The following is a 144,179-nucleotide window of genomic DNA, read 5'->3' on the forward strand; positions in this document are numbered from 1 at the left end:
AGCCACCGCACCCTGCCTCCAGTCTTAATAGGCAACAGATGGATTTCTAAGCAGTTACCTCAAGAAAAAAAAAAAGAAAAGGAAAAGTCCATGAAACAAATCCACAAGGATTAGCCAGTCTCTACTTAGTGATGATGCCTACAGAAACTGCTGTTGGCCAGGCTCCATTCCCTCACCAATCCCAGCAGCAGAATCACCTGAGTACTTGCAAAAAAGCCAGATTCTTGAACAAACCTGCATGTTATGCACATGTACCCTAGAACTTAAAGTATAATAATAAAAATAAATAAATAAATAAATAAAAATAAATTTAAAAAAAAAAGCCAGATTCTCGGGCCCACCCCAGATCTATGGAATCAGAATCTCTAAGGATAGAGCCTGGGAATCCTCATTTAAAATGATCCCCCATACCCCCAACTCCCAAGCAATTCCCCTTCACAAAGAAGTTTGAGAAGAGCTGCTTGAAGGATGAGCATTCTTCCCAGCTTGCCTGGAAGACAAGTTTATAACTGTTATCCTGGCATATCAATAGTGCCTCACCTTACCCCCATTAAGTGTTCCAGTTTAGACAACCAACTTGCATGTATATATTTCTATATTTTTTGTACCAAAATGAAACCATACTGTACATGCTATTTTATAACCTGAAATGTTTATGCAATGATTTCTCCTTTTCCATATAAACTTTTATCTTTTCTCATACCAATCTATATTCAGATTTTCTCCGTCATCTTTAAAACATTCCCTACATCTGGTTTAATCAGTCTACGCATTGTGTTATAATAGTTTCTCTTCTAAGCTAGTAAGTTTCTCTATCTCTTCCTCCCCACCCCACATCCCCACCTCTCTCTCTCTCTCTGACACTGACTTGTTAATAGACTAGGCCAGATATATTATAGGCTGGGCCATGTTTTGGATTTTTCTGGACAGTTCTTTATGGTGTTAGTTTGGTCCCTTGTTTTCTGTATTTCTTATCAACTGAAAATTAGATTAAAATTTTTATTCTTATCAAGTTTGAGCCAAGTTTGGCTATACGTCACAGGTAATGTTGTTTATTTCATCGTATGTCACATCAGGAACATGTACTGTCTTGTTGACCCACAATTAGTGACATTGAGATCAACCACTGAATGAGAGTGACTTTTTGATCCAATGACAGGACACAGTTACATTGTTTTCCTTGCAACTGGGTAAAAATCTGTTTGGTATCACTTTGGCTCTATATAAATATTCAGTTTCCTATCAACCATACAGCTAACACTTTCAACAATTTGATACTTGTTGCCTGAGTTCAGGGTGTTGCAAAATGTCAGTTCACTAGTTCTATCAATCTTCTATGTGATTAGCAGACATTCTTCAGTTAGAACAGAGATTTTTCTTCATTATCTGGGACCATTTAGTTACCATGAAAAGCAGTTCCTATTGGAAAGGCAAGTTAAATGTTTCTTTTCTTTTCTTTCTTTTTTTTTTTTTTTTTTGTTGTTGGTGTTGTTGAGACAGAGTCTCACTCTGTCGCCAAGGCTGGAATGCAGTGTGCAATCTCAGCTCACTGCAACCTCAGCCTCTGGAGTAGCTGGGATTACAGGCATGTGCCACCATGCCCGGCTAATGTTTGTATGTTTAGTAGAGATGGGGTTTCACCATTTTGGCCACGCTGGTCTTGAACTCCTGACCTCAAGTGATCCAACCACCTTGGCTTTCCAAAGTGCTGGGATTACAGGTGTGAGCCACCGCACCCAGCCTGAATGTTTATTTCTTACACTTGGATTATTATTTTCAAAATAAGGAACTAGTTTAATAGCCACTTGGGCCCAATTTCTGTGGTCCATTTGCAGTATCTCCATCAAGACAGCGAGCACCTTCCAGAAAAGTCTAGTGGTTATAGAAGAACTAAACAATGCCAAAAAGTTTGGCCACACTACGCATAGATATGACTGGCAACTGGAAATACTCTACTGGAAATGGTAGCCCTGATGAGAAGCTGTGGCCTAAGCTAACGAGTTTTTCACATCTGATCCTCTAGTCACATCATATATTGCTTTTTTTTTGGTTTTTTTTTTTTTTTTTGCTCGGGAAGTTCTCGAAGAGTGCTTCGTTTATGATAGAACACACTCTCTTGCCTCTCCGAAAAGAGTTTTCATTAAGCAGAAACAGAGCTGCTCTAGTGAATGGGCTCTCAACAAACAGGAGTACTGTACCATGCAATGGGACAGTGATTCTTTGTGTTCCCTGAATTTGACACGTGGTGTAGGACTTTTTAAAAGGGTATTTCTGGTTGGGCACTGTGGCTCACACCTGTAATCTGTGGTTTGTTTTCAAAGTTGTTTTGGCTATTCTAGGTCCTTTGCATTTCATATTAATTTTTACAATCAGCTTATAAATTTCTACCTTAAAAAAAAAAAAAAAAAAAAAAAAAAAAAAAGACCTGCTGGGATCTTGACAGAGATCGCATTAAATCTATAGGTCAATTCAGGGATAACTGACATTTTAACTGTATTGAATCTTTTGACTCATGAACAAGATATATCTCTCAATTTATTTAGGTCTTCTTTAATTTATCTAAGCAACATTTTATAGTTTTTCAGTATACACATCCTGCATATCTTTAACTTTTTTTTATTTCTTATATTTTTTGTTGTTGTTTTGAGATGCAGCCTCACTCTGTCACCGAGGCTGGAATGCACTGGCACAACCTCAGCTCACTGCAGCCTCCGCCTTCCAGGTTCAAGTGATTCTCCTGCCTCAGCCTCCCGAGTAGCTGTGATTACAGGCACCCACCACCACACCAGGCTAATTTTCGCATTTTTAGTAGAGACAGGTTTTCTCTATGTTGGCCAGGCTGGTCTCAAACTCCTGGCCTCAAGTGATCCGCCCACCTCGGCCTCCCAAAGTGCTGGGATTACAGGTGTGAGCCACCATGCCAGGCCTATTTCTAATTATTTGTTGCTTATATTCATTGACTTTTTAATTCTTTTAATTTTTATCGTTTACAGTTCTTTATGGTTTTCTGTCCTTTTTTATTTATTTATTTTTTTTGAGATGGAGTCTCACTCTGTCACCCAGGCTGGAGTGCAGTGGCGCAATCTCGGCTCACTGCAAGCTCTGCCTCCTGGGTTCACACCATTCTCCTGCCTCAGCCTCCCGAGTAGCTGGGACTACAGGCGCCCGCCACCACACCCAGCTAATTTTTTGTATTTTTAGTAGAGATGGGGTTTTACCGCGGTGGCCAGGATAGTCTCGATCTCCTGACTTCGTGATCTGCCCACCTTGGCCTCCCAAAGAGCTGAGATTACTGGCGTGAGCCACTGCGCCCAGCCTCTTTTTTATTGTTTAAAAGCATCCCATATTTATTTCAATCATGTAAAATCATCTCATCGAAGAAGGTAAACGTTTTTGCTTTTTAATTTTTTTCTGCTCCCTGCATAGTCTGTTTTCTCTAGCTTTCTGTCTTTCATGTTAAAGGATTAATTTTTAGCGGTCCATTCATAATTAAGAGGGACACACTAAGAAGCCAATTAGCAGCTCTGCATGCATGGGCAAGGAGGGTTCAGTAGTAGCTATCACTATAACTGCCCATTTAACAAGAAACCCTAAAAATGTCAGAATCCGTAGTATTTTTGCCTTTGGCTAGACAGCTTCTCCAGAGAAAAATCCTCCAATCTGCTTAATGAGCTATAAGCTGATGGCCAGAATTCTGGGAGCCTAGTTGGAAGAAGGAGGGAGCAAGAAGAATGAGGGTGGGCAGTCGCAGTCTTCCATATATAGATTCATTTTCATTTTCCGAACGGTGCCTCAGCGCTCATTCTGTCTGCCTTTGTTTCTGAATTTGATGCTTCTCTACTTGAATTTCTCAAGAAAATAAGCTTCCTTTCTTGTTCAGAGGTAAGGAAGAGGTAGCCATCTGGCAGGGTCGGATATGGAAAGGGATCTGTGGTTTTAACTCTTCCTTATGTTCTTTCAACAAGACTCTGTTATGAGCCCCTCTCACCTCCAGCTAGTTAACACAACTGAAAGGTTCCGATTCTTGAACCTTTCAGAGTAAACTTTGTAAACTGGCATGCCTACTGGCATTTTCTCTGCAGGCTACTTTCCATTTTTCATCGACCACATTTTTCAGTTGGTTGACAGCACTAATTTGCTGGTTTCTTCTATCTTAGGTGGATTTTAAAGCATGCTTATTTTTTGCACAAGTGTGCAATCCACAACATTTATCTAGAAGCCGAAATAGTTTTGAATTACCAAGTAATAACCCAAAGTAGCAGTCCTGACCCTTCATGCCATCGAGTGTGGCTGCAGAGTTCTTACATCTAAGGAAGGAAGGGAGGCTGAAAGGTGGGGTCTGGTTCACTCAAATTAGTAATTTTAAAACATATTGTCATTTGTAAAGATATATAAGAAAGTATAGATGACTATTTTCTTTTTTAAGAGATAGTGTCTTGCTTTGTCACCCAGGCTGGAATGCAGTGGCATGATCACTGTAACCTCAACTGCCTGAGCTCAAGTGATCCTTCCACCTTAGCCTCCCAAGTAGCTGGGACTATAGGCACACACCATCATGCTAAAGTGAGAAGTGCTTGAAGCCAGGAGTTCAAGACCAGTCTGGACAGCAGAGGGAGATCTGATGATGTTTTTAAAATTTTTTTCGTAGAGATAGGCTCTCCCTGTGTTGTCCAGACTGGTCTTGAATTCCTGGCCTCAAGCGATTCTCACTTCAGCGTCCCAAAGTGCTGGGATTACAGGCGTGAGCCACTTCACTCAGCCAATTTCTATAATCCTCCTATGATGGCAAACCAATATAAAAGTAAAAATTAAAAATTGCAACATCAGACAGAATTGCACTTACATAAAAAGAATGAAAGAATAATTACAAATCAATAAAAAGATGAGCACCCAGTAGAAAAATAAAGATGGTTAAAATATGTGAAAATAACATTTTTCACCTATGAGGCTAACAAAATTTAATAGGCCATTTCTTGAATTGAGGGGTGCAATTTGCAATTCTCTCGAAATGTGAAATGTGATTACTGTTTTTGACTAAGAAATTCCAGTTCAGGAAGTATCATGAGCACATAAATGGGTGCTTGAAAAGCTGTATGATGGGTAAGCATAGACAGAGTAACAACAACAAAAAAAGAAAAATAAAGAAAAATAAAACGAAGAAAAGCTGTATGGCAAAAACCCATCAGCATGGGATTGATGAAATAAGTTACCATTCCATCTCACAGTGGGATACTCTGCAGCAATGAAAAAATGAAGTGGGGAGGTGATTTTCCTTTTGTTTAAACCTTTTTGACTTAATCTTTTCTAATAAGTATGTTTTACTTTTATAATCAGAAAAATCAACATTGCCATTTTGTTTTATTCACTTAGAAGCGATTTTGAATAGTAGTTGAGAGTATGACCTTGGGAACAAAATTGCCTGGGTTCAAGTCTGAGCACCACCCCCTTTTAAACCTTCAGCAAGCTGCTTATGTCTTTGCTCCTGTTTGCCTGTCGTTTAAAGGAATATAATAACAACCTCATGAGGTTGTCGTAATAATTAAATAAATATATAAGATATTAATACTTGGAACCTACCTGGCTCACAAAAGGCAGTTGATATGTATTAGCTATTGTTATTTCATTTTGGAAACACAAAGATTATTTAATGATTTGTGTTTAGGCTGTGTCAAAATGTCTCTGATGTCAAACAGCTGTTTTAAAATGCCAGTAGTCAATGGAGAAAGACAAGTACCAAGTGATAGGTTTAAATATTGGAAAGGAAGAAACAACATGTAATTATTTGCAGATGATGCAATTGCCTACCTAAGAAAATATGGGAGAATCAACTGAAAAATTATCAGGATGAGTAAGAAAATTCAGTAGAATAGAAGAATAAAAGAGACATATTCTGAATTCAATAGCCTTACACTAAACTAGCAATTAGAAAATAAAATGGAAAAAAAAAGATTCAATTCACAATAACAAAAAAATATAAACCATCTAGGAGAAAGTTTTACAGAAATGTATAAATGCACACAAAGAAAATCAAGGTGTTGGCTCCTTTCCGGAGGCTCTAGGGGAGAAGACATTTCCTTGTTCATTCAGTTTGTTGGCAGAATTCAGTTCCTGACAGTGACAGGACTGAATTTACCTGCTGGCTGTCAGCTGAGGACTGTTTCCAGTTTCTAGAAGCTGCCCACATTCCTTGGTTTGCAGCCCCCTTTTTCTACCTTCAAAGCCAGCAACAGCAGGTCAGTTCTCCTCATGCTTTGAATCTCTCCTTTCATCTCCTTTTCTCTCAAAGAAGATAGGAAAGTTTCTCACTTTTAAGGGTTCATATGATTAGATTGGGCCACCTAGATAACCCAGGAAACTTTCGCTATCTAAAGGTCGGTAACCCTTACGCACTTCTGCAATGTCCCTTCTGTCATGAAGGTAACATATTTACAGGAGCTGAGGATTAGGATGTGGATATCTTTGGTGGGACGTTATTTTGGGGGGCTGTTATTAGAAGAGTGTCTGCTTTGGAACCAAACCTCAGGGTTTAGAATCCGGGTTTCACCATCTAATGGCTGAGCAAGACTGAACAGGTTACTTTACATTTCCCCATCTTTATAATGGCTTCAGCCTCATCCATCATAAGAATTACATAACATGTATATTTAACAGGATGCCTAACATGCAAGTGCTCAATAAATGTCAGGTATAATTATTAATAGTCAACTTAAATGAACATTTTCTGATCCCAATTAGGTCTCACCTTGTTTCCAACCCAGGGCTGCAGCCTGTCGAGAAAGTTTTTAATCTTGATTCTGTGGTTTTCAGTATTGTAACTTCCTTCTAGATTTGTGTTATCTTCCCTTTGATAGCATGCTTGCTTCTTCATCTCAGTCACAAAGTCAGGCAGGGTCACCCTGTGGCTTTGGCACAGATGGAGACAGTTCTCATCTGTGAGAACAACTTTACATAGGAGACCCTGACTATATGGGCAAGGTGCTGAGAGGAAGCGGAAAGGAAATACAGAGTTCCCTGCCGTTACAGAGTTCAGAGACGAATGGCTGTTTTAACAAAACAACAGGAAAAAAATGGGGTCACTGCAGTGGCACCCAAGGCCTACTCTATGCCACTCAATTTGGGTTTAATGAACAAATAGATAAATAAGAGAGATATTATCACTATTCTATAGATTAACAAAAAACTGAGGCTCACACCATCGTTAGGACTTGTTCAGGCTCATATGGCTGATAAAGGGCAGCATAGTATGCAAATCCAGGATTTCTGACTTTGCTAAGTCCTATGCTTCCTCCCCTTGGCACCTTCTTTCTAAGGATATGGAAACCAAAATGGAAAATAGTTTCCTATGCTTATCTAAAACTGGAGTAGGGTCTGCCACTGGCACACAGTTCTGTTTGCCACATCTGAGAATCTCAAAAACTCGAGAAAGTGGACAACTAAATGATGGAAAAAATCCTGGGGCTTTGATAAAAGAGCTACTTAATCAGAAGAAACTAAAAAGGATAGAAAAAAAAAAAATTGAGACTCATCAACCTTGAAATGTTATAGTTAAGAAAAGAAACCTATCAAATCCAGACTGACAGAACTAAGATGGACAGGGACGGTTTATGATAATCTAGTTGGCACTTTTCAAACACCTGTTAAAGTACTTCTTCACAGACCAGAAAACAAACTTATCAAACTCTGCATCTCCACAGAGTGCTGGCCAGAAATATTCAGGCAGGCAGTCATGCCTGCCTGATTCAGGCTAAGTTGATTCAACTAAGTTGAATCATTAGGAATTAAATTGTGTTTTCCCATATGAACAGAAATATGAAGGGTCCTGGCCAAGGGGGTATCACGTCAAATAAACCATACATATGGCCAACGTAATATTAAAACTCAATGTTGTCTCTGGAAAACTCTATATACATTAAAAGTAAAAGGGTCTTTATGTACCATATCTTGGTTATATGGTTAAAAAAATTTTTTTTAACAGAGATCGTGTCTCACTACATTGCCCAGGCTGGTTTCAAACTCCTGGGCTCAAGCAATCCTCCCACTTCAGCCTCCCAAAGTGCTAGGATTACAGGAATATAATCCTAAAATGATATTAACTTTGCCTGTCTTTAGAATTTAGGAGGGTTCTTACTGATGTTATATGAATGAAGCAAGTATTTTTTGTGTGTGTTATGTGAGCCAGGGTCTTGACCTATTGTCTAGGCTGGAATGAAGTGGTGCCATCACAGCTCAATGCAGCCTCAACCTCCTGAGCTCAAGCAATTCTCCTACCTCAGCCTCCCAAGCAGCTTGGATTACAGGCACACACCACCATACCCAGCTAATTTTTTTTGTAGAGATGGGGACTCACTGTGTTACCCAGGCTGGTCTCAAACTCCTGGGCTCAAGTGATCCTCCCATCTAAGCCTTCCAAAGCATAGGCAAGGTGTGAGCCACTGTGGCCGTCTGGCAAATCTGTAAGAAAAAAACAAAAGCCAGGTGCAGTAGCACTGTGTCTGTGGTTCCAGCTACTCGGGAGGCTGAGGCAGAAGGATCACTTGAGCCCAGGAGTTCAAGGATGCGGCACGCTATGATTGTACCTATGAATAACCAGTGCACTCCAGCCTGGGCAACATAGGGAGACCCCATCTCTTAGAAAAAGCTGTCCAGGTAGGTTGGGATAATTTGAATTGCCAACTTGCTGTTATTTTCTAGTACCTGAGCTAGACTACTTTTTTATCTACAAAATTCATTTGTATTGCAGAAAAACCACGGATTCACAATGGCAATGATTGGATTGTGGCAGTTGGTATTTTCTATTGTGGTAGCACAGGGACTCTCTGGAACACCCTTATCTCTTCTAGAGATTTGTACTGAATGTCACCAAAAGTACTTTTCTACATAGTATTTCATTATGAGATCAGTTGGTCCTCAGGTATTATTGCTGTTCCCATTTTACATGAAAGGAATCTAAAGTTTAAAAGTCACCTTAAATGACTTGCTCCCAGTCACATAGCTCATTAGTGGCAGAGCCAGGATAAGCAGCCAGGTCTTACAAAGTCCTAACCCAGTGCTCTACTACACAATACTATCTCAAAATTATTGGGAATTATTTTAGGCTCATCCAAAATGACCAGAATGTAATGAGTTGTTTCTGTCCCTTAACTCCACCACATTATCTTGGGCTACATATAAATTGTATCTTAAATGAAAAATACTACTCTTTCCCACAGGATAACCAGCAACTGTCTGGTTATCTTGGTTGTATTTCTTCCAAGAATCTTTGGGAGCTGGCGAGATGTATACATAGCCAAGGCAGGATTTCTAGGTGATAACAGTATGACCATAATCCAGACAGTAGACTATAATCCAAGTCTTCCCAGCAAAGTCTTTCCTATTTAGCCAATCTGGTTTTTTTTTGTTTTGTTGGTTTTTTTTTTTTGAGATGGGGTCTTGCTCTGTTGCCCACGCGGGAGAGCAATGGTACAATCTTGGCTCACTGCAGCCTCGACCTCCTGGTCTCAAGCAATCCTCCCACCTCAGCTTCCCCAGTAGCTGGGACTATGAGCGTGTGCCACCACACCTGGCTAACTTTTGTATTTCTTTTGTAGAGATAGGCTCTCACTATGTTGCCCAGACTGGTCTTGAACTCTTGGCTTTAAGTGATCTTCCCACTTTGGCCTCCAAAAGTGCTGGGATTACAAACATTGTACCTGACCAATTGATTTTTTAAATGCCTATGATCACTCCCTCTCACCACCAAATGGCCAATGGCATAGTGAGACTTTCTTCTGACTACAAATGCTGTTCAGATTTTTCTCAAAGCCACGTGACTGCAGGGGGAGTAATTATTGAGTCTCTTCTTCCTAAGTCTTTAGGATCTGGTATACCCCAGATTTCTTCAAGCTCAGAAAGGCCAGTCTTTTAAGAACACAGCTTTCAAGATATCCAAATCCAATACCTAGGTGTGCAAACACCGATTTCACTCCCTGCATCATAGCAACCCAATCTATCTATAATCTACATCCTGCCCCCATCCACCTTGCCCATTACTTGACTAAGAGGAGGTAGTTGGTGTCAATTGGGAATCCTATGGGATGGAACCACTGCTGCTTAACAATCATTTCCTCAGCTATCTTCCCATAGGGTGGGATAGAAAGTTCCCAGTCTGACCTATCTCTCTGACCTATACCAGCTTTAAGGATCCTCACATGAACATTTTTCATGATGCAGGGAATTGGCAGGCAGCCTGATCCTTTCCTTTATTCACTAAGATTGTTGCTACAATGCAGAGTTACTAGGGAACAAAAATATTATTAAATTAACTTGATCAATTTTAAAATCCTATATGGATAATCCAGGCAAGAATAAAACCTTTACTCAATAGCAGTTTTACCCATTTTATCCAAAGAACTTCAGCAGCCCCTTTCCACACGTGGTAACTGCTGAACCAGAAAAGAATCAGAAAAAATATGGAACAGAACTGCATTCTTAACAAACCATGCCATGTAGCCTAACTTCTACATTATATAGATGAGGAACTAGACCTAGGAACTGAGTTGCCCAAGACCAAATAGTGACAGAAATTACTAAAATCCAGGCCTCGCCCCTCAGTCTCTGCCCTTTCCCTTGTCACATTTTTTTTTTTTTGTCTTGAGACGGAGTCTCGCTCTGTCGCCCAGGCTGGAGTGCAGTGGCGAGATCTCGGCTCACTGCAAGCTCCGCCTCCTGGTTTACACCATTCTCCTGCTGGGACTACAGGCACCCGCCACCTCGCCCGGCTAGTTTTTTGTATTTTTTAGTAGAGACAGGGTTTCACCGTGTTAGCCAGGATGGTCTCAATCCCCTGACCTCGTGATCTGCCCGTCTCGGTCTCCCAAAGTGCTGGGATTACAGGCTTGAGCCACCGCGCCCGGCCTAACCTGTCACATATTCTTCGTTGAAAGAGCATCACAACCCGTCACATGGCCCTGAGCTCCATCCCATGTGTCATACCTGGTGGCAAGTAGTTTGAGGATGGGACTCCAGAATGTATTCCCTGTGCACTTTCAGTGTCTTGCTCTACAGTTTATAAACCATGTGGCCTTCATTCACACATAATGGCAATAATTTGCCAGAGCAGTCTCACCTTCCTCAGAAACATAAATAAACTAACAAAAATAACAGGTTTTACTGATCCCGAGTCAAGTGTTTAAGAGGCAAAACTGCAGGGAGCAAAGGGTTATTAAACAGCAGGAGGAGGTACAACAGGTGTGGAGCTATTTTAGTCTTTTTGGTTAAGTGGTGGAAATTTTGGCTCAAATACTAGTGCCTTGCTGAGAAATACTGTGGGATAAGTAATCATACTGGGCCTTTGTGGGACAAGCTTGAATTTGTATTGGCAAGTCATATAAATATTACTTACCCTTGTAACAGTCTAGCAAGAAAACCTCTATCATGACTGAGGTGGCTGACACTGGCATCAGTCCTCTCAATTTTCTATTAGGCAGAAAAATCTCAGGTTTTATTATGACAGGTGCATAAAACAAAATGCATTAGCTATCTCATTTTAGATTTTTTTTTCAGAAGATTCCTAAAACCCTCTTAAGGATTTATAAATACACTGCACACATAATTTTTGTTTTTATGGATATTTGTCTACATAAATCAGTCTCTTACTGAATTCCTCTTCAAGACTTTGAAGCAGCTATGTATATACATTAGCATATGTGCCAAAGTCTAAATGAAACTGGGTAAACTGGATAAAATAGTCTCTTAATTTTTTAAGAAAATGTGAGTACATTCATGAATAGGTCCTCTTGCAGGCTGAGACTCAGTGAGAGTAGCTCAAAATTAGTTAGGATAAAGTCTGTAAACTAAGCAACCAGAGCATTACTCAGGCTTCAGAACACAAAGAAATTCTATTTTCTATTCATGGAATCATCCCCTCCTCACCCTCAAATCCTCTTTCCTGTCACTGTGCACAAGACCTCAGTGGGCTCTCTTCCCTGGCTCTAATCTCTTGTCCCATAGTCCAAGGTGACCAGAAGCAGCCAGCCACCCTAGCAATAGAACCATAAACCAAACTCAGGATCCCATCTCCTGCTGGTGTGGGAGTGAACTAACTCACAGATTCTCCCTGCACACCTCCCCAAATGTATCTAACCGGCTACATTTAAGCCTTGCAGACCCATATTAGCCCTTATTTAAACTAAAGGATTGGTGGGCTAGACCTACTTTGTTACTGTAGTAAAATAAAATTACTATTTTAACCTTTTTAAAGTATACAATTCAGTGGCATTTAGTGCATTCACAAGGTGTACAACCATCAGAACATTCTGATCACCCAAAATATATCTTGTAGCCAGTAACAATCACACCTCCATTACCCCCAGCTGGCAACCAGAATTTTGCTTTCTAATCATTTACCAAAGCAGATAACGTTGCTTAGGCTACTACAGCTTATACTTCTACTCACTGAGAAAAGCCAATTACTTCAATGACTCAAAAGGGCTTTTGTGTAAGATTTTGAGCATTAACATCTGGATTCAAGTCATTATATCCCCGTTTATTTTGTTAAACTTGGGCAGATCACAAAAATCTAGGCCTCTCACCCCCAGTTTTTGAAATGGAATGATTATACAGCCTTCGCACCCCACCACAAGTGCTGATCATTCCTTGACCTTATTTTTTCATCTTATAGTGGAATTCATAAAAGCTAAAAGATTTAGATTATATTACCCAAAGACTAAAGACTCATTAATCAGTTTTCCTCTTAAGGATTTAGGAAATAGTCTGCCTCGTATTTAGAAAGAAGGTTTAGCCATTTTTCCATTGCTTCCCTTCTAAGCTCAAATGAACCTACTGACTTTTTAAAGCTAACCATCTGCCTGAACTTGTATTGTCTGGCATACTAAGTGCACTTGATAGAAGCTGGAATAAATGCCTGAAATATCCATGAAGCCAAATGGTTGCAAGTGACACTAGTGAAATGGTTTTTGTAGAAACTGAAGGTTTTTTGGTTTAAAATTGTCATTATTTGAATTTTTAAGTTGCAACAAAAATATTATCTACTTTACATTCATGCTTTGTGACATCAAAAATCAGATATTTTAAATGGAAATCAATGAACAAAATTTGCTTTGAATATATACACACATAGTCCAAGTCAGTCAGATTCTGCAGATTATCTGGGATATCAGTATTTTTTAAAAGTTCCCCACATGATCCTTTTTGTTAGTCATGAAATCATCTCCCCACAAAATAAAATGTTCCTAACTGTTGAGAAGCACTGCTAAATATCACTGTGCAGCACAGGCATTATCTACCTTTTCTTCCCCTACTCTCCTAAGAAAAGGTTATTTCACATAAAGTCACATCCAAAAATCACCTTAATAACCTAAACTTCACAATCGTAAGTTGTAATCAAGTTTCACACTCCCAAGCTATCCCACCGGTACTGTTATTTAATACGCTATACTAAAATTATGGTAACAATCCAAATCTTTAAGGCCATTTACTGATTTTCCGGGCTCTCAATAAACTATGATTACTTCCCAGAAAAAAAAAAAATAACATTGCTTCTTAATTTCTTTTGGTATTACTGGGGAGAAAAAAAAAGGAAAAAATAAATGATGACCAGATTATAATTATCAACTCAACTCAAAGCAAACATTTCAAGGTTGCTCTGCAGCTTAGCCTGATTACTGTGTCACCCCACAAGGGAGGTGTGAAAGTTTTCAAATCAGAGATTGCCACTAATTCAGTGCTTTTACTTTATTAGCAGTTCTGTATCACTTACAAGGGTTTAACGTATACAGTAGAGATTTCTAAGTTACATATAAATAAGCTTTCTGCTCTTAAAAATTAAATGACCCGAGTCTATTTTAAATGTTCTCACTACAAAAGTATGCGACATAGTGGATGTTAATTAACTTGACTGAGCCATTTCATAATGTATACATTATACCCATATATGTAATTTTTGTCCATTAAGTTTTAGAAACCCTTGAAAGAGCCATTAACAAATCTACACACAATACTTTCAGTAAGTGTCCATAAATATTACATCTATGTCTAAACTTTGTGGTACCTGACAGAGGAGTACAAGGTAGTCTCACGCGTGTAATTCCAACACTTTGGGAGGCTAAAGTGGAGGATCATTTGAGGCCAGGAGTTAAAGACCAGCCTGGGCAACATAGTGAGACCGCCACCTCTACAAAACAAAAAGTTTAGAGTTACCAAAAAATAAAGCCTATGGTTAGCAAAAAGACAAAGATATATCATGTTTAAAATAGTGCCTTTTGTCAAACAATTGTCAGTGCTTTCATTTTATTGTGTTGTTTGTAGATTAAACTGCTAAAGATGAGATTTAGGCAAATGGAGACCCTTAAAATACATAGGTTGTGTTTTCAAACTCAAAAGAGAACTCTGAAGATGGGTGTATTGTGCACAAAATACCCAATGAGCCTATGCTCAAGGTGGTTTCCACTGTGTATTCAATTTTTCTCGACTAGCTAGTTTCCCTCAAGACAGCAAAATGGCTCTAACAGTCCCAGGCCTAACCTTACACAAGCAGACCACACTCCTTAGTGAGAGCACTTCCTCATCCATTCGTCAACAAATCCTAGGTGTCATTCTCTTTGGATCAGCCTAGGTTACCTGTTCAACACAGAATCAGACTATTACCTTGTTTACAACAGTGGTTCCCCACCCAATCTGATATCCTTTTACTATGCTGAAATAAAATTCCTAGATAATACCTACCTACACACAGACACACACAGCTTAAAGAAAAACCAAATAAAACTCTAATTGTTAAGGGAGAAATAAAATTTATGATAAAATATATGTTGTAATACATAAATGCTCAGGCATGGCTACAATAGAATACAGAGATGAATGTGACAAATGAAAACTAACCCTTGTGTATTATAATGGCAATCCCAATAATACGTTGATGATTTAATTTTCCAAAATGGCAAACAACTCTCGAAAGCATTCTAAACATTATTTCCTTGGTTTATAAGGTAGTTGTGTTGCTAAAAATTCAGTGTACTGCATATTAAAACCACACAAAAATATTTTGCATTAATATATTAAAAAGTCAGACTCTAGGATCAGGTCATTATAAACAGGTTTTTTACCTATTTGAATATCTGATAAGAAATCGGAAAGTCATGTAGGACAAGGGATAATTCTTCCTGGTCCTACCCATCGAATTGTTTGCAGCGTCCCCTAAACACTGAAAAAACACCCCTACAAACTGTCAAAATACCCCTCTAGGAAGACCTGCCACCCTTATTAAGAGGTACTGAGAGTGATGAGGCTAAGTCAATAAGGCTCACTCAAACCTTGATTACTGCTAAAAAATAGGGGAGGGTGGAATGGAGGATAGAGAAAACAATATCCAACATTACTAGCTTCCTCATTTGTAAATTAAAACTCAGAGAATTTCAAGTGTTCCCGCGAATGAAGGACTTTCTATGAAAGTAACTAGAGTAAAGCAAAGTCCATTTTATTTGTTCAAGTTCAAAAAACATTAGAACTAAGATCCCTAGAAGATGGTATTTTGCTAAATAAAATATATTAGGTTTTAATTAACACTTGAATCCATTTGATGAAAATGTTAGGTTTTAGGCAAAAGCAACGATATTATGGATTAAATATCCACTATTTAAAATCCAAAATATCCGCGATTTAATATCCCAAATAATTTATTTGGTTTAAATAGTATTCATGCCTGCACATTCACTTACTTTTTGGTTGACATTGAAAATCATCATGAGCAGAGCTGCAGTACTGTGAAGACAAAGGCCTGCTACTCTTCACACGAACCCTCAGTGGACTAAAAGTCTCTTAGACCAAACCACCACATGGAGATAGGAAGTTCATCGCTGTTATCTCACAAGCACTTTCGTTACCTTTAAGAGAAGCAAAGCTCCTTGTGCTTCAGATTCCTAAGTATGGGAGAATGTTCTCCACTCAAAATTTCTGTATTCCAGAAAGAGTATCACTGACAGCTACTTTGCAGTTCCCTAGCAGCCTATCTGTAAAGAAAACATGAAACAACTGACCCCATTTAGTCATTTTTTCCCCTCTTCTCAATTCTGTTCAAGACATAGTTGAGACAACCAAATCACTAGGATGTTTGCAAAGTCTCATGTTGGCTACAGTTGCAAATATTTTTATTTGGTGAAGCAACACCTTTAGCAGAACAGGGATTTTTAAAAGGCAGCTCATATTCCATAACTCAGTTTGGCAGATTTATTATCAAATACGTAGTAGGATTTGGATACAGAGATGGGATTTCAATATTTTTTTAAAGAAACTCAAAGCTAGTATTATTTCTTTATAGCTCTTAAATCTGATTTTTCTTGTTCTTCTAAAAGCATAAAGATAGCTCAGAGAAGAATGTTGCCAAGGCTAAGGGAAGAGGGAGTATTCACAAAGCAAACTTCATTAACAGCAGTCATCCCTAAGTAAACTATCAAAAACATTAGTGACAGCAGCAGTATAGGGCTTACGCACCAGTGCATATATCTATCAGCAAGGCCCAACTTACCAACCAGTTTACTCCCAAAGAATACACTTATTTTGGTAGAGAGAGAGCCTTACAGATAAAAATCATTTCTACAAGTCAAAACTAATTAAAATCGAAATGCCCTGCCAATACCTACAGGTTTATTTCTTAATATCTTAGGCATTAAAAAGTCTGTAATTCTGTAACCCACATTAATTTTCAGAGGAGGAATAAAGTAGACAACTATTACATAAACCAAAATTAAGGCATTTCAATTTTTCAACAGAGGTAGAAAAGTATTTATGGGGGAAAAAAGCTTTGTTTATTGTAAAGTTAGATAAACTTAGGTATTAAATTGGCAACGAGTAAGAAACATACATAGCCCAGTATCGAACACAGTTCACACAGTTACCCTTGGCATAACTTACTGGGTTCTGTGATAAGGGTCTAAAATACTTCTAGGTTAAAATTTAATTTTTTCTTTATCTTTAGAGGAAATGCTGGTCCACTGCCATCAAAATGAGGGGAAATAAATGTTAATGTGTGTTTAGTTTCCATCTAAACTTTCTATTAAACAGCTCTAAAACTGTAAACACGTGCTTTATTTATAAAAGGACTTTTATATTAAAATTTACAATAAAGTCTTTACAAAAGATCTAAATGGAACTTGCATTTACAAATTTGTTTAAAAGTGTCAGGATTACAAAACTGCTATTACCAACTATTGATATCAGTTATTCTAGGTAGATGACACATATTCTCCCTTCTTTTAAAGATGAAAACAAAATGGCCACATCAGTTTTTCTATTGTAAAAAAGCTGTGAACTTGATAACAATCGTGCTATAGTCTCTTAATACCACGTTTGGTCCTTAAATCTTACTTGCCTAGGTATAAAATCTATTATTTTAAAAAGAAAAAAAAAAAAAAAAGCAGATCCAGTGGGAGAAAGAATGTTTAATAAATGGTATTGAGACAAATAGCTATCTGTTTGGAATAAAAATAAAATTAGATCCTTAAATCTTGTACCATATAGAAAAATACATATTACTGATGGATTCAAGAGTAAAAAATAAAAATGTAAATATCCAAAATTCTACATACAATTTTAGGGGGTACACAGATTCTCTGAAGCCCACCCATAGATCCCAGATTATTATCTATAAGAGGAACTGTTAATTATAACCTCTATTAAAATCTCAATGCCAAATACTAGCTGTATTTAAATCACATGCAACAAATGAAAATGAACACATTAACTCATTGTTATAAGTTTATAAAATCTCCAAACTGGACTAGAAACAGAGAGGCATGTCAATACAAATGGACACTGACTTAAAAAAAAATACACCAATTTAAATAAGTTTGAATGCATACTGTACAAGTGTATCCATGTCTGTTAGCCTTTCAGAAATATAAAATCAGTTAAATCTGTAGTACTTAAAATTCAACATATGTAATGTTATTCTCAAACTTGATTAAATAAATACAAAGTTATGTTTAATATGAGTAACTGCAACATACTTAAACATCTAAACATATAATAGGAATTCTATATTAAAATGCAATACTTTCACCTGCATTAATCTCTTACACAATGAAAAAATACTTGCAGATAATTAGCATTAAGAATGCAAATATATTTTTACTGTGGAAGAAAAATTACAGTAATAAGGTTAGAAATTATATATCTGTATAATCTACAATGAAGCTGTAGATAGTCTACATTATGATATTCTATCTTAAAATGAAAACAATTCAATATTTAAGTTTACAACAAATTTACTCAAGGCAAAATATGTTTATTACAGAACAGGATCTTAAAGTAAGCAAGGCAACATGAGATCAACCATTTTAGATTTTTTTAATGAAGTGTAGCTTTGAAATTGTAATAAAGGTGAACATAAATTCTAACATGCTCTTCTCTTCTTATAAATGGGATGATGTAGAAAAGCAAAGCTTCAATGTATAGGGATTGGAACCATCTGTAAAAAGTAAAAAACAGAGTTAATATTTCACTTCTTCAAACTTTCAATATCACTTTGAAGTACCAGAGTAAATTATTTCACCTTTTTATACTAAATATAAAGAATATGGTGAATATAAAGCAGGAATATAAAGAAGTAAAACTGACCAGACTTGGTGGCTCACCTGAAGTCAGGAGTTCGAGACTAGCCTGGCTAGTAAGGCGAAACCCCTCTCTACTAAAAATACAAAAGTTAGCTTGGTGTCGTGGTGTGCGACTGTAGTCCCAGCTACTCTGGAGGCTGAGGCAGAACTGCATGAACCTGGGTGGGAGGTGGAAGTTGCAGCGAGCCGAGATTGTACCACTGCACTCCAGCCTGGGTGACAGAGTGGGGTGACAGAGTGAGACTCCGTCTCAAAAAAAAAAAAAAAAAGTAAAATTTCTAAGTAAGGTAAGGGGAAGATTTTTATTCATATTTACTGAAAGGTAAGCTCATGAAGGCAGACTTTATTGACTGCTACATTTCTATTGTTCTCAACACGGTCCGGCACTCAATTTTTTTTAGTGAACTGATCATTAAAGAATAAACAGTATCGGCCGGGCGTGGTGGCTCATGCCTGGGAGGCCAAGACGGGTGGATCACGAGGTTGGGAGATCAAGACCATCCTGGCTAACATGGTGAAATCCCGTCTCTACAAAAAATACAAAAAAACTAGCCGGGCATGGTGGCGGGCGCCTGTAGTCCCAGCCACTCAGGAGGCTGAGGCAGGAGAATGGTGTGAACCGGAGAGGCGGAGCTTGCAGTGAGCTGATTATCAGGCCGCTGCACTCCAGCCTGCACTCTAGCCTGAGGGACCGAGCGAGACTCCGTCTCAAAAAAACAAAACAAAACAAAACAAAAGAATAAATAGTATCAGGATTAAGCAGCAAAGTTCACATTGCAAAAATACTGCCAGCAGTTAACTCTCTATAAAAGTCAATTCAGGCCAGGCGCAGTGGCTCATGCTTGTAATCCCGGCACTTTGGGAGGCCGAGGTGGACGGATCACGAGGTCAGGAGATCGAGACCATCCTGGCTAACATGGTGAAACCCTATCTCTACTAAAAATACAAAAAATTGGCCAGTCGTGGTGGCAGGCGCCTGTGGTCCCAGCTACTCGGGAGGCTGAGGCAGAAGAATGGCGTGAACCCAGGAGGCGGAGCTTGCAGTGAGCGGAGAATGTACATGTACAAAGCTGGAATTTACATTTACATGTACAAAGCTGGAATTTACAAAGCTTTGTACATGTACAAAGCTGGAATGTACATGAAGACATTTGTGATCCCAAAAGTTTCCAGGAAATCTAGTATTAAATCTCTCTTCATCAATGGGGCATGTAAGTTTTGAAATTACTGGAAAAAAAAAAAATTGGGTATACTTCACAAAAATATTTCCACTTTGCAAATTTTTCTTTCCTTTAATTTTTCAGACCAGGCAGAAAATAGCTCTTCCTCAACTGTATATATAAGAAATCAAAGCAAAGAACCGGTTTTGCTATCTTAATGTATCACAATTTTAGTATTAAAAGCTGTAGTTCATTAAAGAAAAAAAATTCCTGTAAGGGGAAAAGCATATGCATCAACAAGTGTGTACAAGACACTGCGGAGGATAAAAACATACATAAGTGTCCCTATCTGCAAACAGTTTACAATTTATATACTATCTCTAATGTATTTCATATAACTTTAAAGCTTTTTAAAACTTTCTCTCAAAAATTAAGCCTGACTCACTACTTAATAACATTTCCCTTTTTTTTTTTTTTAAACTAAAAGTAAAATGAGAAGGAAGTCGACATTGTGGCTTGTGCCTATAATCCCAGCAACTTGGGAGGCTGAGGCCAGAGGATTGCTTGAGGCCAGGAGTTCAAGACCACCAGCCTAGGCAATACAGCAGGACCCCCCCATCTAAAACATTTTTAAAAATAAATATACATCAATAAGCTGGGCATAGTGTTGCATGCCTGTAGCCCCAGCTATTTGGGAGGCTGAGGTGGGAGGATCACTTGAGCTCAGGGAAGTTGAGGCTGCAGTAGGCTGTGATTGCACCACTGCATTCCAGGCTAGGACATGAACAAGACCCTGTCTCAAAAAAAAAATAAAGTGTTTCTTACTTTTTATTAAGGAATTTTCAAACATACACAAAAATATAGATAGGTTTAATGAATCCCCACATACCTATCACTCAGTTTCAGTAACTGTCAATATTTGGCTGTCTTACTTCATCTACCTACCCTTCACACATAGTTTTGAAAGCCAGAATATTTCAAAGCAAATTTCAGATGTTATTCCACCCATAAATCATTCAGTGGTTTTTTTTCTCTTTTTTAAACCATCATTCATCACCACACCCAATAAGGTTCCCCTATTATTTAAATACCCTTTAGATCCAGGATCAAAGTAAATTACACAGCACAAAGTTTCAAAAATTAAACTTGAGTCTTCTCATGCCTGTAATCCCAGCACTTCAGAAGGCCGAGGTGGGCGGATCATGAAGTCCAGGAGTTTGAGACGAGCCTGGCCAACACGGTGAAACCCCGTCTCTACCAAAAATACAAAAATTAGCTGGGTGTGGTGGCAGGTGCCTATAATCCCAGCTACTTGGAAAGCTGAGGCAGGAGAATTGCTTGAACCTGGGAGGCGGGGGTTGCAGTTAGCTGAGATTGTGCCACTGCACTCCAGACTGGGGGACAGAGTGAGACTCGTCTCAAAAAAAAAAAAGAGGCCATTGTTAGTATAATGGAGACAATAAACAAGCGGTAACAATTTCACTTGGCACAAATTAAAACAACAGAATACCATTTTTAATCTATCATACTGGTAAAAATTGAGTATCTGACAACACTCAGTGTTGCTAAGAGTGCTGAGCAATGAACATTTTCATATACCACAGGTGGTAATGTAAACTGGTGCAACCTTTATAAGGTACAATCTAGCAACATTTTACCTAACTATAAATCTTCATGTCCTACCCTACTGAAAAACTGTCCTAAAAACACACATTAGAAAGTGCAACTATTGATCAGTCGTGGTTGCTCACGTCTGTAATCCTAGCACTTTAGGAGGCTGAGGCAGAGCTCAGGAGTTCAAGATCAGCCTGGGCAACACAGTGAGACCTTGTCTCTATTAAAAAAAAAAAAAAAAAAAAATTAAAAACTAAAAAAAATTAAAAAATAAAAAAGTGCAACTATAAGGATGTTTATATTATATTACAATAACAGATAAAAACAAACAGAAGCAACCAGAGTGTTCATCAGTGGCGAGATACGGTAAATAAGACAAAACTGTGATACATCTCAATTATAAATAGCTATCCTGAAAATGCTTTAAAAAAGCAGCTTTGAATGTGGCAATATAGAAATAGCTCCAAGATATATTAAGTGAAAACAGCAAGACATAGGCAAGTATGTACAGAAGAATCATTTTGTTTTTCTATATTTTTTTTTGAGACGGAGTCTTGCTCTGTTGCCCAGGTTGGAGGGCAATGGCGTGATCTCGGCTCACTGCAACCTCACCTCCTGGGTTCAAGCAATTCTCCTGCCTCAGCCTCCCAAGTAGCTGAAACTACAAGTGTGTGCCACCACGCCGGGTTTTTTTTTTTTTTTTTTTTTTTTTTTTTGTATTTTTAGTAGAGACAGGGTTTCGCCATGTTGGCCAGGCTGGTCTCAAACTCCTGACCTCAGACAATCCGCCTGCCTCAGTCTCCCCAAGTGCTGGAATTACAGGTGTGAGCCACAGGGCCCGGCCAAGTTTTAAAAATATATATAATTATATACACACACTAGGGAAGAAAAAAAGAATGAGACAAAAGGTTCGAGGTTGTAGAAAGCTTTAACTTTTCATTTTGTACCTTTATGTACTGTCTGAGTTTTCTAACCATATGCATGTATTGCTTTCCTCTAAAATGATCAATAGGGATTGTGGAAGTTATAGCTTGAAGGTGATTCCAACCTCCTGGTACTCCCACCCTGTATAGTCCCCTCCCACACTCACTGTACTACGTTTGGTCTCTGTGACCAAAAAAATTGTAACGTTAAGTGATGGTATGCCACTTCCAATGTTAGGTTATAAAAAACATTGTTGATTTATCTCTTGGATCACTCAGAGAGAAGTCAGCTACCATGAAAAGGCCAATGTGGCTTGACTGAGCCTGCACACAACATCATGAGTGCGCCTGGGGGTGGATCTTCTGGCTTCAGTCAAGCCCTGAGATTACTGCAGACTTAGATAACAGTTTGACTGCCAACTTCATGAGAGATCCTAAGCCTGAATCACCCAGCTGAAATGCACCCAAAATACTAACCCTCAGAAACAGTAAGATGATAAATGTTTGCTGTTTTAAGATGCTAAATTGTATGGCAATTTGTTATACAGCAATAGAGAACTAATACAGGAATTAATATGCCTTTTGTTTTCGTATTTATCTGTATTTTTTAAGAAGCCTATTAAGTGTTATTTTTATATTACCATGAATGTTTCTGTGAAGGTAACTCCCACTAAATAATTATGACACAAATACAGCATTTTACTTACTCGGGACTCTTATCTGATAGTGATTCAGCGCCGTCAGGGCTTCTACTGCATCAGTTTTGCACTCCCATTCTAATAGCCCAGAAAGTGTTTTGGCTGAAGCTAAAACAAAAAAACACAAACTCAGTTATTATTACTTGCTTATCACCAACTTAACCAGAAAACTTTAAAAGAGGGACTGTTCACTTACGTTTTGCATCAAACACTTTATATTTGATGAATGTAAGAACTTCATGGTCATTACACAACTGCCAAAGAAAGTAAAACTTCATTAAAAATATAGCCAAAATAATATCCCACTTTTTTACAGAAAGTAAACTTTATGGCAGAATTTAAGTTTCAATTCTGGAATGAATGGATTAAATCAAGTATGTTTTTACATACTTTCTCAAGTTGTATGAGAAAATCAATTAAAAACAGTAAAATTCTATAAATTATGTTAAGTAACTTAGTGCCGTACAATAAAATCACCAATTTGTTAACTAAAATACATATTCTCAGAGTTGACCAGGATTTATCTAGTACTTAAGGTAGGGAGTAGAGTTCCAGAAAATCATTTATCTGAAGCATTTCTTACAATTCTTACTTAGCATTTTCTAAGTTAGGGGAAACAATATGGATAAAATTTTGTTGTGGGTGAGATTTAAAGACATGAATGTCTTTAAATAACTTTCTGAATGCAGGAGTAAGACGACCTCATTCTAATTCCAACGCTCAAAAGGACTGAACCACACATCAACAAAGACCAATGAGGAATGGAGGCCAGAAAAGTACAACGGTCAAAGAATAAATTATCCATACCAAGTAAATAAAATACTAATAATATCAAAAGCAAAAGAATGAGCAAGGCGACTTCCAAATGAAGCTAAAACAGATTTTAAAATAGGAAATGGCAACATTCTATACACATTTGTATTTCAGTGCCTACCTTTGTGAAGGTCTCCTCTGTGACACACAATGGAACATTGTAATAATGCAAAACACAGGAGGGTGGCTGGATTATATTCTTAGATGCTTGGCCAGCACTTGTAAAGCGATTATTTTTGCTCATTGCAAAATCCTTGTAGCTACTCGTACCATCCTCCAGCTCAAATATTTGACTTGGAACAACTGAATGTTGTTTAGACACACTAAAGATTAGAAAGAAAAGACATACAAAAGTACTTTGTTAGATAAAAAGCAACAAGTAGTCTCAGAATGCTGATATATTTTGCTTGCATAAATCTTAACCAAAAAAGGCATACATAGAGCTATTTAAATAGAAGATTTAGTTTGGGTTATAATCAATCACTCTTGTAGTTTAGACATCAATTAGAAAGAAAATCTATTAAATATATTCTCATATTAGAAAACTTTAACATAAAAACTTGCCCATTTTAACGTTTTATCATCATAAAACTAAAAAACAGGTATAGCCAAGCAAAATCTGAGTGATATGACCCTAATCCTTATCTAAAATAACAATACTACAGCTGTTGTTTAAGATGTGCCCTCAGTTACATTAAAATATTCTCGAGTTGACATTAATGTCTCTAATAAAAAAGGATAAAGATTTAAAAATATTTTTAAAAATTTATCATTTAAGATAGATAATTACCAAACATTAAGTCTTTTCCCAAATAATTTGACATTATTAAGGTGTGTGACAGCTCTTTCTACAGCATACTCATCACCCATTTCTACCAGTGCTGTACCAGGAATGGTCTTCATAAATTTTACCTGTAAACACAAAATCCCAAAAAGGTGACCATTTAATTCCCTTTTACAGTAGCAGAATTTTTTAAAGACAATATGACCTAAGTGGTTTAAAATACAGAAGATCACCTGGATTTTAACTATATTCTGCCATGTTACGAGATACTCTTAACTCTTATCAAAATTCAGTAGTTAAAAAGGAACACTATACTACTATTGTATAGCCCACTGAAGAACAGCACATTAATACATAATGTTATATATTAATTATGTGATTTGAGGGCAATATACTTAACTTCTCTGAGCCACGGATTGTTGTTGAAAATGTAGATAATACCATCTGGCAGGACTCATTAATATTTATTCTTTCAACAAATATTTATTAAGTGTCTAATATGTTTTGATAAGCACTGTGGTAGGTACTGGGGATTTAATGGTGAATGTTAACAGACATTATCTTCCTGAACCTTATATTCTAGTAATTAAGTCAGAAATGTAAAAGTAAACAAATAGTAATTACAAACTATGTAGAATTCTATTAATGCAACAAACAAGATGCTATAAAATAAATAATACAAAATAGCCTTGAGATAGCATGGTCACAGGAAGGCCTGTACAACGTAGGGGAATACATGTTATTTCAGGACAGTTTGGGCAGAGGACAAAGTTACCCTCTTGTACTATTTCCAGTTTTAGAATATAATGCTGTAAGGGTTAGAAGGTGTAAAGTATGATATCATTCAGCATAGTGCTTAGTCTTGGGAAGTCCCTAAGTAGCTATTAAGTACAGTAGTTCCCCCTTATCTTTGAGGGATACATTCCAAGAACCCCAATGGATGCCTAAAACTGCAGACAATGTCTGGCGCAGTGGCTCACACCTGTAATCCCAGCACTTTGAGAGGCCAAGGTGGGATGCTTGGTTGAGCCTAGGAGCTTCAGACCAGCCTAGGCAACATAGTTGAGACCCCATCTCTACAAAAAGAAAAAAAATGCAAAAACCAGCTGGGCATGGTGGCACGCACCTGTAGTCCCAGCTACTCAGAGTGAGACTCCGTCTCGAAAAGAGAAGAGAAGAGAAAAAAGAAAGGAGAAAAGAAAGGAGGGAGGAAAGGAAGAAAGGAAGGAAAGAAAGAAGGAAGGAAGGAGGGAGGGAGGGAGGTAGGGAAGGAAGGAAGGAAGGAGGGAAGAAAGGAAGAAAGGAAAAGAAAGGAAAAGAAGACAGATAGAGGTTAAGCATAGTATATACTATATATAAGCATAGCATATATATACTACACTTTTTCCTGTACATACATACCTATGATAAAGTTTAATTTATAAATTAGGCACAGTAATAGACTAACAAAATAATAAAATAGAAAAATTATAAATGATCTACTATAATAAAAATTATGTGAACATGCTCTCTCTCTCACAGAATCTTATTTTACTGTAGTCACCTATTGTTGGAGCAGTTAACAGTGAGTAACTGAAAGCAAAACTGTGGATAAGGGAGGCCTCCTGTATCAATGGCATAGATGACACCTTGAATGTATTTCCTTCTTATCTATTGACCTCTAAAGAATACTGAGAATATATTTACACAACAAATGCAACATGGCATCTATTTCCATCACTTCAACTACCCACTTTAATAGGATATACTACACCTGTACTTGAACAAAACTCAGTTGTAACAATTTTTCAGCTTTATTTGAAATCTCTTGTCTTCTCATGGGCAAAATTCTCTCCCTTGATTTAATCCAATGACTATCTACAAATCCAATAGTGACTAAATATACACATTAAATATGTGGTTCTTGTATTGGTAAATCTTCAAAAGAAAGAAAAAATTAACTATATATGGATCTTTAAAGGATTATGATAGTTTGAGTTCAATGTACCACAGCCTATCATTTAAAATGTTTTAAAAACTTGGGAGATGTAGAGTGAAAGACACTAGAATTAGTCAAATAACATACAGAAAATCTAAGTTTCATTAGAAAAAGTAATTTGAGTTTCTAAATCATATGAGACAGTTTATAACACAAAAGACAAAGATCTACTAAAAATGTTGATTAAATTGCCTGATTCTGATTGTCTGCATATGTGAATAGCACAAAAAGAAAATATAAAGGAAGTTAAAATATACATTAAAGCCCATTTAATTATCAAACATGCAGTTCCCTCCACTTAACACTTGGGTCTAAGATAAAGTGTCTGTGTGAAAATAATACTTCTCCCAATGCTACTAAACCTATCCCATGTATTCTTGGCCAGTTACGCAAGCGTAAGTATCCCATATGTTATCCCCCAGACCAAATATGGAGTTTTCTTTTTTTTTTTTCTACTGTGATCAAATGGTTGACAAAATTCTTGTTTCAGAATTTTGAAGAGTTGCTTCCTTTGATCAAGGAGGCTTTAGAATTAATGAACTAAGAACTAAATGTACCAACTTTTCAAGCCATGTTCCCCTCCTACACAGTGACTCACATGCTGCAAGTACTTACTGTTGCAAAGAACACTAAAATCACTTAAAACAGGAAAAAAACACATTACTACAGTACTAAGACTCAAATTAGCAAGTGTATCAAACAACTGGTAACTTAAGACTACCATTCACTTTCCTAGTTAAATTTTCCATGATTCTTTCAAAAACTATTTATCTCACATTTGTGAGACATCAATAAATAAAATGTCGCAGATTTGGGGAAAACACAGTTATTTGATAATAAAGTTACAATTATTAAAGACCTCCAAAATATGTAAATTGCTAGACAGAAAGTTTTGGACACATTCTATCAAAGTGGGTCAGTTTCAAATACTGATTGAGCTAAATGCACATGGTTCCTCTGAAGATAATAGAACCCTGGCATTTAGGAGGCAAGTGCCTAAATTCTAGAACTCTTCTGAAATTCACAACTTCTGGCTAGGCTCTTAAGCTTGTTTTTACATATACCCTCCATGAAAGTAACTGTTCTTTCAACATGTTAAATGCTAGAATCTCTTTGAAATGAGATCACAAAAATATAGACTTCAGGCCTCTCATACCATAAGGTTGATTACTACTACTTTAGACTTCTTTTTATAATGGTTATTTAAAATATATTTGTAGTATCAACAACCTATACTTATTACTTACCAACAAAAAACATTTTCCAGAGTTCCTATATAATGGATTTTTAGCTTATGTGGGTCATTACTGAAAGAACTTGGATATTCCTGATACAAGGAGAAGACACGTATTTGCAGCCTTTTCAGAATTACTACTGAGTATCCTAGCAAAAGAAGCTAATATAAAGAGAAACTTACCTTCTCAATATTTCCATATAAGCAGAATAGGTTGAAGACTCTTGAACAATTCATTTTTAGTTGATGTAATCCACTAACCATTACAACTGAACCAGAGGGATTTCCTCCATGCATGTAAGAGGAAGAAGCCTGTGGTAATGGATAAGCAACAAGCTCAGGTGTATCTCGAGAGCCCATTCTGTAACGACTTGGCAAAGGCAATAATGGACCATGGGATCCTATAAAAATGATCAAAATAAACAAATTAACTAACATATACATATAGTTCTGTTTGTAAATACTTTAGGAGATATACTGCACCACATAAAACATAAACTCTTAATATTAGCTAGTTTGATGTACAAAGAAAATTTAAATGTATGGATATTTCAGTATAACCCAAGGAAAATTAATAAAATTTGTATTCATTTGCACCAGATACAATATATATTGACCTATACCTGCATACACCAGGCTATGAGTTTATATTTTTAAAATATGATAGTTAACAAAAAAGGCAATAAGGTGGGGGTTAAGAAAATGAATGTAAAATTTGGGGCCACTGTATATAAATTATACCTCAAATTTTAAAAATATCACACACCAGGTCCTATGGGGGGGGGCAGGGATAGCATTAGGAGATATAGCTAATGTAAATGACGAGTTAATGGGTACAGCACACCAGCATGGCACATGTATACATATGTAACAAACCTGCACATTGTGCACATGTACCCTAGAACTTAAAGTATAATAAAATAAATAAATAATAAACTTCCTGCCAATGTCTTTTGGAGGAGTAATAATATTACATGTACAGTGAAATCTAGGAAGCTATCTCTATACAGGTATAATAAAAAGAACCTCTTCAGTCCCACTGAAAAGTTGTTTCCTTGAATATATTTTACTGTGTACTTTCAGGTTGGTATCTTATTCCTAATTCTAATTTAGGAAACTAAACCCTATATTTAGTTAATAACTCAACTACACACAGGTGTCTTATTACAACTTCCATTTTTTGAAACAATATCAAAAACCCAGAAGGAAATAATGCCTGAGTATCTAAAACTATTTCAGCAGAAACACACACACAAATCTGTGTTTCTTACATTGAGAATCCTCATTAAGAATCAACTTGCTAACTTTAGAGTAGCTTTAAACAACTTTATCTGTTTTTCCCATCCACAATAAAAGTAACAAAAAATAAAGCGAGAGTGTAGAATGAAAAGAAATGACGGTGGAGAAAACTGACACTCAAAGTAGGCATAGGGCACATTTTACAGCAATAAGAAGACAGAGAAACTCAAAAGCAGCAACTAAGATGGAGACATGCAGCTCAGAAACAGAAACCCTACACATCTTAGGTGCTCCTAAGTTAATTATAACAGAAGCATCGTCTGGGGTACATGCAAAGGTCCCCCGATGTGCAAAACCAATCCAAAAACCCAAGTCCTTTCTCCATTTCTCAAGAACTAAAGAGTATGCAATGTCACTGAGTTGCACTTTTTGTAAATAAGACTAAGGGACAACTGTCATCTATCTACTAAGTGAATTACTAAGAACTACTAAATTTTGGTATTCATAACATACTATTAGAGCTTATGGTGGACTCCAATTTTCGGTATTCTAATAACAGCTGCCATTCATAACAATACAGTAACACTACCACCAAGCACACGCAAACACGGTGTGAATTTCGGCAGTTTTAGGGAGGAATACTTTATCAATTTATCATCATCAGTGTCTCCTTAAATTGGTCATGGATTTCAACTACTCCTTTTATTGGCAACTGGTAGTTTAACAAAACAATCCAAATGAGCGACTGTTTAGTCATTACATATTTTAGCCTCTTAGACTGTTATACACACACCAAGATTCAAATATCAATTATTCTTATTCCTACTGCAAAAGTACATATACATAATATACTGCCTCCCCACCACCTACCATTTGCTTATACAGTAATGACACTTCACCATCATCACACTGAATTTTCTTTTTCATGGAAGTAAAAAGACACATGGTAGATAGGCAGTGGAAACTTTTACTCTATGTATAGTGGCTAAGGTCCAAAACCTCTGAGATCTACAGCCCTAACAACCAAAATCAGTCCAAAAGAATAACTGATGTTTATAATTATGACTTTGAACCATCATTATTAAATTACCTTATCTATACTACTTAAATTATTACCTATATTGTTTAAGATAAGAAAAATCAGAAGTCTTTTAAAAGTTTTCTATACTAAAATGATAATAGAAAGTCTGGGTGTTCAAAAAACTAATGCTTCAAATATTTAAAAAACTGATGTGGAAAAATAAATGGTATATTAACATCTTGAAGGCATTTTTCATCTTTTAAGCTTTAAAATCTTTGGTCTACAAACCATATCCAAAGATGCTACAAATTAATATACAAACTCTTCTTGAGCTTATAGCAAATAAATCTATATATCAATTTCTGCCACGGTTCAACTAAGAAAGCTTCTACCAGCTCATATCATTAAGTCTGGGCTTCCCAAATTAAAAGATGTAAAGAATTGTGATGATTCAGATATATTTCATACTGCTATAATAAACCAATGAATAAACTTACTCTGATGGAATCTATGGGTCCTGAACCATAATTAACTCTTTCTACTCCCTTATAGGTCATCATATAGGAAAAGGAAAGGTAATCTATAAGGTGATTCCAAAATGCAAGTAAACCTGTTTTGCTGAACTGCTGATCTGAAGGGATACATTTGTGATTTGCAATATTTGTAAAAAGGCTCAATATCACTAGCACACATCCCCATCTTTGCTTTTTCCCCTATTACTCATCTTACTTCACTTCTCTGCCTCTTTATTCACTCTCTTTCCTCCTATATCCCATTTTGCTTACTTCCCTAGAAAAGTAGAACAAATTAACCTCAGAGTTAAATATCTTAATGGAGACAGGTCAGAATGGATATCCCCCTAATACAATCCCATCACAACTCTCAAAAAATTTCACAATAGGCTTTTTAAAAATAAAAAATTTTTGCAGGGTATATAACATATTTTGTTTATACTATTTTTCGGTAAAAATTTTATAAAGGAAGGCAGACTTATACTAAGAAAAAATCTGTTTCCACACTACTACAGTACAGTTCCTTGTCCTCCATTTATTCTTTCACAGATGTTTCTAATCCCCTTTGGCAAACTATTTAACCAGGTTTTAGCCTTCAGCTGACTGCCATGACTCTACAACTATACTACAAACTTGCAACGGCAAATTTTTTGTAATCCTCCATTATCAAAGTGCAAAAGACACCCAATGTTTCTTTATTGCAGGATCAGAACTACCCATACAACCATGTTTAATATTTACTCTGTTACAGGAATAACTAAGAAAAATAATCAAGGTACACATTCACTAAACCAACTGTAGTAAGATTTTCATTCTATACCACACTTACTGTTTTGACAAAACAGAGATGGTTTCAATCTTTTCTGCCATATAGACTATGGAACCTTAAAACACACACACACACACACACACACACACACACACACACACACTCTCTCTCTCTCTCTCTCTCTCTCTCCCTCCCCCCTAGAGTTCAAAAGAAAAACACTAGAAAATAAGCCAAAACTCACGGCTAAGAATGGTCATTAAAGTAAATATGTAAGCAATTTGAACCGTTTAGGACAATAGGCAATACCAGGTGCTTTTCAGTGACCAATCCCAAGACTACAACATAGCAATTTCTATTTTCTGCCACTTTTAATAGTATTGTGCTTCAACTTTAAAGCACAGAATAGGTAGTCAATAACTACCACTAAAAACTAAAGAATATTTTAAAACCATTTACAGCTAGTTAAAAGATCTACTTATAAGGACAATAGTTTGATACCTAATGTTACCCTAACTTTTTCCTGGGGCAGATTATTATTCTAGGTTCCATAACCTTGTCAATGTAGCAAACAGTAAAAGCTGGGAAGTTTTAAAAGCGGAATAAATATGAACAAATTTAACTGAAGCCAAAATACCAGCTATAGAACTAAAAGGTGAGTCTAACCAAAAGCATGGTTCCTTTTTGACAAATACCCTATTCTTTCTGCCTTTATTACTCAAAATTCCTCTTTGTTCCTAATTGCTGGAATGAAAGAAAATACACTTACTGAACAATAATTCTTCTTTCTGGTCCTCTTACAAGCCAGAACCCATTAAAAATCAAAACCAAACCAAAATATAATGGCAAAAAAGTATTCAATCCCCGACTAGTAGCTCTCACTTATCTCAATGTTTTTTTTTATAATCAATATCCTAAGAAAACAAATTTTGGACAACTCCTGGGAGCACATTATAAGGGACTGATCCCATATAAACCGAGGCAGATGCGCAGGAAAAATACAGAGACAAGAAATGTGCCATACTTCATCAGAAATGCAGCAAGTCAAACAGTTCATCTATACTACCTTCTTTCTGCCTTGACAACTTACCGTAGCCATCATGTCTAAACGAAGAAGGGTGTTCTCCCAAAATGGCTTGTCTCTGGCGACCCTTTCCTCTATCTGACACAAAAGTAGAAACATGATTTTAACAATTTTGACCCAAGTACTTAACAGAGTTCTCAGATGGGAAACACCCATTCAAAACATCCAATACAACAATTCATAAAAGAAATATGATTCCTGGTTAACTTTAAACATCCATTCATATCCAATTTAAATACAACACCAAGAGTGTAAAAAATTAATTCTATCTAACAAATTCCACTTAACTTGAATATATCTTTTTGGCAAATGCCAAATACAATCACACTTTCAAATTTAAGGAAGAATGGATACTTTTCAGAAAGTGAACGTACACAATGCTAGAGGTTTGACACTGTACAGAAGTTTTTACCAATACATGTCTTTAAAACAAGCTTTAAGTGCAGTACTTTTGAAAGACAGTACCTGAATCATACTATTAGCTTCAACAGCAACACATTTTCAAAGTGGGCTTCTTTCAAGAAGTTTCAGCATAAGCCAACAACAACCTGTATTACATGGTTTCACAATCAGTAAACACAGAGTATTTTACATGTATATGCACATATTTACAAACACCTGACTTGAGAGCTGAAAATGTTCACATCACTGGCTCATATTATATCATGAATAGGTCATTGTCTATTGACCTTAACACCAGGTAGGACTATGAGCAACCCCCAAACTTTAAAGATGCCAAGATAAAGCTAACCAAGGGGGCTACATTATTGGATGAGAATACTACAATACTCTAAAGGATAATTTTTATTCTAGCTACATTTTCAGAAAAAGCATGCCAATTTTCCCAAATCTAATTAGAGACATCAACAAAAAAATTACTTATAAGTTTCTAAAATAGCACCTCCCATGTTGGTTAGTAAATTTTAAAAATCATTGTACAATACTTTTAGAAAGTTTGCTGATAAAATTACAGTGCCCAATAAGATTTTTAAAAATATGAATCTTAAGACTCTGGTCATTCTAATCCTTGAATATTCAGAGAGGCTTTACCTATATCCTTAGTCACTTAAACAAATGAGGTTTATGGGAGATGAGAAATACTTTAATTTTCACTTCAGTCTAGAGAAGTAGAGTTTTAATCATGTATTCCAAGTTATTGTAGCATTGAAATGGACTGACACCATCTAGTTTAACTTTTATTCAATGTAAAAATTCTCTTTACATCATCTCTGTCAGTTGGGACCATTTAGCTTCTGCTTACCCAAAACCAATAAGAAGATTTCCAGATAGCCCTAAATTGTGAGAAAATTAATTTTTATATTGTATAGAAATTGACCCTCTACCCATATTCTACCCCATTTGGGGCCTTACAGACTTAGTCATTGTCCAAAACCTCTTCTAAATGCTTGAGTAGTTATTATGACTGTCCCCCCGACCCCATTTCCCCCAAGTCATTTCTTCTTCAATCTTAACATTCACAGTTCCTTCTACTACAGGGCTTCTAACGTCTCTCATCATGCAAGTCTCACTCCTTTTGAGCCAATCTAGCCTACTAATCCATCCTGTTAATATTCCTCTGCTTAAGCATATGCCATCGAACACTAAATACAATTCCTTATCTGACCTAGGAATCTTAAAACCACAACCATAATGTCTTCATGACTCAGTTTTACTGATACAGTTAACAGTGTGCTATAAAGGAAAGAGAACTGGGTTGGGAATCAGATGATTCCAATTTAAACCACTAGTTTGCTGTATAGTCACAGAAACAATTTTCATTCATAAATGAAGGAGTCAGATTATCTTCCAAGGTATCTTTCAGCCAAACATTCTCATTAATAATTCACTTCATTTGAAGTATTCGCTACCTAATAGGTCACGTAAAACAGAAGTGAGCAGAAAGCTGAACACTAAATATAACAGTTTCTTTTTTTTTTCTTTTTTTTTTTGAGACGGAGTCTCGCTCTGTCGCCCAGGCTGGAGTGCAGTGGCCGGATCTCAGCTCACTGCAAGCTCCGCCTCCTGGATTTACGCCATTCTCCTGCCTCAGCCTCCCGAGTAGCTGGGACTACAGGCGCCCGCCACCTCGCCCGGCTAGTTTTTTTGGTATTTTTTAGTAGAGACGGGGTTTCACTGTGTTAGCCAGGATGGTCTCGATCTCCTGACCTCGTGAACTGCCCGTCTCGGCCTCCCAAAGTGCTGGGATTACAGGCTTGAGCCACCGCGCCCGGCTAAATATAAGTTTCTAAACAGTGGTAAGCTTTCCTAGAGTCAATTGATCTGATGGAAGCTGTGGACCTTCTCCCCAAAAAGATGCACCTATCTACAGGTTTTAAGATTTCTGGAGGGGATCCCTGGCATCCTGGTTAGGGATTCTTTACACTAAAATATAACTCAAGCTGAAAAGGGCTTTGAAAAAAGTGAAGTTATGTTTTTAAAAGAGCTATTTTTTTTTTTTTGGTAAAAAAAAGTTTATAAAGGTCTTTATTTAGAGATAGCAACCTAACAGTTTCAATAGCTATCAACTTGAGTGTAAGCTAAGAGCTCTACAGAAACAAAAACATAAACTGTTATGGTCTTGCAAGACAAATTTCTGTAAGGAATTAGAAAACAAAAAAAATTCCTTGAAAGCATAAACTAAAACTCTTTTACTTGCTTTAATTATATTTCACTATTCACTTATCTACCTTACACATTTCCAAACTTATCTGACCGACTAGAATTATATGAAGAACTAACCTCAGCTGGCTTTGTGTAAACTTCAGACCTTTTAAAAGAATAAATGTGAACACTATTAAAATAAGCTTATCTATACCTGTTTAAAGAGACCCTGAGAAAACCACAACCAAAACTATTTCAAATGAGATTTTTTTGTTAAAAAACAAAACCGAGTGGTCAAAAACTGTAAATTGACAGAAGTGAGAGATTTCTCATCAACCACTTGTCCTGTTGTTTGAGTGCTAAGGATTTGCTTTCTAATACTGACATCAACTGCACCAACCCGAGGCCAAGCAGATTTCCCTAAGTAGTGAAAAACATGGGGTCTAGCCAAAGCTGCATTACAAAACAAATCTATTTGCAATTTCATGCATGAGGCAAGATCATTTCCTGGGAATTGAGAGTTAAAGGAGCCAATCATGTAAAAGTCCTAAATATGCAAACATGCAAAAGATCAATCATCCCATTGTCTTTTTCTTTTTGCTAGAGTACATGCACTATAGAGTACCCACTGCCCAAGATATTTTGTATGCCATAAAATTTTTTTCTAGTCACTGACTTTTACAGACATACTTATCTTGAGTTTTTCCAATCTGTGGTTCAAACACTGATATTGTAGTTAAGATGTAGCCAATACTGCAGCCCCCTTGTTTTTACAAGATCCACATTTTAATTTGTATATTCCAGAATTGCCACACACTTAGTTGAACAATTTTATCAGTCAAATTTATGCTCATGAAATCTAGCACTTATAGGTGAAGATGCATCTCAAATGAAATGCTCTTATTTTCAGATTTATCAAGTTTAAATATATTCTACCTTGAACAGACATGTTACTTTCACCTACATTTGAAATGTCAAAATTTCTAGTTACACAAATTGACATAGTGATAACCTTAAATTGTTACAAAAAGTGACAACTTATAAACAGCCACTTTACAAAAATCAAACCACACAGAACATCTTTCACATATAATGTACCTTTTCATTATGTCAGAATTTCTGTTTAGTGTCCACAATTGAGGAAAAAACAAAAAATTTAAAAAGTAAACAAGTGCAGCAAGTGTGCACCTTTCTAATCCTTTTATTTTTACTATCTGTGTGGATTGGTTGAGCGTTATCAATTCCCAAGACCTGTTAATAAACTGGTCCTCGTTATTTGCCAATTAACAATTTGAATCTAAGCTGCAAACAGTTACAGTAATGGGCATTAAGATTTACAACATTGCAGATGAAGTCTAGTTTCCGTTAGTGGAAAGTCTTAATTTCTACAACTGAAACCTTAAGGGAAATCAGACCAATATATACATACAACTTGAATAAATGGGCACAGTCTATCATGGTGTTCATCCCATGCAATTCTGAAGTACTGTTAAGTGTCCTCCTTTAAAAACTTGGGGTGATGGTGCATGCAGTATGCAGTCAAGGTGAATTGCGAGTCTGAGTTTTTCAGAGGGCTTTTTGCTGATGCCGATGTTGTGCATGATGAAGTGTAGAGTCAGCCTGCTGGAGTCCTCTATCCTTCTTAATGCCTCGTCCAGCTTGGGGGAAAGTCCTTTCCATAGAGAAGCAGTGTGCAAGTTTGCAGTTTTAAGGAATATTCTGAATCAGTTTCCTCTCCTCCAAAGAGAGAGAGCTGCTTGGAGAAATGCAAGTCCTTGAACTGCGGGCGTGCCTGAATGTGTGGGCTCCTTGTTGAACTAAATATAAATAGCTCAGTACATACCAGTAGGGGGCACTAATGTTCAAGGTTATTTTCCAGCATTACATGGCCTTTTGCAACAAAAGCATTCAACAACAAGGTTTTCATTTGAACTAGCTCATCTCAGGAAAAAAAGAATCTAACTGCATGTAAATATTTGTCAGCAGATTAAGTACATTCTAAAATGCATGAAATACCTACCTCGTCTTCCCAAATATGGTTTAGTGTAGTCCCAACTGTCATTGTCATTCCTAATAACATTTAGACGAGTTGGCTGTTAAGATTGAAAATAATGTAAGTTCAAACTGTATATCCAAAGCATAAATATTTCTTTGGTAGGGTGTTGGAAAAAAATATTTACCCGTGCATATTCAATTTTTAGTGTGCAACATCCAGCATATATATCAGCTCCATTGAGTGCTGCTTTAGCTTTCTGGGCACAAAGGACTGATTCAAACATAAGCTCTATTAAGGAAATTTGGTTTAAGGTATCTGATACTTAATCATTATTCACTCCCAAAGGACAGGATTGAAAATAATCAGAAGTAGCTCTTTTATTTCTGGAAATGTTTTACCTATTTCAGGATGAACTTTAACAGAATTGTTTTGTTTTGTTTTTGAGACGGAGTCTTGCTCTGTCGCCAGGCTGGAATGCAGTGGTGCAATCTGGGCTCACTGCAACCTCCATCTCCCGGGTTCAAGCAATTCTCCTGCCTCAGCCTCCCGAGTAGCTGGGACTACAGGTGTGCGCCACCACACCCAGCTGATTTTTTATTTTTTTAGCAGAGACAAGGTTTCACCATGTTGGCCAGGATGGTCTCGATCTCTTGACTTCGTGATCCGCCCACCCTGGCCTCTCAAAGTGCTGGGATCACAGACGTGAGCCACCGCGCCTGGCCAGGAGAATTTATTTTTAAGATCAAGGGTGGCTGGGCACAGTGGCTCACATCTGTAATCCCAGCACTTTGGGAGGCTGAGGCAGCTCAGGAGTTCGAGACCAGCCTGGTCAACATGGTGAAGCCCCGTCTCTACTAAAAATACAAAAATTAGCCGGGTGTGGTGGTGGGTGCCTGTCATCCCAGCTACTCGGGAGGCTGAGACAGGAGAATCACTTGACCACAACTCTGTCTAAAAAAAAAAAAAATAATCAAGGGTACCAAAGAAAACAATACAACCAAACTATCTACCTTAATTCTTTTAGGTCATCATTAGTACTTTATAAATTGGAAAGCAGAGGAGATAATGGAGCATGGTCCCATTCCCTAGCAAAGGACAACTTGCAACCTTGAAACAGAAAAGATTTTACTCTTTAAGAAGAATATTACAAAGAGTCAAAATAATACAAAACAAAATATATGATTTTTATATATTTCTGAGAAGGCAGAGTTTTATAATACTTTATCTAAAATTTTATCAGTGTTTTAAAAAAATTACTTAACTCCATAATTTTAAAAAAATAAAATCACAAAGGTATATAAGGTAAAAAAACAAAAAAACAAAAGTGCCTTGCCAGAAGTAAGCACTATTAAAGAGTTTGCTGTATATCCCTACCTATTTCTATGCATACACATGCACACGTAGGTTGGGGTTTTCTCTTTATTATTATTTTTCAAGATGGGTCCAGCTTGGGGGAAAGAGTATTATCTATACTATTTTGTAAAACTTGCTCTTTTTACTCAACGTATGACAAATTTAACATAAAGAAGTTCTTACATAAACCATTACCATTTTAAAGGTTCAATTAAAAAAAGGTAAGATTTTACTGACTCTAAAGTTTTGGTACTTCCAAACTATTTTAAAGAGGGAGTCAGAAAAGTTCACTTGGGATAAATTCCAAAATAGTACAAGTGTACATATCTTCAAATAGTGTTATTTAATAGCTTAAAGAGGAAGTACTAGATTGCTTTCTGGTAGCAAGTCATTCTTATAAATAGTAAAATTCCCTATGAGTACTGCAGTTTCATTTTTTAAATCTAAGTCATGTAGATTTTTGTGAGAGGAGAAAGTAAACACCACTTGTCTAGGAATGCTTAAGCCAGAAAAAATAAGATCCGCATTAATTACACATCAATAAAAATTTACAAATAAAGGATATTCAACCATTGCTTGTATCCCATTTCTTTTGAATATAACAATACGCTGCACTTTGCCAACAGGGTTGCAGACAGTATATAAAACATCCTATGAAGGAAAAGAACAAGATTTCTTCACACTTTACATTTGGAAAAACATTAATGCTATGCTTCGTTTTGTTTTACCTAAAAACCATCAACTGTCAAGATGTCATTTCTATTGATTATTAATAAAATTAGATTTTTAAATTATTACTTTTTTTTTGAGACAGGGTCTCACACTGTTGCCCGGGCTAGAGCGCAGTGGCATGATCACAGTTCCCTACAGCCCTGACTTCCCAGGCTGAAACGATCCTCCCACCTCAGCCTCCCAAGTAGCTTGAGACTTCAAGGCATGCACCACCACACAAGGTTAATTTTTCATTTTCTGTAGAGACAGAGTCTCACTATGTTGCCCAGGCTGCCTCAAACTCCTGAGCTCAAGGAATCCTACTATCTCAGTCTCCCAAAATACTAGGATTACAGGCATGAACCACCATACTGGCCTAAAATTATTACACTTTAATAAATCTTAAGTTATTTCTTCACCTAAACAATACACCCACATTAAAGTAGTTCCAATGGAACATTTGGAAAGCACTGTCACCTATTTTATCTCCTAAATGAATCCTCAATTGTTATTTTCTTAATAGGTGACTAAAATAACTTCTGATGATATAAAATAAACCAAAACTATAATCAATGAGTATTTTTTCCAAATGTGACTCTGAAATGTTTAATATTATAATCACTTGCATTATAGTAATAAATATGTATTAAGAGCTAATATTAGAACAACTCTGGTACTCATTTTTCAAGGGATAATGGCTATAAAGAAAAGTCCCAAGGAAGATCAAACAGTTAGATGTCACTAAACAAGACGCCTGAGTCATCTAAGATTCTAAATACCTACTTAGGAGTAATTATTCAACTACCAAGAAATTTCTTGAGCACCTATAATTTACAGTTGCATTGTTACACACCAGAGATATAACAAAAAACAGAGTACCTATACTATATTACTTATATGTTTTCCCAACACCGAATATTATAAATATATTAATTCTATATATTTATAAGTCTATATTTAAGATACAAAATGTCTAATTAAATCTCAAGAATATCTTACGCTTTAAGTTTATGTCCCAATATCATATGCCCAGACTACATATGATACCAACTGAAGTTTCCCTTACTATGATGTTCTTCTATTCATTACAAAAATCAAGTGTCTGTGTTACTAGCTTATCACCAGTAACACTTTTCAAAAGAGTAAAGAAGCAGGGAATTTAAAGTAAATCAAAGACAGATTTTTAACAAGCTATTGCAAAATAGTTCAAAATGGTATGTGCATCTTACCATAACATGGGATTCTGTCATTACCTAGTAGATGCTCTTACACATATGCTGGCATATGCGTGACAGAGATTTTTTGAACCATTTCAAACAAGTCTCTCTAATTCCTTATTATCAAAACCAACACTGGTACTGATTATACATTAAAAATTTCAATGTGCCTATTTAATTATGACAACTGTGCTTATCTTTTTAACTACAGTGCTCAGCATTTTTTTCTTTGTTCATTAAACTTGCTAGTCAAGATTAATTTTCAAAATTAAAAAAGCTATTTTCTAGTATCTAGATGGTAATGAAAAAACTACAGATCAGTCACTCTGGACACAAACTGCAAAATCACTTTTAATTTCATTTGTCACACTGAAACACATACCACTGTAATTGGATAAAGCGGATTCTGAATTGAGAGCAGAAGAACTTTGTTGCCTCCTGATGGATCATCAGTATTTCCTGGCCTAGTGATCCTTTTGCTTGTAGAATAGTTGAAAAAAGCCTGTTGACCAGCAATGTACACGGGTTCATCTGCAGCAAATGTCACACATTCTTTGGCACTATCTATGTTTTCAAATTCCACTAGAGCCTGTCGTTTAAATGGCATCATCATCACATAGCTGAAAAGGGAGATAAGGAGGAAACACAAAAACACAGGAAGTTCCGTTAACATTATTTGTCCTCAATTAGGTAAAAGCAGACTTTAATACAAATGTGTCAAATCCCACAGATTAGTACTCTTCACTACCTGTGTTCAATGTAAGTCAACTCTTTTTTGAGACAGAGTCTCTCTATATCACCCAGGCTGGAATGCAGTGGCGCAATCTGGGCTCACTGCAAGCTCCGCCTCCTGGGTTCACGCCATTCTATAGCCTCAGCCTCCTTAGTAGCTGGGACTACAGATGTCCACCACCATGCCCAGCTAATTTTTTATATTTTCAGTAGAGACAGGGTTTCACTGTGTTAGCCAGGATGGTCTCGATCTCCTGACCTCATGATCCGCCCACCTCAGCCTCCCAAAGTGCTGGGATTACAGGCATAAAATAAATCAACTCTTAAATCATCCAAAGAATTGTGGTACACCAGGTAGATGTACACATATGAAAGCTTATCTCCCAGTGATTAAGTTTATCTACCTCATGATCTCCTCAAAAACAATTACCTGTTATTAGTTACTAACAAGACAACCCAGTTTATTCTTTGGGGTGCTACTCCGAAGCAGTATTAGAAAATTTCAAAGACACAGAAACCAACGGAGACTAAACTCAACAGAAGGTTGGCAGACAGAATCCCTACTTAACAGCAGAAACTACTAACCTCTCTTGAATTTTCTTGAATAAACATCCACACTAACAGCTAAGAACTGACTTTACTTTTAAAACAGATATAAATGGAAGCAACCACAGACTGACCAAAGTTCCAAAGTTCATACAAATAATCTCCTCCGAAACATTTTTACTATTAACCATCCATGAAAAAAATTCATTAGAATATGGCAATCATGATTGTCTATGAGCAGGAAGGTAAGATGTTTACTTTTCATAGTATACTCTTTACTAGAGAGACAAACAAAGCAGCCAAAAAACCCCAAAATACAACACATTAAGTAGTTCTTTTTGGAGGAGATACATTTTAAAACAGAAAATGAAGAATAAAGAAGTAAAGGAAGGGTGGAAGACAGAAATCACAGCACATGGATCACAATGGGGGAAACACGTCCTCTATTCACAGGAACGAGAACCTTAAAAATGCTTTAAAATACAATTAAGTGGTTTTAGCAATAGCAGAAGGCCAAAGAAATGTCGGGTCCAGTACTCAGTGACATCACTGTTTCTCAATCAGGCATCCAGGACCTACTGCTACACTATGGAAACTGACAAATGGTACAGTATTAATAAGAAACAGATCACCTTACAGCCTGGCAAATTATTATTATAATAAATGTCAGCCTCCTCATTGATAAAACTTGGGAGAATTGTCAAGATTAGAGTTACTACATACAAACTGCTAAGCGGATTGCCTTGCACATTGTACACCCTCAATAAAAGGTAACTATGACTGTATTATTATTATTTTTAACATACCTTTCCTCATTCATCTTTATGTCCTCAGAAGCTAGAAACAGAGCCTGGCACATATTTGTTACTCTAGGGGGCCTGTTAGTTTTCCCCACCCATATCATTCAAAATTAAAGAAGTACAAAAACAAGGTGTTGGATTTAAATATTTACCAACTAAAAGTGCAAGATATAAATCCCAGGAGACATTCATTTTAGAAACACAGACGCTTCACTGAAGTTCTAAAGTCTTGCACATGGAAAACAGAAAACCCTGGTATCAGGTCTATGCTAAAGAAATTCAAGGAGAAAAAATCTTCTTTCACAAAACAAAAAAGTTGGTTTAATATCTAAATGTATTACTAAGTTTATGTCATTATGCTAATGATGCCATTTGAAAACAGAAAATTATAAAGGTACTGATATGGTTTGGTTCTATGTCCCCATCCAAACCTCGTATTGAATTGTCATCACCAGTGTAGGAGACGGGGCCTAGTGGGAGATGATTGGCTCATGGGGGTGGTTTCTAACAGCTTAGCACTATCCCCCTAGTGCTGTCTCCTGACAGAGTTCTCACAAGATCTGGTGGTTTGACAGTGTGCGACACCTCCCCCTTTGTGTGCGCGCTCTCTCTCCCTCTCTCTTTTTTTCTCTCTCTCTCCTGCTGGCTATGTAAAGACATGCCTACTTCCCCTTCACCTTTTGCCATGATTCTAAGTTTTCTGAGGCCACTCCAGAAGCAGAAGACTGTATATCCTGCAGAACCATGAGCCGATTAAATGTCTTTTCTTTATAAATTACCCACTCTCAAGTACATCTTTATAGCAGTATAGCAATGTAACAACAGACTAATACAGATACAGAAGTAAATTATTTATTGGCCTGTTAGAGACTTAGTAAATTTGCTTTCAGTAACTAAAATAAGAATTGAGCTGGCCGGGTGCGGTGGCTCATGCCTGTAATCTCAGTACTTTGGGGAGGCCGAGGTGGGTGGATCACAAGGTCAGGAGTTCAAGGCTAGCCTGGCCAACACGGTGAAACCCTGTCTCTACTAAAAATACAAAAAATTAGCCAGGCATAGTGGTGGGTGCCTGGGAGGCTGAGGCAGGAGAATGGTGTGAGTCCAGGAGGCAGAGGTTGCAGTGAGCCGAGATCGTGCCACTGCACTCTAGCCTGGGCGACAGTGAGACTCCGTCTCAAAAAAAAAAAAAAAAAAAATTAGCTGGGCGCGATGGCAGGTGCCTGTAATACCAGCCACTTGGGAGGCTGAGGCAGGAGAATTGCTTGAACTCAGAGGGCGGAGGTTGCAGTGAGCCGACATCGCGCCACTGCAGTGCAGCCTGGGTGACAGAGTGAAACTCTGTCTCAAAAAAAAAAAAAAGAAATGAGATAAAAGCACAACTTAAAAGTGAAGGTTACCCAGAAAAGTAGCATCAATGAAGAAAAAATTAAAATGTTTTATTTTCCTTTTTATTGCCAATATTCAATATAAAAAAAACTGAAATGTTATAGACATTTTACCATGTGCTTAAATTGTCTGGTGCACAGGTTTTTTTCAATCTTTAAAACGCACTCATATGAAACCAGGTATGGTGGCTTGTGCCTATAGTCCCAGCTACTTGGGAAGTTGAAGTGAGAAGACTGCTTGAGCCCAGGAGTTCAAAAAAATAAAGAAAAAAGGTATTAATATGAGAAAGAGTGGGAGATCAAAGAGAGAAAAGGCTAAAGAAACAAAAAAGCTAAGGGACATGGTGGGATCAATGCTTTTAACTCCATCAATTTAAACATCTTTACTAATTTCTAAAAAAAACATAGGAGAAGACAACAGATTTAGTGCACAAACCGGGTCCCAAATGTTGTATTGTAAAACTAATCATTTCCTAATACCTCCTTTAATGGGAGAGAAGGGGAAAAAGAAATACAACATATACTTTAAATATTCTTTTCATTATAATTCATACAGTATAGAAAAATAACAAAAGTTAACAAATACAAGCAATTTTATCCTGACACAACACAACCATTCTTAATATCTTGTTATATTTTCTTCTGAGCTTCTTTCCTATGCATCTAGTTTTTAGATATAAGCATACTATATATTGAACTTGGTAATTCACCATTTTAATATAAACAGTTTCTATGCTGTTTATAATCCCACACCTTCCATTAAATAAAGGGAAAGGTTCCAAATTGTAACATTTTGAAGCAAAATTTCTACTGGAGTCTGTTCAAGGTTCTTTCAGCCTTAATAGCAGCCACCTCTTATGCAAGTTCATTTCATACAACTGAAACTCCTATTATACTTATTTATGCCAATTAAGCTCTTAATTACACACTAATTTGTTCCAATTATTTCACAGACTTTTCTAACCACATAACTACCAATCTTGAGAGCAAATGATGCAAATTAACTGAATGACATTCACATACGGAAGACTTTACCGGAGACTAAGGATCAAACAACCTAGAGTCTAAAAATGCAAAGGCCACCCAGGAGTAATTCAAATTACTAACTTAAAATAGTTCTTTCTTTAATCCCTAACCTTCAGGTCATGGTACTAATTAACATCAAAATAGTTAGTGCTTCCCAAAGTTTCCATTTGTATTTGCTCATCAACTTGTTTTCTGACATCTGCCTAAGAAAATAAATTTTAAAGCCCTAAATATACAAGAATAGAAGAAAAATAAACCACAGACATCCACCTCTTTATAATTCCACAGGACAACGTGCCACTTACATAATCATTAGAAGGTCCTTATAGAGACTGGGGTTAGTCTACTGCCAACAGCAAGACTAAAGGTCTAAGGAGTCTGTCTACCTAATACGTAACTCTCCACACATATTTAATTTCAATATCCACTCCAAATGACTGAGAATTGATATAATCAACTTAGTGATACACTTTCAACATACAAACTTTACTATGCCCACGTGGATTCTCAATTTGTACGTCCAAGGTTAATGTGTATTTGCCAAGTCATTTACTTCTCAATGAGGTCACCGAACAAAATAAAATTATACCATGATGGAAAGTATCACCTAATACTACTATTCCTTTGAAGAAATAATCCATTTCTGCTGGATACCCTCTGCTGGACATCTCTGATCACTACGTCACTATCTATGCATTATCCTCTCAATACTCAAAAACTTAACCATGAATTTTTATAAAATTGAAGTAGTATCTGAGAAAATACATTGAAATTTCTCTTCTATTTATATACTTGAACTTGATCTGTGTCTTCGGTAGCTATAATAAAAGCTCTAAACATATTCATCAAGAAAAAAATAATAAAATCAACTCTAGGTTATACTAAGAAAAGAACAACAGCCGGGCATACTCCAAAAATAATTTAGAATTTTTAAGTGTCTATTTTTGGCAGCAGATTCACTTTTCTAATTACATTTTCACTTAAGTTAATATTATTAAGCATACACCAGCTGTGGGAAGAGACAGGGGGAACCTGTGTGAATACAACTCACAAAAGGAAGACAAACTAGGATAAAATATTGCTCATGATTTGCATTAAGAACTCAGAGAGCCTATAATCCCAGCACTTTTGGAGGCTGAGGTAGGAGGACAGCTTGAGCCCACGACAGCAGCTGGGGCAATGTCAAGAGACCCCCATCTCCACAAAAATTTTTTTTTAATTACCCAGGCATAGTGGCATGTGTTTGTAGCACTAGCCATTAGGGAGGATAAAATGGGAGGATAACTGGGCTCAGGAGGTGGAGGCTCCAGTGAGCCATCAATGTGCCACTACACTCCAGCTTGGGCAACAGAGTGAGACCCTGTCTCAAAAAATAAAAAGAACTCATAGTAGTATGCACATAAACAAAAGAACTTACACAAATATGCACCTAAACAAATAATGTCTACCCTTAATCTATTTACTTTTAGTTGCCAATTCCTAAATATTCCAAAATCAAGAAGAAAAAAATCAATATTTAAGCATCACTACTCGAAACTCTGAAGATGAAGTGTGTAATCAACTCACTGGTTTAAAGAGTGTTTGAACAGGACTCATGTACCCATTTGACAATCAGATGAAAAGTGCACATAATTTCTTTACACAACTTTGCTGGGGAGTGAGAAGTGATCATAGCTCCACAAAAATACATCCATGCATCACCCAGGAAGGTTAAAAATAGCAGGCTTAAAACGTTCCAAAGAAATACAGTCATAGGCAAACAATAGATCCTACTTTGTTTATATATACAAACAGTATTTACTATGCTAAACATCAAGGCTTGTAACAAGCAAGCAAGGATTATTCTGCCACACTGTTTTCAATCTACATGAAGTCCCTATCGTCCTTACCATATTGTCCCAAATTTTTCCAGCGCTTCCACAAGGTCTGCTTCCACCACAGATTCACAGAGTCCTCGAACATGGACGACGGGTGAAACAGAAACTTTATGATGACTTCCACCTGCCTCCTAGCAAGAGAAAATAATTTCTAGTTAAAAATTTTTAAGTCTAAGGCTGAACGCGGTGGCTCACGCCTGTAATCCCTGCACTTCCGGAGGTCGAGGTGGGCGGATCACTTGAAGTCAGAGGTTCAAGACCAGCCTGGCCAACATGGTGAAACCCCATCTCTACTAAAAATACAAAAGTTAGCCAGGAGTGGTGGCACATGCCCGTAGTCCCAGCTACCGTGGAGGCTGAGGCAGAAGAATGGCTTCAATCTGAGAGGTGGAGTTTGCAGTGAGCCGAGATTGTGCCACTGCACTCCAGCCTGGGTGACAAAGTGAGACTCCGTCTTAAAAAAAGAAAAAAAAATTTTAAGTCTAACTTGAATTGCATCTTTTAGTAAATTCAAATCTGCTTAAAAAGTAAACATTTTTCCCAGCACTCTGGGAGGCCGAGGCGGGCGGATCACGAGGTCAGGAGATCGAGACCATCCTGGCTAACACGGTGAAACTCCGTCTCTACTAAAAATGCAAAAAATTAGCCGGGCGTGGCAGCATGCGCCTGTAGTCCCAGCTACTTGGGAGGCTGAGGCAGGAGAATGGCGTGAACCCGGGAGGCGGAGGTTGCAGTGAGCCGAGATCATATCACTGCACTCCAGCCTGCGCGACTGAGCGAGACTCCACCTCTAAAAAAAGTAAACATTTTTAAAATCCCAAACCAAATCGCAATTCACAAGTTAGCAAAAGGATATGAGAATAAAATAATCGTTTGTTTTAAAATTTTTAATCTCTAAAAAGGGAGTATTCTATCTCAGTAAGAAGTACAAAGATATTATTTAATAACATTTCTACTTCAAGAAAATCTCAGAAAGAAAATTTAGCAGATACATAGGGCATGCTACAACTGGAAGCATATTTGATACTCATTTCAGTCTTACCTCCATAAAATCAAAATCTCAACTAGTCCAAATGAACAAAAAGTTCCAATTAAAAATTTTTCCTCAACATGAAGATAATATTCTTATCTTTCCTGTAATGTAGATTTGTATCACCTTTTGTTCTTGTTTAATTGGTTATCCAGTCCCACTATAACTTGAAGATACTCACTTAGCAGCATAAATTAATTAAACACATGACAACTTAAATTCATACAAGGGTACTATCTTTGCAAGGCAGGGGGATGAACAAGAACTACTCAAAAATGCAAGCTCTCCTGGGCATCTACGGAATATTGTGTATCTTCGAGTATGCAGGGCAGGATGTTTCAAAATGTAATATGGTCTTAAACTTTATTTTTAAACGTAGTTATCTGTAAAAATTACTTTGAAAATGCAAATAGCTTTCATTTACTTATTCAAGTACCATTAAGACAAAGATCTGTATTTACAAATGCCATCAGGCACTTCTCTTGCATCATAACTTCAGAAATGACTTCCACCATGTACATCCTTGTCTATACAAAAAAATTTTAAAGTTTTTTTCTCCATAACCAGACTAATCTGAAAGCACTATTTTGCCATTAAAATTTAACAATTGTTTTAAGAAAATTAAATCTCATTAAGGCTATTTTAAATGACTCACCGATTTTTCTTTATTATAAAGACTGTTAGGAAAATACAACAAATGGAGTGCCCTGCCAGTAAAAATTTATGTCACAGCTGAAAGAAAGGAACTGATTTAACTATATGAAGTAACCAGAGAACTACTCAGGCTACTGTCAAATCCAAAAAATAAACTCAGTTCTTTGCCAATACTAATTCAATCCTTGGAATTTATTTGAATTGCTGATGCCCCATCTTTCCTATGGTTAAACAGATATCCCTTACATGCCACTAAGTTAGAAATGAATCATTCTGACTATACCCTAAGTAAATCAACACTTTCTGGCTGGGCGCAGTGGCTGACACCTGTAATCCCAGCACTTTGGGAGGCCGAGGCGGGTAGATCACAAGGTCAGGAGATCGAGATCATCCTGCCTAACAAAGTGAAACCCGTCTCTACTAAAAATACAAAAAAATTAGCCGAGCGTGGTTGCAGGCGCCTGTAGTCCCAGCTACTCAGAAGGCTGAGGCAGGAGAATGGTGTGAACCTAGGAGGCGGAGCTTGCAGTGAGCCGAGATCACAACACTGACAGAGACTCTGTCTCAAAAAAAAAAAAAAAAAAATCAACACTTTCTTAAGCAACATTAACAATGAACAATCAAATGTGCATATCATCATTACATTCTTAAATATAACTGGAAATGAATAAAGCAGGAAGAGCTCTAAATAATACCTACCTGCCAAACAGAGCATGTATTTAAAGAATAACAAGTTTTACTCTCAAAATAATTAGACAATAATAATCTGCAAGATATAATTAAGAGAATCGTATCAGTCCATTCTTAGAAATCAGGTGACAAAGGTAAAATAAAAGGGCAACAGAAAACTGTATTGGCCTGGACTCTTCAAAAAGTTAGTATCAAAAAACAGTGGAGGGAAGATTCCATATGGAGACTAAGAGATACAGCAACCAAATGCTGGGCCAGGCATGGTGGCTCACACCTGTAATCCCAGCACTTTGGGAGGCTGAGGCGGGTGGACCACAAAGTCAGGAGTTCCAGACCAGCCTGGCCAAGATGGTGAAACCCCGTCTCTGGCATGGTGGAGGATGCCTGTAATTCCAGCTCCTCGGGAGGCTGAGGCAGAGAACTGCTTGAACCCAGGAGGCGGAGGTTGCAGTGAGCCGAGATTGTGCCACTGCCCTCCAGCCTAGGCGACAGAGTGAGATTCCATCTCAAAAAAAAGACCCAAATGATGACGAGGCGCGGTGGCTCGCGCCTGTAATCCCAGCACTATGGGAGGCTGAGCCGGATGGATCACAAGGTCAGGAGTTCGAGACCACCCTGGCTAACACGGTGAAACCCCATCTCTACTAAAAATACAAAAAAATTAGCAGGGTATGGTGGCAGGCGCCTGTAGTACCAGCTACTCGGGAGGCTGAGGCAGGAGAATGGCATGAACCCAGGGGGCGGAGCTTGCAGTGAGCCGAGACTGCGCCACTGCACTCCAGCCTGGGCAACAGAGTGAGGCTCCATCTCAAAAAAAAAACAAACGCTGTATGTGAGCCTTTATTATACAATAGTTAAAACTACTATCAAACACATACATATTAGGGACAACTAAAGAAATCTGAATACAGACTGGATATTAGGTTAACATAATAGAATTAATTATCACATAATAGAATTAATTATCACAGTCTTTAAGAAAATAGTAATGGTTATATAAAAGAACATCCTTATTCTTAAGAATGTTGTGATATTTAGGCATGAAATGTCATCATGTTTGAAATTTACTTTCAAAGAGTTTAGGGGAAAAAAGTATATATATAAATATAGATATGCAGATGTAGAGATAAAACCCCACACAGCAAAAAGTTAAAAACTGCTGAATCTAAGTGAAGGGTATACGTAAGTTGAACATTTTATGTAATAAAAAGTTGCAGAATTATTTTATAATATTTAAAGCCTACAAAAAGGTATGAAGAACTTTATTAAACATACCCATGGCCAGGCACAGTGGCTCACACCTGTAATCCCAGCACTTTGGGAGGTCCAACCCAGGCAGATCACCTGAGGTCAGGAGTTTGAGATTAGCCTGGCCAACATGGCGAAACCCCATCTCTACTAAAAATACAAAAATGAGCTGGGAGTGGTGGTGCACGTCTGTAGCTACTCGGGAAGCTGAGGCAGGAGAATTGCTTAAACCCAGGAGGCAAAGGTTGCAGTGAACCAAGATCACACCATTGCACTCCAGCCTGGGCAACAGAGCCTCTGTCTCAAAAAAAAGAAATACCCATGAACCCACCATCCAATTTAATAAATAAAACATTATTGGCCAGGTGTGGTGGCTCACGCCTGCAATCCTAGCACTCTGGGAGGCAGAGGTGAGCTCAGGAGTTCGAGGCTCAGGAGTTCGAGACTAGCCTGGGCAACATGGCAAAACCCGGTCTCTAGCAAAAACACAAAAAATTAGCTGGGTGTGGTAGGGTATGCCTGTAGTCCCAGCTACTCAGGAGGCTGAGGTGGAAGGACTGCTTGAACCCAGGGGGTGGAGGTTGCAGTGAGCCAAGATCGTGCCACTCTAGCCTGGGTGACGAGCAAGACCCTGTCTTAAAAAAAAAAAAAACCCACAAATTGATCGCATCTGCTCTTACTATCCCCTTCCTTTCCCATTATAGGTAACCACTATCATGAGTATAGTGCTAAAAAATATAACTATTTTTCAAATTGCTCTTCTTACAAAGAAATGGATTATACAATCGATTTTTAGATCTCTCAAAAAAAATCTCATTTTAATATATTATTATTAAATTATATTTCCTAAGTAGAATAAACTGAAACCACAGTCATCACTTAAAAGCTGGATGATGTGGGCTGGGCACAGTGGCTCACGCCTGTAATCCCAGCACTTCGGGAGGCCAAGGCAGGCAGAACACCTGAGGTCAGGAGTTTGAGACCAGCCTGGCCAACATGGTGAAACCCCATCTCTACTGAAAATATAAAAATTAGCCGGGCATGGTGGCAGGCACCTGTAGTCCCAGTGACTTGGGAGGGTGAGGCAGGAGAATGGCATGAACCCGGGAGGCAGAGCTTGCAGTGAGACCTTGCGCCAATGCACTCCAGCCTGGGCGACAGAGCGAGACTCCATCTCAAAAAAAAAAGCTGGACAATGTTAAATATACTCAGTATGGTAATTAGGGGAAGATATGATTGTCTCAACCTCAAGGCAGAAAACATACCCCTCACCCCCTTGTATTTCCCTTATTCCCACTCAATGAATCTGCCATTCATAAGTTTATCTACCTTGATACGTCTATTTTTAAATTAGGTCCCCTTTTCTTTAACACACAATTTTCTCATTCCTTCTGTAGTGTTTTATTAAAAACAAAACCAAAAAAAACCCATGGTTGTTTCCAAATATAAAACCAATATATCAAAGATATCTTTTCAAACTATCTGTCTATCATCCTCTCCTGAGCTTCGTTTTCCCCCTCTTTTTCCCCCAAAATACTCATACTCTTCTTAAATCACTTCTTTTCTTTACCTGTACTATATACTGGTGACAAGAAATCTGGTGTCATTTGTAGAGTCTTTTCTTTTTTTTTTTTTTGAGACGGAATCTCACTCTGTGGCCCAGGCTGCAGTGCAGTGGCATAAGGTCTCACTGCAACCTCTGCCTCCCAGGTTCAAGCAGTTCTCCTGCCTCAGCCTCCCGACTAGCTGGGACCACAAGCATGCACCACCACACCCGGCTAGTTTTTGTGGTTTTAACAGAGACAGGGTTTCACCATTTTGGCCAGGCTAGTCTTGAACTCCTGGCCTCCAGTGATCCACCCACCTCAGCCTCCCAAAGTGTTGAGATTACAGCTGTGAGCCACGGCGTCCAGCCTGTAGAGATTATTTTACCTACTCTAAAATAACCTCTTTTAAGCATCATACTATGAAGCTGATTCCTAAACTAATGAACAAATCAGTCTTGTTTTTACTCCCCATCAATATATTAATATTGTGGTCACGTCTTCTCCAGCTTAAGGAGTCTTTTAATCCTTCCTCATACAGGAGCCCAAGCTATTTCCATTTCAGATGTTTAGTTACCTAGGCTCTCTCGTTTCTATATCTATTGCTTACCAGACCAGCTGCATATCCAGAAAACGAAGGCACGCTTGCAACATACATTCACTTTACAAACTTGCATAATCTCTTCTTTAGGTCAATTGGGTTAACTATAATGGTGGCATTATTTGGTCTCTACTACAGGCTCTAGACCTGTCTACTTACAGACATTTCAAATTCTCACCCCTTCAAAGGCCATTTCAGGAACAAACTCTTAATAATACAATTTTTTTTTCACTACTCCCTCTTCACAGAAATACTAATGTTAAATGCTAATTTTGACTACTGAAGATTAAGGACTAAACTCTACTGAAGAGAAGAAAAGCTCAGTACAGTATAAAAAAGGTTCAATAAACATTAGTTAGCACACCCTACCTCATCTACATTTCCTTCTTCTACATAATCTTTCAATTACCAATATTTGTAATGATTTATTAAGTCACACCTAAGTTTACTCTTCAGGCGAAATATCCTCCAGGTTCTTCTGTCACTCCTTTTATGATGCAACTTGTAGTGCCTTCTCCATTCCGGTAAGCTTTGTCTGGATACATTAAAATTTATCAGTGTAGTCCCAAGAATGGGTACAGTATTTCCAGACATAAAACCATCGCCTATCTTACTCTGGACACTTCATATAGATCAAGGGACAAAGTTTTAATGGGCAGCTGTAAATATCATTTTAACCCACACAATGTTTAATCACATTTTTTCCTTACTAAATTAAATAATTACGTCTCCTGGTCTTTTCCTCTTTGTAAAGAAGCACATCTAAAATATGGGGAAACTAACTTTCCTATCCTAAGTTTTTCAGTACATTTGATCACATAACAGAGCAAAGATGTAAAATCATAGCCATATGAGTGAAGTAACTTTTTAAAAAATAAACTTTTTTTGTTGTTCACATAATAGGAATCATTTAGTTTTGCCTACCCAGAACTCCTTACCCCTTCTGCTTAAAAATAAAAACATGCAAAAAAAACCAATAAAAACAACTCCGTATTATTATCATACATGGGTATTTTCAATCACACGGTCATGCCTCCTCAACCTCAGAGGTGGCCTGGTGATTAATTAGATGGGGGAAGAGCGGAAGATCAAAAATGCTTGATAAGAAGGGATAAATACAGGCTGGGAAAGACAGGATGCTCTTTAGCTGCTAGCTATAAGAACGTCAGCCTAGCTTTACCACTACACAAGAGAAAAGGAGAATTGAAACATGGAAAGAGAATCAAGTCTCTATGACATCATCTAAATCCCCGGATCCAGCCATTCCTAAAACCAGTGTCACAATTTGGCTTTCCCAGTTACACAGGCCAATAAATCTTCTACCCCGCTCCCTTTTTGTTTTCCTTAAGCTTATCTAAGTTGTTGCTGTGACTGTAAGTCCTGAAAGTTGGATTCAATTTCATGGAGGCAAAAAATGCAACACATGATGTAGAACCACAGATTTTTAGATATCTAATATTTTTTCACTATCATAGCCCCATCACCTGATATATGGTAGAAGCTCAATTATCATGTTTTAAATGAGGTTAGAGATCACTGAGTTCCAGGAAGGTTAAGTGAAAAAGCTTGTTAACAGAGCCAATATACTCGCCTTGATTGTGCTACTGGCTCTATGAACAGCTCTTTTCACCGTAACGTACTAACATGAAGAAACAGTCTAAAACCAAAAGATGGTAAAACCTACTACTTTTCATTTCTTTCCCCAAACTAAGCCTAAAAATCCTCATTCTACTAGAACAGCTTATCTGGAGGAGACACAAGACACTACTGCTATGCAAGCTTCAGGCTCTGGCACTTACCTCTGGGGCACACATCCTTTAACTATTTTATTTCCAGGAAGTAGTTACTACAGTCTTCTAAACTTCTCCTGTGGGAGCTAAGTGACCTCATCCCATCTCCCAACCCATATGCATGTAATAGATCACAGTAATATTGCTATCATCTGTAATATACATTGTGCAAGTATAACAGAATAGTGTATCTTGAATTAAAACTGGATTTTCTATGTGCTGTATAATTCTTTGTTTCGAAATCCTAGGAGCTACAATTTTATCTTGGCATTTTGCCATCTTTCACATCTATTTATTAAAAGTTGAGAAACAAATTTTCACTTCATCAGCAAACCACCTAATATCTGATTTGCCTATTTATTTACTAGCAGAAAAAAGAAAAACTTTAAAATCTCCAAAATAAATTAGCACTCCATTCCAATTCCTCAAGTGGTTTTGCCAAGTGAAGCCTTAATATTTCCAAGTGAAGCCTTAATATTTTCAAGTCAAGCTGCCTTCTTAAAAGTAAGAAGATACAGAAACTTACTATTAATACGATCTTGAAGGTCATGCCTATTAAATTTAAGAACACTACTCCACAAGAGAAAAATAACTGTACAATATGTGGCAGGAACCTCTATAATCAAGCTTTATTCAACAATGCAGCTCAGTGAATGTGAAAAACCCTAGGAGTTTTTTGCTCTATTAAAAAAGGTACCAGAAGACATAAATTTGAAGGGGGTTTTATTTCTCATATCTAAAGTACTAACTTTTCTCTCATTTCTCTTTATACCTTCAACATAATGATCACTCACAATTATCCATTAATTTTTAAGTTAAGAGCCTTTGTAGAACCACTATGTTTTTCTTAAATATTCATTTTCCTCTTTAAACCTAGTTAATATATTATCAAAGCACTCAAGGTTAATCATAAAAAAACCAAACAATGTAAATCTTCAAAGGCTTACTTTGCACTTTACAAACTTCCAACTAGATTTGAAAAGAATGCCATCATTGTACCTAATCTGCATTTACTTTAACAGTCTGACCACAGAGGTATTTCTTCTCTCGGCTGAAGGGCCACTGAAGTTGTGCAAAACCCTTTTCAGTTACAATGAATTACCAAATCTCCGAACGAAGAAGCACAAGACAGTAAACTTCTCTCCGGGGAATGCCTATCCTAATAATAGAATTTTATTATGTATAGGTTTCCATAGTTGCCACGATTTCAAAACAGTATCAAAAAATTACATGAAAAATATTTAAAAACAAGATAAACAAGGCTTCATTAGATTTCATAGTACAATAATGGTTTTACTGTTAAATGAAAACAAGTCACCCTTTCCTAAGAAACATATCAGTAGTAAGATAAACAAAACATTAAAAGTTATACCTCAATCTGCTTGTGTCAGTTCCCGCCTGGGTAACTTAAAAGCAGCATTAGCATTACGTTAATCACTTAACTACAGCTTCGGGTAAAAAAGGTATGTGTTTCAACCTTCATATTTTACAGACTAAGAGAACTCAGAGTAGTAAACTGACTTTCTCAGACTCACATTAATTGTATGCTAAGGCCAGGTGCTGTGGCTCAGGCTGTAATCCCAGCACTTTGGGAGGCCAAGTCAGGTGGATCTCTTGAGCCCAAGAGTTAAGAGACTAGCTTTGGCAACATGGTGAAACCCCTTCTCTACAAAATACAGGAAAAAAAAAAAAAAAAAAAAAATTGGCCCGGCGTGGCGATGCGGGCTTGCAGTCCCAGCAACCCGGGAGGCTGAGGTAGGAGGATTGCTTGAGCCAGGGAGATCAAGGCTGCAGTGAGCCGTGATCATGCGCCACTGCACTCCACTCCAGCTGCGGACCATGGAGAGAGAACCTCTCAAAAAAAAAAAAAAAAAAAGTATGCTAAGACTAGACTCTTGACCATCCCCAAACCCTACTCAGTGCCATTTCCACCGCTCCATACTCTTCGCTTTGGATACATTAATTATGTTATTTTCTTCCCAATATCCAAAATAATACTACTGATTTAATGCTTTATCTGTTTTCAAAAACAAATTTTTTCTAAACTGATTTAAGTATTTTTCCAAAATGCTTGAAGACATTTCATGATGCTACACAAAAACTCAAGCAAGATTTCTAGCAACGCGGTACACTGAACAAATACATCTAAATATCAGTTATATTCCTGTTACCAATTTCCACAAGAGTTGGCTTTGAACTGAAACTTCCTAAGAAAAAATTCATTTCCTTCATTCATACTTCCAAGTTACATTTTGAATATTTCAAATAGCTAGGCACAAAAATCTAAAGTAATAGCTAACACCGTAAGACTGAGAGAAAAAGTTCCTTTTTTAAATGTGTTGCAAAGTTCGCCCTCACTGTAACGCTGGGGACTACTGACCAGCCTTTTTTATTTTTATTTAAAAACTCAAACGGCTATAAAGGGCTTCTAATGAGCGTCTTGTTTTTAAAAGGTAAGGTAAAAATCCTTTTAACCTAATAGTAGGATATATGTGTACAATTTCATAATTCTGCTAAAGTTTGCAGAATTAATCACAATTCACATGTGTTAAATGTTTAAAAAACATCTAAGTCATTAAAACAGCTTAAGTGCACCAAAAAAGGGCAATAACGTTTGCTCCGCTTTGTTTCCTTAAAGTCTCCATCCAACTGAAGCTAACTACTTGCTGTGGACAAAATGATCACATTCCTTCTGTCTCCCGCTAACATTTCTGGTAAGAGAAAGACAAGGCTCTGGGAATGTGCGTTTAATGCAGCCCTTAGCTCAGTTCATCCTTTCATGGGGCAAATCTGGAATAAATTACCAAAGAGAAACTTTAGTAATTTTAAGATTTGTTTTACTTGAAGGTAGGGGTGTACCAACAGCGGCCAACACTTCTGTTAAAGTGATGTAACCGAAGAGGTAAAAAGTGCACTGAGCAATCATCACAAAACTGGGTAGAGCAAAGGATGCACGCCATGCTTATAAAGAGTTTAATTTTAAAATTTTTTAAATGAAACCTTCAAAGGAACTAGCATGTGAACGCCAAGGCATAATCTGTTATTTAATTACGGCTCTCCATAGATCCGAGTCGGAGAGCCCCCGGTGGAATCGACGCAACCATCCCGGGATGGTGACCAGCGCGCGGATGCTGCGGGCAGAGGGGCTGAAGGGAACCGGTGGTCCCGACGCTGGCCCCGAGCCCGAGGAGTTAAACTAACAAAGAGCTCTCCGAGCCGCGAAACCCTCCAGAGCGGAAGCGACGCCTCCCAGCCGCCGCCGCGCCGCGACCCTCCCCAAGTTCAGGGCCCGGCAGTGGACTCGCTGTGGGGCCTGCGGCCAAGACAGGGCCGGGTTCGCAGTCGGGATGCGGGAAACAGGTAGAGGCCAGAATACAAGCCCCAAAGAGAAGAGTGGGCGCTTCGCCAACCGGGTCGGCGCACCGGAAAAGGCTAATAAAGCGAGCGGGAGGCCCCGCACCGAGGCCCCGCCAACCGGCCCGGCTTCCCGGGGAGCAGCCAGGCACAGCGGACAGGGGGGCCGCGCTTTGTTACCGGTTGGGAGAAGCTCCGGCCACCGCCTCCGCCATCGCCCCCGCCCCGAGGAGTCGCTTCCCGGCGGTTCTCGCCTTCCTCGGCCGAGTAGTCGATCTCCCCCTCCTCGGTCTTGAGACGTTTGGCCTGGCTCTCGTACTCCCGGTCCTCCTCGTACGTCTCCCTGGGGGAGGAAGAGGAGGAGGACATGGCGGCGGCCGGAGGGACCGGCGGGCAGGAGGGTGGGGGTGGCGGTGGGACGCGCGCCTCGGATGCCGCCGGCCAGTCCTCGCCGCCGGCAGCGCCTCTTCTGCGAGGGTCTCCGCGGCCCGGCCGTCCGCGGGGACTGCGCGGCCAGGAGACGGGCGGCTGAGAAGCGCGGACGGACTGAGGGGGGCGCCCCGGGAAGAGGCTCCGGAGCGGCCGCTCCCCTCAATTACCGAGCCAACATCCAGCCTCTCCCTCCTCCTCAGTCTCCGCTCCCTGCCCGGAGGAGCGAATCTAAGGATGGGGACGCGACCGTGGCTTCCGGTCTTCCCTCCTCCCCTAAGCCGCTCCCAGCTGCGCAGGCCGAGCCTCCGCCCCCGCCTTCGCGGCCGTCGCTCAGGATCGAATCCACCGCAGCCTGCGGGAAGCGCCCCCCCGGCCCGGGTCCTGCTCCCTATTGGCAGGGGCGGGAAAGTCGACCGGGTTTTCCATTGGCTGTGAGGGCCGTTCGTCAAAAGCCGCCCGCGGCTCGGCCTCGCCTCCCTCCCCGCGCCTTCTGAACTCGCTGCCGTCCTGCGAGGCCCGGCGCGCAACGTCCGCCGCGCGCCGCCTGGGAGCGGTTGCGACCCAGCGACCGTTGGCGCTGTGCGGCTCCTACCCGAGGCCAGGCGTGGAGCGAACACGGACGAGCGACGAGAAGTGCAGGGAGGGCAGGGCTGCGGGTGTTAACCGCCCTACCGCTAATTTAAATGCTTTGTGTCACCTCTTCAAAAGAGAACGAGGAAGAAAACCTCTAAAATCCCAGCAGACATACCCCCCGAAGAGCCCCAAAATTGCAGGCGATGAAGGGAGAAAACGGTTTGGAGCCATGAAAGTGGTCTTTCCACTGTTTTGTGTTCAAAATCTGGTAGAAGTGGGCGGACTCTCCCGCCCCTAGCTGGGTGTTGGAGAACAGCTGTCAGCGTCGACTGAAGGCTGCGAGGCGCGCGTCGGCAGGAGGCGCTGCACGCGGGCGCGCGTAGGTCTGAACAGTTACAACTTGTTTGTAACCTGCGCCCTTTACTGACAATGTAAGGGACTTGCCTGTCCCGTAAGTCCCTGCTCCAGTTAAATATGTTTTAATCCTTGCATATAAAATCTCATCCTCCATCCCAATTCTTTCTCTTCCGGACAGTGTTGTATTTCACTTGATCATTTATTGTCGAAAGATACAAAAGCCTTTGGAAATTATGTGACCACAGCTTGCTTCCTCTGTGGCGTCCTGAGGGCTCTTCCAAGATTTTAGTTGCTGCTCTCTTTTTGTAACAGGGCCCCTTATAACTCCCTCTTAAGATGTTCTGTTTTTAAAACTCTGGGAGCGCCAGAAGACACGAACTGTGTGCAATTTTCATTTTCGCAAGCCCAGTTCCTGTGCAATCTCCAGCACAGTTTAGGTACTCAACAATGCTGAATGAGTAGTCCTTGGGAAATAAAGGTCCAGTGTATCTTTCAGGAGAGAAACTGGCAAATCAAGGTAACCTAACTGCCCCCTGTCAGGTGCCTCTTGGAGGATTAGCTGAGATCAAGAGCCTCTTGTGTTTCCGTTGTCCTTGTCCCTCAGATGCTTCCCCAGATGTGGCTGTTCCTTTCCTAGCAGTGTAGATTGCTTCCTCCTCCAGCCTAGTTCTCTCCAAAGTTATTTCCTCCTCCAAAAAAGCTATTTTTATTTATTGCTGAGAGTGCTTTAATGTAACACTTTTTGTACGTTGTAAATTACACCGCCTGTCATTTTGGAATCCAATTGCAAGATTTTCCATACTATGCAGCTATAATCAAATGTATGTGCGGCTGCAGGTATACATTGACAAAACAGAACTAAAAAAATTATAAATTTATTTTTTAAATTAAAATGGAAGTCGACAGAAGAAATAGCAAAAGGTAGCCGCAGAGCTGGCTGCAGATGAGAAAATGTCATTGGCAAAAAGCTCTGCAATGGTTTGGGAAAGTAAAATAGCAGCAAGGGAAACAATGATACAATTCTGCTTAAAATATGTCCTATGGATTCATATGTCCCCTAACATGTTCAGAATGCAGACACTACCTGGCCTTCAGAAAGCTGAAGATACCAAGGGTCAAAAAAAAGGTCTAACAAACCTACTTCGTGTGTTATCTTTAGCATCCATTGTCCTTTTTATAGCTGTCTCAGTATCAAAGATCAGGAAAGGATGAGCGGATTAATAAACTTGATACAAAGGAAACGTCTTTGATGAGGTGAGATGGGCCATTCCCAAGATATTTTTAATTTGCTCAAAGTAAAAGCGGCAGAAGAGCTGAGAGCTTAAAACAATTATTTTTTCGGAGAAAGAAAACAATAGAATATTATGTGAAATCAAGAGTGATGAGAAGCACTAAATATCTTTTAAGTATGAGCAACTACCTGTTAATTTTGTTTTGTGTACATTTTCGTATGCTAGGTGAATTTAGTTTGGTAAATTTTATTCACTCACAACTGGATTTACTAGGCCTTATACAAACTTTCCAAATATTTCATGTGAAGATGCAAATATTTTAAACTCTCAAAGCCCTGCATTCAACCTATGGATTATACCATGTTACAATGCAACTCTCACACCAATGGGTAAGGAAACCCAGCCTTGCCAAACCTAGGGCTGCTGTGCTCAGCGTTCACAAACAGCAGGTGGAAGCCAGTATGTACCAGTATTAAACTGTGTTCTTTTTGTGATAGCCCAGTTGAGTACAAAAAACAAAAAAAAAATTGAAGAAGTAAAACTCAGAAAGCATTTTTAAAGGACTTCAGTCAGTTCGTTGACCATGGGTGAAATGTGAGCTTGTTGCAGATGAGTTGTTCAAACAGTGATAGTAGGTCCTTTGATAAGGAAAATACTAGCTAACTCATCACCGTGCCATGAGAAGAGCTAAAGAGGGAGGACATAAATTATATTCTACATGATTTCACCTAGGTGAGACAAATTACATACTGCCCAGTAGCCAGAAATACCTAAGAAAAGCAGAAACAGCTCCTAAATGCCAGGACTGTCTGGAACCTCTGATGCATTATGGTCTCAGACCTTTGACTATTTTCTGAACACTTGATTGAATTGGCTGCTGTCGAGTAGGCAGCAGCCAAGAGCTCCCATTGCCACAGCTCAAAGGGCACTCCAGTTATACTGGAGTAGGAGACAGGCTTGGGGCAGGCCTAGGGAAATTGAGAGTCAAGGGCCTTTATAATCAATCTAGCCTCAAATTGCCCTTTAGTTTTAAATCTTGTTACTGACCTATTATATTTATAAGACACTGTGCTAGGTGATGAGAGGATTATGTGAGAGGGTTCCTGCCCTCTCAAAGCTTGCAATCAAGTTGTGGAAACAAGGCTTATACCCAAGAGATAGGCTACAAGCATCCATATGTAATAATATGCATATAATAATTAATAGCACATTTAAAGTGTCAGTCACTGTGCTAACCACTGAAAGGGTTTTGTCAATAAATTCTGACAGAAGCCTTCTACCAGAGGCATTATTATTACTCTTCCCATTATACAATTAAAGAAACAGTCTAGGGGAGATTAAGAAACCTGTTTTAGGACAGGCACAGAGGGAGGCAGAGGCAGGCAGATCACTTGAGCCCAGGAGTTTGAGACGAGCCTGGGCAATGTGGCAAGACCCCGTTTCTACAAAAATTTTAAAAATTAGCCTGGAGTGGTGGTGCGTGCCTGTAATCCCAGCTACTCAGGAGGATGAGGTGGGAGGATTGCCTGAGCCCAGGGAGGTCCAGGCTGCAGTGAGCCGTGATTGCACCACTACACTCTAGCCCGGGTGTTGGAGTGAAACCCTGTTGAAACAGAAAAGAAAAGAAAACAAGTAAACCTGCCCTAAAGCTGCAGTTAATAAATTGAAAAGCTAGAACCAGAACCCCAGCAATCGGGTTCCAGAGCCAGTACTCATCATCAGGAAACCAATGATTTAATTATTGTGTTATTTACTACCATGGACATACAGATCTAATTTATAGTCACTTATTATATAATGATGCTAATTCTTTCACTAATTTCTCCTTTTTATTTATTTCTTTATTTGAGACAGGATCTCACTCTGCTGCCCAGGCTGTGGAGTGCAGTAGCACAATCATAGCTAACTGCAGCATCTACCTCCTGGGCTCAAGCAATCCTCTCACCCCAGCCTCCCAAGTAGCTGGGACCACAGGCACATACCACTGCACCCAGCTATTTTTTTTTTTTTTTATAAAGACGGGGGTCTCACGGCTGGTCTCAAACTCCTGGGCTCAAGAGATCCTCCTGCCTTAGCTTCCCAAAGCGTTGGGATCACAGGCATGAGCCACTGAACTCAGCTTCATTCACTAATTTATACCTGGGTTTATGTAGCTATAATCCTGGGAAAGGCTGAATATAGCTTTCATCATTTGCATCTGTATAAGGAAATTCAATTTACTTCCACAGGAAATTACAAATGTAATGCACTGTTTTGTGTTAATTTTTAAATTCTTTTTTCTTGTGTTTTTTTTTTTTTTTTTTTTTAGACAGGGTCTTGCTCTGTCACCCAGGCTGGAGTGCAGTGGCACAATCTAGGCTCACTACAAGCTCCGCCTCCTGATCCTTGTGCCTCAGCCTCCCGAGTAGCTGGGATTACAGGTGCGTGCCACCACGTCTGGCTAATGTTTGTACTTTTAGTAGAGATGGGGTTTCACCATGTCGGCCAGACTGGTTGTAAACTCCTGGCCTCATGCAATCCACCCACCTTGGCCTCCCAAAGTGATAGAATTACAGGCATAAGCCACTGCACCTAGCCTTAAACTTAATTTCTGTAGAAAACCCCAGAAATTATGTGAAAAGTGTCGCCATTTTCTGATGGATGCATTATTTGAATAACTAAAGATGCAAATTAGTTTCTCATACCCAAACTCAATTTCCAATATTGCTGCCATTTCATTGAATATGCAAAACTTTTGTTTCCTGCTTCAACTCCTGTAAAAGTCCAGTAAAATCTTCATGCACATCTTATTGTGAGTCACACTTCCAAAGGATTAGAGCCATAGAGGTGTGTTGTGATTAAGACAAACATACTTAACATGAAATCCAGCTATTCAGAGACAAATCAGTTAGTTTCTATGAAGTTTTGTTAAATCCAGAGTGCGCTATTTCTGACGATGACACTTGTTTGACAGAGATCACTGAGAAAGAGCACTGTGGCACTGTTGCTGAAACTAACCCCTTTAATTCAACCTATATTTGCTTAGTTATGGTCAAAAGAAGCCGCAGTTCCAGGAGGATGCTCTTTGCAGGAAATGCCTCAAGCACTATTAGCTCAAGATGTAGTCAAGTGTAACCACAGTGGTCTACTCTATCAGGAACCGTCATGCACAGCTGCTCTGTGAATCCAGCTGCCACAGTGTTTGACCTCTTTTAAAAAAACTATGATAAATCTGCAAAAATAAAAGATTAACCTTAGAAGTGCTCACTCATATACCAGATAATGAAAGGTAAAATTCAGGGGTTTTTTTTGAGATGGAGTCTTGCTCTGTTGCCCAGGCTGGAGTGCAGTGGCGCAAACTCAGCTCACTGCAAGCTCTGCCTCCCAGGTTCACGTCATTCTCCTGTCTCAGCCTCCCGAGTAGCTGGGACTACAGGCACCCGCCACCAAACTCGGCTAATTTTTTGTATTTTTAGAAGAGACGGGGTTTCACGGTGTTAGCCAGGATCGTCTCAATCTCCTGACCTTGTGATCTGCCTGCCTCGGCCTCCCAAAGTGCTGGGATTACAGGCGTGAGCCACCGCACCCAGCCAATTCAGGTTCTTGTTATTGGTTACAGCCATTTGACGTTAGTCTTAGAAATAATATTTAAATTATTTTCACTTTTCCCTCTGACTTGTGTGACTTGATATTGCTTTAGACATTTAAAAAATAATGTTAATACATTATAATTTAATAAAGAACAAAATGATAGCATTTCTGTCCACAGTTGAGAGTGAATAGAATTTGCCAAATGAAATTCACCTTGCATATGAAAATATGCATAAAATTAACAAATAATTGCTCATACTTAACAACAAAAAAGTGCTACTGATCATTCCCAATTACTTCACAGAATATTCTATTGTTTTGATTCTCCTAAAGAAAAATAATTCAATTTTAAGCTCCTAACTCTTCTTTTCTGTCTCTTTTAATTTGAGCAAATTAAAAATATCTTCAGAATGGCCCATCTCACCCCATCAAAGAAGTTTCCCTTGTAAGCAAGTTTACTAATTCGCTCATCCTTCCCTGATCTTTGATACTGAGACCACTATAAAAAGGACAATGGATGCTAAAGATAACACATGAAGTAGGTTTGTTAGACCTCAGTTTTTTCACCCTCCCTACCTTCAGCTTTCTGAAGCGGGTAATATCTTTGCATTCTGAATATGTTAGGGAACATTTGAATCAATAGGACATATTTTAAACAGAATTGTATCATTGTTTCCCTTGTTGCCATTTACTTTCTGAAACTATTGCAGTACTTTCCTTACCTTCACCCCTAAATCCAGAAAATTAATAGGTCACTGTATTAGTCCATTTTCACACTGCTAATAAAGACCTACCCGAGACTGAGAAGAAAAGGAGGTTTAATTGGACTTACAGTTCCACGTGGCTGGTGAGGCCTCAGAATCATGGTGGGAGGTGAAAGGAACTTCTTACCTGGTGGTGGCAAACGAAAATGAGGAAGAAGCAAAAATGGAAACCCCTTATAAACCCATCAGATCTCGTGAGACTTATTCACCATCATAAGAATAGCACGCGGCCAGGCGTGGTACCTCCTGCCTGTAATCCCAGCATTTTGGGAGGCCGAGGCAGACAGATCACTTGAGGTTGGGAGTTCAAGACCAGCCTGGCTAACATGGTGAAACCCCGTCTCTACTAAAAATACAAAATTAGCTGGGCATGGTGGCCCGCACCTGTAATCCCAGCTACTCGGGAGGCTGAGGCAGGAGAATTGCTTGAACCTGGGAGCAAGAGGTTGCAGTAAGCCAGCATCACACCATTGCACTACAGCCTGGGTGACAAAGTGAGACTCCATCTCAAAAAAAAAAAATGAGGGAGAAAGACAATAGGGAAAACTGGCCCCTATGATTCAATTACCTCCCCCTGGGTCCCTCCCACAACACATAGGAATTCTGGGAGACACAATTCAAGTTGAGATTTGGGTGGGGACACAGCCCAAACTGTATCAGTCACCTTTATTTTAAACAGGAAAAAAAGTCTTTTTACCTATGCATCTTTTCTTCGGTAACCACAAGTCAGCTACTAGGTTTGGCCTAGACGTGTGTTGTCTAATATAGTAGACACTGGTCACATGTGGCTATTTAAATTTAAATAAATTAAAATTAAATAAAATGTAAAATTCAATGTCTCAGTCATGCTAGCCACACTTTAAGTGATCAATGGCCACATAAAAATGACTACCTTATTGCACAGGATTGGACTGGACTGATCTCATTCATCTTTGTGTCTTCAGCACCTAGAACATTGCCTGGCTAGATGTTTGTTGATCTAAACTAAGCTTCTCTTTCTCTGCCACAAGAAAAAGAAGCATATGAAACAAAGCATGTCAGCTTTGCAAATTATGTCTATGAAGATGTCTCAAAAGACTGATCTATAATATGATCTGCTCCTCACCCATATTTGAAATGAAATCATTTTTAAAATATAATTCCATTTTTCAAATAACTGCATAGATATGGTTCATTTTGTGCACTTGATGTACCAAAATGCATATCATTTACATTTATAAATCAGTCAATTGTAATAAATGTGAGAGATGCATTTTAACAAAAACTTTCCTAATGTGAATATTTTCAAAAGTGAAATTCCTTTACAAAGTGAGTAATTACTCTCTGATTTACCTGTAAGCACATCATTATATAAAACTCAGAATTTGGGCAGGAGAAGGGAGAGCATCAGGATAAATAGCTAATGTATGCGGTGCTTAATGCCTAGGTGATGGGTTGATGGGTGCAGCAAACCACCATGCCACATGTTTGCCGACGTAACAAACCTGCACATCCTGCACATGTATCCCAGAGCTTAAAATTAAAATAAAACTTTAAAAAATAAGAATTTGCCCTTAATTGAGGAATTAGACAAAAAATAGTTTTATGTGAATGTGCTATTATAACCATCTAATGTAAAAAACTTTATAGAATAAAGTTACTATTATTACTAACTACAAATAAATAACCAGCACTGTATAGCACTTTACTATGTACAAAGCAGTATCACATACATTGCTTAATTTGATTCTCACAGAAACTGTATAAGCTAACAGGGAAGGTCCTTACTGTCTCCATTTGGCAGGTGAAGTTCAAAAAGACTAATCTTTTGTCTCTAAATTCCCATCTTCTTTTCACTATACCAATAAGGACATATGAACTATCTATGGTAAGTACATTGGAATTGGAACTTTTAATTTTTCTGCCTTATTTAGATGGAAACACTTTCCTAGAAATATAACTTTTTTTTTTTTTTTTTAAAGACTGAGTCTTGCTCCATTGCCCAGGCTCCAGTGCAGTGGCACAATCTTGGCTCACTGCAAACTCCACCTCCTGGGTTCAAGTGATTTTCATGCCTCAGCCTACTGAGTAGCTGGGACCACAGGCACCCTCCACCACACCCAGCTAATATTTGTATTTTTAGTAGAGACAGAGTTTCACTATGGTGGCCAGGCTGGTCTTGAACTCCTGATCTCAAGTGATCTTCCCACCTCTGCCTCCCAAAGTGCTCAGATTACAGAAGTAAGCCACCATGCCTGGCCCTAGAAATATAATTTTTAAGCAACCTATAATTTGTGTAAACTAAAACTATTGTTTTATACCTCTGAAGAAAAATTTATCTCACCAACTATTTATAAGAAGGCCCTCAATCAATATTTGCTAAAAGATCAATGAATACATGAGTGATCCTGAAAACAAATAGAGCAGACTATTATCAGTCAAAGTTCAGTTGCAAAGAACAGAAGCCAGTCTGGTTAGTTTAAGCTAGAAGTATTAAAGCACTTAAAGAATTGAAACTACTAAAGGAGTGACTCACAAAACCATAACTCAGAACTGGGGAACCAGAAGAGCTGTGCTGTTGTTCATTGTGAAGCTGACTGCTCCAGCACTACGCCACCATACCACACTCTGGAAGCCATCACAATCAGGAAGCTGCCACTTCCATGGCCAGCTCCAGAATCACACCATACCAACTATAATCTGCACTGGCAAAGTAGATGCACCGCCCCATGTTTCCTGATATTCAGGAAACTAATAAGTGAACCCTGGAACCTCCAGAACCATTGTTACAGAAGAAAAAATAATGCATCCAAAGCCAAACCTAGCAGCAGAAACAGCCTTCCAGATCTTACAGAGGCTCTGATTGTTGAAACTTAAGTAATAATAGGTGCAAGAGAGTCTAGAGATGCAATATTTGACTTACTAGTCTCTGTAGGAGTCTTGGCCAATTGGCCAACATGTGTGCTCTTTTTAGAATCTTTTGTTAGTAGCAAAAATTGAAAAAAAAAAAGATTCTTGCAACAAATTAAGAGAACTAAAGATAGCAATAATCAACTAACATATTACCAAATCAACTCTTGTTATAAGGATTTATTATAAGATTTCAGTGCAGGCCAGGCACGGTGGCTCAAGCCTGTGTTTTTGTTTTTTTCTTTTTTACTACAAAAAAAAAAAAAAGATTTCAGTGCAAAGAAGAAAGTACTAATACACCATTTTATCTCAGTCTGAAAGCAAAGTCTCTAAGATGGCTTCAGCTATTCTGCAACTGGCACCAAAATGACCACAGGAAGGGAGAAGAGAGAAAGCTAATCTGCTTAATTGTTTCCATAGTGCAATGTTTTTTACAGAAAAATAAGTGAAATGTACAAAACATGATTCTTGGAAATGCTTCTGCATGAATACTAATGTGTATATCTGCAACTTAGATGTAATTTTTGGTGTTTTTTGTTTTTGTTTCTTTGAGACAGAGTCTCGCTCTGTCACCCAGGCTGGAGTGCAGTGGCCTGATCTCGGCTCACTGCAACCTCTGTCTCCCAGGTTCAAGCAATTCTCCTGCCTCAGCCTCCTGGTTGCCTCAGGCAATCCGCCGGCCTCAGCCTCCCAAAGTGCTGGGATTACAGGCATGAACCACCAATGAGCCTATAATTTTTGTTTTTGGTCCTGTAGACAGTAAGACAAAACTCAAGTCCTTTTAAACTAGGGAAGGCAAAATATTTCTACCTAGTCAGATTGAGTTATTTTCACAAGCAGCAGCATTTCCACCCCATCATCCAGCTAGTGGTGGGGCACTAGAGGGAAATAATTATTGGGTGAGAAAAGAAGAGAGAGAATTCTGTAGCCACAGCCTTATCTGTTGAGGGATCCTATGTGCACTGTGGTGTGGCATTCTGAATGGCTGGGGCACCACAAGGGCCCTGTGTGGTGCGATGCCCTTCCCGGGGAAGGAAGACGCCAGAAGAAGAAAAATGAGTGAAGAAAGCTGAAATCACAAAAAAAAAAAAAAAAAAAAAAAAAAAAGTCATCTACTTCACAACTTTAAAACATTACCTCTGCCCAGTCTTGTAGTGGAGAAGGATGATTGCCTAGGGACCTCCAGATTATCAGACCCTAATCTTTGAGATTCAAATATAAAAAAGAGAACAATGGGTCAAATAGACAAATGATCTAGAAATTAAACGGATTGGAGCATCAGGCCTCTATCTATTGCTATTTATTTACTTCCTGGCATTTGGGAGAGATCTCTTTGGAGGCAGCTGTGACATGCCAGGCATCACAGTTCAATACTGGGGCAGATTCAATGATTCATAATCCCAGTGACATCCTTGACACATTGTGAAAGAATTGTTTCTCTTTCTTAGACACCCACAACTACAAAATCAGTTCCCTCATGCCCCAACCCCCTACCCCACCAGCCTTCTTCTGCAGTAATAGAGTTTTCAGCTGGGCATTTGACCGCACAGAGGCTACATCTCCCAGCCTTCCTTGCATCTAGGTGTGGTCATGTGACAAAGTTCTTGCTAATGGAATAGGAACAAAAATGATAGGTACATCTTCTGCATCACTTGCTTCAAAAATGTTGTGTGCCCTCCACATCCTCTCTTTCTCCTTCCCACGTGCAGGAGTACAGAGGTGGCACTGAGTTAGTTTCCAACATGCACAACATATAAGGGATGGCAGAGAAGCAAGATGGAAGGCACAGGGTACCTGGAGGATTTTTACTGAGAAGAGCCACCCCAGCCTGGACCTCACATTTCCAGACTGTTATCTGAGAAAGACAAACTTCTCTTATGCTTGTGTACCTTATTTTGGGATTTGCTGATATGGCCATCTTTAGCCAATACCTAACATATCTCTGGTAAGTCTGCAGATGGGGGAACTAGATGGATTGCTGGAAACTACAGCTTTGTTTTCTCTAGACTGTATTCTTTTACACTTTTCAAGTTTTGTGCTACATACATTTATTCTCTTTTTTTTCCCCCCAAGTTTTGTGCTACATACACTTACTCTCTGTTTTTTGTTTGTTAGTTTTTTTGAAACAGAGTCTTGCTGTTACCCAGGCTGGAGTGCAATGGTGCGATCTCAGCTCACTGCAACCTCCACCTCCAGGGTTCAAGCAATTCTCCCGCCTTAGCCTCCCAAGTAGCTGGGATTACAGGCGCCTGCTGACATGCCCAGCTAATTTTTTGTATTTTTAGTAGAGACAGGATTTTGCTATGTTGGTCAGGCTGGTCTTGAACTCCCGACCTAAGGTGATCCACTTGCCTCAGCCTCCCAAAGTGCTGGGATTACAGGCGTGAACCACCGCGCCCGGCCTATTCTCTGGTTTTTAAAAATCCATCAGTTCCTTAATTTGTTAATGTCTTTGTATCGCTGTTAAACAAAAAACAGGGCCGGGCTCGGTGGCTCATGCCTGTAATCCCAGCACTTTGGGAGGCTGAGGCCAGTGGAGGTCAGGCGATCAAGACCATCCTGGCTAACACGGTGAAACCCCGTCTCTTCTAAAAATACAAATTAAACAAAAAACAATGTTATATTCGTAGAGAATGTTTTTTTCATCCTGGCTGAGAAAAAGAGCCATGTATTTGTCCCCAGACTTTTTTTGTTTTGTTTTGTTTTTTGAGACAGAGTCTCGCTCTCTCACCTAGGCTGGAGTGCAGTGGCACTATCTTGGCTCACTGCAACCTCCACCTCCCAGATTCAAGTGATTCTCTTGCCTCAGCCTCCTGAGTAGCTGGGATTACAGGTGCCTAACACCATGCATGGCTAATTTTTGTATTTTAGTAGAGGCAGGGTTTCACTATGTTGGCCAGTCTGGTCTTGAACTCCTGACCTCAGGTGATCCATCCACCTCGGCCTCCCAAAGTGCTGGGATTACAGGCATAAGCCACCATGCCTGGCCCAGACTTTTGATATCTTGGCTTCCACCACCAATGTTAGCAAATATTTCTAGCAGAGTCTGGTAGCAAAAGCAACAGTCTTTAAATCACTAAGTATAATGATGACTAGAAGAACCAGTCAAAACACGACGACATTCATGTGTTCCTGAAACCATCCCCATAAACTTTATAAAATTAGTCAGGGAAGGAGGGAGGGGTAGAAACGAAAATAAACCAAGCTCACAGGGCATTCAGCGTTAATCATGAGGCCAGCTGCTCTCTGTCTGCTTCCTCATGGTTGCTTGGTGCCTGTTGCCTCAGAATCACATAGAACCTGTTACAAGATTTTAGTTCCCCTTAACTCCTCAATAGATAACAACTGGAACATTATAAAATGTTTAGCTTTATGTTTGAGATATTCTTTCTGGTCCCACATATCAACAACATTACTGACATCAGCTGGTCTGAAGGAACCCCCAGGATCTCACTCACCAAGGAATGCAGTTTTTACATCCTGATTATTTTATTCCCCTTACACTGACCAATCAAAAACTCCAGTCTTCCAGCCCCTCAGCCTCCATGATCATCTTAAAAGCCCCAGCCCAGAACTCCTGGGAAGAAAGGATTCGAAGTTCTCCTCCCATCTCCTCACTCGGCACCCTCTGCTGCAAACCTTGCTGTCTCAGTGTAACTGGTCTGTTACTGTGGATCAGGCATACAACCCTGTGGGTCCTACAACATTGCCACAAAACATAATAATTGTATGGGAACACACGGCTTCCTCTGCTGTCATCTGCCCCAGTAAAGACAGTTACATTCAGTTAGTCACTTCATGTGTTACTACTCCTACGTTCAACAAACATTTATGATAAACATTTCAACCTGACCCTGTTGTAGGCCCTAATAAAAGAATAAATAAGACACAGTCCCAACCCCCTCTGTGTCCATTCCAAGTACTCATATCTTAAAGACGGCTAAGGCAGATGGTTATATCTTTTTTCCTCCACAGACTTATGTGAGATTTCAAACACAGTGGATAACACAAATGAGGGTAAAGAGATATCCTCCCTGTAACATGAAATGATGTCATTACTCAAAAGCTAAAACCACGAGCTAGAATCCTCCCCCAGTGCCATTCTTCCCACTTACGAAACAATAGCATTAGAAGCTATAGTCAAAGGCAGACTTTAACTCTCTCTGATAAACTATTAATAACAAATGCATTTTACCAAAGTTAGCAAGATCCCCATACCAACTATAAGAGCCATAAAAATGATAATATCCTTTGTCAAAGTAATTTTACTCAGGAGAATTGAAGCTTAGTCCAAACCAATATAGAAGTCATATGTGGCGCTCGCTTCGGCAGCACATATACTAAAAGTGGAACGATACAGAGAAGATTAGTATGGCCCCTGCGCAAGGATGACACGCAAATTCGTGAAGCGTTCCGTATTTTTAATGAGATCACCTGGACACAGGAAGGGGAACATCACACACCAGGGCCTATTGTGGGGAGTGGGGAGCAGAGAGGGATAGCATTAGGAGATATACCTAATGTAAATGACGAGTTAATGGGTGCAGCACACCAACATGGCACATGTATCCATATGTAACAAACCTGCACGTTGTGCACATGTACCCTAGAACTTAAAGTATAATAATAAAAAAAAAGAAGTCATATGTGTAGAGACGTTCACAATATTATCTATGACATCTAAGAGTCAAGAAATCATTAGATAAATCATGATTGTCAACTAGATATACTGAGCGGTAATTATAAGACTCTTGTGACAATAAAAAAACAATTTATTATTTAATGTAAAGTTTTGAAAAGTCTAATTTTTCTTTTTTTTTTTTTTGAGATGGAGTTTTGCTCTTGTTGCCCAGGCTGGAGTGCAGTGGCACCACGATCTTGGCTCACTGCACCCTCCACCTCCTGGGTTCAAGTGATTCTCCTGCCTCAGCCTCCCAAGTAGCTGGGATACAGGCATGCACCACCACGCTCAGCTAATTTTGCTTTTTTTAAAGTAGAGACAGGGTTTTACTATGTTGGTCAGGCTGGTCTCGAACTCCCGACCTCAAATGATCCACCCATCTCGGCCTCCCATAGTGCTGGGATTACAGGCGTGAGCCACCATGCCTGGCCTGAAAAGTCTAATTTTTAAAAGTCTGACTGTGTGTACCAGGGCTTCCCAACCTTGGCACCATTGATGTTTTGGTCCAGATAATTCTTTGCTGAGAGGGAACTGTACATTGTAGAATGTTTAGCAGCATTCTTGGCCCCTACCCGCTGGATGCCACTAGCGCCACCCATCCTCAGTAGTGACAATCAAAAATGCCTCCAGACATTCCCAACTCCCCCCAAGGTGGCAAAATCACCCTGAGTTGAGAACCTTGTGTTATACTCTATGATCACAGCTATGTAAAAATGTATGCATATGTGGACAAAGCTGGGAGGAAATTTGGAAAAATTTAAAAGGCATTTTTAATAGGATTATGAAGTTACTGAAGTTTTTAAACATCCTCTTTAATACTTTTGCAATAAAAATACTAAAGGTTAAAATTGAATACTGTTATGAGTCACAAACTCTTCTAAGGAGTTTTAATCTTTAAAAGTTATTATACAGTTTCATTATTAGAGATAATTTTAATCTCCCATTATAATGACATCAAAGGAAACTTTATTTAGTGGATTGCAAAATCATTTTTTAAAAACCCATAAGGCCAGAACTGATATGTGATTCAGATGGAGAAGGACAGAATGACTCATTAGTACTAAGCATAATTCTTATTCCACAGAATGCTTCTTGGAGCTTGCTCAAATTCAGAAAGAATTTCTAAGGAAATTATGTATAAGAAAAAAATGAATTCAGAATGATTCCATCACTGCTACCCAACACTGGATTTGAGTAAGAACTTAATGTATGTTTGGCGTCAATGGGAAAGTCACTTAAAATATTTTGACAATTCTCAATTTTATTTTTTTAAATGTATTAAGGATTATAGCATCTAACATTCGCAGAATGTTCTACAGTGTTCATTCTCTCATTTAGTGAATTTGAGCCCAAGAAATAGAACTTCAGTTGTGAACATGTGCTGAGTAATATAAGTAGGTAATATAGAACAAAGAGTGTAGGCTACTCTAACACTGTAGGGTTGAGAAAGAATAAAATTGTCAATATTCAAATAGCCATTCTCTTCCTTGCTCCAGTAGAACAGGTGATTTTAAACTGTTTTAGAAAGTCTCAATGATATTATTCTACAAAGCAATATATCTGAGAAGTGGGTAACCCAATGCCTAAACCTTGCCAGAGAGGCAGGTGTAGATGGTTGACAATCACCCCCTCCTGTTCTGAGGCATATGTGTGATTCCATAAATAAACGCAGGGGTATCTGATGCTTGACTTAGACAGCTATGCCTGGAGGCTTGGGGAATTTGGAGGCTGAGGAAGAAAAGAAAAGGTAAAAGGCTACGAGCAAGAATCTCAAGAGACTGGAGAGAAAAACATGGCCTCTCACTCCTCCACATTTACTCTACCCCAACCCATTTGGTCCCGTGGACCCAATTAGGTCTTTATGAAGATCAGTGTTAGAAGATGAAGGAACTTTCTCATGCCATATTGTCAGATTCAGCATGTACAGCACTGTTTGAGACCCAGGTAATAAAGGACGAGTGGGCTGGGGGCATTGCCTTCATTTCTACACAGTGGGAGCAAAGCAGTCCAGTAAGTGCTGTGTAGGACAGGGCAACAGAAAATCAGAAATTACAGGAAGGGCCCCATCAGCAGGGCCAGCACCTCCATCCAACAGATTTGGTACAAGGGACTTCTGTCAGGAGACTGGATCTTCACAGGAACATAAGCAGACTTGTCCCTAAGGACATACAGGAAGCTCGCTCACAACTCCCAAATTAACTGGTGCAGATTTTATGAGGGGAAGTTATTGAAACCTTTCAGCTAGGCATTTAGTGTTATTATGAATTTTTTTGGTTTCCATGGGTTGACTAGGTACGGGAACATTCCGACTACATCTGATTTACAAAAAAAAATACCCCACCAATTCCTGATTTTACATTTCATAGGTGTCCCTCACTTTAAAAATAAGTATTTCATAAAAGTTCACTGTAAATAAGATATGAAGCAAATTCTATTTTCTCATAGGTAGCCATTTTAAAGTATAATTTACATAAGGAGTCGTCATTAAATTCTTTTTCAGTGAACAAAAATTCCAATAAGTGGATCAAAAACTTTTGATAATGAAGGACAGTGAGATGAAGGCTAGCTCACAGTAGGCTAGGCACTGCAAGCCAATAGAGACACATCTCCAACTCTAAAAGTATTCCTCCACCATTAGCCACTGCCATGGTCACAGTTACCAGATTGTCAAGTTCATATTATGAAGCCTAAGAAGTAACAGTATAATAGCATCACTTCTGCAGGTACTATGATCATGACTCCGAATTAAAGTTCACTTAAAGCGACATAGAACAAATCAGTTCTGTGTCCATTCTGAAAGTTTAGAATGTTTTATATTGAATGAGGTGATCTGTGTTAGGGGCTATGCTAGCCGGCACACAAGGGCAAGATTCTAATCCATCAGTGGTAAGAGAACCTGTAACAGACAGCTCTCATTTTTAATAGCCAGTTTCCTCCTTATGATAGAACTCTCATTTCCTGTAAGGAACCCGATCCATGTGTCTCAAGTGGAACTGAACTCTCACTCGGGGCTACACAGCCATCATCACAAGAGTGGGCAAGTGACCCGACCAAGCCAACCAGAGTTCCCCATTTCCCTAGTCTGCTTGGTTATTCCAGAGAGATACATGTGACCAAGTAAAACATATCAGAATCAACCCTAGGAGCTTTTTGTCAGAGCTACTGGGAAAGACTGGCTCTTTTTACCAGATTTACTAAGCTAAGAACATAGGAGACTGGGATTGGAGGTCAGAATGAAGCTGCAAGAGGTAAGCAGAGCTAAGAGATAGAAAAACAGCCCTAAAGACATCCTTTGAGCCCCTGGATCCCAGTTATGTCTGAAGCTGGTTCCACATTGACTCTTTTTTTTCTCATACCACCCATTCAGGTACAGTAGGCTTCATTGCTCCAATCCAGTTTCCCAAGGTCATCAGGAGTAGAGATTCCCAGCATTTCCCAGTTCTGGGTTCCTGGGGTTTCTTCTAAGCAATGGTGCCAACAAAACAAGTGGTGGGACAACAAGAATACACAAGCACACGATTCACTGTCTTTGTTAACTTTGACCAAAGTCAGGGCAAGAGACAACAGTTGGAACTACCTACAATCACTCCCAAGCCTGCAGAGTCTAACTAAACCTTTTTATGTAACATACACTATTTTCCTTCTGATATTATTTTATATTATTTTATTTTACTTTATTTTGAGATGGGGCACGATCTCGGCTCACTGCAGCCTCCACCTCCTGGGCGCAAGTGATCCTCCCACCTCAGCCCGCCAAATAGCTGGAACTACAGGTGCACACCACCTTGCCTGGCTAATTTTTTTGTGTTTTTTTGTAGAGACAGGGTTTCGTCATGTTGCCCAGGCTGGTCTCAAACTCCTGAGCTCATGCAATCCGCCCACCTCAGCCTTCCAAAGTGCTGGGATTATAGGCATGAGGCATGGTGCACCCAGCCAATATTATACTTTTATCAGTGGTACAAATCACTTTCAAAGCTCCACTCCAGATAGTCCCCCAAGGTTCAGTTAGCTAGACCACCTATAGTTTTGCCCCTAATTGTTTACTTTATTCAATGTGGTCTTTGTCATTATCATAAAGAGGGTGTTCTATTGTCAGAACTGGAAGGGGAGCAAAGCAGCAACCACAATCATACCAGGTGAAATTCCCATGGATTCCTGGCTCCCTTTGCATTTGTTTTCACATAAACATTCTGCAATTTCTGCCAATTTGCGTCCTTGCTTTCTCTCCCCTTCTAAAACTTCTGGCTGACAGATTCACTTTGCCCTGAATTTACTGATTTAACTCATTTTACTTCTACTAACTAACCTAAGGAGCTTTTCTTCCTCCTACATAATAGATTCACTCTCTGAATTTCTCCTTTAGATCAAAATTGTCCATTCAACTTGAGCCACCCACTTTAGTGAACCAATAAATTCCTCTTTTGGAATTCCTCTTTTGGAATCCTACCTGTTTGGGTAGGATTTCTTTCACCAATAAGTGATTTGAGCTCCTGCCACAATCTGCTAAACTATTCAGTTCTTCTCAGGGTTTTCATTCCTACAGCCAACTATTGGGATGCTACTATGGTTTGAATCTGTCTCCCAATATTCATGTGTTGGAAATTTAATTGCCATTGTAACAGTATTAAGAGGTGGAGTCTTTAAGGTATGATTAGGCCCTGAAAATAATGTTATCTTAGGAGTGGGCTCCTAACAAATAGATAAGTTTGGCCCCTGTCCTGTCTGTCCTGTGTGCTCTCTTGCCTTTCTCCATGGTGATGACACAGCAAGAAGGCCCTCCCAAGATGCAGACCCCTCAACATTGGACTTCTCAGCCTTCAGAACTGTAAGAAATCAATTCACTTTCTTTATAAATTACCTAGTCTGTGATATTCCATTATAGCAACATAAAACAGACTAGGACAAATGCTCATTACCATACATTCTGGGATTCAAAATAAAGTTAACTAGAAAAAGGAAGGAAAGCATGGTAGACTGACGACACTTCTGTGCCTCCTCCCAAACACCAGTGACACAATAGTAAAGGAATACACAGAAAAGAGGTTTTAGCCCCCAGCAACAAGTTGGAAAAGGAAACAAGAACAAAGAATGTTCACAAGGCCGAGCACGGTGGCTCAAGCCTGTAATCCCAGCACTTTGGGAGGCCGAGACAGGCGGATCACGAGGTCAGGAGATCGAGACCATCCTAGCTAACACGGTGAAACCCCATCTCTACTAAAAAAAATACAAAAAAAAAAAAAAAAACTAGCCGGGCGAGGTGGCGGGCGCCTGTAGTCCCAGCTACTCGGGAGGCTGAGGCAGAAGAATGGCGTAAACCCAGGAGGCGGAGCTTGCAGTGAGCTGAGATCGGGCCACTGCACTCTAGCCTGGGCGACAGAGCAAGACTCCGTCTCAAAAAAAAAAAAAAAAAAAGAGAAATTTTAAAAAAATTTGGGAAGATAGAAAGTGAATGGAGAAGTAAAACTTACTTAATAGGACAGAGGAAGTGGAAATCTAAGCATCTTGGAGGGGAACTTCAATGAGTAATGAGCTATAAACAGTCTCAGTGCTTGCAGGCAGCAAGAACCACAGAAGGTAGAAGTGAAGCTGTGACTCCAAAATTAGTAAGATTGGAGGGCTACATGTGGTTGGACTTCCAGTCTCCTGAACAACTCTCCAGCAGCCAGACCCCTGTCTGCTCACTACCCAGAAAGAGAACGGAGGTTCATACTCTGATTAACCCAACAGTCTCTGAACTTGAAGATTAAGCCACATGCAGAACAAAATGAGTTACAGAGCTGAAAAGACTGGAGTTTCATGTAAGAGACTATGTACTGAACTGTGAACATGTCAGGCATATCCCTTTCCTGCTCCCAAAATGCCAGCAACCAAGCATGTACCTACCCCCACCCCATGCCCCCCCACCACCAAACCTAATCAATCCTCTGGAGAAACTGGATAGTCCCAGAAAAAAGGCCTTCAGGCTCTGACATTACAGGGTTCTGCAATAATAAAGCTGGTTCACCATATAATCATCCTACAGAAAAGCCCTTTAGGCAACACACGTTGCCAATGCACCCAGAGTTTCCAAAGAGACTTTTTAGGAGGCACTCTTAAAAATAATAGCCAGCCAAGGATCCCAGACATTTCAAAAAAGTCTGCAACATGAAAGACAAATACCAAAACAAACAGAGAAAAATGGAATTCAGATGTTAGAAACCAGAGAGTTCTTGACCCTGAAAAGAGTAAAGTCAAGTTACAATCACTGTTTGTGAAGCTGTTTGATCAACAGAGTTAGTGCTGCTATGGCTACAGTCTCATATCGCCAAGGATAACATTCAACTACAAGTAATAGAAAACCAGACTTCAATGGCTTAAACAAACAGCCGTTTATTTTTGTGACATAACAAGAAGTTGGAGGTGACAGCTGCAGGCATTCGTTCAATATCTCAATCATGGCAGAAATGGCACCTCTGTAATTTTCCACTCTTTTCTTCAGGGTCCAAGATAGCTGTTGCAGTTTTAGGAATCACATATATATTGTTCAAGGCCACAGATGGAAAAAAGGAGGTAAAGATAGTACCAACTATATCTGTCTTTATTGTATCATCTTATTGGTCAGAAGCATGTCATGTGGCCCCCGATTTGGCTGGGAAAGTTCATATCTATACCCAGAAATGCCATTGCTGCCCTAATAAAATTAGGATTATCTCAACAAGAAAGAAGAGGGAAATGGTCACTAAGCAGGTAACTAGCAGCGTCTATCACAGTCTTCAAAACAAATTGTAGTTCTCTGGAATATATACTTTCATAAGATCATAAATGATTTTTAGGTGGTGACATAGAAGAAAGACCTGGAAAATGTTGATGAAACTAAAGGTAGAGATTCTGGTGTTTTATCTTTCAGATGACTAGAGTTTAGCCTTTTTATAGCTGACATCACTTAAATGTCTTTCCTGTAACAAAGACCAGGAAGAAGCCACAGTTCCACAAAAATATGAGGTTATAAAGACATGGAATTCAACCTAGATGCCCATCAATGGTGGACTGATTAAAGAAAATGTGGTAATACACACCCTGGAATACTATGCAGCCGTAAAAAGAATGAAATCATCTCTTTTACAGCAACATGGATGGAGCTGGAGACCATTATCCTAAGCAAATTAACTCAGGAACAGAAAACCAAATACTGAATGTTTTCACTTATAAGTGGGAGTTAAACATTAAGTATACATGGACTTGGCCGGGCACGGTGGCTCAAGCCTGTAATCCCAGCACTTCGGGAGGCCGAGACGGGCGGATCACAAGGTCAGGAGATCGAGACCAGCCTGGCTAACACGGTGAAATCCCGTCTCTACTAAAAAATACAAAAAACTAGCCGGGCGAGGTGGCGGGTGCCTGTAGTCCCAGCTACTCCGGAGGCTGAGGCAGGAGAATGGCATGAACCCGGGAGGCGGAGCTTACAGTGAACTGAGATCCGGCCACTGCACTCCAGCCTGGGCGACAGAGCGAGACTCCGTCTCAAAAACAAACAAACAAAAAAAAGTATACATGAACTCAAATAAAGGAACAACAGACACTGGAGCCTACTCGAGGGTGAAGAGTGGGAGGAGGGTGAAGATCAAAAAACTACCTGTTGAGTACTATGCTTATTACTTGGGTGAGAAAATAATCTGTACACCAAACCCCTGTGACACGCAGTTTACCCATGTATAAAACCTGCACATGTACCCCCTAAAACTGGAATAAAAGTTGGGGGGGGGAAAGAAGGGACATATTTTAAAAGGGGAGAGAACTTAACTTTAGAAATTAACAAATGTTCACAAAATTGAAAAAATATATATATATGGCATTTCCATAACATTTTCCAGCCATATTTCCCACCTCTAATTTCAGTTTTGGGTTTCTACATACCTTCCTGTATATGGTAAATGTTGGCTCACCAATGGCATCAAGAACAGCACCACTACAATTGCTGTAAGAATTCTCACAGGTGAATATTTGCATTTAATATCGATGGTATGTTCCAAGATAGCTATAAGAAGTATACTGTAGACTCAAATGAGAACATTACACATCACTATGCGCCAACAGTTCCCATACTCATGTCCAGTAGAACCTTATTCCAGTTAGAATTCCAAATGTAGAGATCTTTGTTTTGCTTCTATTAACAGTGCCTGTAATATTGCTGGAATACAGTAGGGCTCAATGAGTATTTCTTTAATGAATGACTGAATCTCTTCGGTCATTTCCCTTTTCTCTTTACTTCCCTATTCCACCTCCCGCTTCTTTTGCAGAAGAAAACCACAACATGTCTGACATGTGAGGGCCTTGACCACAAAAGATAGAATTGTCCCCTACTTCTCATTATATGCTATAGTATTTTCACACTGTGCAGCCAGCAAAATGGTTATTACCAATCACCTACAGATAGTTGAAAGTCTAGAATTTTTTAATTACATCTAAAAGATTTGATGAAGAAAAATAATTTGCATAGGCTTTACCTCTGCTCCTACTATGTGTAAAAAGCATATTGTCATGGTTGTGGATTCTTCCTGACCTGTGCCACGCGCAAATGCTCCTGTGTTTTTTAGGGTATAGTTTTAAGGAGAGAGGAGTGAGGTGGTCAGGATAGGATGTGTTTGCAAGACCAAATACAACATAAGTTTGAAGCAGGACATTTTTAAGCAGACATTTTGATGTAGCCAGGTCAAAATGGCCCCGTATAAGTGTAAAATCACTGTTTTTTTAAAAAAGCACAAGTAATGGATGCAACAGACATTCTTGAACTTAGTTCACCTCCTATCAGCACTATCACTAAGGTACTACCTACAAATTTAATGAGTTTTTTTTTTTTTTAACTGAGAATAATGGAATCTGTTTGCGGGGGGGTGTGTGTATGTGTATTTTTTCCCCCAACCAGAGTCTAATGTATATAATAAGATCAAGGATAACATAATCAGGAGGTCTACAGAAAGCAGACTGTCCATCCTGTAGCGTAGAACAGTTTAAAAACACCATTAAAAAATTTTTCTCTGGCACAGTGGCTTACGCCCATAATCCCAACACTTTGGGAAGCTGAGGCGGGTGGATTACCTGAGGTCAGGAGTTCAAGACCAGCCTGGCCAACATGGCAAAACCCTGTCTCTACTAAAAATACAAAAATTAGCCAGGCATGGTGGTGAGCACCTGTAATCCCAGCTACTTGGGAGGCTGAGGCAGAGAAAATTGCTTAAAACCCAGGAGGCAGAGGTTGCAGTGAGCTGAGACTGCACCACTGCACTCCAGCCTGGAAAATAGAGCAAGACTCCATCTCAAAAAAAAAAAAAAAAAAAAATTCTCCTTTTTCAGTACAAAAACCCAAGATCCTATAGCAATTCATTTTCCTATCACCCAAAGAGATTTCATCAAGCTTTACATTCTTTAATAATTTTATTAATAATATTAATCATACTAAGTACTTATTATTTTACCATCAGAAAAAGTGGGCCACTAATTTCTCAGCCTGGAGGGATTCGAGAGAGGTCCTCAGCTCCACAGCTCCCGTCGCTTTGGTTCCTTCAGAGGCAGTTCATTGGTCATTTGGGTCAGCAGATTTGCATGAGGCCTGGTAAGCCAAGGAGGAGCGATCGTTGAATAGTCCATCAGGACTGGTTGCTATGGAGAAAAAGACAGAAACAAATAGATGTCTATCATTTAACTGCTGTGGCCTGTGAGCACCAGAAGACAATGTGTGCCTCGCTGAGGGGGAGTAAAAGTCAAGGTGGAAAAGTGAATCTGAGATGAGAACCGGGTTCTAGATTCCAACTATTTGAAAACTGACCAGCCAATCAAAAGTCTCATAGCCTTGGCTTTTAAACAGTCTTCTGGATGATTCAGTCATGGGGACAGATGTCCAGTGGCATCTTCAGGATGGTGGCTCAGTGATACTGGATTGCAGCATTCTGGGGCACTGAGGGGAGGGGCTTCAGATCCAGTTGGTATCCAGGATCTTTGCTGGTCTCTGCTGTGGAAGGACTAGTTTGGTCTTATTCCTGGATGATGACCCCTGAATGAAATGTTCGTTTCTCTCTGCCACTCATGGTATTCTGCTGCCCCCACTGATGGAGTTGATGGTTTTGTCCATTTGCATTTTCGTCCTGAAGTCTCTAAATACAAGGCTTTTTGTCCAAGCACATACCTCTATTCAGGGTGTGCTGGTAAATGTTTAACTGGCTATCTCCAAATTACTTCTTGTCCTCGGGCCCCTAACTGCTCGGGGCTGTCTCTAGCATGCCTCTTCTAGGACTGTCAGTTACTCTGGTTGTGCCCTCATGGACTCTACCTAATCTCCAAATACGCCACATGTCAAGCATTTTGTCAAACAGCTTACATATATGAACTCATGCAATCCTTACAGCAACCCTGGCAAGTAGATACCAGAGGGTAGAGCGTCTCAAAGATCGCACAATGTTTCTTCTCTGGTCTCTAGGTAAATAGAGATGAGAGCTTAGGGTGGCCAGAAGCAGACAGGGACTCCAGAGAGCAGCACTGAGAAAACTGATGGTAGTGTCCCACACTCCCTTTCCCTTCAGCCCTCTTCTCATGCAAGACTGTGTTACTAGCCAAACCAGAAAGGAACTGGGGAACAGCCAGCCTTGCTGTCACCTCCTGGTCCCAGTCCTAGCCTCCACACCCCCATGGTGATCAGCCCCATTCACTTTTTTTTTTTTTTTTTTTTTTTTTTTTGAGATGGAGTCTCACTCTGTCGCCCAGGCTAGAGGGCAGTGGCGCGATCTCAGCTCACTGCAACCTCTGCCTCCCAGGTTCAAGCAATTCTCCTGCCTCAGCCTCCTGAGTAGTTGGGCTTACAGGCATATGCCACCACACTCAGTTAATTTTTTGTATTTCTAGTACAGATGGAGTTTCACCATCTTGGCCAGGTTGGTCTTGAACTCCTGACCTCAGATGATCCACCTGCCTTGGCCTCCCAAAGTGCTGGGATTACAGGCATGAGCCATGGTGCCCTGCCCCCATTCACTTTTTCAATAAATATTTATTAACTGTCTTTTATGGACAAGGTACACACTAGGTATTTCAGGGAATGCAACCGTGAGTAAACCATGATTCTCATTTGTCTTGTGAGAGATTATAATCTAGAACAGATGAGATGTGTACACAAATTATGATTTTTAAACTTTGCTACTTTATAAGTGTCAGAAGAGTTTTAGAGACAGTGAATCAAACCTCTTGTGTGACCCTATCCCCCAAATGCTCGGTGAGCATCTCTCATAGCTCAAGAGCAGCTTGCATTTAGATTGGTGATTTGTCCTTTAAAGAAATATGCCAAACACCATTAAAGATATATGGACTGAACACGGAAAAATGAAAATGGTTTATTTGTTAAAGTAGTGGAATTACGGGTGATTTTTTCCCCAGTGGTTTTGATTTACGTTATCATTATATAATGGTGCTTGAGCTTTGTCATGTTTAAAAGAAAAAAGTTGAAATTATTGTCATCCACAACTCAGCTCCAGGGACTGATTCCCAAGTTAGCTTAGCTCACCTCTGAATTAATCTCCTGAGGATCTTAGAAAACTCTATAGAGTTCCACAGAACACTGCCAGCTTTACATAGTCACAGCAACATGTTTTTAAACCATTTGTGGATGCTTTCTATATCATATGTAACATGAAATGGTTTTTAAATGGTGTTAAACCTTTGAAAAGTGATGTGCTTGTAGAACTGTCTTCTTAAGACCCACTGTGGGATTTTTCCCCTCCCCCGCCATCCTTTTGATGTTAGTGATAACAGTCCCACAAGGGCACACTGTCAGTTAACTAGATAGGAAGTTTCATTAGGCAAACAGGTGTCAGCAGTGGCACAATCTACTCATTTATAAATGATTGTATTAGGGTTCCCTAGAGGGACAGAACTAATACACATATATAAAGGGGAGTTTATTAAGGAGTATTGACTCACACAATCACAAGGTGAGGTCCCACAATAGGCCGTCTGCAAGCTGAGGGGCAAGGAAGCCAGTCTGAGTCCCAAAATCTCAAAAGTAGGGCAACCAACAGTGCAGCCTGCAGTCTGTGGTTGAAAGTCCAAGAGTCCCAAAGCTGAACAACTTGGAGTCTGATGTTTGAGGGCAGGAAGCATCCAGCACAGGAGAAAGACAGAGGCCACAAGACTCAACTAGTCTAGTCTTTCCTCATTCTTCTGCCTGCTTTTTATTATGGCCATGCTGCCAGCTGATTAGATTGTGCCCACGTAGGTTGAGGCTGGGTCTGTCTGTTTTTTTTGTTTTTTGTTTTTTGTTTGAGACGGAGTCTCGCTCTGTCGCCCAGGCTGGAGTGCAGTGGCCGGATCTCAGCTCACTGCAAGCTCCGCCTCCCGGGTTCACGCCATTCTCCTGCCTCAGCCTCCCGAGTAGCTGGGACTACAGGCGCCCGCCACCTCGCCCGGCTAGTTTTTTGTATTTTTTAGTAGAGACGGGGTTTCACCGTGTTAGCCAGGATGGTCTCGATCTCCTGACCTTGTGATCCGCCCGTCTCGGCCTCCCAAAGTGCTGGGATTACAGGCTTGAGCCACCGCGCCCGGCCTGAGGCTGGGTCTGTCTTTCTCAGCCCTCTGACTCAGATGTTAACCCCCTTTGGCAACACCCTCACAGATACACCCAGGAACAATATTTTGCATCCTTCAATCCAATCAAGTTGACACTCAATTTTAACCATCACAATGATCATTACCTGATTACTCGCATTTAACACCAATCTAAGCCAAGAGTCCTGTGATGAGAAATTGGGCTCTATAAATATGAGGAAAGATTTCTCTGAGCCCTTGGCAGCCGTTAAGCTACTCCCATTAACAGCCTCCCTCATACTCTGTATAGGATTTCCCACTCATAAAGAAGGGCATGGGGACTGCATCAGCCTTTAACAAGATATGATTCCTGAAACTGCAGTCACCATCTTGGACCATGAGGAAACAAAGGAGAAAATCACAAAGGTGCCATTTCTGCCATAATTGGGATATTGAACCAATGCTTGCAGCTGCTACCTCCAACTTCTTGTTTTGTGACAATAATAAATGGCTATTTGTTTAAGCCATTATAATCTGGTGGTGGGTTGCTTGCATCTAATCCTTAGTGATATGAGACTGTGGCCATGGCAGTGCTAACATTGCCGATCAAACAGCTTTACAAGCAGTGACTGTAACTCGACTTTACTCTTTCCAGGGTCAAGAACTCTCTGCCTTCTAACATCTGAATTCCATTTTTCTCTGTTTGTTTTCGTATGTATCTTTCACGTTGCAGGTTTTCTTGAAATGTCGGAATCCTTGGCTGGTCATTAGTTTTTAAGAGTGCCTCCTAAAAAGACTCTTTGGAAGCTCTGGGTGCATTGGCAAGGTGTGTTGCCTCAAGGGCTTTTCTGTAGGACAATTAGATGGTGAACCAGCTTTATTTTTGGGGGGACCCTGTAATGTCAGCAGCAGCCCCTCCAGAGAGATCCTTCCACCATTTCTCCTCATCAACTTCCCCTCCACTCTTCCCAGCCCCAACTCCAGCCTCTCCAGTGATCTAAGACTTTCAGGAAATAACTTAGGGAAAATAGATCTTTATTTTAGAGGATGATATGGCCATATCTGAAGCTATGTGTCAAGTAATGTTATAGCAGTGCTCTATAATTCTTGGTGATATCACAGTATGCTGTACTCAGTGACAGCCTAACTGGAAAAAAAATTAAGTAGTAATAATGATATTTGACATATTGAGAACACACCATGTGCCAAGCAGTCGTTAAACACTTTATACATATTAACTCATTATCCAGCCAAGTATACGCTCAGTATCCCATTGTACCAATGAGGAAAGTGAGGCCAGGAGGTTATGTAACCTGCCTAGAGTTACACGGCTAGTGAATGGATCGTTGGAATCAGGTTTTTCGTTGTTGTTGTTGTTTTGTTTTTTGTTTGTTTGTTTTTGAGACGAAATCTCACTCTGTTGCCCAAGCTGGAGTGCAGTGGCGCAATCTCAGCTCACTGCAACTTCTACCTCCTGGGTTCAAGCTATTCTCCTGCCTCAGCCCCCTGAGTAGCTAGGACTACAGGCACCTGCCATCATGCCTGGCTAATTTTTGTATTTTTAGAAGAGACGGCGTTTCACTATGTTGACCAGGCTGCTCTTGAACTCCTGACCTCATGATCCACCTGCCTAGGCCTCCCAAAGTGCTGGAATTACAGGCATGAGCCACCATGCCCGGCCTGGAATCAGGTTTTCTTACAGTGCAAGCAGGTATAAGCAAATTATGTTTGGCAGGACACACTTTAAAGTCAGACTTCAAAGAATTCTCACAACGTTCCAAGGAACATGACCTCACAATAAAAAATTATATAACACACAAAGAAACAAGCCACAATATGTGAGAGTCATCAGAAACAACAGCAAAATCAGTTTACAAAAACTTTTGATATTAGATGATCAATTATAGATTTATTTTATAAATATATAGAATGTATTTAACATTGAAAGTATAAACAGGAGAATATAAAAACTGACAAAGCAGATCTGAACAACTAGAATAACTAAAAATTAAAAATTTTAATTGAAATAAAAAATCAAAGGGACTGGTTAGCATATTAAAAACATGAAAATTTAACAATAGGCTGTCATGACAAAAAAAAAAAAGAGAGAGCAAGAGAATCAGGCCAGGCACAGTGGCATATCCCTGTAATCCCAGCACTTTGGGAGGCCGAGGCAAGTGGATTGTTTGAGCCCAGGACTCCAAGACCAACCTGGCCAACACAGTGAGAACCCGTCTCTATCTTAAAAAGTAAAAAATATTTTAACTTAAAAAAAAACATTAGTATACTAGAAGATAGAAGTCAAGAAGTTTCTCAGAATACAGTACAAACAGAAAAAGAGTATCTTCAAAAACCCTCTAGCAGGTGGTACATTAAAATCATATCCATTAAAATCAGACATTTAAAAATGATGGCCACTATCATCACATCTATCAAATATTGTACTAGGGGTCTAAGCAGCCCAATAAGATAAGAAAGAAATAACTGGAAAAGTAGAAAGAAAACTGTGGTTATTTGAAAATGATAGAATCTGATGGAATAATCTCCAGATAAATTCTTAGAATAAGTAAGGTTCTTAGACACAAAAATCAGTTCACAAATATCAACAGCATTTCTATAAAGTACAAGATATAATAACATTAGTTTTTAAAATACCATTAAAATGGCAATGAAAACTATAAAGTGATTAGAAATAAATCCAGCAAGTTATTTTTGTAACAGCTATGTGTAGAACAATATTGCATTTGTGTCCTATTGCTGCTGTAACACATGACCACAAACTTCGCATCTTAAAACAACCCAAGTTTATTATCTTACTGTTCTGGAGATCAGTAGTAGGAGAGAGTTTTATGGGCCAAAATCAAGTTGTCATAGCCACATTATTCCTGGAGGCTCTAGGAGAGAACCTTTTCATTGCCTTTTCCATGTGATACTGGCTGCCTGCATTTCTTGGCTAGTGGCCCCTTTCTCGATCTTCAAATTCAAACCCTGCTTCAGTCCTCACATCTTCTCTCTGACTTTGATCCTCTTGTCTCCCTCTTATAAAACCCTTGTGATTACATTGGGCCCATCTAGATAACTCAGATGTAATGTAACATATCACAGGCTCTGGGCATTAGGACATGGACATCTTGGCAGGTGGCATTATTCTGTCTACCACAAATATAAATGGAAAGACATATCAGGTTTTTTGTTTTTTTGGGTTTTTTTTAGGTGAGGTCTCACTCTTAGCCCAGGCTGGAGTGCAGCAGTGCAACCATGCCTCACTGCTGCCTCAATCTTCTGGGCTAAAGCAATCCTCTTGCCTCAGCCTCCCAAGCAGCTGGGACTACAGGCATATGCCATCATGCCCAGCCAATTTTGTATTTTGTGTAGAGACACAGTCTCACCATCTTTCCCAGGCTGGTCTCGAACTTCTGGCCTCAAGTAATCCTCCTGCCTCGGCCTCCAAAAGTGCTGGGATTGTAGGTGTGAATCACCACACCTAGCTAAGACATACCTTTTTCATAAAGAGAACATCATAAAGATGTCTGTTCTCTCAAACTGATTTATAGATTCCATGCAATTCTGAATCATACGCCATTAGGTTTTTTTTTTTTTTAATTAAACTTTACAAGTTTTTTCTAGCATTTATATGAAAGAACTAAGTGCTGAGTATAGGCAAGACACTCCTGAAGAACAGATGCCCTACTGGATATTAAGACTTAGTATGAAGCTATAATATTTAAGACTTAGTGGTATTGATCAGAGACAAATCCACCAGGAGAACAGACTCATGTAGAGACCTGATATATGATAGAACTGTACTGCATCAGGTCATAGAAGCAAGCATACACTATAATTGCATTGATACAAAAGTTGAAAACAGGAAATATCAAGCAATATATTATTTAGACACACACACACACACACACACACACACATATGTATGGTAATACTACAAAGAAAAGCAAGGCATAAAATTTACCACTGGTAACCCCAAGACTGGGACGGTTGAGACTGGGGAGTTTTACATAATGCTTTCCAAAGTACTGCTAATGTTCTACTTCTTAAGCTGAATGTGGGGTGTAGAGGTGTTAATTTTATTATTAGTCTTTTTTTTTTTTTTTTTGAGACAGAGTCTCACCATCACCCAGGCTGGAGTACAGTGGTGCAATCTCAATCTCATCTTACTGCAACCTCTGCCTCTCAGGTTCAAGCGATTCTCATGCCTCAGCCTCCAGAGTAGCTGGGATTACAGGTGTGCACCGCCATGCTTAGCTAATTTTTGTATTTTCAATAGAGACAAGGGTCCACCATATTAGCCAGGCTGGTCTCAAACTCCTGACCTCAAGCAATCCTCCCACCTCAGCCTCCCAAAGTGCTGGGATTACAGGGGTGAGCCACTGAGCCCAGCTTATTATTAGTCTTTAAATTGTGCACTATGTTATAGATACCCTTTTGTTTGAATACTATCTTCATATTTTTAATTTAAAAGGTAATCTGAGTTCATTTAAAAATTTCCTTTAAAACAAGTTAAAATGCATAAAACAATGTAAAGTTAAAGTATCAGTGTTGTATCCAGTTCATATAAACTAATCAGATAAACATTAAGACTACGTTAGAAAATGACATAGAAGTCATTAATAAACAAATTCACACAAGAAGAAATCTAAATGGCAATATATGGAATTTTAAAAAGAAACTTCCATCAATCTAGCAGTTTAAAAATCAAATATTTAAATATTATCGCCTCTCTAATTCAAAGGGGGTTAAAAATATCATACTGGTTGTTGGTATGATACTGCTGATAGGCAAACACATCGACAAGAATTTGTGAAAAAACGATTTATCAATACCTGTCAAGGGTCCTAAAGTGTTTATGCCCTTTTGTTAAATAATACAATTTCCCAAAATATCTACTAGAGATAATTCTTATATATCAAGAAATATTTTTGTGACAAAAAAATAATATTAACTAAATGCTTATGCTGGTGCCAAGCATGGTGCTAAATCTACCCCACAAATTAGGAGACTTGGGTTACTGCCAACACTACTCAGCCTGGAGATACTAGGAGGGTCAGGATCGAAACCCAGCAGTGTGATTTCGGAGCCCATATTTTTAAGCACCACACCATACTGTAGCATTGCAACCTGATTTCTACTTGTTGAGAGAGAAAGAAAAATTTTAATGATTAAATAACCAATATGAGACAATTATTCAAAATGAAAATGAAAGAAAAAAACCTAGAAATGACCTGAATGTTCAGTAACAGCCAAACAGCAAAATTAAGCATGGTATATTTATATGTAATAGGCAGGGGGAAACCACTCATTTCAAAAATTTTAATACGTGGAAAAAATACATCTTAAAATTGAATAAATGTGGTATTGTGATTCAGTACAAATGTATCACTGTTATAATTAAACTAAAAATTAAAGTCCTACTGATAATGGGTCGATAGTATCATCTTAATCATCTTAGCAAAGAACCACACATTGTTTTGTTTTGTTTTGTTTTTTTAAGACAGAGTCTCGCTGTGTCTCCCAGGCTGGAATACAATGGCGCGATCTTGGCTCACTGCAACCTCCATCTCCTGGTTTCAAGCGATTCTCCTGCCTCAGCCTCCTGAGTAGCTGGGATTACAGGTGCCCACCATCATGCCCAGCTAATTTTTATAGAGATGGGGTTTCTCCATGTTGGCCAGGCAGGTCTTGAACTCCTGACCTCAGGTGATCTGCCCAACTCGGCCTCCCAAAGTGCTGGGATTACAGGCATGAGCCACTGCACCCAGCCCATACATTCTTTATTTCTATTTTAATTTAATGTGACTAGATAACGCATTCATTCATTCACATTGTCCAAGCAGCAAACAAGTATAAAAATATACACAATAGAAAGTCTCACCCCTACTCCGCTCCAGGGCCCACTGGTTTCCATTCTCAGCCTCAAATGGGTTGTCAATATTAGTATTTTCTTGTCTGGCCTTCCAGAAGGCTGTTCCTAGTCAAAGACAATATACATTCTTTGTCCTCTTCCTTTTTTATACAAATTATAAAAGACTATACACATTTCTCCAGTAAGTTACTTTTTGCATTTAATAGATCTTGAAGATCTGTCTAAATCAATACAAAAGCACTTACTCATTTTTTAATAGCTATATAGTATTCCACAGTGTAGCTATGCCATAAATAATTTAACAAGGCCTATACTGATTGACATTTATGTTGCTTCCAATTTTTTTTCTAAAAAACTTTTCTGAAGTGACCATTTCTTTTGCTATTACAAAAAAAAAGCAATGAATAATATTCATTCAATACTATCTCTAGAAATCATTATTAAAAGTATAATAGAATGCTGGGTCAAAATGTACATACACTTGTAATTTTTAAAAATAATTTCAACTTTTGGGCCAGGCATGGTGGCTCATGCCTGTAATCCCAGCACTTTGGGAGGCCGAGGCGGGCAGATGACGAAGTCAGGAGATCAAGACAATCCCGGCTAACATGGTGAAAACCCCATCTCTACTAAAAATACAAAAAATTAGCTGGGCTTGGTGGCAGGTGCCTGTAGTCCCAGCTACTCAGGAGGCTGAGGCAGGAGAATGGCGTAAACCCAGACGGCGGAGCTTGCAGTGAGCCGAGATTGTGTCACTGCACTCCAGCCTGGGAGACAGAGTGAGACACCATCTCAAAAAAATAATAACAACAATATAATAATAATAATAATAATTTTAAGTAGTCCCCAGTGTCTTTGTTGCCGCCTTTATGTCCATGGGTACCCAATGTTTAGCTCCTACTTATAAGTAAGAACATGCAGTATTTGGTTTTCTGTTCCTGCATTAATTTGCTTAGGATAATGGCCTCCAGCTGCAGCTATGTTGCTGCAAAGGATATGATTTTGGTTTTTTTAAAATACAATTGTTTTTAAAAACAATTGCAATTTTAATGGATACCGCTAATCTCTAATCGGCTAATATCTTGATGCTGTTAGGCTTCCTACCAAGAACATAGTCTCCCTTTCCATTTGTCCCAGGCTCTTTTTGTGAAGAGCAACACAATCTGGATCCACTACTTTTCAAAAAGCAGTGCGTATATGCAAAACTTTACCTACCAATGATTTCAGCGATGCACCCTAAAAAAAGTTAAAAGGAAATGGGTCACTATGTTAATACTAAATAATCTATCAGGGCAGGTGGGATTTGGGATTATATGGGTATTCTTCTTTATTCTTTCTTGCATTTTTCAATTTCTTGCTTTATTTTGTTTTATTACAAAAGTGATAAAACAAAATAAAGAAATTGTCACCCATACCCTGGGCGACAGAGCGAGACTCTGTCTCAAAAAAGAGCAATATAAATCTATGAAAATTTGCCCCAAAGGATTAGGTACTTTGAGAAGAAATTTTAAACTGTCTAGATAAAGCACATTTCCCCTTTGACCTAACCATGTCCCTGTATCAGATGACAAACTCATGAAAGACCAGTAAAGAGGAAGCTGTACCCTTGCTCTGAGTTTGACCTTTCTCAAAGTAGAATGTGGTTTTACTAAAATAAGAAAATAATCTATCAAGGTCATGCAGTACTTGATTGTTATCTTACAAAATTTGGCAGAAGTTTTGCCCTAAACATATGAGCAATGCTGACAATTCCATTACAAAATTTATTTAAGCTGGTGCCACTGCTGCTGATGCATAATCTCATTTTAAGAAACTTCATTGTTTTTGGAAATCACAGTTTTAGAGATTCGTAATTTGATTTTTAAGTAGGATAATTTACATAAAGATTGCCTGAAAGGAAAAATTCTAATATAATTGAGACTCATTGGAGGAAAATTTTACTGAGAATTTCCTTTAGGGGACATTTCCTATGTAGTACAAATGACTTTTCCCTTTTAGTCAATTTTTATAATAATTCTTTTTTATGGCCCCAAACCTTTTGTTTGTTGTTGTCATTATGTTTTGTATATTTGAAATGGGGTCTTACTGTGTCACCCAGGCTGGAATGCAGTGGCACCAATCATAGCTCACTGCAGCTTCAAACTCCTGGGCTAGGTGTCCCTCCTGCCTCAACCTCCCAAGTAGCTAGGACTACAGGCACATGCCACCACACCTGACTTATTTTTTTAAATAATTTTTGTAGATACCAGGTCTTGGTATTTTACCCAGGCTGGTCTTGAACTTCTAGCCTCAAGTAATTATCCTGCCTTGGCCTGCCAAAGCACTGGGATTACAGGCATGAGCCACTATACCTCAAAACCTCTTGAACTTCTCATTCTGGGAAGAAGAAAAGATGGAAGAAAAGGAAAGCAGGTCTTAAAATCCTGGGGGAAGCAGAGGAAGGACCATCCTTAATTACATTAAGGGCTCATCCTAGGCAAAATTACAAGGAAGTTTCCTCTTCTTCTTCTATCATACCTCCTAGTATCCTTTCCAACTTACCTATTTTGTATTTCTTCAAACTCTTGCTCCTAGCCAGATGTCAAACATGGACAGCTATCTAATAAACAAATCCTCACCGAGATGGTTTCCCTTTCCAAAGAATATTCATATTTCTAAAGACCAAACAAACATAAGTCTGATAGTGGTATTTTAGAAAATATGAGAGAGCATTGGGTGCAGTGGCTCATGCCTGTAATCCCGGCACTTTGGGTGGCCAAGGCAGGTGGATAACTTGAGGTGAGGAGTTCGAGATCAGCCTGGGTAACATGGTGAAACCTCGTCTCTACCAAAAATACAAAAGTTAGCCAGGCGTGATGGTGCACACCTGTGGTCCCAGTTACTGGGGAGGCTGAGATGGGAGGATTGCTAGAGCCCAGGATGCAGAAGTTGTAGTGAGCCGAGATTGTACCACTGTACTCCATCCTGGGTGACACAGTGAAACCTTGTCTCAAAAAATAAAAAACAGAAAGAAAATATGAGAGGCTGGTGGAAAAACATAGGAGGCTTTTATCAGCATCCCTGACTCACAACACACAGGTTAGTCATATATGCCACCTGCTTAAGATTAGTGCCAGGTCCCCAAAATGCCCTAGAGAAAATATCTTGATTACTTCTGCCTTCAAATAAAGAAAGAGGGAAAAGATTTAAAGTGACAGCATATAGATTTTGTTTTTTGAAGCAAAAGAAAACCTCCAAATCATACATCATTAGGGTTTCATTTAACGTACTCAAAATATATTTAAACTATTAGATACAGGAGATTCACAAAGTCTTCATAGAAAAATTAAAAATGAAGATATATACCACATCCAACGTATATCTCAGTACAAGAAATAATTAATCCTCCCAATTATAGGAGGATTTTTTGTTACTTGGCAGGTCACTGAGTTTTTCCAGATTAGGGGCAATGAAAGCTCCCACCTACTATATATTTTTATTCTCCTGGCTGGGTGCAGTGGCTCATACCTGTAATCCCAGCACTTTGGGAGGTCAGGGCAGGTGGATCACTTGAGGCCAGGAGTTCCAGCGAGACTCCATCTCAAAAAAAAAAAAAAAGAAAGAAAGATAGTGAGTGAGTTTTCCTGAGATCTGGTTGGGTAGCACCTCCCCTTTCTTTATCCTGCTCTGCCATGATAAGGCCTGCTTGCTTCCCCTTCACCTTCTGCCATGATTGTAAATTTCCTGAGGCCACCCAGCCATGCTTCCTGTATAACCTGTGGAACTGTGAGTCAATTAAATCTCTTTCTTCATAAATTACCCAGTATCAGGTAGTTCTTTATCACACTGTGAGAACAGATTAATACAGTTACCAAGAGACTAAGAGGCAGAATTGTAGCAGGGAGAAGTCAAGATATATCTAGGAGACAGCATCCCACTAGATCTGATGGCTAGAGGGGACTCACAGACCACTTCCTCAAGGCCTGGTGTCTGGGGATACAGCTGCCACCTGGCGTACCCCAATCCAGCAGGGAAAACTGGAAGTCTCAAGATTAAGAGCAAGTAGCAAGAACTCCATCAGAAAAGGAAGGGAGGGAGGGAGGAAGGGAGGGAGGGAGGGAGGGAGGGAGGGAGGGAGGGAGGGAGGAAGGAAGGAAGGAAGGAAGGAAGGAAGGAAGGAAGGAAGGAAGGAAGGAAGGAAGGAAGGAAGGAAGGGAGGCCGGCCGTGGTGGCTCACACCTGTAATCTCAGCACTTTGGGAGGCTGAGGTGGGCGGGTCACAAGGTCAAGAGATCAAGACCATCCTGGCTAACATGGTGAAACCCCGTCTCTACTAAAAATACAAAAATTAGCTGGGCGTGGTGGCACATGCCTGTAGTCCCAGCTACTCGGGAGGCTGAGTCAGGAGAATGGTGTGAGCCCGGCGGGAGGAGCTTGCAGTGAGCCGAGATCACACCACTGCACTCCAGCCTGGGCGACAGAGTGAGACAAAAGAAAGAAAGGGAGGGAGGGAGGGAGAGAGGCGGGCAGGCAGGCAGGCAGGCAGGCCGGGCGCGGTGGCTCATGCCTGTAATCCCAGCACTTTGGAAGGCCGAGGCGGGCGGATCACGAGGTCAGGAGATCGAGACCATTGTGGCTAACACGGTGAAACTCCGTCTCTACTAAAAATACAAAAATTAGCTGGGCGTGGTGGCACATACCTGTAGTCCCAGCTACTCGGGAGGCTGAGGCAGGAGAATGGTGTGAGCCTGGGAGGTGGAGCTTATAGTGAGCCGAGGTCGCGCAACTCTCAATTCCATAAGGCAAGAAAACTTTATACTTTTCTGTATTTTTAATTTAAAATTTTTAAAAATGGAAGAGACTGAAGTAGAAGGGGGTGAATTCATAAAGGATTCCTGAAGAAGATGAGTTTTGAGTGTGTATGTAATGTACCCCTAAATGTAAAAAATGGACCTTGGAGGAGTTTTCCTTTTGGATCCTGTGATAACACAGAAAGCACAATTAATAGTCCCTGTTTTTCATAAGATAGTTCGGGATATAAAAATTAGCTATGTGAAACACTCAGTGACCAATATATACTCAGAGTTTAAAGTTATCATTTATTACTAATAAAAGAGAAAGCAAAAAATTACTCAGAATGAATGATCCAGAATTTTTCATGACCCCATCTCAAATATATCATCTCCATTTCTTTCAACTTTCCCACCCACTGTCATCTACACCTATGTCATCATCACATCAATGATGCCTTTGGAATGGTCTTAAACTAAAAACGAAGGAAGGAAGAAAAGGAGGTAGGGAGGGAAGGAGAAAAAGAAAGAATGCGGGGACAAAGGAGGGAGGGAAGGAGACAAAGAGGGAGAAAGAAGGAGGGATGGAGAGAGACAAGGAGGAAAGAGAGCAGAGAGCTCAATGTATATTGGTAACTCACTAATGGGCAGGATTATCATTCATTCTAGAAAAAAAGGAAAAAGCAGATAAACCCACAATATCACACTGGACAATAAGAAGTTTTCTTTTTTGAGGAACAAGAGCAAAAGTTGTCCTAAAAGGATACAAGTCTCCAACCCTGTGACTAAAATATACCAGAATATTTTTGGCTCTTTTGGGTTGGCTATTTTTATGAGTATACGATTTCAACACAAATCTTCCTTCTTCATGTTTCTCAATCCTGTGTGTATCCACTGAAGTTCTTTTTTTTTTTTTTTTGAGACGGAGTCTCACTCTCGTCCAGGCTGGAGTGCAGCGGCACTATCTCGGCTCACTGCAAGCTACACCTCCCGGGTTCCTGCCATTCTCCTGCCTCAGCCTCCCGAGTAGCTGGGACTACAGGCGCCCACCACCACGCCCAGCTCTTTTTTTTTTTTTTTTTTTTTGTATTTTTAGTGGAGACGGGTTTCACCGTTAGCCAGGATGGTCTGGATCTCCTGACTTTGTGATCCTCCCGCCTCAGCCTCCCAAAGTGCTGGGAATACAGGCGTGAGCCACCATGCCCGGCCTCCACTGAAGTTCTTGATGTCATTTTTTGTGTTAGGTCTTTTTCTTTTTAAGAATAATTCATGGGGCCGGGCGCGGTGGCTCAAGCCTGTAATCCCAGCACTTTGGGAGGCCGAGGCGGGTGGATCACGAGGTCAGGAGATCGAGACCATCCTGGCTAACATGGTGAAACCCCGTCTCTACTAAAAATACAAAAAACTAGCCGGGCGTGGTGGCGGGCGCCTGTAGTCCCAGCTACTCGGAGGCTGAGGCGGGAGAATGGCGTGAACCCGGGAGGTGGAGCTTGCAGTGAGCTGAGATCGCGCCACTGCACTCCAGCCTGGGCGACAGAGCGAGACTCCGTCTCAAAAAAAAAAAAAAAAGAATAATTCATGGCCGGCGCTGTGCAACCCTCCAAGTGTGAAGTGACAGCCTTGTGTGTGATCTCCCCAAGTTTGCGTTTTCGACATTAAAGTTTACTTTTTATTTACAAAAAAAAAAAAGAAAAGAATAATTCATGGCTAGGTGCAGTGGCTCACGCCTGTAATCTAAGCACTTTGGGAGGCTGAGGCAGGTGGATCACCTGAGGTCAGGAGTTCAAGACCAGCCTGGCAACATGGTGAAACCCCGTGTCTATTAAAAATGCAAAAATTAGCCAGGTGTGGTGGTGCATGCCTGTAATTCCAGCTACTCGGGAGGTTGAGGCAGGAGAATCACTTGAACCCGGGAGGCAAAGGTTGCAGTGAGCCGAGGTAGCACCATTGCACTCCAGCCTGGGCAAAAGAGCGAGACTCTGTCTCAGAAAAAAAAAAAAAAAAAAAAGAATAATTCATTTCATTATCTCGCTATCTTTGAGTACCATGGTATCAATTAACAACATAAGCCACAGGACATCTGTCAACAGGAGATGTTGCCACAGCTGCAGAACTCACCTATGCCATAAAGCTGCATTTACATTTTGTCTTTTAGAGTTTGAATAAAATCTGATTTCATTACTATGCTATTGAGCACATTTATAGTGTGAGCATTCATAAACACCCCTCCATGATAAGATGACTCAATTGCCCTTTTTTCCTGAACTGCTGAAGCCTGAGATGCTACCTGTGAACAGCCTAAAATGTGAGGTCAGAGTCAGGCTAAAAGTATATAAAACAGTATGTCTTTCCCAGAGAAAATTTTTAAAAAGAAATTCTGATGCAGATAAAATATTTAAATGAAGGGGGAAAGTAAAAACACGCAAGCTACTCTGAAACTAAATAATGGTAAATTATAACAGCTTTCAACAATACTTAGTTCTCATGAAAAGTATTTACCATGGCAACCATTGCATCCAACTGCTCTTAAACAAGGAATAAATTCAAGAGATCTATTGTACAGCATGGTGACTATAGTTAAAGACAATAATATTGTATTCTTGAGAAATGCTAAGAGAGTGGATGTTAAGTGTTCTCACTACAAAAATGATAACTATATGAGGTAATGTATTTGTTAATTAGCTAGCTTTAACCATTCCACAATGTAGATATACTTTAAAACATTACGTTGTATAAATTCTTATAATTTCATATCAATTTTTTTAAAAAATAAATAAATTTAGTTTGTTCAGCAGCAATAAAAAATAAATAATTTAAAATTTTAAATTTTTAAAATTACAGGTGGCTCATGCCTGTAATCCCAGCACTTTGGGAGGCCGAGGCTGGCAGATGACCTGAGGTCAGGAATTCGAGACTAGCCTGGCCAAACATGGTGAAACTCTATCTCTACTAAAATCACAAAAATTAGCCCGGTGTGGTGGTGGGCGCCTGTAATTCCAGCTACTCAGGAGGCTGAGGCAGGAGAATCGCTGGGACCTGAGAGGCAGAGGTTGCAGTGGGCTGAGATCACTCCATTGCACTCCAGCCTGGGAGACAGAGCAAGACTCCATCTCAAAAACAAATGGCTAGGCGCGGTGGCTTATGCCTGTAATCCCAGCATTTTGGGAGGCTGAGGTGGGCAGATCACCTGAGGTTAGGAGTTCAAGACCAGCCTGCTCAATATGGTGAAACCCTGTCTCTACTAAAAATACAAAAATTAGCCAGGCATGGTGGCGGGCACCTGTAGTCCTAGCTACTCGAGAGGCTGAGACAGGAGAATTGCTTGAACCTGGGAGGCAGAGGTTGCAGTGAGCTGAGATCATGCCACTGTACTCCAGCCTGGGCAATAGAGTGAGACTCCGTCTCAAAAAAAAGTAAAAAATAAAAAATAAAAAATAAATTTGAAGAAAATTTTTCTTAAGCAGGTCCCAAACTATAACAAAAAAGGGAAGCAAGAAAAGGTTATCTCCTAGAATTATACACTTTCCCTACACATGCTTATCCATTTTTATGAACTCAAAAGCTCACCTTAAAAACAATAGCACCTTTTGACCCAGCATGTCACTTCTGCTCCTAAGTACAAATATTAGAGAAGCACTCACAAGATAATATGTACATAAACATACATAGCAACATTGGAATTACAAAAATTTGAAAATGAACTACATTTCCATCAATAAAAAGAGAGTTAAATGAATTATACATATAATTCATACTAAACTACACAGCACTTACGAAACTGAACAACTTCAACTACGTATAACAACAATAGTTAATCTCACAAATAAAAAGTTGAGCAAAAAAGCAGGTTGAGGAAGATTACAGTATGTAGCACTAAGCCAGATATGGTGGCTCAGGCTTGTAATCCCAGCTACTCAGGAGGATGAGGCAGAAGGATAACTTGAGACCAGCCTGGGAGACACAGCAAGACTCTGTCACTTAAAAATATATGTATATATTTTTTCATATTCATATGAAATATAAATATAAGTATTTATATATAAATATATATTATCTATACATATTTACTAAATATGTAGCACTACTAGAAGTATACCAAATAAACATTTTGGCATAAGGTCAATAAATTGAAATCAATACTTAGTTGAGGAGAAAATGAATATTAACATCAAAGAATTATTTCTGGGGTACAAGAACAAACCTGAAATCATGGCCAGGTGCAGTGGCTCACGCCTGTAATCCCAACACTTTGGGAGGCCAAGGCAGGTGAATAACCTGAGGTCAAGAGTTCAAGACCAGCCTGGCCAACATGGCAAAACTCCGTCTCCACTAAAAATACAAAAAATTAGCCAGGTATGGTGACAAGCACCTGTAATCCCAGCTACTCGAGAGGCTGAGGCAGGAGAATAACTTGAACCTGGGAGGCAGAGGCTACAGTGAGCTGAGATCACGCTCTAGTACTCCAACCTGGGCGACAGAATGAGACTCTGTCTCAAAAAAAAAAAAAAAAGAAACCTGAAATTATATGTAAAACATTGATAGCTATTGTATTATTAATTTTAGTAGTAATTGCATCATAGCACATGAACACTATTTCTTTAGCACTGTCAGATGCTGTGTTGCTCTCGTAGTCACCGATCTGCCCATGTGTGATAACAAAAAAACACTCCCTTGCACCTGAGTTCAGTTGACGAGCAAGATATTTGGGGGTCATCTAATTTTTCTCTAATACTTTTTTCTTTTCTTTATATATTTTATAATTTTATTAGGTTTGACTCAAAAACTGATTCGTTATAGATGTTGTACATGAATTTGGAGTTTTTCTTGGTGAAATTTTGAGATGACAAAATTAATATTCTACTGTAAATGTATCCTCATAAAGGCCAAGCGCCATGGCTCACGCCTGTAATCCCAGCACTTTGGGAAGCCGAGGCAGGCAGATCACTTGAGGTCAGGAGTTCAAGACCAGTCTGACCAACATAGTGAAACCCCGTCTCTACTAAAAATACAAAAATTAGGCCGGGCGCGGTGGCTCAAGCCTGTAATCCCAGCACTTTGGGAGGCCGAGGCGGGCGGATCACGAGGTCAGGAGATCGAGACCATCCTGGCTAACATGGTGAAACCCTGTCTCTACTAAAAATACAAAAAAACTAGCCGGGCGTGGTGGCGGGCGCCTGTAGTCCCAGCTACTCGGAGGGTGAGGCAGGAGAATGGCCTGAACCTGGGAGGCGGAGCTTGCAGTGAGCCGAGATCGCGCCACTGCACTCCAGCCTGGGTGACACAGCGCGAGACTCCGTCTCAAAAAAAAAAAAAAAAAAATACAAAAATTAGCAGGGCATGGTGGCAGCTGCCTGTGATGCCAGCAACTCGGGAGGCTGAGGATGAAGAAGTCCTTGAACTTGGGAGGCAGCAGTTGCAGTGAGCCAAGATTGGGTCACTGTGCTCCATGCTGGGCAACAGAGTGAAACTCGGTCTCAAAAAAAAAAAAATTATCCTCATAAAGAAAAAAGAGGCCATGCTTGCAATCCTAGCACTTGGGGTGGCTCATGCTTGCAATCCTAGCACTTGGGGATGAGGCAGGCAGATCACTTGGGGTCAAGAGTTTGAGACCAGCCTGGCCAACATGGTGAAACCCCATCTTTACTAAAAATACAAAAATTAGCCTGGCATGGTGGCGCAGGCCTATAGTCCCAGCTACTTGGGGGACTGAGGCAGGAGAATTGCTTGAGCCCAGGAGGCAGAGGTTGCAGAGAGCCAAGACTGTGCCATTACACTCCAGCCTGGGTAACAGAGCGAGACTCTGTCTCAAAAAAATAAAATAAATAAATAAAATAAAAAAGAGAAAATAATTTCCAAATGACACTTTTTCTTGAACACTCATGATCTAAATGGAATTTAAAAGCTAAAAGTCAAATAGAGTTCTTAAAGATTATTTGTTTTGGATACTAGTATACAAGCAACTGTAAAATGATTGAAATTATAATTCTATTATTCTAACTTGTATTATTTTTATAAGGAGCTATCAAGTCAATAAAAGTCTACCATTCTTCCTAAAATTGTCAACGAATACACTGTCAATATTTTAACTATTTATTTCCCTATTTAACTGTTAAAAAGTTCTTAATAATTTTGTATGTAAATTAACAGCTTTCAAAATAGTAATTATTACAGCATATTCCTCTTGCAATAATAAATATACATTTGTACTTCAACCTACTGAAAATCTCAACATACACAGGAATACAAAGGTATTTTCAGTACCAGTTACATCTAGAATATGCTTAACTATGTTTGGAAATGACTTTCCAGCTATTAACAATAAATTGAAATAACATGTCTTGTGTAACTGCTACCATGGCCTAAATAACTATGATCTGCCTACACAATCACATGACTGGGCCTCGACCGCTGAACCAAGTGCCAGAAACTACACTGAAACAGGCATTCCACTGTTTGGCTTTCCAAAACCCAAAGCTGAGGCAGGAATTGTAGTCCTTCCCTCATCTTGAAGTTTAAAATATGCAGAAACAACCTGATTTTGTGTAGGGAGCATCATATGACTATTTATCACAATTATAAAGCTATGCCTGAGAATAGACATTAATTTGATTCTTTTTGGGGAGAAGGTGGGGAATGCAATGGGGAAAGATACACAAAAGGGCCAATTGTGTTTGTAGTGTTTTTTGTTTGTTTTAAGATGGAGTCTCACTCCCGTCACCCAGGCTGGAGTGCAGTGGCGTGATCTTGGTTCACTGCAACCTCTGCCTCCCAGGTTCAAGTGATTCTCTTGCCTCAGCCTCCTGAGTAGCTGGGATTACAGGGGTGTGCCACTACGCCTCACTAATTTTTGTATTTTTTGTAGAGATGGGGTTTCACCATGTTGGCCAGGCTGAACTTGAACTCCTGACCTCACGTGATCCCTCTGCCTCGGCCTCCCAAAGTACTGGGATTACAGGCAAGAGCCACTGCACCTGGCCTGTAGTATTTTATTTCTTAAGCAAAATTTGGAACTTGAGTGTTTATTATTCTCTATCTCTTTTTTGCATGCCAAAATATTTTAATAGCAAAAGGGTAAGAAAAATAGCAGCTAAGCAAACCCTGTGATTATTAAGAAGCCCATACATTCTAGAAACCAGAAATATTACTTTCTCATTTATGAACTTCGTAATTTGGAAAAAATATTTGAAAATAGGGACTTTTCTTCAGAGAAGACATTATTGGTTTTTTTTTTTTTTTTTTTTTTTTGCAGACGGAGTCTTGCGCTGTCACCTAGGCTGCAGTGCAGTGGGACGATCTTGGCTCACTGCAAGCTCTGCCTCCCGGTTTCAAGCCATTTTCCATTCTCCTGCCTCAGCCTTCTGAGTAGCTGGGACCACAGGCGCCCACCACCACGCCCGGGTAATTTTTTGTATTTTTAGTAGAGACACAGTTTCACCGTGTTAGCCAGGATGGTCTCGATCTCCTGACCTTGTGATCTGCCTGCCTCAGCTTCCCAAAGTGCTGGGATTATGGGCATGAGCCACCGCACCCAACCGACATTATTGGTTATTAAAGTGATGCCGACTACGTTCACTCTGCCAGAACCTAGTAGAGCAATCACTGTGACAATGGGTTTTGCAAGAGAAGATTTATTCCCAGGGCAGCCCAGCAAGGTGGTGGAATAGCAGCTCTCAAATCTGCCTCTCCAAAGATAAGGCTTAGGAATATTTATGGGTTAGAGAAGTGGGGTGGTCTAAGGAATGGGGAAAGATGACTGGCAGTGGGGAAAAAGAAGTAATCAGTGATCTGTGCAAGCATAGTCCGGGTTCGTGGCTCTTCACAGGATGCATGTTCAGAAAATGGTGTTAGCATGATTTGAAGGTGGAGTTTTTGGCGCTCTGACATCAAAAGGCCACGTCTCATGCATCTGAATAGGTCCAGTTGAAGGGGAGGTGGTCTCAACCGGTTTGAACAGAACAGGAGCTGCTCTCAAGTTCCTGACAAACAACTTAAGCAACTGTTACCATGGTGACATATACATCAGAAACGTTATCAGTAAGGTAACCAGTGAAGGTTAAGTAATAGCATTTAGCAGCATGGCTTTTAGATATATGGGTAAAAAAATTAGCAAAAAGCAACCGACCAAAAGAAAGCCAGGCCAGATTAAATTTGGCAGACCGAGCCAGATTATCAGATTAGCCCTTCAGTTTCGAAAGCATCCACTTAATGAGTGATTTATGTAAATCTCAAAAAATAAAATAAAAATAAGAAAAAGCTAACTTCATAGTCAATCATTTTATTTATTTATTTATTTTTGAGACGGGGTCTCGCTCTGTCGCCCAGGCTGGAGTGCAGTGGCGCGATCTCGGCTCACTGCAAGCTCCGCCTCCCGGGTTCACGCCATTCTCCTGCCTCAGCCTCCCGAGTAGCTGTGACTACAGGTGCCCGCCACCATGCCCGGATAATTTTTTGTTTTTAGTAGGGATGGGGTATCACCGTGTTAGCCAGGATGGTCTCGATCTCTTGACCTCATGATCCGCCCACCTTGGCCTCCCAAAGTGCTGGGATTACAGGTGTGAGCCACTGTGCCCCACCTTTATTTCATTATTTTATTTTATTTCTTGAGACAGGGTCTTGCTCTGTTGACCAGGCTGGAGTGGGATGGCGCCATATCCACTCACTGCAACCTCCACCTCCCAGGTTCGAGTGACTCTCCCAGCTCAGCCTCCTGAATAGCTGGGACTACAGGTGTGCGCCACCATGCCTGGCTAATTTTCGTATTTTTAGTAGAGATGGGGTTTTGCCGTGTTGGCCTGATTGGTCTCGAACTCCTGGTCTCAAGTGATCCACCAGCCTGGGCCTCCCAAAGTGCTAGAATCACAGGCGTGAGCCACCTCCTCCAGCCTACTGGGTCATTTTAAATAGCAAACTGATACAAAATGTCTTTCTGCTACAGCAATCATAATTAAAGGCAAAAGAAAACAAATAGGTCAAAAAAAAGAAACTTGGTAGTCTGATCCTGATTGAAACCAAATGAACAAGATTCAAATCTGCAGTCGTGAGGGGCAAATAAGATGTCTACCTTAAGTGGTAGTAACCCAATATCAAAAGCCAACTCACTGGGATGTCCCCTCAATTCTGTTTGGGCACAGCTTTCTTTTCTACTATTATCTGGTACAAATCTGGTTTTCTCTACATCTCCTCAACCTCTGACCAGAAAGCCTTCGCCTTGGAACCTCTTGGTGATAGTTGTTTGCCCGTGCTAAACAACCTCATTTCCTGTTTTCTCTTTTATCTCAACACAACAGGTACAGAGTGGAGGATGTAACAAGTTAGAGGGAATGTTGCAACAATAATGAAAGCAATTAGTCTTGAGTCTTAGGTTTCCTTGCTGGTTTTCATTTCAGTAGATTTATCTCTTGTGAATAACACTTAAAGTGGACAGGGCCTGTACAGATACCAGGGGAGAAGAAAAGGCACATGACTCCAGTGTCACTATCAATGAACAGCTTGTCTGCTCGCTTCTGGCATTGGGTAAATTTTGTTTTTGTTTTTAATTAAAGCCTTACCTATCATCAGACCCTCAATTTCTTTCTTTTCTTTTTTTGAGATGGGAGTTTTGCTCTTATTGCCATGGCTGGAGTGCAGTGGCATGATCTTGGCTCACTGTAACCTCCACCTCCCAGGTTCAAGCGATTCTCCTGCCTCAGCCTCCGGAATAGCTGGGATTACCCTGCCACCACGCCTGGCTAATTTTTGTGTTTTTAGTAGAGACCGAGTTGCACCGTATTGGTCAGGCTAGTCTCGAACTCTTGGCCTCAGGTGATCTGCCCTCCTTGGCCTCCTAAAGTGCTGGGATTACAGGCGTGAGCTACTGTGCCCGGCCCCAGACGTTGAGTTTCTTTTTGAGTTTTGTAATTTTATATCTACTTTATGTCTTTATAAATCTCACTTACCTTAAAGAAAGGCTGAACTATAAAACAGCCACGATTTAGAAAACAGCATGATTATTTAGGACAGTGCAATGAGGAAAGAAATAAAGTGCTTAGAAATTTTGCTTTCACTAAGTGCAGTATGAAATCAGTTCCTTCACAAAAAACTCTCCTACAGCAGATGAATTGCCTTTCATGATATATTTAAATTTAAGTATCTACCCTGCAGCTCATTTTTATAGTGTTTTCTACTGACTTTCTAGCAGAAAATCTGGCTCTTTTAAACATTTTTGCTCAAATAGAAATTAAATGAGTGGTTGCCTGGCGGTGGGGTTTGGGGTACAGGTAGGATTGACTCCTCTGGGGTGGGAGTTCCTTTCGGAAATGATGGAAATGTTCTAAACTTGGATTTTGGTGGTAGTTGCACAGTTCTGTGAATATGCTAAAACCATCGAATTGTACACTTTAAATGGGTGAATTTTATGGTATGTGAATTATATCTTGATAAAGATGGTTTTTAAAAATCTATTCTGGAGGAAGAATCTAAAAGAGGAAGACTGCCGTAAGAGAGAAGTTAGAGGTCTCTTAGATTTAGGTGATTTCTTTGCTAAAGTGGAGAGCCCAAGAAACCAATGACAGACTTTGTTGGTCAGCCTGGTCTCGAACTACCGACTTCAGGTGATCTGCCCGCCTCAGCCTCGCAGAGTGCTGGGATTACAGGCATGAGCCACCATGCCCAGCACTGACTTTTTTGTTAACGTACTGTTATTGCTGTTGAAACCAATATCCTGTTATTTGTGAGCAAAAGCACTTGAATAAAGGCCAGGAGTGGTGGCTTACAAGCCTGTAATCCCAACATTTTGACAGGCAGATCGCTTGAGCTCAGGAGTTTGAGACCAGCCTGGGCAACATGGTGAAGCTCCATCACTACAAAAAATACAAAAAATTACCTGGGCATGGTGGCAGGCATATGCCTGTAGTCCCAGCTACCCACGAGGCTGAGGTAGGAGAATGGCTTGAGTCCAGGAGGCAGGGGTTTCAGTGAGCCAAGATCTTGCCACTGCACTCCAGCCTGGGTGACAGAGGTGAGAGGTGACAGTGTGCTAGCAGCCCTCACTCTCAGCGCCTCCTCGGCCTTGGCGTCCACTATGGCATCACTTCAGGAGCCCTGCAGCCCGCCAGGCACCGTGGGAGCCCCTCTCTGGGCTGGCTAAGGCCCGAGCCTCCTCCCACTGCTTGCGGTGCCCACTGCTTGCGGTGAGGTGTGGAGGGAGAGGCGCCGGCGGGAACCCGGGCTGTGCTTGCGGGCCAGTGTGAGTTCCAGCGGGTGTGGACGCGGGCTCGGCGGGCCCCGCACACTGAGCCGCGGGCCGGCACCGCTGGTCCAGGGCAGTGAGGGGCTTAGCACCCCGGCCAGCAGCTTTGGAGGTTGCGATCCAGCAGTGCCGGCCCCACCGGCGCCACACTCAGATTCTCACTGGGCCTTAGCTGCCTCCCTGCGGGGCAGGGCTCGTGACCTGCGGCCCGCCATGTCTGAGCTCCTCCCCCTGTGGTGGGCTTCCGCAAGGCCTGAGCCTCCCCAACGGGCGCCGCCCTCTGTTCCGCGGCGCCGGGTCCCATCCACAGCCCAAGGGCTGAGGAGTGCAGGCGCGGCTCGGGACTGGCTGGCAGCTCTGCCTGCAGCCCCGGTGCAGGATCCACTCGGTGAAGCCAGCTGGGCTCCTGAACCAGATGGGGACTTGGAGAACTTTTATATCTAACTGGAGGATTGTATGTGCACCAATCAGCACCCTGTGTCTAGCTCAGGGTTTGTAAATACACCAATCAGCACTCTGTGTCTAGCTCAGGGTTTGTAAATATACCAATCAGCTCTCTGTAAAATAGACCAATCAGCTCTCTGCAAAATGGACCAATCAGCAGGATGTGGGTGGGACCAGATAAGGGAATAAAAGCAGGCTGCGGGAGCCAGCCAGTGGCAGTTTTCTCAGGTCCCTTTCCACATTGTGGAAGGTTTGTTCTTTTGCTGTTTGCAATAAATCTTTCTGCTGCTCCTTCTTTGGGTCCGTGCTGCCTTTATGAGCTGCAACATTCCTGGCAAAGGTCTGCAACTTCATTTCTGAAGCCAGTGAGACCACAAACCCACAGGGAAGAATGAACAACTGCAGACGCACTGCCTTTAAGAGCTATAAGACTCACCAGGAAGGTCTGCAGCTTCTTTTCTGATAGCAAGACCACGAACCCACCAGAAGGAAGAAACTCCAGACACATCTGAATGTCTGAAGGAACAAACTCCAGACACACCATCTTTAAGAACTGTAACACTCACTGCAAGGGTCCACGGCTTCATTCTTGAAGTCAGTGAGGCCAAGAACCCACCAATTCCGGACACAGAGGGAGACCCTGTATCAAAAGAAAAGGAGAAAAAGAAAAAACAGTCTAATAAGCCAACTCTGAGATGTTCATAATTTATAATTATGTAAACATGTCAGTGTCTAAAGTGAGTTTGTTTTAATGACCAGAGGTGGCTTCTTGTGAACAGAGAAGAGCATTTGTTGTTAATTGGGTTTTTAATTACTATATAATTTATTGAAGAAACATTTTTCTTAAATTTTTAAGTTTAAAATAGTTCAGCTTACTTATAAATGTGATAAGTGACATACTAGAGATCTGTGCAAAGAGAAAGAAAAAGAAAAAAAAATTTCACAGAGAAGCGTTTGAGCTAGGGCTTAAATAATGAAAAGAAAAGAAAATTTAATGCAGAAAAAATAGCACATGGGGTCCTAAAAGGGTGTATTATGTTAGATGTCCATGTGAGGCAGGAAAAATAGAGATAAGGCTGGAAAGTAAACGAAAGCCAAATTGCTTAAAGTCTTACTTATACCAGACTAAGCAGCTGAAAGTTTATCCTATTGAAAATTGAGGTTGGGCATGATGGCTCATGCCTGTAATCCCAGCACTTTGGGAGGCTGAGGTGGGTGGATAACTTGAGGTCAGGAGTTCGAGACCAGCCTGGCCAACATGGTGAAACCCCATCTCTACTAAAACTACAAAAATTAGCAGGGCGTGGTGGTGGGTGCCTGTAATCCCAGCCGCTCGGGAGGCTGAGGCAGGAGAATCACTTGAGCATGGGAGGCAGAGGTTGCAGTGAGCCAAGATCGTGCCACTGCACACCAGCCTAGGCAACAGAGCAAGACTCTGTCTCAAAAACAAAAAAAAAGAAAAGAAAATTGGAAGCTCTTAAGAATTTTTTATGATCTTCTGGGTATTTTAGAAAGATGCTCTGCAGCTGTGAGGAAGAGACTGGAGGAGGCCATAGGTAGAGAGGCTATTTGGAGACAATTATGGTGTAACTAATGAGAGAGGACACGCGTCTGAACCAAGAGAAGCCCCACTGCATAGGCTGCAGCAGGCCACTGCTACTACAACACCAGGGCTTCGGTCTAGGTCCTAGTGTTGGCCACACAGAAACCCAGTCACTGGAGCAGTGAGTATTACCAGGGAAGAAGGCTTTAATTGGGGGCTACAGCCAAGGAATTGAGAGATCAGTCTGAAATCTATCTCCCTGATCAACTAAAATTAGGGGTTTATATAGCAAGGAAGAAATGAAACTACATGCAGGAAAACAGGAATTAGGGAGGGGTGAGGAAGAGGAGTTGGTCAACAGGAAGCAGGTGGTGGGTTAGGCAATCATGATGGGTGAGGTGTCTGGTATCTCACTGTCCTGATGCAGCGATCTGGTAAGTTTCAGCTTTCTGATACTATGGGAGGCATGATGTTTGGTTTCCTAGAATGGAACTCAGAGAAGACAAATGGAACTTACTCAAGTTTTAAGACTAAGAGGGTTAATTCATATGTTTATTCAGAAGAAACTATAAACATTAGTTGTATGCGACAATTGGGCAGATTTCACCACCAGGGCAGGCGACAAGTGGGGGACAAAGCAGACGCCCAGGGTTCACAGTCAGAGCCGAGGGCAAGTCACGTCTGTCATGGAAAGGGGGCCAGTGTTCCCAAGATGCATTGCCAAGGCTGTGCAGGACCACGGGACCAGTGCAGGACCTGCAGGACCTTCAGTTCAGGACCACATGCTAACTGCTACAGGCTGCAGCTTCAGAAGCCAGCAGAGCACACAGAAAATAGGTGGATGAAGGAGAGAGAAGGCAGGGGACCCAGCAGGGGCCCGTGGCTCTTCCTGCTGTGGTGAAGACTCATAAGCCATACTACTCTCTCTTCTCCATACATCTGTTCACCACGTTAGGAGAAGAAGCAGGAAGACAGGGAGATTATTGAGATAATTCAACCAAGAGAAACTGAACATAGCTAAATGAATTGTGTCAATGATTAGCATTACCATGCTTTAAACCAGATAGCACATTTCGATCATCCTCACCACCAACGACAACAACTAACCAAGTGAGTGGTGGCTTAAGAGAAGACCAGAGCAGCTATAGACAAAATGATAGGAAAACCTATTTCATCTGTACAACAAAGTTGGAGCACAAGTTAAATTATGCAACTCTCTTGGGGAAGCCAAGCCGGGAAGATCATTTGAGGAATTTGAGACCAGCTTGGACAACATTGTGAAACCACATCTCTACTAAAAATACAAAAATTAGCTGGGCATGGTGGTACGCACCTGTAATCCCAGCTGCACGGGAGGCTGAAGCAGGAGAATCACTTGAACTCGGGGGGCGGAGTTTGTGGTGTGCTGAGATTATACCACTGTGCTCCAGCCTGGGAAACAGAGCGAGACTCCATCTTGAGAAAAAAGAAAAAAAAAAAAAATTATGCAACTTTGATACAGAAGCACAGAAAAAGAAGTGTTGAAGATACAAACATTGGCTGATAATATCCAGCACTGTCCAGGGAAGACACCGAATCTTGGGCGCATCAGTAGTTCGTCATCAGAGAGGAACTCTCCCTTGTGAAGCATGGACTTTCCTTGGGCATGTACATTTCCTAGCCAGCTCTTTGCAGCAACTCAGGCTCATAAAATTGCCCTTGTTTTTTTTTTTTTTGAGATGGAATCTCGGTCTGTCACACAGTGGCATGATCTCTGCTCACTGCAACCTCCGCCTCCCGGGTTCAAGGGATTCTCCTGCCTCAGCCACCCAAGTAGCTGGGATTACAGGCGCCCACCACCATGCCCAGGTAATTTTTGTATTTTTATTAGAGTCAGGGTTTCACCGTGTTGGCCAGGCTGGTCTGGAACTCCTGACCTCAGGTGATCCACCCTTCCTCAGCCTCCCAAAGTGCTGGGATTACAGGACTGAGCCACCATGCCTGGCAGGCCCTTGATTGTTAATTCTTCTAATTCATCATCACCAGTTCTTCCATACTAGGAAAGAGAGATTAGAACATTCCAGGCCCTGGAAGAGGATAATTTCTTTTAAATAAATAGATAGGCTTTTATCTTATATACCAGTCCTTAAAAGTGTAGCTGGGGTTAGTCTTTAAGCAGGATGAATCCCAGGGCACTGACAATACTGAGTTTCTTGCCTGAAAGACTGAGGACCAGACCCTGGACTAAAAGGTGAATTTGCACTTGGCTAGTTTCTCCCAACAACACCGCTAACTTCCTGTCCTGTCCCTTCCATTAGTGTCATGTCACACTGCCAACTCCACCTTGGATGAACAAACAAACTCATGGAAGTAAAGCACAGTTTGGCCAGGTGCACATATTTCCTCCAAGCTCCTATTCTTGCCCTGTGATGCACTCCAGGTGTGTTGGCCAAGCTGTGGCCTCATGGACTCATCCCTAAATCACCTCCCATCACCTATTCCACTCTATTCTGACCTACTGTCAAAGTTCTGGCTGCTGATTTTTATATTCCTTCTATTTATTTTCCCACTGTTCCTGTTGGATTTGGCTTTGGTTTACTCAGAAAGCCCTGAGTGACGCCTTTTCTATTTCAGCCCATCTTGAACAGAAGGGCTGTTCTCCTACCCGGCCCTCCCTGGCCTTGCAGACAGGACTCAGGACCAGAGAGCCATCCAGGGGACATTCACCACATCAGAAGAAGGTCAAATTGGCATTAGATGTGGAGGTTCCAACAATCTCCAGAACCTTTGGCCAGGCTGTACCTCCGGGATCTGAGATCAGCACACTCTACAGAGAGACAGGGACACATTCAGCAGGACTGCTGATTCCCCAGGGAGGCTTTGAGAAAGTAGCGCTTCAGGAAGCAGCATCTGGGAGCTGATCGTGCTCCTACTTGGCAGCACAGAGCTGTCCCGTCCCTCCCACTGTTCCAGACGCAGTGATGATGGAGCAAACAGCACTGCACTGTGGCTGCAGCAGCTCGAGCTCACAGCCAAGTCACACAAACTGAACATGTTCCCTGCCCATTGCGTACTATTTGGGGGTAGACATAGGAGCCAGGCAGGCCTGAGTTTGAATACCAGTGTGACTCTTTGGCCCCAGTCCCCTTTTAGCCTCAATTTTCTCAGCTATTAAATGACAGTGGTTATACCTCCCTCACGGATTAAACCACATAAAAATGCACAGCATGCACATCACTTGATACAGCAGACACTGACCAATGTGAATTCTGGTTCCTTTTCCAGAGAGTCTGATTCCAACCTGCGGCAGAATCTCCAGGATCCTAAAGTAGATGTGCTCCACGGAGACATCCTCTGTACTCAGCCGTCCTTCTGCCTGGCCCTTCAGGAGCAGGGCCATAACCTGAGTCAGATGGGGCTCTTCCTTCAGAGCATGATTGAATAGGCTTCATGGGAAGGAGTGGTGCTGAGGGTGAGGGACTCAAAACAATGTATACCACTTTGTTTTCAAACTTCAGTGAGCGTGGGAATCATTTAGAGAGTTTATTAAAAATAGAGGCCAGGGCCAGGTGCAGTGGTTCACGCCTGTAATTCCAGCACTTTGGGAGGCCAAGGCGGGCGGATCACTTGAGGTCAGGAGGTCGAGACCAGCCTGGGCAACATGGTAAAACCCCATCTCTACCAAAAATACAAAAATTAGCCTGGCATGGTGGCAGCTACTAGGGAGTCCGAAGCACGAGAATCTGTTGAATCTGGGAGGCAGAGGTTGTAGTGAGCCAATATCACACCACTGCATTCCAGCCTGGGTGATGGAGCAAGACTCCGTCTCAGAAAAAAAAAAAAAAAAAAATAGAGGCCAGGTCACTCCTTAGACTTACTGCTATTAAATAAAATTTAGAGGAGGCCATTGGTTTGGACTGAGCTCCTGCACTAGGCCTGACAGACCAAACCAAAATAGTCACGCATGCTGAAGCTCTACCCCACCGAGTTGAAAATAAGTTGTTTATCTGACCTTCCCAGAAATTGAGAATGAAATAATAGCCCAGTCCCCAAGCTATTTGAGCTGGTCGGTTTGAGCTGGTATGATAAGAAAATCTTCTCTATTTCAACCTTTACATGGAAAGGAAATTTGAAACCACCAATCGCTTTTCATTCTCTGTTTCTGCTTCTCTCCCCTCTTCTCTGTTTCTAAATCCAACCTCCTCTGCTCAGCTTATCGGAACACTCATCGTTCTTTATGGAATGAGGTATTGCTCAATTCTAGAATTGTAAATAAAAGCCAAGTAAGATCTTTAAACTGGCCGGGTATAGTGGCTCACACCTGCAGCCCCAGCACTTTGGGAGGCTGAAGCAGGAAGATCATTTGAGCCCAGGAGTTCAAGACCAGCCTGGGCAAAACAGTGAGACTCCAACTCTATAAACAACTATTTTTTTTTGTTTTCTTTTTTTGAGACAGGCTTTGCCTCTATTACTCAGGCTGGAGTGCAGTGGTGCAATCACAGCTCACAGTAGCCTGGATCTCCCAGGATCAAGTGAGCCTCCTGTCTCAGTCTCCAGAGTAGCCAGGACTATAGGTATGCACCACTATGTCTGGCTAATTTTTTTTTTTTTTTTAGTAGAGACAAGAACTTATTGTGTTGCTCAGGCTGGTCTCAAACTCCTGAGTTTAAGCGATCCTCCCACCTTGGCCTCCCAAAGTGCTGGATTTACAAGCATAAGCCACCATGCCTGGCCTACAAAATTTTTTTAAAGAATTAGCTGAGGCCGGGCATGGTGGCTCATGCCTGTAATCCCAGCACTTTGGGAGCCCGAGGTGGGCGGATCATGAAGTCAGGAGATCGAGACCATCTTGGCTAACATGGTGAAACCCCATCTCTACTAAAAATACAAAAAATTAGCTGGGCGTGGTGGCGGGCGCCTGTAGTCCCAGCTACTCGGGAGGCTGAGGCAGGAGAATGGCATGAACCCGGGAGGCGGAGCTTGCAGTGAGCCGAGATCATGCCATTGCACTCCAGCCTGGGCGACAGAGCAAGACTCCATCTCAAAAAAAAAAAAAAAAAAAAAGAATTAGCTGAGTGTGGTGGCACAAATCTGTATCTCAACTACTTGGGAGGTTAAGGTAGAAGGATCACTTGAGCCCAGGAGGTCAAGGCTACAGTGAGCTATGATGGTGTTACTGCACTCCAGCCTGAGCCACATGGCAAGACACTGTCTCTAATAAATATATAGTCTTGTCCCTTGGAATCTCCTGAGTTATAAGGGGTTTTTTAATATGCTAATGAGATGACTCAAGATGGGGGGGGCCCTAGATAGCTTCAGGATGGGGGCTGGTTGCCAGAATAACCAACCAAGAGATTTGAGGATTAGAACTGTCAGGCCAACTTCCCTAGCGGGTTGGGGGAGGAGTGAGTTAAAGACTGAGTTTGATTATCAAAGACAAAGACTTGATTAATCTTGCCTATGTAATGAAACCTCCACAAAAACCCCTAACCAATGGGTTTGGTGAGTTTCTGGGTTGGTAAACATATCGATGTGCTGGAAAGGTGGGGCGCCAAGAGAGGGCACAGAAGCTCTGCGCCACCCCACCCCCATATCTTGCCCTATGCATCTTTTTCATTTGGCTTTTCCTGAGTTTTAGCCTTTATAAGAAACCAGTGAGCACATGTAAGGTATTTTTCTGAGTTCTGTGAGTCATTCTAGTGAATTAACAAATCTGAAAGGAGGTCATGGAAATCCTCACATTTGTAGTGGTCTGGGCGGAAGTGTGGGTAGCCTGGGCACCCTATTTGCAGCTGGTATCTGAAGACAGGGGCAGTCTTGTGAGACTAAGCCCTTTAACTTGTGGGGTCTGACGCTAACTCCAGATAGAACATGTCAAAATTGAATTTGGGACACCCAATTGGTGTCGTGGAATTGGTTGGTGTGATTGGGTGTCAGAGCTGGTGTCAGAAAAAAACACTGCACAGGAACCTGTCACATTTGCCCTCTCCTGACTTCATCTGGCCCTTGTATAACCACACATCTTTATAGAATGTGGTTAAGCTCAGAAGAAACTGCCAATTCCACTGCAATTCTCTGACCTAGATTCAGTGTTAGCCTTTTGAAGAGACGCAGAAGCGAGGCTTACATTTCTCTGTTCAAGCCTGCCCAAGGCAGGGCTGGATTTGCCTGCGGGCCTCTGATCTTCTTCTGACTACAGTCCACACTGCACCCAGTGGGCTGTTCCAACAGACCACGGAGCATAGGACCTCAGCTCTAGAACAGGGCAGAACACACTTGCTGGCCATCTGATGGACTCACTGCCTGCCCTGACTGTGGAGGGACCCTGTCTTGTAACCCTGGCCACATGGGGTCTGCCAGAGCCATCCTATCTGGCTAGATTTTTGCTCTAGTTCCTCTCGGCTTTTTATCAGTAGTTCAGTTTTTCCTAGGGCCCCAAAGTTGCTGAAATAAACTCACTCAGCCATTTCCACTTGAATGTGCCCCAGGAGTCCAGGTAAAGGATCTGCTGAAAAGACTTCCCTCTTGCCCCTGAGGTCACAGCCATGCTGCTGTCCCAGTGTGTGTGGTTAAATGCCATCTCCTCCCCTCCTTGCCTTCCCTTCTCTCTTTCCTTCTGGAGAGGCCACACAGTTTCATCAATCAGTGCCACCTGTCTTAGTCCATTTGTGCTGCTGTAACAAAACTACCTGAGACTAGGTAATTTATCAACAACAGAAATTGTTTCTCACAGTTCTGGACGCCGGGAAGTCCAAAATGAAGGTACCGGAGGACTTGGGGCCTGGTTAGGGTCAGGTCTCTCCTTCTAAGGTGGTGCCTTGAAGTCTGTGTCCTCACGTAGTGGGAGGGAAGGAAGGGCAAAAGCGCCTAAACTGGTTTTCTCCAGCCTCTTATAAGCCACTAATCCATTCATGAGGGCGGAACCTTCATGACATCATCACTTCCCAAAAGGTCTCACTTCTTAATACTACCACAGTGGGGATTTAGTTTCAACATGAATTTTAGAGGGGATACATTCAAACCACAGCACCACCCGTCTTGGTGTACCTACTGGTATACTTGAAACCATTCAAAAGGGCTTCATTCTCAGTCTTTTTTTTTTTTTTTTCCCAAAAAAATGTGGCGTTTCTTGACAGGAACTTCCTCTGCTAGGACCCCATTCAGAACAAAGTTAATCTGGTCAATGAGTGTCTCCCTGACCTGCAAGGAAGAATTTGGTAAGCTATGGCACAAAATCAAGGGACATGACTGAGGCTCAAAGAGCTGTAGAATTCCAAGTGGAATTTGCTGGCCAAGCTTCTATGTTGAGCAGAGGCTGAAGTCATCCACAGAGAGGCTTTCTTGGGACTACCGGGAAACACTGCAGAGCTCCCATTAGTTAGTGGAAGATCCTACCAGCTGCAAAGCCATCCCTGGGGACCTCATCTGGATACGACTTGGGATAGTGTCCCAGCTAGCTCCCAGTCACTTGGTCCAAGGAAATTCCTTACTGTAACTACACTGGGTCAGTGCTGACTCCTGGAAACCTCTCCTGCCAACTCTGTCTCAGTCTCCTGTCACTTGAAGTTCTCCATGTCTTTCACGGGCTCCTGCTCTGCGAGGGTTGGGGGGAAACCCTGCATGACTTGAGCTCTTCTGTTGACAAACCCGTTGCCATCAAAATGGCTCTTTTACTCTGTACAGTCACCCTCTGAGCATAGTGAACATCTCTGTGTAGAGCTGTTTCAGACCTTCCCACTGCGATCCTCAGGGTCCCTAGCTCCACACTCATAAGTGCACCATCGTCTAAAGTAAAAGTGCTGTGTTCTTCTAGATCCCAGAAAATCACCTGACTCCTCTGTTTTCTCACCTTGGATCATGCCTGAAGTGCATCTGACACCCCAGGTGTGTGCTCATAAACACCTAGTGACCAGTACACACCCAAGACACAGGCTCAGATTCTCAATGTATATGAAGGATGGGCGGAAAGGGGATGCACTGCCAACCCTCCAAGGTCCCCTGAAAGTATATATTTAAATACCATCAACAATTAATAAAGAATGCGGCAGAGTTTTAGTTATTCCCCCAATGTCTTCTCTTTTTTGCTACATTAACAGAATGCCTAGATTAATGATTATACATTTCCAAACCCCCACTGCAGTTTGATATGATTATTTGAATATAAGTTCTGGCCAATGGAATGTGAGGGGAAGTGATGCATGGAACTTTCAGGATGTGTGCTTAAAGAAAGGGGCTGGCCAGGCGCGGTGGCTCACACTTGTAATCCCGGCACTTTGGGAGGCCAAGATGGGAGGATCACTTGCAGTCAGGAGTTCAAGACCAGCCTGACCAACATGGTGAAACCTTGTCTCTACCAAAAATACAAAAATTTGCCGGGCATGGTGGCACATGCCTGTAATCCCAACTACTTGGGAGGCTGAGGCAGGAGAATCACTTGAATCCAGGAGGCAGAGGTTGCAGTGAGCTGAGATGGCACCATTGCACTTCAGCCTGGGCAACAAGAGTGAGGCTCTGTCTCAAAAAAAAAAAGAGAGGGGCCATATTCCAATATTCCCTCCCCTGTCTCCTTTCTTATCCTGCTGTGGACATGGTGGCATCCTTGGCCAAGTGGACTTCAAGCCATACCCCACTAGGGGATGGTGAGACAACAAGTCAGAAGAGGACTAGGTCCCAGATTACCATAGTGAGTGCAGCTGCCATACTACCCCTGGATCACCTATTGAGTGAATCAATCAGCCAGGGCCCTGATCATTACTGAACATCCTTTTTGGATATGCCAAAAAAGCAGAAAGAAATGGCCTGACTGCTCTTTAGTCGGCCATTTCTCAGGGTTACGTTTGTATGAGTAGCCTTGAGGGATGAAGTAACATCTCCCAGAAAAAAAGCAGGCTTGCTTGCCACTCTATAAAAGTGGTAGATTTCAGCTGCAGTGTGAGTCCACTATGTGTACGGTGTTTACCTGGTTCTCTCTGTGTTGTCTTCATGGGTCTTGGGGGACATGGGGAACTAGCCCCAAAATCATGAGTATGCTACTTGTTGTGCAGTAATAAAATCCTTTGTCTCACCCTGCCTGGCCTGTTTTGCAATTTTTAATATTATATAAATGATATATATGTATCCTTTCGTCACTGCTTTTTTTGCCCCCTCCCCCCCCTTAACACTGTAGTTATGAAATTCATGTCTGAGGATCTGTGGAGTCCTAGTGCAATCATTTTCCTGTTTTCTCATCTTCCATTGCATGGATATACCACAATTTGCTTATCTGCTCTTCAACTGAAGAACCTTGTTTGTCTCAGATGAAGGCATCTTCTGCCAGCATCCATGCAATAGTAATTTATTACCTTGCAAGTAGGATAAAATTCCAGAACCTGACATACCTGCCTCTGACTCCATTCCGGAGATAGGATACTGTAGGATAGCGTGGGGATGCTAGAGATCATTAGGTAAAAAAAGCAGGACTGAAAATAAGGCCAAACTAATAGGAGACAAAACCAAAAGGATGAGAAAAACAAGTCTTACTGACAGTTTTAGTCTAGAGTCATCCATGCCTGGAGGCTGTTTTTAGGAGAGAAATCATCTTGTCTCTCTCTTAAACCAAATCCAAAACTGTTATTTTGGATTTCTGTCACATGCAGCCAGTCCTAATCCTAACTAATCAAAGAGTAACTTCTCCAAGTTCTGATTTGGCAAAAAAATCATGATTATATCCTGTTGGATATTTATCATTCAAGCTGACCACATACAATCCATTCAAAAGCAAGATATTATAAGAGTGAGACGTGCACATTAGTTGGGACCTCTTGAACAGGTGGTGTCAGATAGGAATTATGAAGACCACACTGGCCAGGTGCGGTGGCTCATGCCTGTAATCCCAACACACTGGGAGGCCGAGGCAGGAGTATTACTTGAGTCCAGGAGTTCAAGACCAGCCTAGGCAACATGGCCAAACCCTGTCTCTACAAAAAATATAAATATCAGTCAGGTGTGTGGCGGCACGCGCGTGTACTCCCAGCTACTTGGTGGGTTTATGTGGATCGCTTGAGCTCAGGAAGTTGAGGCTGCAGTGAGCAATGACTGAGCCACTGCACTCCAGCCTAGGTGACACAGCAAGACACTGTCTCAAAAATAAATAAATAAATAGGAAGAACATACTATGCATGGCTCCTATAGTTAGCAGATATCAAAGGCACTGTTACTGGATCAAGCTGTCAAATTTTTGAAAGCGACTTCTCCACATTTATTAAAGAATTTTTTTTTTTTTTTTTTTTTTTTGAGATGGAATCTTGCTCAGTCACCCAGGCTGGAGTGCAGTGGCACAATCTCTGCTCACTGCAACTACCGTCTCCTGGGTTCAAGTCTCAGCATCCTGAGTAGCTGGGATTACAGGCACCCACCATCATGCCCAGCTAATTTTTGTATTTTAGTAGAGACAGGGTTTCACCATGTTGGCCAGGGTGGTCTTGAACTCCTGACCTCAGGTGATCCACCCGCCTCGGCCTCCGAAAGTGCTAGGATTACATTCATAAGCCACCGTGCCTGGCCGAGTAAGATAATTTTTTAAAGCTGCTTGAATGTTATTTTCTTCCATTAATTAGATTAATCCATGCTTTTAAATGTAAGATTCCCTATTACAGGGAATGGAGCCCAGATGAAGTTGGAGAGCAAATCCCTAATCTGCCTTGTCCCCAGAGTTCTTTCTAGTATGTCGGCAGCTTGTTTTTTGAGAAATAGCAGGGTAATTGGAAATATTGAGAAAGGTTCCAGTAAGGTTTTATCACTACTACATAAATCAGGAGACCAGGGCAGACACAGATAAAACAAGAATCAGTGTGAGGCTGTGGCAACGCCTGCTACTGAACCTCGGACAAAATGTCAGAAGCTCTTCTGTGAGATACAGGTATTTTGATAAGTCAAAATATTATAAATGCTTGATTTCTCAACCATAATTCCCTGTGTAGTTATTTCTGATTTCCAACTTCTAACATGTTCACAATTCTCTAATGAGATTAGCACCATCACTCGATTTTGGATTCATGTTGTTTTTGCCAGCTCGGCATTCATTCTCACCTTGGGAACAGCATCCAGATTTTCCCTTGGGGAACCACTCATCCCTACTCCCAATCCATATTGTTGAATGAGGCTGATGCTACCTTACCAAGCACCAGGTAATTGGTTCACAAGGGCACATGATTCAAGCCTGCCCAGTGAGATTCAATACTGAGACTTTTGTGAATATACTGGGAATGAGAAACTTGTTTTATACTTAGATTGCAACTGTAGGATAACCTGGTGATGGTGCTAATTTCACACGTCGACCTCCTGAGTAGCTGGGAGTACAGGTGCCCACCACCACACCCAGCTAATTTTTTTTCTTTTTTTTTTTTTTGAGACGGAGTTTCACTCTTGTTGCTCAGGCTAGAGTGCAATGGCGAGATCTCTGCTGGCCGCAACCTCTGCCTCCTGGGTGCAAGCGATTCTCCTGCCTCAGCCTCCTGAGTAGCTGGGATTACAGGCATGTGCCACCACACCCAGCTAATTTTTTTGTATTTTTAGTAGAGACAGGGTTTCACCATGTTGGCAAGGCTGGTTGCCAACCCCTGACCTCAAGTTATCCGCCTGCTTCAGTCTCCCAAAGTGCTGGGATTATGGGCGTGAGGCACCCCGCCTGGCCTGTTTTGCAATTTTTAACATTATATAAATGATATATATGCATCCTTTTGTCACTGCTATTTTTGTCCCCCCCCTCAACTTAACATTGTAGTTATGAAATTCAGGTCTGAGGATCTGTGGAGTCCTAGCGCAATCATTTTCCTATTTTCTCATCTTCCATTGCATGGATATGCCACAATTTGCTTATCTGCTTTTCACCTGAAGAACCTGAAGTTGTTTCCACATTTTTATTCTTATACATAATATGGCTATAAATATTCTTACATGCATATGCAAAATATCATCCAGAGTATATTACAAGGAATGAGGTGTTGCTGGTTTATGTGCAATTTGACTTAATTAGATATCAACAATTTGTCCTCCAGAGTGGTTTTACCAACTGAGACATCCACCAGCTGTGTATAAGAGATGCTTCACATTCTCTCCAGCATTCAGTCATTCACTCAACACATATTTATTAGTGATCTACTAGTTTGTTCTACTTACTGGTATGCAGTAGTGACAGTTCCCACTCTCTTGTAGCTTCCATTCTCTTGGCACTAGATATCCAATAACAAATAAACGAATGAATATATAATACATCCAGAAGTGATAAGTGCCTTCTTTTTTCACTGCAACCTCTGCCTCCCGGGTTCAAGTGATTCTCCCGAGTAGCTGGGATTACAGGCGTGCACCACCATGCATGACTAATTTTTTTTTTTTTTGAGAGGGAGTCTCTGTCACCAGGCTAGAGTGCAGTGATCCCGACTCACTGCAACCTCCAACTCCCCGGTTCAAGTGATTCTCCTGCCTCAGCTACCTGAGTAGCTAGGATTATAGGCATGCGCCACCACGTCCATCTAATTTTTATATTTTTAGTACAGCTGGGGTTTCACCATGTTGGCCAGGATGATCTCGATCTCCTGACCTTGTGATCTGCCTGCCTCGGCCTACCAAAGTGCTGGGATTACAGGCATGAGCCACAGCACCCGGCCCTAATTTTTGTATTTTCAGTAGAGACAGGGTTTCACCATGTTGGCCAGGCTGGTCTTGAACTCCTGACAAGTGATCCACCTTCTTCCGCCTCCCAAAGTACTGGGATTACAGGCGTGAGCCACTGCACCTGGCTGAGTGTCTTGTTTTGAGGCTCTGTGGGTACAAAGGACTAGCCCTTCTTCCTGGAGACTTCTTTATTTATGGTAAGTGAATGCAATGCCCTCATGAGCCCAACATGACCTAATTCAAGAGAACAACTTTTAAAACTTGTAATTACCATAAAATTACAAGATGAACATTTTACATTGCTATAATGTGTTAAAATATACAGTATTTTGGAATCCATGCTCTCAGATGACCTATATAACACCAGGCAGTATATGAGGAAGTGGTGAAGTGTTCCCATCTTTGCAGTCACGCTGCCTAGAATTAAATCTTGGTTTCCTGACTTACCAACCTGGTGACCTTGAACTCTGTGAACTTAACCTGTCTAAGTCTCAGTTTCTGTACCAGATAATAGTGCCTGACTCATAAGGGTGCTTATCACGGTGCACACTAAGTTTTTAGCATGGTGTCCAGTACATTTTACTACCAGTCAATTAATAATAATTGAATAGGCCAACCATGTGACATTATTCCTCTTTTACAGATGAGGAAACTGAGGTTCTCAGTGGCTGCACAAATTGTCCAGCCAGGAAATACTGGTGCCTGTTTAACCCAGGTCTTCTGATACTAGAGCCAATTTTCTACTACAACATTGCTTGTATATATAAATGTATCAGGATTCATCCAATAATTATTTATTGAACATCTACTATATGATAGTTACTTGGTGCTTGGTGCTAGGAAATTCTAAAATAATCCTAACAGGGCTAGTCATCTTTGAGCAACCCTGAAAGCACACATATCCTGAGGCAGGTCCTGGCATTCTGTTTCATCCAGCATTGGCTAGTCATGAAGTGTGAAGATTTTATTGACACTTTTTTTTGTTGTTGTTGTTTTTAGATGGAGTCTCGCTCTGTTGCCCAGGCTAGAGTGCAGTGGCATGATCTCGGCTCACTGCAGGCTCCACCTCCCGTGTCCATGCCATTCTCCTGCCTCAGCCTCCCGCGTAGCTGGGGCTACAGGTGCCTGCCACCATGCCTGGCTAATTTTTTGTATTTTTAGTAGAGACGGGGTTTCACCATGTTAGCCAGGATGGTCTCGATCTCCTGACCTCGTGATCCGCCCGCCTTGGCTTCCCAAAGTGTTGGGATTACAGGCGTGAGCCACCGCGCCTGGCATTATTGACACTTTTATAGGGGATGGAGATGAGGATTGTATCACATTTGACTGTAAGCTCCTTGAGGGCAAAGACCAACTTTTACTTATCAGTGTATAACCACTACTTAGCACAGTGTCTAGCACATACTCATTGAGTATTTGATGAATGAGCAACATGCCATGCAGTCAAATTTAATCCATTTTCTTAAATAACTTCTCACATGCAACACACCATGCAGTCAAATTTAAAGCATCTTCCTAAATAACTTCTCACATGCCCCCCATAATGCCTTCCCCAGCAGCTGCTCCAAAATCTTTGATGAAATTGAGTTGAATTAAACTGTGAAGGCTTGGTGCAGTGGCTCACGGCTGTAATCCCAGCACTTTGGGAGGCCAAGGCAGGCGGATCACTTGAGGTCAGGAATTTGAGACCAGCCTGGCCAACATGGCAAAACCCGTCTCTACTAAAGATACAAAAATTAGCCAGGCATGGTGGTGCACACCTGTAGTCCCAGCTACACGGGAGACTGAGGCAGGAGAATAGCTTGAACCCGGGAGGCAGAGGTTACAGTGAGCCCAGATTATGCCACTGCACTTCAGCCTGGGTGACAGAGAAAGACTCTGTCTCAAACAATAAAAAATAAAAATAAAAAATTAAAAAATTAAATTATGAATAATTCTACCTTTTTTAAACTTGATAAGATTCTCTCAGAGATTCCTGGCTTCCAGTGCAGGTAGTTTTTTTATTTGTTTTTTGTTTTTGTTTTTTTTTGAGACAGGGTCTCACTCTGTTGCCCAGACTGGAGTGCAGTGGTGCAATCTTGGCTCACCACAACCTCCGCCTCCCAGGCTCAAGCGACTCTCCTGCCTCAGCCTCCTGAGTAGCTGGGATTACAGGCATGTGCCACCATGCCCGGCTCATTTTTGAATTTTTAGTAGATACAGGGTTTCACCATGTTGGCCAGGCTGGTCTCGAACTCCTGACCTCAAATCATTCACCCGCCTCGGCCCCCCAAAGTGCTGGGATTATAGGCATGAGCCACCAAGCCAGGTATGTACAGGTAGTTTTTATCTGAAATCAAGTAGAGTGAGTTTGGTTTGCAAAAATACATAAATTGGGCTGGGTGTGGTGGCTTGTGCCTGTAATCTCAGCATTTTGGGAGGCTGAGGCAGGAGGAAGGCTTGAGGTCAGGAGTTTGTAACTAGCCTGGGCAACAGAGCAAGACCCATCTCTAAAAAAATGTTAAAAATTAGCCAGATGTGGTGGCACATACCCATGGTCCCAAGTACTTGGGAGACTGAGGCAGGAGGATTAGTTAAGCCCAGGAGGTTGAGGATGCAGGGAGCCATGTTTGTGCCACTGTATGCCAGCCTGGGTTACAGAGCAAGACCCTGTCTCAAAAAATAAATTAAGGCCGGGCGCGGTGGCTCAAGCCTGTAATCCCAGCACTTTGGGAGGCCGAGACGGGTGGATCACGAGGTCAGGAGATCGAGACCATCCTGGCTGACACGGTGAAACCCCGTCTCTACTAAAAAATACAAAAAACTAGCCGGGTGAGGTGGCGGGCGCCTGTAGTCCCAGCTACTCGGGAGGCTGAGGCAGGAGAATGGCATGAACCCGGGAGGCAGAGCTTGCAGTGAGCTGAGATCCGGCCACTGCACTCCAGCCTGGGCGGCAGAGTGAGACTCCGTCTCAAAAAAAAAAAAAAAAATAAATAAATAAATAAATAAATAAATAAATTAAAATAAATTAAAAAGGGGGCCAGGTGCAGGGGCTCATGTTTGTAATCCCAGCACTTTGGGAGGCCGAGGCAGGCAGATCACAAGGTCAGGAGTTCGAGACCAACCTGACCAACAGGGTGAAATCTGTCTCTACTAAAAATACAAAAAATCAGCCAGGCATGGTGGCTTGCGCCTGTAATCCCAGTTACTCAGGAGGCTGAGGCAGGAGAATTGCTTGAACCCAGGAGGTAGAGGTTGCGGTGAGTGGAGATCGCAGCATTACACTCCAGTCTAGGCAACAGAGCAAGATTCCGTCTCCAAAAAAATAATTCATTAATTAAAAATATGTAAGTCTGGCCAGGCACAGTGGCTCACGCCTGTAATCCCAGCACTTTGGGAGGCCAAAGTGGGTGGATCACCTGAGGTCAGAAGCTCGAGACCAGCCTGGCCAACATGGTAAAACCCCATCTCTATTAAAAATATAAAAATCAGCTGGGCCTGGTGGCACGTGCTTGTAGTCGCAGCTACTTGAGTGGCTGAGGCAGGAGAATCACTTGAACCTGGCAGGTGGAGGTTGCAGTGAACCAAGATCACACCACTGCACTCCAGCCAGGGCAACAGAGTGAGACTCTGTCTCAAAAAAATATATATCTATATATATGTAAGTCAAAATATTAAGTCAGAGAGCCAATAGTTGAGTAAGCAACAACAAAAATGTACTCATGGAAAGATAAGGAATCATCTAAGATAGTAGCTACTGAGTGCCCTTTAAGGAGAACTGACGATAAACAATGTTGGAGTTCAGAGAAATGACAAAGAGAACAGGAGTGTGGTAATGGACCAATGTGACTGGAGAGAATCTTTTTTCCAGGTCTTTTTATAGACAAACCGTGACTCAGTTTGGTTATTATAACTCAGGGAATTTTCTCTGTGTAGCAGCTTGTCAATAGCTTAGAACTTCATATTGTTTTTATTTTTATTTTATTTTTTGAGACAGGGTCTTGCTCTGTCACCTCTGCTGGAGTGCAGTGGTGTGATCACAGTTCACCACAGCTTCAACCTCCAAGGCTCAAGCAGTTCTCCAGCCTCAGCCTTCCAAGTAGTTAGGACCAGAGGAGCCTACTACCACACCCAGCTAATTTTTTTTTGAGACAGAGTTTCACCCTTGGTGCCCAGGCTGGACTGCAGTGGCATGATCTTGGCTCACTGCAACCTCTGCCTTCTGGTTTCACGCTATTCTCCTGCCTCAGCCTCCCGAGTAGCTGGGATTACAGGTGCCTGCCACCATGCCTGGCTAATTTTTGTATTTTTAGTAGACACAGGGTTTTACCATGTTGGTCAGGCTGGTCTCGAACTCCTGACCTCATGATTTGCCCACATCGGCCTCCCAAAGTGCTGGACCTGACAGTCATGAGCCGCCGTGCCCAGCCTAACTATTTTTTTTTAACTTTTAGCGGAGATGAGGTCTCGCTATGTTGCCCACTCCTGTGCTCAAGCGATTCTCCTGCCTTGGCCTCCCAAAGTACTGGGATTACAGATGTAAGGCCACTGTGCCCGGCCCAGAATGTTTTTACGAAAGCAGGGTCTGACCCACACCCTGCCATTTCTATGTTGAATGAGGAGGTGGTGGCAGCGTCCAAGGGTTCAGATTTCCTCATGCCTGGCTCCCCAGGCACTCAGTTTTGGGGACTTACCTCTATCTGATAAGAGACAGACCTTGGCTGGACACAATGGCTCAAGCCTGTAATCCCAACACTTTGGGAGGCTGAGGCAGGTGGATCACCTGAGATCAGGAGTTTGAGACCAGCCTGACCAATATAGTGAAACCCCATCTCTACTAAAAATACAAAAATTAGCAGGGCATGGTGGTGGGCACCTGTAGTCCCAGCTACTTGGGAGGCTGAGACAGGAGAATTGCTTGAACCCAGGAGGTGGAGGTTGCAGTGGGAGCTGAGATCATGCCACTGCACTCCAGCCTGGGTAACAGTGAGACTCCCTCTCAAAAAACAAACAAACAAAACAACACAGAAAAAACCCAGAACTTATTCTTCACCAGGCCACCCTGACACCTCCCTTTCTAGTTAGAGGAAATGCTATCTACTTTAAGTAATTCTCCTTTTACATAAATGCCATAATCCCGTCTCCCTTTACCTTATAATCTCATCCTCAGGCCCTTACCCCCAAAATAAAAATAAATACCTCCTGAAATTTGACAGTGCTTCATTTTCCAGATTACTACCTTACCTCTGACTTCCGTGCAGATGGAGAATTTCCCTAGATTTAGGCTTTTTTTTTTTTTTTAAGTGCACAGATATTCCTTTAGAGTTTCACTGTGGGATGAAAATGGGATATTAGGGTGAGGAAAAATCAAGGTTTGTGCCTGACAGTTGATTCAAGCACAAGGTAATCCTATTTGCGACAATATATGTTAGTTAAACCCTTCAAAGGAAAATGAAATCGAGAAAGGTACTCCTTACAATTTTTTTTTTTTTTTGGAAATGGAGCCTCTCTCTATCACCCAGGCTGGCATGCAGTGGCACAATGTCAGCTCACTGCAACCTCCGCCTCCCGGGTTCAGGCAACTCTCCTGTCTCAGCCTCCCGAGTAGCTGAGACTACAGGCACCTGCCACCACACCTGGCTAGTTTTTGTATTTTTAGTAGAGACAGGGTTTCACCATATTGGTCAAGCTGGTCTCAAACTCCTGACCTCAGGTGATCCACCCACCTCTGCCTCCCAAAGTGCTAGAATTACAGGTGTGAGCCACTGTGCCCAGGCCTCTTTACATTTTAGGGAGACATCATGGTACGTTCATTTTCTACCAAATGGAGTAACAAGACCTTTCCTAGAGACATTTAGCATTGGGCACGCAAATGCATTTCTTTCTTTCTGTAACAGCATGTGCTTGGCAGAACACTGAGAACTGGAGGTTGAGAAAAAAGAAAAAAGTGGTCTTCCTGCTCAGAGAAGAGATTCTAAGACATCCTTGCTAACACAGCATTGCCAAAGGGCTTATGTGTGAATCAACCACAAAGTTAAGTGGCTGATGAAACTCAGAGTTTATGAGAACTTCTGATGAAGCAGCACATAGGAGTGCCTGTTGGTTATTGTATGAGTGTGATGCAGTCTATAATTTGACTTGTTTGGGTCTTTTTATTATTATATGTTGAGCTCCACTGAAGCCTGTTGCAAGTCTTTTTTATTTTTCGATTGCTATCAAAATTCTTCCGCTTCATGATGGAGAATTGAGGCTCTATGGCAAGAATGCTAAATATTCCTTAAATTACAGACAGAAGAGGCTGAGAGATAGTTATTATGTTTCATTAGCATCTGATTCCAGGCACATAATCCCAATTCTCCTAATTTCCTAATCAAAGATGCATTTCATTTCTGCACTCACCACAGTCTAGTTGGATACCCTCTGAAGTACCCAGGAGCCAAGCCAAGAGCAGTATCAAGAAAAGATAGATGATTATGCAGATGGCTTGAGTAAAATTTGTCTTTAGGCTCCCAGTACCCTCCCACTTCCTAGGCTCAGTACTCCTCTAGAGTTGCCAGACTTAGCAAGGAAATACATAGGTGCCTGCATGTTATCTCATTAAGGCCCTTAATAGCTTTATTTTAATCCTTCTGCCATCAGAGCCTACTTTTTTGGGGAAAAAAAATTTCAGATTAGTCATCAAGCCTTAAAGCAATATTTCTCTAAATATGGTCCTAGATAATCTGCAGAAGAATAACTTGGGGAATATGAAAAACGCAGATTCCTGAGTTTCACCCTAGACTTTAGAATTAGAAATTCCAGAGGTGGGCCTGGGAATATGCATTTTAAATGTCCTCAGCTAATTCTGAGACATGATCAAGCAAGATAATTATTTAATGACCTTAGTGTCTTTCGTCTCCAATTGTACATACCTGAAGACTCCATCCTACTTGCAGAAAAGGAGATAACAAAGGTTCAGTACCTGGCATTTACAAGGACCTCAATAAATACTTGTTCCCTGAATCCCTTCTTAAAGGAACTGTGGAATTCAGGAGCCAGAAAACACCCGAGGTCCCTTCCCAGTCCCCTGAAGTAAAGAGAGTCTGAGGCTGTCTCTAATCACCTCCGCACATGGAGGGGAAGGCCTAATTCATCTACCTGACCCTGTCTGGACCAAGCTCCTCGAGGCTGGCACAGCTTTGACAGTCAGGAAAGCCTTCTGGGTAGTGGCTCCAACAGAACGAAGTCCAGGACTTCATCTGTGGGACAAAAAGAATGGATCTTCAGTAAGTCTGTGTGCAGAGAAGACCAAAATGATTTACCTCATTTCTAAACTATGAGTGTACTTTCTTTTTTTTTAAGACGGAGTCTCGCTCTGTTGCCCAGGCTGGAGTGCAGTGGCACAATCTCGGCTCACTGCAAGCTCTGCCTCCCAGGTTCATGCCATTCTCCTGCCTCAGCCTCCTGAGTAGCTGGGACTACAGGCATGTGCCACCACACCCGGCTTTTTTTTTTTTTTTTTTTTGTATTTTTAGTAGAGACGGGATTTCACCGTGTTAGTCAGGATGGTCTCGATTCTCCTGACATCATGATCCCCCTGCCTTGGCCTCCCAAAGTGCTGGGATTACAGGCGTGAGCCACCGCGCCTGGCCAACTACTACTGTACTTCTTGCCCCTTGTATCAAAGAGTTAAAATAGAATTTTCTCCCAAGATCGGTCTCACTGGAAGTCTGCTATCTATATTTTCCCGCTCTTCGTCTGATAGCCACCGACATTAATGACCAGCTCATTACATGTTGAGGTGTGGGGAGATGGAGGTAGAACACTGTCAAACCAGGATTCGAGTTTAGAAAGACTACAGGCCCCAAAATGCAATTTCACCTCCCAAAAACTACAATTCCCAACATGCAATGCAACCAGGGCACGCCAAGGAAAAGAACTGCAAGCGTGGCTGCAAAGTTTGCCCCTCTTGTTACCCTCAGGCAAAGGAATGATTTAGAAAGGCCCCAGGGGCTATTTTTTGCAGGAACGGTCACTCCCTAAATCCAGGCAAGGAAAGGGAGGAGTCTGAGCCGAGTCACGCCCCTGCCCCTGTAAACTTGTGTCGCCTCTAGCTTAGCGAGCACTGGAGTTTGAAGAGCGGGCAGTAGTTGCACACGCCGAACTTTCCCTATGGCTTCGGTGACCAGAGCCGCGTTTGGAGAGCTGCCCTCGGGAGGAGGGACAGTGGAAAAGTTCCAGCTGCAGTCAGACCTCCTGAGAGTGGACATCATCTCCTGGGGCTGCACGATCACAGCCCTAGAGGTCAAAGACAGGCAGGGGAGAGCCTCAGACGTGGTGCTTGGCTTCGCGGAGTTGGAAGGTGGGTTGAACTCGGCAGAGGGCTGCGAGCAGGCCCCAGACCCACGCTACACACCTCCCGGATCTATCGGGCCACTTGCAATGAGAGGGACCAAGGGGGAAAGTCGCCTAGCTTGGGACCGTCTGACTTGCAAGTGCGTGCATCAGGCTAACAGAGGGCTGTGTGGCCATCCGGCGTTTGGGAAAAACTGTAATAAATAAGCTATGGGAGTTGGCCTCTGGTTATCCGTTCAGGCTTTGCCCCAATTAACGTAAAAGGTCAGCTGATGGTAAGATACACTTCAGCGATCCTGGAGCGATCTTTGAACTGCCTGATCTTTGAACTGCCTGATCCCTTGAGGGCTGGAGAGGAAAGAGCAGGCAAGAGGGGGTGTGGCTCCCAGTGCTTCCCTTCTGAAGAAGGAAATTCAAATACTTGCCTCTTCTACTTCCTTCTTCCTTGATCAGATTCTCTTTGAGGCCTGGTTGTCTCAGAAATGCTCCAGTAAGCTCAGTGGTTGCCTAGTACACCAGCTACCCAATAACCATTTAGGGAACAAAATAGACAAGACCAACTCAGTGTCTAGAGATCAGGTCTCCTACCAATTAGGATTGACTTTTATCCCAGAATCCATGGGCAATTAGGATCAGGCATTAATTCATACATTTGAAAACTCTATTAATCCATTGACCCTCATTCAATAGGACAGACAAGGTCCCCACTCTTGTGGTTTGGCTGGGGAGATAGACTTTGACTCAATAATTGCATAAAGAAAGAATGACAATTGCAGCTTTAACTCAGTAATTGCATAAAGAATGACAATTGCAGCTTGATTGCAGCAAAGGAAAATGTACATCATGCTCTCTTAGCACCGTGGTGTAACTAGACAGAAAATGAGGTGTGAAATAAAGCTGGCAAAGAGAAACTGAGAGTTAATACTCTCTGCTTAGTGGTTGGGGCATAGACAAATTCTGCTGGAGAGGAGGTTTGAGGTTTTCCTTTTGGTGTGTCATTCTGTCTGTTTCTTCAGATATGTAACGTGGCTCATGGTTACATGTTGGCCAGACAAGCCTGGCCAACATGGTGAAACCCTGTCTCTACTAAAAATACAAAAAAATTAGCTGAGCATGGTGGCACGTGCCTGTGATCCCAGCTAGCCAGGAGGCTGAGGCAGGAGAATCACTTGAACCTGGGAGGCGGAGGTTGCAGTGAGCCAAGATTGTGCCACTGCACTCCAGCGTGGGTGACAGAGTGAAACTCTTATCTTAAAAAACAGAGAGCAAATTTCAGATTCCTAAGGTAAAAAAACAAAACCCAGCTTTCTGTTGAACACCACTATGCCCGGCTAATGTTTTTGTAATTTTAGTAGAGATGGGGTTTTGCCATGTTGGCCAGGCTGCTGGCAGGCACCTGTAATCCCAGCTACTTGGGAGGCTGAGGCAGGAGAATCGCTTCCGGGAGACGGAAGTTGCAGTGAACCGAGACTGCGCCACTGCACTCCAGCCTGGGCGACAGAGTGAGACTCCATCTCAAAAAAATAAAAATATACTCTAACCTTTCCCTCTGCCTTTCTGTGTAACAGCTGACCATAAAGAAAGAAAGACCCTCATTTCAGAGGAGTCCTGCCCCATACCTGGGAGGAAGGAATGCTGCATGGGGAGGCCAAGAAAAATCTGAACACAGGCCTTGCCAAGTTTCCCCACTCCCTCTATTAGCAACAGATCCTACCTTTTTTGTCCAATCGTATTTCTACATGGCTGTCCATGCTTCACTGGACCTAAGCATAAAAATGGATTGTTTTCCCTGTATCTGTGGGTCTTCATTCTGAAAGCTCCTTTGTCACATAAAACTATAATCAAATACATTTGTTTGGCTTTTTTATTTATTTTTTAGAGGGGGACTCTCACTCTGTCACCCAGGCTGGAGTGCAGTAGTGCAATTATAGCTCACTTGCAGCCTCGAACTACTGGCCTCAAGCAATCCTCCCACTTCAGCCTCCCAAAGTGCTGGGATTACAGACATGAGCCACTGTGCCCAGCTGTTTTGCTTTTCTCTTGTTAACCAGTGTTTGTTGTAGAGGTGTGGGCTGTGACTCTTGCAGGGGAGATATACAGCACTCTGTTACTATTTTGATGGTGTGATACTATATTTCGAGTGCATTAAAACCTATGTTAACAATAAACTGGTAACAGTAGTTGTTAAGAAAGGATCCTGGGTACCCAGGGTGCAGGGGGTGGGAAGGAGACTTAATTTTCACTGTATATTCTTTTAAAATGTCAGAGTATATAAACATATATAAACAAACAGAGGTAAATAATTAAAAGTAATAAGACTTGACAGAGGCCGGCATGGTGGCTCATGCCTGTAATCCTGGGAGTCCAAAGTGGGAGGATCGCTTGAGGCCAGGAATTTGAGACCAGCCTGAGCAACATAGTGAGACCCTGTCTCTAAAGTAAATAAAAATAAATAAATATAAATTTAAAAAATTTTTTTAAAGATTTGACAGAATAAGGGGCTATCTTGACATTACCATATCTCAAAAATGGTTTTGAGCCATGCGGAAGATCTGAGCGTGAATAATTCCATGAGACGTGGTCCTTTTGTAACTGCAGAGTTAGAGATGAACAATCTCCAGTTTCCCAGACAGGTTATATAAACTGTTTGGATGACAGCCATAACCAGAGGTCAGAATGGTTCAGTTTCTCCCTGGGAAAATGAGATTTTTTTTTCTTTCATGGAATTCTAAAGAAGAAAATTATATAAATTTTTAGTTATAGTAAGGGAGGAAACCACCCCTCATATTGTCTTATGCCCAGTTTCTACCTCCAAAGAAAGAAGTAGTGAAAACTAAAAGGCAGAAATGAAATCCACAAGCAGCCAGCCTGGCATTGCGCCCTGGACCTGGTAGTTAAAGATCGACCCCTGACCTAACCGGTTATGTTATCTATAGATTCCAGACATTGTATGGAAAAGTACGGTGAAAATCCCTGTCCTGTTGTGTTCCGTTCTGATTACCAGTGCATGCAGCCCCCAGTCAGGTACCCCCAGCTTGCTCAATTGATCACGACCCTCTCATGTAGACCCCCTTAGAGTTGTAAGCCCTTAAAAGGGACAGGAATTGCTCATTCGGGGAGCTCAGCTTTTGAGACGCAAGTCTGCTGAATAAAGCTCCTTCCTTCTTTAACTTGGTATCTGAGGAATTTTGTCCTGCTACAACAGCCTAGAAAAATCAGTAATGCCTCCTATGAGTTTTTCTACCTTTTTTTGTGTTGAAAAATGTTTTTTGCCGGGCACAGTGCCTCACGCCTGTAATCCCAGCACTTTGGGTGGGCAGATCACAAGATCAAGAGATGGAGACCATCCTGGCCAACGTGGTGAAACCCATCTGTACTAAAAATATAAAAATTAGCTGGGCATGGTAGCGAATGCCTGTAATCCCAACTATTCGGGAGGCTGAGGCAGGAGAATCGCTTAAACCTGGGAAGCGGAGGTTGCAGTGAGCCGAGATTGTGCCGCTGCACTTTTGCCTGGTGACAGAGCAAGACTTCGTCTCAAAAGAAAAAAAAAAAGAAAAAAACTTTTTTTTAAGTGCAGTGGCGGGATCTCGGCTCACTGCAGCCTCCACCTCCTGGGTTCAAGCGATTGTCATGCATTAGCCTCCCAAGTAGCTGGAATTACAGGTGGGCACCACTACACCTGGCTAATTTTTGTATTTTTAGTAGAGACGGGGTTTCACCATATTGGTCAGGGCTGGTCTCAAAATCCTGACCTCTAGTGATCCGTCCACCTTAGTCTCCTAAAGTGCTGGGATTACAGGCGTGAACCACTAAGCCCAGCCTAAAAGTGTTTTTCATTGGCATGTCCCACCTACAGTCATTATGATTTCTTTCAAAGCCTGTGCTGAGAATATTTGCTTATAAGCCGCAGGTATAAACAACCTACGCATACAATCATCGAAACGCCTTCCTTTTCATGTTTCCCCCAGTTACCACCAAAGATCTGGCTATTAACTGCCATGAGAGGCATTAAGGAAAAAATAGAAAAAGTAAATTTAGTGCCTTTAGAAAACCTGGGTTCAGAAGAGGGGATCAGGGAAATAAAGGATCAAGTTAGAGGCTGTAGTTTAATGTCACACACGACCAGGAGTACCCTGGTGGGAGCATTGAGAATTCCTGGTTTAAAGTTATGCTTCCTTCCTTAAAGCTGTGTGACCCCGGGCAATTTATTTAAACGCTCCAGACCTATTTCCTCACGTGAAAGAAATGGATTGTGATGATTTAATGAGCTATGGGCTGTGATATGTGTCTCACTATATTTGACCACATATTTGATATGTCTCTGACCAGAGTGAGCAATTAATAATTGTTATCCCCTTTCTTTCCTTTGCCCCCAAATACCATCTATCACTCTACTAGAACTTTTTATTTCACTTAATTAACACTGCAAAAAATGGCATGGAGATTCATCTAGGACAGCAAGAAGCCACTAAAAAGTATATAAATTATCTGAGATTACTAAAGTGCTTATTAATTAAAGTTAATTGTTTTCTTCATGTAACCAAAGGATAAGTCATTCTGTGAATGGAGGTTTTGATTGAGAGTGGTGAGTAATTTTATTTCAGACTTTAGTGCATGCTGGCTAATTTTGGTCTGTCCAAGGTGGGTGTCATAGTTGTGGTCCTTGGGATGCTAGAGGAATGGAAAGGGCCATATCCCATGATTAAGCGTTTATTAATTTATTCTCACCAGTGCCTTGCCCAGGAAAAGGGGCGAGCATTTCCTCTACTCTAAGCTCAGCAATTGTCTTGGTTAAATCAACATTCATGGCTTGACCCAGGAACTTGGAACATTTTCATGGAAAACAGTATTTTCTGCATTTCAAAACAGATTTTTAGCCATGCCTTATTCGGGATTTGGGGATTGTCACTTTTTGTAATTCTGATTTGATGTGAAAGCTTAGTAACTGTATTAGTCAGTTTTCACACTGCTCTAAAAGAACTGCCTGAGATTGGGTAATTTATAAAGAAAATAGGTTTAATTGACTCACAGTTCCTCATGGATAAGGAGACCTCAGGAAACTTACAATCATGGCAGAAGGCGAGGAGGAAGCTAGACAGATCTTCCGTGGCAGTGGGAGAGAGACGGAAAGCAGGGGAAATTGCCACTTTTAAACCATCAGATCTCGTGAGAACTCACTGACTATCACGAGAACAGCATGGGGGAACCGCCCCCATGATCCGATTACCTCCGCCAGGTGGGATTACAATTTGAGATGAGATTTGGGTGGGGGCACAAAGCCAAACCATATGAGTAACATTTGAAGGTAATATAAAATTTGTTCTAAAGGGTTTTTCAGAGACAGGATTTCTGCTGTGCTTAGAGTCTAATTCTTAAAAACTATTCCTCCAGGGGCAGAGTGGCTCTCACCTGTAATCCCAGCACTTTTAGAGGCCTCGGTGGGAGGATCACTTGAGCTCAGGAGTTCAAGACCAGCCTGGGCAACACGGGAACACTCTATCTCTAGAAAAAAATACAAAAAGTATATAGGTGTGGTGGTGCATGCCTGTAGTCCCAGCTATTTGGGAGGCTGAGGTGGGAGGATCACCTGAGCCCGGAGGTCAAGGCTGCAATGAGCCGTGATGGCACCACTGCACTCCAGCCTAGGTGACAGAGAAAGACCCTGTCTCAAAAAAACAAAAACAAAAAAACCCTGATAATTATGGGGGAAAAAACAAACAACAAAAAAACCCAACTATTCCTCCAAACCAAGGAACTGGCCTGGCGAGTGCTGCTTATTTCTTTCACACGCATCCCTGTGAAGAGACCACCAAACAGGCTTTGTGTGAGCAGTAAAGCTTTTTAATCACCTGGGTGCAGGCAGCCTGAGTCCGAAAAGGGAGTCAGCGAAGGGAGATGGGGTGGGACCGTTTTATAGGATTTGGGTAGGTAAAGGAAAATTACAGTCAAAGGGGGTTGTCCTCTAGTGGGCAGGGGTGGGGGTCACAAGGTGCTCAGTGGGGGAGCTTTTTGAGCCAGGAGAAGGAATTTCACAAGGTACTGTCATCAGTTAAGGCAAGGGACTGGGCCATTTTCACTTCTTTTGTGGTGGAATATCATCAGGTAAGTCAGGAACAGGCCATTTAAATTTCACTTCTTTTGTGATTCTTCTGTTACTTCAGGCCATCTAGATGTATATGTGCAGGTCACAGGGGATATGATGGCTTAAGTTGGGCTCAGAGGCCTGACAATCTCCAAGACGTGATTGTTTTCAGGTAGTGGTCACTTGTAAGGGGATTCTTGCAAGCCCGAGTGGTAGGAGCCCTGCGGTTGTCTTTGTGGTTGTCTCCAACACCCAGTATGCCTCCGGCAGAGAGCGGGAGCTCAGTGTTCACTTGTTGAATGAATCAAAGTAGGACTCAAAAATCTCTACAGTCAAACATCTTGTTTTTTAGAAAAAAATTCTGCTTTTCTATAATTTTTGAGTTTCTGAAAAGCAGATGAAACAAAACCAAGGAAAGATTGTTTGGCTCTTTGGGACTCCTTTTGGTTAACCAGTGTATGGGATTTTAAAGCTATTTTCAGAAAGAGAAGAAGGTGGGGAGAGGTGGGAACAGGAGAGAGAGATCAGCCTGGCCTATGCCTAAGGATGGAGGTAAGGTCAACAGAAAGCCTGTGCTTTCCACATAATTTGATACTGAAGAACACGAACTCATGAACTAGACTGTCTGGGTTCAAGTCTTTGTTCTGCCACTACTTAGCTGTGTGTTTTGGGGCAAGTTATTTAACTTTTCTGTCCTCAGTTTCCACATCTGTAAATTGGGATAGTAATAGTATCTACGTCATAGAAACATTCTGAGTATGAAATGAGGTAAATATAGAGCACTTAGAAAGTGGCTGGGACACACTTTGGGAGGCCGAGGCAGATGGATCACCTGAAGTCAGGAGTTTGAGACCAGCCTGGCCAACATGGTGAAACCCCATCTCTACTAAAAATACAAAAAAAGGCTGGGCGCGGTGGCTCACGCCTGTAATCCTTGCACTTTGGGAGGCCAAGGCGGGCGGATCAGGAGGTCAGGAGATCGAGACCATCCTATCTAACACGGTGAAACCCCGTCTCTACTAAAAATACAAAAAATTAGCCAGGCATGGTGACGGGTGCCTGTAGTCCCAGCTACTCAGGAGGCTGAAGTGGGAGAATGGCATGAACCCGGGAGGCGGAGCTTGCAGTGGGCCGAGATCCCGCCACTGCACTCCAGCCTAGGCTATAAGAGCTAAACTCCGTCTCAAAAAAAAAAAAAAAAGCACTCAGTAAGCGTTAGCTCTATTATGATAGTTCATGGCAACACTCTGATGCACCTGCAGATTAGCAAAGAAGCAAACCAGGAAAGGCCTGGAAGAGAAGGATTAATGTTTAATCTGTACCCAACCAGTTGGGTAATGGAAACCTGTGACCTGTAACTGGCCGAATGAGCTCAGGATCTGTATCCTGAGAGCCTCTCCATCCCGTGGAAAAATAGTTCATAAGCTTGAATTGCATTCTCCGCTGATCTGAAGTAGACATGACAGATACAGAGTACCATGGGAAAAGACAATGGAATTCAGAGGACGTCTGAGTGAAAACTAGAGTGGAAAGTAATCTTGGTGATAATACAGAAAACAATCTCCAAACCTTAATCTTTTCTATTGTAAACTAAGCACAGACCGGGCGTGGTGGCTCAAGCCTGTAATCCCAGCACTTTAGGAGGCCAAGGCGGGCGGATCACGAGGTCAGGAGATCGAGACCATCCTGGCTAACACGATGAAACCCCGTCTCTACTAAAAAATACAAAAAACTAGCCCGGCGTGGTGGCGGGCGCCTGTAGTCCCAGCTGCTCGGGAGGCTGAGGCAGGAGAATGGCGTGAACCCGGGAGGCGGAGCTTGTAGTGAGCTGAGATCGCGCCACTGCACTCCAGCCTGGGCGACAGAGCAAGACTCCGTCTCAAACAAAACAAAACAAAACAAAACAAAAACTAAGCACAGAGGAACTTAAAGAGAAGAAAAGTACCGTAATATGCCCACACACAAAGCTGTGTGAAGACGCTGCTTTGCTTTTTATAGCCCCTCCCCTAAAAAGGCCCCAAACAGTTTGTGCTCATTATGTAACCATCAAAAGGAATATGGGGCCAGGTGCGGTGGCTTATGCCAGTAATTTCAACACTTTGGGAGGCCAAGGCAGGAGGACCACTTGAGCCCAAGAGTTTGAGACCAGACTAGGCAACATAGGGAAACTCTGTCTCTATAAAATAAAAAGTAAAAAAATTAGCCAGGCATGGTGGTATATACCTGTGGTCCCAGCTACTCCAGAGGCTGAGGTGGGAGGATCATTTGAGCCCGGGAGGTCGAGGCTGCAGAGAGCTGTGATGGCTCCACAGCACTCCAGCCTGGGCAACAGTGAGATCCTATCTAAAAAAATAACAAGGAATATGGGCCGGGTTGGGTAGCTCACGCCTGTAATCCTAGCACTTTGAGAGGCCGAGGCGGGTGGATTGCCTGAGCTCAGGAGTTCGAGACCAGCTGGGCAACATAGTGAAACCCTGTCTTTACTAAAATACAAAAAAAAAAAAAAAAAATTATCTGGGCGTAGTGGCATGTGCCTATAATCCCAGCTACTTGGGAGGTTCAGGCAGGAGAATTGCTAGAACCCAGGAGGCGGAGGTTGCAATGAGCCAAGATTGCACCACTGCACTCCAGTCCGGGCGACAGAGCAAGACTCTGTCTCTAAAGGAAAATGAAAAGGAATATGGTAGATATGTCATGACATGGAGCAATCTGAAGATATTTGATAAATGAAAAGTTGCAGAACAATATATGATTATGATTATAGTGTGATATTCTACATAGTATGATTCTCTTTATATAGAATATGTGTGTTTGTGTATTTGTGTATTTACTTATATGTAGTTAATTCAAATTTTAAAATAAAGTGTGTGTGCCAGACTGTTAATAGTGGTTACCATTGGAAAGGAGGGGAGTGGAGAGGTGAAGGAAGGCTTTTGTGTTTTATTCTTTGTTTAGGTTGCTAGATTTCACAAATAAAAGTACAGGATGCCTGGTTAAATGTGAATTTCAGATAAATAGCTTATACTTTTTTTTTTTTTTGAAACAGTGTCTCACTTTGTCACCAGGCTGGAGTGCAATGGCTCGATCTCAGCTCACTGCTGGAGTGCAATGGCTCGATCTTGGCTCACTGCAACCTCTGCCTCCTGGGTTGAAGTAATTCTCCTGCCTCAGCCTCCCAAGTAGCTGGGACTATAGGCGCGCACCATGACACCCAGCTAATTTTTGTATTTTTGGTAGAGATGGGGTTTCACCATGTTGGCCAGGATGGTCTCGATCTCTTGACCTCATGATATGCCTGCCTCGGCCTCCCAAAGTGCTGGGATTATAGGCATGAGCCACCGTGCCCGGCCACAACTTTTAAAGTATAAGTATGTCCTGCGTATTTTAATAACATGAATATACTGATACTAAGCAATTATTTATTGTTTATTTGAAACTCACATTTAACCAGGCATTTTATATTTCCTCTGGCGAGCCTACTCTATATCCTTGTGTATTACCTAACTCTCTTTAAAGGATATTTTAAAGTACTAATTATGTGATTTAAAAAAATGAGAAAGAAGAATAAGATCGTTTCCCCTCGAGACCACAGGAAAGTATAACTTTGGCCTAGAGAAAAGGAGATTACAAAGCAGTGTTATACAGTCCCCCATCAGCAATAGTTTTGTTTCCTGCAGTTTCAGTTACTCAGAGTCAACTTTGGACCGAAAATAGGTGCATACAGTACAATAAGATGTCTTGAAAGAGAGGCAAAATGCTGGGCACGGTGTCTCACGCCTGTAATCCCAGCACTTTGGGAGGCCGAGTTGGGTGGATCGCCTGCGGTCAGGAGTTCGAGACCAACCTGGCCAATATGGTGAAAGCCCGTCTCTACTAAAAATACAAAAATTATCTGGGTGTGGTGGTGCATGCCTCTGCTCCCAGCTACTCAGGAGGCTGAGGCAAGAAAATCACTTGAACCTGGGAGGCAGAGTTTGCAGTTAGCCAAGATGGGGCCACGGCACTCCAGCCTGGGCAACAGAGTGAGACTCTGTCTTAACAACAACCACAACAACAAATAGTTTTATAAAAAGAAAGAAAAAAGCACACAGATGCATGTACTAAAAGATGGAAGAGTGTGTGCACATAAGAATATTAGCAGTGATTCTCTCTAGTGATGAGATGAAGGATGATTCCAGTTTTTTCTGTGTGCTGGATAAAATTCTTTACAATTTTGTATAATGAATATTAATTACTTTTGGAAAAGGAAAGGATCATATGTAATGAAAGCCATTTTCTGTGATTTGGTGAGGACTTTGACATGCCCAAGATGTTACCATGTGCAGCATCCCTCTGAAGAAGGTGGGGGACAGTGGCATGCGCCACACCTTTGGATTGAGGGTTTTTTTGGTTTTTTTTTTTTGAGACGGAGTCTTGCTCTGTCGCCCAGGCTGGAGTGCAGTGGTGCGATCTCGGCTCACTGCAAGCTCCACCTCCTGGGTTCATGCCATTCTCCTGCCTCAGCCTCCTGAGTAGCTGGGACTACAGGTGCCCGCCACCACGCCCAGCTAATTTTTTTGTATTTTTAGTAGAGACGGGGTTTCACCGTGTTAGCCAGGATGGTCTTGATCTCCTGACCTGGTGATCTACCCACCTTGGCTTCCCAAAGCGCTGGGATTATAGGCGTGAGCCACAGCACCCAGCCTGAATTGAAGTTTTAAAAGTGCTATCATCCCTTGTCCTTGCAGGATACCTCCAAAAGCAGCCATACTTTGGACCAGTTATTGGGAGGGTGGCCAACCGAATCGCCAAAGGAACCTTCAAGGTGGATGGGAAGGAGTATCACCTGGCCATTAACAAGGAACCCAACAGTCTGCATGGAGGAGTCAGAGGGTTTGATAAGGTAAGTCTGGCACATGTGACGCAGTTCCCTTTAGGCTCACTTTATACGTACCTTCTGCTTGCCAGGCACGGTCTTAGGCCCTAGAGCACGTGTGTGGTGAGGAAATACAGGAAAGAGGTCACTCCCGTGGTTCAGGGCAGCAGGTGCAATGGGCATGTCCCAGGACCCATCCTTCTCTAGTTCATCTGTTGAAACAGACAGGAGAGCCCCAAGAGAAAGGATGTCAGTCTTTGACTTAGGAAAAACGAGAAACAACGTTCTCACAGTGTTGCAATCAGGGAGTTAGATTGAAGAGATGTGGATTGATAACAGTATCTTTCACTTGTTGGACAAGACACTAACATATATTATCTCTTACCCTTACTAAAACTCTGTGTTATCACTAAATGGGAAAACTGAGGCACTAAAAGACCACATGACCGGGCACGGCAGCTCACGCCTGCAATCCCAGCACTCTGGGAGGCTGAGGTGGGCAGATCACCTGAGGTCAGGAGTTTAAGACCAGCCTGGCCAACATGGTGAAACCCCATCTCTATGAAAAATACAAAACTTAGCTGGGTGTAGTGGCCACCTGTAATCTCAGCCACTCAGGAGGCTGAGGCAAGAGAATCGCTTGAATGTAGGAGGTGGAAGATGCAGTTAGCTGAGATCACGCCACTGCACTCTAACCTGGGCAACAGAGCCAGACTCCATCTCAAAAAAATGAAAAATAAAAAATAAATAAAAGACCACATGACTCCTAAGTGGGACAACCAGGGCTGCCTGGCCTGAAACACTCATTCTTACACCATAGCTGCTGGTGTCCACCCAGGCTGCATGGGTGCCCCCGTCCAACATGCTTCCCTGTACCTGTCGTTAAGCCCCCCGCCCCATGCAGCATGGCCCTGCACCAAGGCCTGCCCTTCCACTGAAGTGCCTCCCCTTCCACTGAAGTGCCTCATGCCTCAAAATCATATCAGATTCTCCCCAGTTCCTCCCCTCCACATGAAAACGTCCATTCTTTAAGCAGATCCCTAGAAAACAAGGTCAGGAAAGCAAATTGATCGAACAGCTTCTACCTGGCTTGGGAGTGCTTGGCCCCCTGCTTCCTAGCCCCATGGGAGTCTACGAGTTAACCCCAGTGATTGCTCTCTTACTAGTCTGATTTCAGGCTGTGAAGGAGTAAATTTCAGTAGTTAACTTTCTTTTACATTATACCACCCAGGTTATTTGCTAGAGAAGAGCCAGAGAAGACAGAAACATGTATGCCCACTAATGGCCACAGTTTCTTCTCTTCTGCCTCTAACCATCACTTGTCCACAGGCTGGTGGCTCTGGCTTCCCTGCTTCCATGAGCTTCCTGCTGGTGGCCTGGAACCAGACTGATTGCCCCATGGGTTTCCCTTTCCTCAGGATGGGACTCTTCATGCCAGGGAGGCAGAGGGCAGCATGTGCTCTGCCCATATTAGTGCAGAGTCTCTAGAACATGCCAGGATCATGAGCAAACCCCAACCAGAGGAAGTAAGGCCCAGCCTGGCTTCAGACAGGGATCTTCAGAGGAGCCTTAGGACAGCACCTCGTTCTAGCTTGCCCCTGCTCCCCCTGTTCACTGTGGCATTTTCCATGGTGTTACTTAACTTATATTCCCTTCAAGAACACAGCAAAATCGTGAGTGTACGTAGCCTTCAGTGCAGTGTGCCCTTGAGCCCCTTCTGTGAAGCAGGGGGCACAGTAGGCCGGGGACTCCTGAGGCTCACAGTATAAAGAGGGAGGTGGACTCTTACATGATAACTGTTAAAGGTGAGAAGCCACAAATGCCGCAACAGATGACAACAAGGTGCTGTAGGAACTGGGTGTGAACAAATGAAATAGCAACCTAGGAGGTAGAATTGGAACTGGCCTTGAAGAGCCAAAGCATTTCATTCAATACATGGATATGGGAGAGAATGGCTGCACAGTGGCCCTGAGAGGGGTAGGGAAATACTTTGAACGTTTTTTGGTTTTTTTTTTTGAGGTAGAGTTTTGCTCTCGTTGCCCAGGCTGGAGCGCAATGGCGCCATCTCAGCTCACCACAACCTCCGTCTCCTGGGTTCAAGCAGTTCTCCTGCCTCAGTCTCTCGAGTAGCTGGGATTACAGGCATGCGCCACCACGCCTGGCTAATTTTGCATTTTTAGTAGAGATGGAGTTTCTCCATGTTGGTCAGGCTAGTCTCAAACTCCTGACCTCAGGTGATCCACCCACCTCGGCCTCCCATAGTGCTGGGATTAAAGGCTTGAGCCACTGCACCTGGCCGACTTTCAACATTTTTATAAAGCCACTGAAAGTTTTTGAACAGTTGGTTTTGACATAGTGCCATGTGCCCATCAGATGAACGTTGTTTTACATTGTGTCACGTCTCAACAATGACTGAATAATTGTTGGTTTGGAGGTATGTGTTTTTCTATTTATACCAATGCTTTTTTTTTTTTTTTTTTGAGATGGAGATTTTTTGCTCTTGTCCCGCAGGCTGGAGTGCAATGGCGTGATGTCAGCTCACTGCAACCTCTGCCTCCTGGGTTCAAGCGATTCTCCTGCCTCAGCCTCTCAAGTAGCTGGGATTACAGGCATGTGCCACCACGACCGGCTAATTTTGTATTTTTAGTAGAGTACAGGGTTTCTCCATATTGGTCAGGCTGGTCTCAAACTCCAGGCATGAGCCATTACACCCGGCCACCAGCACATTTTTTTTTTAAGATGAAAGTTGAATAGGATTTGAAATGGTATAAGAAGGTCTAGAGCTGCAAAGTTTCTGGAAATTTAGAAACTATAGGCTCAGGGAAATCATTCTATAAATAGGAATTATACTTAACCAATCATATTGGTTTACCAAAAATCTTTCCATTGTGTCCTTTCTCTGCAAAAGAAAAACTAGGTAGCAAGTTAAGATTTCATTTCAATTATTTAATTCTTGAAATGTTCTATTTGGGATATTCTATTTCCTTTTTAATTACACATGTAACAGGCTTCATATTTTGAGTGTCTTGACAGTTCAACCTTTCTGGGAGCTAACTAGGGTGTAAAATGAATTTTTCACTAAGCTCGGTGAAAGTATTTCACATGCCAGCTGCTTTCACTGTAGGTGAAGGCAGAAACCTCCGTTCCTGCTGGGTTCTCCTTCCTGGCAAATGCCGCGTCTGTGAGAGCAAAGTGGACAGATCCTGGGCTCAGAGGCCACTCCTGGGTCCCACAGAGGCTATTATCTTTCAAGTCTATAGAGTCTGGCCTCAACTCTTTTGTTGAAAAGGAAGATTCAAACAAAAACTTCACTGAGACTAAGATGTGGAATAGTGGAGACAGCCAGTCCTGAGTTTGAACCCCAGCTCTGTCACAAATAACATGTATAACTTTATCTATTTACTTATTTTTTGAGATAGAGTCTTGCTCTGTTGTCTAGGCTGGAGTGCAGTGGCGTGATCTCGGCTCACTGCAACCTTCACTTCCCAGGTTCAAGCGATTCTCCTGCCTTAACCTCCCGAGTAGCTGAGATTACAGGCGCCCGCCACCACACCCGGCTAATTTTTGTATTTTCAGTAGATATGAGGTTTCACCATGTTGGCCAGGCTGGTCTTGAACTCCTGACCTCAAGTGATCTGCCCACCTTGGCCTCCCAAAGTGCTGTGATTACAGGTGTGAGCCACCGCACCCGGCCACATGTGTGACTTTAAACAAGATTTTTTTTCCTTCTAAACAATGGACAGGAAGTATGAAACTCCCTACCCTCCCTGACGCACACTAGGAATGTGGAAGGTAGATGTGAGTATAA

The 144,179-nt window shown here is 41.2% G+C and overlaps 2 protein-coding genes and 1 non-coding gene across 5 annotated transcripts in view; 2 read left to right on the forward strand and 1 right to left on the reverse strand.

Moving 5' to 3' along the window:
* Nucleotides 1-17,414: 17,414 nt before the first annotated feature.
* On the reverse strand, nucleotides 17,415-59,101 carry HNRNPLL (heterogeneous nuclear ribonucleoprotein L like). Of its 3 annotated transcripts, XM_025354631.1 has the most exons (14): nucleotides 58,186-59,101; nucleotides 57,767-57,929; nucleotides 46,688-46,806; nucleotides 40,692-40,929; nucleotides 38,952-39,032; nucleotides 37,213-37,314; nucleotides 37,053-37,125; nucleotides 32,438-32,509; nucleotides 27,993-28,210; nucleotides 24,604-24,725; nucleotides 23,935-24,136; nucleotides 23,197-23,254; nucleotides 23,010-23,108; nucleotides 17,415-18,460 (listed from the first exon to the last, which is right to left on the reverse strand). In XM_025354631.1, exons 1-14 carry the CDS (start codon nucleotides 58,194-58,196, stop codon nucleotides 18,405-18,407), a joined length of 1,614 nt encoding a protein of 537 aa, XP_025210416.1. In that variant the 5' UTR covers nucleotides 58,197-59,101; the 3' UTR covers nucleotides 17,415-18,404. The 3 variants fall into 3 exon arrangements, with proteins under 3 accessions (XP_025210416.1, XP_025210415.1, XP_025210417.1); XM_025354630.1 differs by having other exon boundaries at nucleotides 57,767-59,101; XM_025354632.1 differs by lacking the exon at nucleotides 37,213-37,314 and having other exon boundaries at nucleotides 37,053-37,120; nucleotides 38,947-39,032; nucleotides 57,767-59,101.
* Nucleotides 59,102-71,719: 12,618 nt separating this feature from the next.
* LOC112605524 lies at nucleotides 71,720-71,826 on the forward strand. Its single transcript, XR_003115502.1, has one exon. It is a non-coding gene; the product is annotated as a U6 spliceosomal RNA (small nuclear RNA).
* Nucleotides 71,827-128,771: 56,945 nt separating this feature from the next.
* Nucleotides 128,772-144,179, forward strand: part of GALM (galactose mutarotase) — a 73,316-nt gene continuing 57,908 nt past the window's right edge. The window contains exons 1-2 of the mRNA XM_025405671.1: nucleotides 128,772-129,438; nucleotides 140,244-140,398. Coding sequence (XP_025261456.1) covers nucleotides 129,249-129,438; nucleotides 140,244-140,398 — 345 coding nt within the window. The 5' untranslated portion in view covers nucleotides 128,772-129,248. The remainder of the gene's footprint in view (nucleotides 129,439-140,243; nucleotides 140,399-144,179) is intronic.

This window comes from Theropithecus gelada, chromosome 13, assembly GCF_003255815.1.
Source record: "Theropithecus gelada isolate Dixy chromosome 13, Tgel_1.0, whole genome shotgun sequence".
Classification (NCBI taxonomy): domain Eukaryota; kingdom Metazoa; phylum Chordata; class Mammalia; order Primates; family Cercopithecidae; genus Theropithecus; species Theropithecus gelada.

Excerpts from the sequence above, each read along its gene's own strand:
- HNRNPLL (XM_025354630.1), bottom strand. The coding sequence starts at position 57,955 with ATGTCCTCCTCCTCTTCCTCCCCCAGGGAGACGTACGAGGAGGACCGG. Across the intron at positions 28,211-32,437 it reads GTTTAGACATGATGGCTACG|GATCCCATGGTCCATTATTG; the intron begins GTAAGTTGTCAA and ends TCATTTTTATAG. Across the intron at positions 18,461-23,009 it reads CTATCAGATAAGAGTCCCGA|ATGGTTCCAATCCCTATACA; the intron begins GTAAGTAAAATG and ends TACTTTTTACAG.